This window comes from Anopheles bellator, chromosome 2, assembly GCF_943735745.2.
Source record: "Anopheles bellator chromosome 2, idAnoBellAS_SP24_06.2, whole genome shotgun sequence".
NCBI classification, from domain to species: domain Eukaryota; kingdom Metazoa; phylum Arthropoda; class Insecta; order Diptera; family Culicidae; genus Anopheles; species Anopheles bellator.
This window is the reverse complement of record NC_071286.1, coordinates 76247964-76384694: the sequence shown is the minus strand read 5'-3', so window position 1 is coordinate 76384694 and position 136731 is coordinate 76247964. Positions and strand designations below refer to the sequence as shown.

At 48.9% G+C, this 136731-nt stretch overlaps 17 protein-coding genes across 21 annotated transcripts in view; 9 read left to right on the top strand and 8 right to left on the bottom strand.

Annotated features, from left to right (window-relative positions):
- Nucleotides 1-1568, bottom strand: part of LOC131211637 (uncharacterized) — a 10447-nt gene extending 8879 nt beyond the window's left edge. Inside the window, exon 1 of one of the 3 annotated variants that reach the window (XM_058205204.1) lies at nucleotides 1475-1568. The gene's annotated coding sequence lies outside the window, so the exon portion shown is untranslated. Of the gene's footprint in view, nucleotides 1-1205 lie in introns of all 3 variants that reach the window. The other 2 variants (XM_058205203.1, XM_058205202.1) reach the window with 2 other exon arrangements.
- Nucleotides 1569-2281: 713 nt separating this feature from the next.
- On the top strand, nucleotides 2282-5845 carry LOC131211248 (uncharacterized). Its single transcript, XM_058204650.1, has 2 exons — nucleotides 2282-2536; nucleotides 2658-5845. The coding sequence occupies exon 2, from the start codon at nucleotides 2685-2687 to the stop codon at nucleotides 4410-4412; it is 1728 nt and encodes a 575-aa protein (XP_058060633.1). The 5' UTR covers nucleotides 2282-2536; nucleotides 2658-2684; the 3' UTR covers nucleotides 4413-5845.
- A 3432-nt stretch (nucleotides 5846-9277) lies between these two features.
- LOC131211247 (protein son of sevenless) lies at nucleotides 9278-20895 on the bottom strand. Its single transcript, XM_058204649.1, has 20 exons — nucleotides 20785-20895; nucleotides 19703-19822; nucleotides 19172-19312; nucleotides 18852-19016; nucleotides 15389-15589; nucleotides 15181-15310; nucleotides 14989-15095; nucleotides 14652-14878; nucleotides 13519-14587; nucleotides 13267-13437; nucleotides 13093-13188; nucleotides 12554-13021; nucleotides 12356-12472; nucleotides 11469-12270; nucleotides 10976-11405; nucleotides 10324-10912; nucleotides 10058-10243; nucleotides 9560-9987; nucleotides 9401-9483; nucleotides 9278-9319 (listed from the first exon to the last, which is right to left on the bottom strand). Exons 1-20 carry the CDS (start codon nucleotides 20893-20895, stop codon nucleotides 9285-9287), a joined length of 5676 nt encoding a protein of 1891 aa, XP_058060632.1. The 3' UTR covers nucleotides 9278-9284.
- Nucleotides 20896-24954: 4059 nt separating this feature from the next.
- LOC131210611 (uncharacterized) lies at nucleotides 24955-26000 on the top strand. 2 transcript variants are annotated; one of them, XM_058203886.1, is made up of 3 exons: nucleotides 24955-25052; nucleotides 25116-25591; nucleotides 25655-26000. In XM_058203886.1, exons 2-3 carry the CDS (start codon nucleotides 25121-25123, stop codon nucleotides 25997-25999), a joined length of 816 nt encoding a protein of 271 aa, XP_058059869.1. In that variant the 5' UTR covers nucleotides 24955-25052; nucleotides 25116-25120; the 3' UTR covers nucleotide 26000. The 2 variants fall into 2 exon arrangements, with proteins under 2 accessions (XP_058059869.1, XP_058059868.1); XM_058203885.1 differs by lacking the exon at nucleotides 24955-25052 and having other exon boundaries at nucleotides 25086-25591.
- A 399-nt stretch (nucleotides 26001-26399) lies between these two features.
- Nucleotides 26400-27825, top strand: LOC131212283 (elongation factor 1-gamma). The gene has a single exon (XM_058206085.1). It carries the CDS (start codon nucleotides 26497-26499, stop codon nucleotides 27784-27786), a length of 1290 nt encoding a protein of 429 aa, XP_058062068.1. The 5' UTR covers nucleotides 26400-26496; the 3' UTR covers nucleotides 27787-27825.
- A 238-nt stretch (nucleotides 27826-28063) lies between these two features.
- Nucleotides 28064-29458, top strand: LOC131209643 (ribosome biogenesis protein NOP53). Its single transcript, XM_058202753.1, has one exon. The coding sequence runs from the start codon at nucleotides 28216-28218 to the stop codon at nucleotides 29425-29427; it is 1212 nt and encodes a 403-aa protein (XP_058058736.1). The 5' UTR covers nucleotides 28064-28215; the 3' UTR covers nucleotides 29428-29458.
- Nucleotides 29459-30034: 576 nt separating this feature from the next.
- LOC131210198 (reticulon-4-interacting protein 1 homolog, mitochondrial) lies at nucleotides 30035-33576 on the top strand. The gene is made up of 5 exons (XM_058203408.1): nucleotides 30035-30416; nucleotides 30486-30700; nucleotides 30776-31110; nucleotides 31188-31548; nucleotides 32371-33576. The coding sequence occupies exons 1-5, from the start codon at nucleotides 30110-30112 to the stop codon at nucleotides 33190-33192; spliced, it is 2040 nt and encodes a 679-aa protein (XP_058059391.1). The 5' UTR covers nucleotides 30035-30109; the 3' UTR covers nucleotides 33193-33576.
- On the bottom strand, nucleotides 33345-43862 carry LOC131210197 (fatty acid synthase). The gene is made up of 7 exons (XM_058203407.1): nucleotides 43469-43862; nucleotides 40692-42364; nucleotides 40173-40627; nucleotides 39941-40086; nucleotides 35392-39872; nucleotides 35165-35308; nucleotides 33345-35083 (listed from the first exon to the last, which is right to left on the bottom strand). The coding sequence occupies exons 1-7, from the start codon at nucleotides 43860-43862 to the stop codon at nucleotides 34976-34978; spliced, it is 7401 nt and encodes a 2466-aa protein (XP_058059390.1). The 3' UTR covers nucleotides 33345-34975.
- A 9229-nt stretch (nucleotides 43863-53091) lies between these two features.
- On the top strand, nucleotides 53092-58517 carry LOC131210524 (vacuolar protein sorting-associated protein 41 homolog). Its single transcript, XM_058203782.1, has 10 exons — nucleotides 53092-53284; nucleotides 53366-53503; nucleotides 53571-53862; nucleotides 53933-54131; nucleotides 54204-54358; nucleotides 54435-54624; nucleotides 54681-54821; nucleotides 56801-57271; nucleotides 57342-58138; nucleotides 58213-58517. The coding sequence occupies exons 1-10, from the start codon at nucleotides 53273-53275 to the stop codon at nucleotides 58326-58328; spliced, it is 2511 nt and encodes an 836-aa protein (XP_058059765.1). The 5' UTR covers nucleotides 53092-53272; the 3' UTR covers nucleotides 58329-58517.
- LOC131210525 (beta-1,3-galactosyltransferase 6) lies at nucleotides 54869-56577 on the bottom strand. Its single transcript, XM_058203783.1, has one exon. It carries the CDS (start codon nucleotides 56415-56417, stop codon nucleotides 55224-55226), a length of 1194 nt encoding a protein of 397 aa, XP_058059766.1. The 5' UTR covers nucleotides 56418-56577; the 3' UTR covers nucleotides 54869-55223.
- Nucleotides 58518-59288: 771 nt separating the features above from the next.
- On the top strand, nucleotides 59289-62339 carry LOC131212529 (fructose-1,6-bisphosphatase 1). 2 transcript variants are annotated; one of them, XM_058206424.1, is made up of 5 exons: nucleotides 59289-59512; nucleotides 60680-60701; nucleotides 61097-61286; nucleotides 61353-61604; nucleotides 61670-62339. In XM_058206424.1, the coding sequence occupies exons 2-5, from the start codon at nucleotides 60692-60694 to the stop codon at nucleotides 62250-62252; spliced, it is 1035 nt and encodes a 344-aa protein (XP_058062407.1). In that variant the 5' UTR covers nucleotides 59289-59512; nucleotides 60680-60691; the 3' UTR covers nucleotides 62253-62339. The 2 variants fall into 2 exon arrangements, with proteins under 2 accessions (XP_058062407.1, XP_058062408.1); XM_058206425.1 differs by lacking the exon at nucleotides 60680-60701.
- Nucleotides 62340-62426: 87 nt separating this feature from the next.
- Nucleotides 62427-64628, bottom strand: LOC131212528 (tRNA-dihydrouridine(47) synthase [NAD(P)(+)]-like). The gene is made up of 4 exons (XM_058206423.1): nucleotides 64526-64628; nucleotides 63957-64459; nucleotides 62649-63885; nucleotides 62427-62590 (listed from the first exon to the last, which is right to left on the bottom strand). The coding sequence occupies exons 1-4, from the start codon at nucleotides 64555-64557 to the stop codon at nucleotides 62521-62523; spliced, it is 1842 nt and encodes a 613-aa protein (XP_058062406.1). The 5' UTR covers nucleotides 64558-64628; the 3' UTR covers nucleotides 62427-62520.
- A 321-nt stretch (nucleotides 64629-64949) lies between these two features.
- LOC131211726 (prolyl endopeptidase) lies at nucleotides 64950-69200 on the top strand. The gene is made up of 7 exons (XM_058205312.1): nucleotides 64950-65292; nucleotides 65549-65918; nucleotides 65987-66400; nucleotides 66473-66632; nucleotides 66702-67372; nucleotides 67443-67655; nucleotides 67727-69200. Exons 1-7 carry the CDS (start codon nucleotides 65223-65225, stop codon nucleotides 68118-68120), a joined length of 2292 nt encoding a protein of 763 aa, XP_058061295.1. The 5' UTR covers nucleotides 64950-65222; the 3' UTR covers nucleotides 68121-69200.
- An 8030-nt stretch (nucleotides 69201-77230) lies between these two features.
- Nucleotides 77231-110405, bottom strand: LOC131211725 (uncharacterized). Its single transcript, XM_058205311.1, has 15 exons — nucleotides 110288-110405; nucleotides 110021-110067; nucleotides 88491-88850; nucleotides 88286-88428; nucleotides 88044-88218; nucleotides 87634-87968; nucleotides 85875-85904; nucleotides 84965-85057; nucleotides 84754-84886; nucleotides 84579-84666; nucleotides 83228-83290; nucleotides 81382-81462; nucleotides 80178-80279; nucleotides 79494-79844; nucleotides 77231-78633 (listed from the first exon to the last, which is right to left on the bottom strand). The coding sequence occupies exons 1-15, from the start codon at nucleotides 110403-110405 to the stop codon at nucleotides 77231-77233; spliced, it is 3522 nt and encodes a 1173-aa protein (XP_058061294.1).
- Nucleotides 110406-113554: 3149 nt separating this feature from the next.
- LOC131212018 (uncharacterized) lies at nucleotides 113555-123009 on the bottom strand. Its single transcript, XM_058205734.1, has 10 exons — nucleotides 122949-123009; nucleotides 122173-122336; nucleotides 120861-121050; nucleotides 120683-120786; nucleotides 120450-120613; nucleotides 119890-120032; nucleotides 118399-119362; nucleotides 118135-118331; nucleotides 114954-118057; nucleotides 113555-114878 (listed from the first exon to the last, which is right to left on the bottom strand). Exons 1-10 carry the CDS (start codon nucleotides 123007-123009, stop codon nucleotides 114567-114569), a joined length of 5403 nt encoding a protein of 1800 aa, XP_058061717.1. The 3' UTR covers nucleotides 113555-114566.
- A 1158-nt stretch (nucleotides 123010-124167) lies between these two features.
- LOC131212019 (inhibitor of nuclear factor kappa-B kinase subunit alpha) lies at nucleotides 124168-127351 on the top strand. Its single transcript, XM_058205735.1, has 6 exons — nucleotides 124168-124470; nucleotides 124564-124961; nucleotides 125034-126107; nucleotides 126177-126547; nucleotides 126617-127030; nucleotides 127097-127351. The coding sequence occupies exons 1-6, from the start codon at nucleotides 124350-124352 to the stop codon at nucleotides 127140-127142; spliced, it is 2424 nt and encodes an 807-aa protein (XP_058061718.1). The 5' UTR covers nucleotides 124168-124349; the 3' UTR covers nucleotides 127143-127351.
- LOC131212020 (transmembrane protein 242) lies at nucleotides 127335-128076 on the bottom strand. The gene is made up of 3 exons (XM_058205736.1): nucleotides 127940-128076; nucleotides 127641-127879; nucleotides 127335-127569 (listed from the first exon to the last, which is right to left on the bottom strand). Exons 1-3 carry the CDS (start codon nucleotides 128001-128003, stop codon nucleotides 127426-127428), a joined length of 447 nt encoding a protein of 148 aa, XP_058061719.1. The 5' UTR covers nucleotides 128004-128076; the 3' UTR covers nucleotides 127335-127425.
- Nucleotides 128077-136731: the final 8655 nt, after the last annotated feature.

Here is a 136731-nt window from a genome sequence, read left to right as displayed (position 1 = left end):
TTTTTTCATCTTGCCAAAGTGATAATCATGTAGCTGATCTCATGTGATCCGCCAGCTATCCGACTACCCCTGGCAACGGGGAGACGTATCATCGTTCGGTCAGCTCTCGGTCATCGAAATTCTCGTGATGATCGTTATAGAAAAGAGAGAAAAGCCCAGAGTGAGACAGCAGCGGGACAGAAATAATTAAAGCCGACCGATTTGCGATGCAATTGCGCATCTGCGAAGCAAGCCAAGCCGGTCAATTTATCGCTTGGTTTAAAATTTGCACCATGCCGCGGTGTATACGGCGCGCGAGGTGACGATTGAAACGATTGGACGATAAACAATCAAGCTAATTACGACGATGATAGTATCTCGACCAAAGGGTGTTCCGAAGAACCGGACGGCCGCAACGGTGTGGAAAGATGGACCGGAATGATGTCCTGAATGGTAGTATCCAGCAGTCTCGGGATTTTCGAGCTAGTGTCTTAAGCAGATTACCACAATAATGATCACGTTAGCCTGAAAAACATCAAACGAAGGAAAGACCCTTAGTCACACAGCACCATGTTTTTTTTCACACAACTTTAGTGACGATCACGTTTCACACATTAGGAAGCTACTCGCCAAACTCAGCCACCGTACGTGCCATGCATTTTCGTTTGTATTTTAGCCATCCCTTACAAGTTGGCGGTCACTCCAAACCAGGAGTTGGTTACCGGATGCGTTTTGACCATTTCCGGAGTGGAATCCGGTCTCGCGGTCATCCGCAGAGCCTCTAATGCACTTTTCCACTCTCAACCAAACTTTACACCATTCGACGCGGCAGTTTTCAATCGCTTTGTTGCCTACGGTCACTACGATGAGGGAAACTGGAGGTGCTCCAAGCTCGAACCCGTCGTCTCGTTGGCCTGCCGTTATACGTAAGCACAAACTCGGCGGCGAGTAAAATGCCAATCAAAAAAGAAGCAACTGCTGTGCTGCAAGGGAAACACAACCCGCGCTCTCCGTCGGTGACCTCAAACGTAGCCGTTCCTCGCAAACCCTGCACCAACTCATTAAAAACCACCCATTCGCACACGTTAATTTTTCTGCCACCCCGTTTGGGGGCGATAAGTACACACAGCACCACAAAGAACCTAAACTTTGCACTCTGTGGGTGGACGGGCGGACGAAGGACACGCAGCGGGACTGGTGATAAAGTTGAACCATCCACCACGTACAGGAGCTACCTACCAGCAGCAAGTAAATTGCGGATCAGCATGAGAACCAATTTCATTAAATCCCGACTTTCAGACTGCGTCACGTCACTTTCGAATCGTCGCACGGATTTTTTTCTATTTCGTTTTCTTCTATGCCCGAGCGCACACCTTGGGCGCTTTTCACACAACGCAGGGTCACAACACAGTACAAATTCGCAACGCGATAGCTGGCCGCGGGTAGTAAAACCTGGCCACGGCGTTCAGTTTTTCCGGAGATCAATATTGCAAACCTTGCAGCGGCACTCGCGCCTCGTTTTCACTGGTTCAGCAGAGTTTTAACAACAATCGAAATTGAACCAGTCCAGAACCGAGCGATGACTCTGTCGCACAGTCTTTTTTCCTGTGCCGTTTCTTTATGACAAGGAGAGCACGCACACCAACCCAACGGGCAGGCCAACTGATCGACAGATGTCCGAGGGTCGGAGACCAACGCGACGTAACTTTCAGCTCCGATTGAGCAGCGCCGAACTTGCGTTTGGCGTAGCGCTTCACTCTAACCAGACGTACGTGCGGGGTGTTGTGTAGAAACGAACTTCGCTGCTAAACGCGAGTTAAGCGTTGTGCAATCAAATATTCCCAACAGCTGTCACGTCCAGTGCTGCCAAATCGAGCACTTTGTAAACCTTTCAAACAATCGCCAACGTTTTACCGGTTTAGAACCCATTGAGCAATGGGAACAATCCTTAAAAATACAGGACAATCCAGTATAATATTTTTAAGTGCCTTCACTGTCTCCGGCAGATGAATGCAAAACATTGCAGTCCTTAAAGCCCTTAGCACTGAACTGTCACTGAAAGCAAGCGCGCGCTCGTTCTCGCCTGCGCGATGTTTCTTTCCTGCTCTCGCACCCAATTCAAAAGCCGCCTTCTATTGCTTCAACGTTTGCAGCAAAAACGCGTTTTCCGTCCAACCACCGAGTTGTATCGAGCGGATTGTGTGAGTGCGGGAAAATAGAGCAGCAGGCGAGTGAGTGAGCGAGCGAGAGGATAGCGGTGGAGAATCCCAAGCACATTGACTGACATTCCGGTCCCAGGGCATCTTGCACGTCAAGGGACGACACGACAGCGGTCAGGCGGAACTTGGAAAAAAGGAAAACGGTAAAGCGATCTGTGAAAAAGTGCAGCATCCAGGCGAAAGAAAGCTCACAACGCTTCGCTTGCACCAAACTGCATCAACGATTGTCTGCTCTTCGAAGGCAGCGGTCAACAAGCAAAGGGAAGCCAGTTCCGTTCGGGTTTTGCGAACGAAACGGAGCAAACGCGTCAAAGGGGCAAACGGGCGTCCAGAGAAAGGTACGGTGGGGTCGGGAAACGGGTGCGAGTTCCGTGAACAAGTGGACGCCACTTGGAACCACTTTGTTTGGTCTTGTGCGAATTTCTATAACGCGTTTTCTTGTGTGTGCCCTTTTTGCAGTGCGTACGTAGTGCGTGAGGAAACATAATGGCAGATCAGACGGAGCTTCGTATGAACCTCGTCGCCATCAAACGGGTCGATCCTTACGCCAAGGACATTGTCAACTCGTCGGCACACGTCGCCTTCTACGTGTTCAACAATGCGGACAGCGAGTGGGAGAAGACGGACATCGAGGGGGCACTGTTCATTTACAGCCGATTCGCCGAACCCTACCACAGCATCTTCATCAACAATCGGCTCAACACGAACTCACTGGTGGAACCGATTCGCGGCCAAATTGAGCTGCAAACGAAACCACCGTTTCTACTGTACCGTAACGAGCGGTCCCGCATCCGAGGCTTCTGGTTTTACAACGATTCCGAATGTGGTCGCATCGGCCAAGTAATCCAACGGCTCGTGACGGAGTGTGCCGATTCTGGTGAGAAGGGCGCCCTGCTGAATGGCGCTGGCATTGGTCCTGGTGGTAGTGGGACCATACCTCCCGGTATGATAGCCGGTGGCGGCACCGTGCCGGGTATGAATGGGAATGCCCCGCCATCGGAACCCAACAACGTGGACATTTTCAGCATGCTAACAAAGGCGCAGGAAGATTATCAAAACAACGCCACAGCTACTACCACCGCGGGCAACCATGTGGCTGGTGTTAAAGTAGGCGTGGAGCAGCTGCCTGGCGTAGCAACGCTTCCCGGAATGGTGCTCGCTGGGCACAGCCTACTGCCGCCGGAGCAGATTTCCAACCAAAATGCGCCGCGGAGCGTGGTGAACTTTTTTGCAGCCGCCAAACAGCCGGCAGCTTCGGAGGTGCCCCTCTTCAAGACGCTTGCTCCGGTCCACACACTCGAGCAGATCGAGAAGCTGCATCGGGCTTCGACGCCACAAAAAGAACCACCCCAACCCGTGCCGCCGGCTACGGCCAACACTGGAAAGCTAACGCCCGATGTGACCGAGCTGAAGCGCATGGGTATTCCAATAATGGCGTGTCCCAGTGGGCCGCAAACGCCGTCCACCGGCACAATGCCCGAACTCGGAAGCTCGCCATTGGCAACGTTCCTCAGTGCCGCGAACCTTTCGTCGGCCATCCGGGCCAACAACCACCCAGCGGTGATGCCGAAGACGAAGCTGATCGAGATCAGTGAGCTGGAGTCGCGCCAAAACCACCAGCAGCAGCCACAGCCTACGCCGCTGCACGAGCTGCTGAAGAAGTCGGATCCGATCGGGGTGGGAAGTTTGGCGGTCACAGGCACACCGCCGACGACCTCCGTCGTCCGACCGGCCCTGATGCCTCCGACCATGTTTAAACCGACGACGCCGTCTGCGGGTGCTGTGCCACCCGGTAGCACCGGGGTAACTCCATCCAGTGGTGGACAGCAAAAGGCGGCCCAAAGCACCGGAAAGCAAACAGCCGGTAGCAAGGGAGCCGCTAGGCAACGGGATGGTGGTGCAGGCACTACACCACCTAAGCATCAACCCGGAGGCGTTGCGACGGTGGCCGAAATTCTGTCGAAGACGGCTGCCAACTCCAAGAACAACAACATTATGCACAGCACTAGCGCCAAGGCGAGTAGCGCCAATGGTAATAGTAAAAATAGTAACAATAACAACAATGCTGGTACCGCGGGTGGACCGGTGGAACCCCTGACCCAGAACCAGCTCATCCAAGCGGTCAGCTATCTGATCAAACACGATCCGGACTTTGTGCGGAAGTTGCATGAAGCGTATGTAAAGTCGTTTGCCGAAATGATGATATCGAACTAATTGGCCCGTCCTTAGTTCGAACACAGCCCCAACACAACAGTTCTACATGTGCGCCTTCGCAATCCATTCAAGGATCCCTGCTCCACTTTCTCTCCCCTTGTTCTTGCCACACGTGTTGGCCGATCTCTGACACATACAACCTGCCCAACCGATACACCGCGAAATGATCGACACAAGCTAAAACACACATGGATAGCGAACAATAGCGAAAGAGAGAGAGAGAGCATGAGCTTCCAATTCGACACGAAAAGGACAATGAAGCGTGATTATCGTTTGAATTTGCATCTACTCGCTGCACTTGGCCGTTTCCTACAATGTACAATATTTCTTCAACATAACTATTAGACTAAGTGAATCACGTTTCTTAGATATTAATACTTTTATTTGATTTAGACATGTATCACCTATGGTCTCTTATTTGGGCTCTTTCAATCTTATTGGTTCCCAAAAATGATAAATATTGGAAGTGTTTACACTGGTGGTAACTGTGCAAGAGTACCGTTACCCGTGTAGACAAGTATGTAAATGATTTTTTATTACGATTATTCTCATTTAGAGTTGCACTGACTACATTTGAAACGAATTTTACCGACGATTGATGATGAACGATGATGGATCCGATCGTAAAGGAGGCTCATTTTTCGTTAGTACCTTATCCTTTAAATTCATTATCTCATTATCTCTCTCTCTCTCTCAAAGTATAACACCACACAGCAAGCAAAACAGCAACGATCGCGTCCTCAATGTGAATAGAGTAGAGCGTCCTTTTGCCCAAAAATGGAAACATTCGCTAGGGAGGAAACCGCAATAAACCGCGCTTGCATTGAAGAGCGTGCCACAAACCAGCAGAGGGAAAGCGCTACTTGGTGTATTGCAAACCGTTTAAAAAACTGCAGCTTTGTCCACCCACATACGATTAACACAATTTGGTCCGTTTTTCCGTACTTTCATCATCGTAGTGTTTAACGGCACAGGGGAGCATGTACCTTTGTAGAGCGACGCATAATGTGAGCAAAACAATTATCTAGCAGCAGCTATAACAAGATCCCCGATGTAATTGATGGAGGCGAAAGAAAGCAAATGATTAAATGGTAGATAACTCGACACTTTTCGATGTATAATAATATTAGGGGCGGCAAAAGCAGAAAAAGCGGCAGCCGCATAGAGCCCGAGTGATTAAGCGATTGAGATGTTAGGTCAGCTCAGAAGAAACTGAAAAGACGCCCCAAACCCACAGCTACAACGATTCCAGACATGCAGTTCTTTAGTCAGTACATTTCTCGTTAGCGGTCTCAGAATTATCGATGTAAAGAGTTTGTCGCGAGACGCGTGTACGGTAAGTCCGGTAAGCGCAGGGGGCGCCAGACACACAGGAACAGAACAATGAGGAAAGTACGACACAATAACAAAACAATGCGTGCGCCCGCTATGTGTTGGAAATAAAGAAAATGAAGGGCGCAGTTGAAACAGCGCCAAGCAGAACGTGGAATGTGTCGTTTGTTTGGGGAAACAACTTACCGCTGCATGAACGTTGGTGACGATCGCTTCGTTTCGGTCCAGCCCTCGGTAAACTTCTTTTTGAAATTCAGAAGGAACAGAAAAAACCAATGCTTATACATCATGGATTTGTTTTTTATACATTATTTCAAACATGTATGCTTGTCCCTTCTTGTTCACGTTCACAGCTTGGTTTTCGTATCCTTTACTTCCATTTTCTCTTATCAACCGGTATAAACTTATCTTAGCAAACATTTGTTTCACTTGTCCTAATCTCAACGGGGTTTGTTTCAACACTTTTGCCTTTCTACTTGCTCCATAAACCTTTTTTTTAACTTTCTGCAACTTTCGTGCGTCAGCTAACGCTTCTTACATATTCGTGTTATCGGTTTGTGTTTGTGTTTTACATAAAATCTTGTATATAGTACAACATTTGTTTTCTTCCGCTCCACTTCTCTAACTTTGCCATTTCTATTCGGGCGCCTCTTTCATTCGTTCATTCGCAGATAGGATAGGCTCACTACACACGCCATATCAGCTTATCTGTTACACGGAACCGTTCCTGGTCGTTCGACAAAACACACCGCGGCCCTTTCGTTAGAACCGTTCTTGTAGCCGTTGTTTATTCGTTTTGCACTAGTAATCCTGTGATTCCTTCCTCTATCCTGCTCTTCGTACGCATTTCGGGTTGTCCTTCGGCTCTCGATAAGCACTTTTTACATTTGTAGATAGTTCTCAACACGGCTCAACAACTTTACTAAACCATTTATCACACACAAACACACGCACGTGTGGGCAGTTCGGTTACCCCATTAACCCTGCTGCTGTTGCTGCTGCTGCGAGCACCCAGCGAATCCTTCCGCATTCCGGGTCCATTAGCTTTACTCGTCACCTGTCTCGACACGCCCACAGTCTGTCTCTGTTAGGTGCATCTTTAGTGTAAAATTGTCCTACAACCTTACTCATACGGCACCGGGTCCGTGTTAAGAAATGTTACAAATACTCATCTCTTTGCACGCACTCTGTGTATGGAGCCAACAACACGCCATCTTGCTCGACCCGCACCCTAACTATGCTCCGGACCGGAATCACGGCCATCAACAATTACATTAGGAGCAACAAAAAACACCCCAACAACACGCCTAAACCGCACGCTTCGGTACTGCCCGTCTTCGTCTCACTTTGAATTACATTCGTTTTTCACAACAAGCACCATTCTATGCCTCGATACATTTTTCGCTTTTTCGTCTGCCAGAACGTGATCGAGAGCTTCCAGACCCCTGCTTTAGTTCCGCTTTGTATAGTTTCGTTCGTTTCTGATTTCTTTTACACTGCTGTTTTGTATAACAGTTTTATTTACACAACACATTCACGATACCACAATTATTCATTTTTTTCAGCTTTTTGTTATCTTTAAATCGTGTAATACCTGCATGTTGCTACTACTACTACTCGGTTTGTTACTGTGTATCTTTTACGCTTATGTTTCCATTCTTGAAAGGGGTGTTTTGTGGGCCTTGTATGTTTTATCATTACTCAAGTACTTTCCTTCCCACTGAATCACTTTAGCAAGTTTGCGTCCGAAAGCCATCCCATCGAATGGCCGAACCGTGACGCTCCCAGTGCCCGTTGGTGACCCTTTTCGTGCACCTCACGGCTCTGCAGGATTCAGCTTGGTAGGTATTTGTGGTATATGCAAATACTTTTGCTATTTGACCCATAAATATGTATGTACATCTGCACACGCAACACTGTGCGCATACCACTCTGGTGATCCGGCACGGGGTCGAAACGGAACGAAAAGAAAGGTGGTTCGTCATGCCACTGCCACTTACTACTTTCTCCTTTGGTTCTGCCTCCTATCTACCGACCACGATTTCTTCCGACTTTTATTGAACAATTTGAGTTCTACTTTCTGAACCAGCCTCGGCCTCGGTTCTTGAACCGTTCCCTTTGCGAGCATTGTGGCACACACGTTGTTGGGGACGGCTAAGCTGCTTTCAGGAATGGCGAGAGGCGTGCTCGTTATAAAGAAAGAAGTAGTGGCGATAGTAGTAGTAATAGTAGTAATAGTAGTAATAGTAATAGTAACTATAGTACCATACTCTTTTATCGTCTCTCACAAGTACAGTCGCGCACATCGAATTGTTTCGTGTTTCGCATTGTTTTCTCTCCGTCTCAGATTGCCGCCAACAGAAGATGTGTATATTGTGAGTTCACGGATGCACTTTTTGTGTGTCGTTTGTGGATGCTGCTGCTTGTGGTTTAGTCCATACTCTGTCGCTGTTGTCGGTTTAGCCCGCAGGCCAATCGCAATTCACCTGACCACATGGCTGGCTGGCTACTTACACTAGGTAACATTTACTAGTTGCGACTTTTATCGTTACATTTTCTGTACGTTTCGTGTTTGTAGATGCATTGCCCTTCGACTGACTGTTGTCCTAGTTTTATCTTTGTTACCAACACAGACTTTATTGGACTTCAGCGACAAGTTTTTGCTTCAGTATTTCTTCCGTTTCCCCTTTGCAAACTGGTTGTTTCCGTACAAAACATCTACATTACACAACAGCAAAATTACTTATATTGTTTTCTTTTGTTTATAGTTTATATGTGTGTTTGTTTTCCTTTGGTTAACACATAATTGTTTAAAATGTTTCTCATTATTTCCACAGAAAACAGCCGCAGAGAGAGGGCTTCTATCGTTCGAACCCAAAAAAGACGCGAGCAGTGTCGCCGAGATCTACACAAAATTACCAATTCCACGGGCAGGACCTTCGAATGCGATTATTAAGTGTTCTTCCGGTATCTTTGGAAGACTTGCAAACATAGCTCTGATCGGCGGCGTTCGTTTCGAACGCCGGGTACCCTTCCCTGTTTGAGGGTGGAATGAAGCAAATCTTTTTTTTTCTTCTTTTTACTTCCTACATTGCTACCAACAGACTCAAAAACAGATTAAAAACCCCCAAAAGCATTATGATCGGTTACCTACGGGCTAACAAGAGTCCAAAGATAAAACATGATCGGTAAACAAAGTTCGCTAGAAAATGTAAGCCACGGCCGGCCGAGTTGAATGCTAGGGGTTGACTTTCCTGGCAACAGTAGATCCTCTGTCGTTTATGGCACACCTTCTTCGACCAGCTGTCTTGTGTGTTGGATGAGAAAACACGGAGCGTAACAACCCCTTCTAGGTAAACCCAGGAAACGGGTTACAGTGAATTGATATCCGATGCCACATCAATGAAAGCTAAGTATATAACGCATCAATGGTGCCCGCTTCGACTCGTACTAATTCCGTGCGCATTTCGTCCTTGCACCGGCGGGTGCAACGTGCTAACGCAGAAAGTAGCGCCCAAAACCGGAGCCACCGCCGTTGGGTCAGTTGGTGCTGGGGTACGGGAACATCGTGCGGTCTGAAAGCGTCGCAGAAAAAAGGTCAGTATTCGACAACGCACGTTCGAAACCGCAGTAGCTGGGTTGCGTGAGTTTCTAACCTGAACTTAGACTGGATTGCTTCGGCTTTGGCGGTAGTTTCGGTGTAGTTTCACCGGGTGAAAACCGTGGCGAAATGTTGGTGCTGAAAACCCAAAGGAAACCCCAGGCAGTCATAACCCGTTCTGTAGATACTGCTCCATACGCGCGGCAGTGCTTACCTGGCCCTTCGACAGAGAACGTTGCCTTGTGCATGTTGTTGACCGGCGTTGGGGGAGTTTTGGACCGATTTATTTTTGACTGCCGATGGGCTGCTTCCAACGGCACCCGCCGGCTGCACACTTCCAGCACTAGCTCCGATTGCACCGCTGGAGGATACCGCCAGAGGGGGCGGTGGTGGCGGCCCCACACTGGGACCACCGGTTCCGCTGCTGGCAATCGTCGCCAAACCGGACAGTGACGAAGAGCCGGCTATACTGGGAATGTTCTCTTTGGCCGCCCGATCCATGGCCGAGTTGCGCCGCATCATGATCGTGCTGGTGTGCGGCAGCATTAGCAATCGCTGTTCGTTGCTTTGCTGATTGTGTTGATTCAAGTTGTCCCGGGTCAGCGTCGACGAGGAAGAGGACGAGGACGGTGATTCATCCTTCTGCGTGGGCGGATGCAGAAAACAATGAATGTAGTTCCAATCTGGCTGGAACCTAGATGCTCCCGCTTACCGCATATAATGAGGAATGATTCCAACTCGCAGGGTCCATCGTGCCGGTCGGCGCACACTGTCCGGCAACTTGACCGATACTGTGAAACAGCGTTGTCATACTGTGACTACTGACCCCGAAATGGTAGTGCGACTGTGTGTGCGTTCTTGGTGGTAACGGTGGTGGGCTCACGTCCCTCGGTGGTAGCTACATACGCATGGTCAGAAGATACATTACGATACAAGATAGAAACGCAGGCAGAAGGCGACGGAGCGCGAGAAACTCACCGTCGGTGCATCCGGCGCCTGCCGTATTTGAGACGATTGGGCTGCATCATTGGAAGATTCTTTTCGTTTAACCCTAGGAGGTAGTGGAGGCGGCAGGGGCGGTAAGACGTTGTGTGTATTTGGTACGTTGACGTGCGGTGAGATCGGTATGGGGCCGAAATCGTTACCGGCGGCCGGCAATGGTCCACCATCGGTAGGTGTCGTGGAGCAGAGCTGACAGGGTAAGCTGCTGGTGGCGGAAGGCGAAGCAGCACCGACGGCGCCACCATTGTTGTACTGAGGCGGACACCCCTGTCCATGCGTGTCACCAGCTGCACTGGACACCTCGGGATGTTGATGTTGATGGTGCGCTATGTGGTGATGCTGGTGATAGTGGTTGTGATGACCAGGGGGTGTCGTTACGGACTGCTGCTGGAATGGCAGATGGACTTTCGGGCTGGAGGGAAAGACGGGTGAATGCTCGCAGGACGCAGGACGACCGCCAGTGGTCGATTGTAGGGCACCACCGGCACCGGCACCACCACCAGTAGCTGCACTGCCACCGATGGCCGACGACGTGGCGGCACCAGGGAAATCACAGTTTTGAATTCTGTAAGCGAAAGATAAGCCATTTAGTAGAACAATAAAAAGAAACGCTATGGTGGACACTCACTTGATAGAATTGGATGTACTGAATTGGAATTGGATAGAATTGGATGTATGTCTAAAGTTACAACTAGTAACTCTCTCAACGCTGCTGGCCAAGCTAGTGGTCACCGTGCTAATGTTCGCCATAATCGTACTAGTACTGTTGCTGCTAGCAGTGCTGCTGTTGCTACTAGCACTGTTAGGATTATTGCCAACTACAGCGGAACCGGATCCACCACCGGCGACACCCGGTAGTGGCGGTGGTTGCGGTTTGTCGGTTCGCGGACTAATGGTCGGTGGAATGTCCGATGAGAGACTAACAGCTCCAGCGGCTACTACCTGCGATGTCTGGTGGCTAACGCCAAGTACCCCGCCCAGGGCATCGTTGTGAGACATCGATACAATACTGGCCGCCGAGGAGGACGTTACCGAACTGGCTGTTCCGTAGCCGGATGCTAGAATAAGCCAAAGGTTACGCTCAAGAATGCTACTCTGGTGGTGCTAGTGCCGAAATTTACCTTCACTGCTGGAACCACTGTAGAGACTGCCACCAATCGAGTAGGAAGAAGCGCCAACGGCCGTTCCCGCACTAGAGGCAGCCGATGAGAACGAGGACGATGACAGGGCCGTCATCGAGGCGGAAGGATAGCGGGGGCTCGGTAGCAGCTTGCCAGCATTGTTGTAGCTGCCACTGCTCTCCGACAAACTGCCACCCGCGGCGAGATGGTTTGTGTTGGTCAGTATGATGCTGTCCGAGCGACGCGGAATCTCCGGTGCCATCTGACTGTCACCACCCGCCGTCGACAGGTTCGCTATCGACTGCGAGAAGGCGTGATGATGGTGATGATGATGATGGTGCTGGTGGTGGTGTTGCTGCTGCTGGTGATGGGAGTTGTGATGTGTGTATTGCGAGGAAGAACCGGCAGTAGCCTGATAGCCATGGTGGAACCCGTGATGATGCTGCCCTTGCGGATTCTGCTGGAACTGTGTGTGGAGAAACGACTGTTGGGAGTGTTGCAATGGCTGTTGGTTTTGCAAATGCTGCTGCTGCTGCTGCTGGTAATACAATGACGAAAGCGAGGACGTGCCGGAAGACGACGAGTGGATGTTAACCGGCGCGAAGATGGAGTAGTCATGCACGGAAGACGACGATGAAGCTGGAGGCGACTGTTCGCCCGTATCACTGTAGGTCACCAGCGACGTCTTGCTGTACAGCAAGGTACCCGGCAGCGTCATCGACGAGTTGGCGGAGCTATTATTGCGTCGCGATGATGGTTTGATACCGGGTGATTTCAGCGGAATGTCCGGCCATTTACGAGGCTGAGAGAGACATTAGAAAGTTTGTGGAAGAACAGAAATTAACGATCTACCGACCGAGCCTATCACATCGAGCCACTACACTTACGAATTTCAACGGCTGACGACAGTTCTTGGGCTCAATACGCTTGCTCTCTTCATAGAGATAGTTCTGAATCTCCGTCACACTCATTCCTTTAAAAGGATCTAAATTTTCTAGGAAATGCTGCAGAAAGAAGGCGGAAATTCACGGTTGAGTATCCTTCGCGCAGCTTCATACCGCACTGTCCAGTGAACGACAACTCACCCTTATGCTATTGTCTACTTTTAAACAGTAAGGTTGATTCTGATATTGCTGTATTTCGCCGGTAATCTCCGCCACGCGCCTTCTCTTGGAGAAGTTAATCAGCTCCGTGTTCGGCAGGAAGTCCGGGTTGCCTTCCTCGATGTGTAGAATGTTGGTGAGGTACATTCCGAAAAATGGCACACAGGGTGGATTGATTGAGCGCAGCTTTTCCTGGTACTTCTTGAAGTGCGAATTGTTCAGCTCGCGACACTCGGCCAGCACCTGCTGGTGACGCTTGGGCAGATCCTCGAGCGTCAGCTTCAACCGGTGAACGGCCGCACCCTGGAACGCGGACACGATCGACAGCACGCCGTTGAAGTTGTTCAAATCCTGCAGCACCATCATCACCTCGATGGCGCGGCTCGCCATCGCCACACGCTCCTCAAAATTTTCCGCTTCGATGATCGATTTCTCGATCCAGCGAGTGAACTGTCGATCAACAGAGAGGTAAAAACGATCAATAACAACGCCCGGTGTCGCTACTCTCTCCATCCACTTACGTTCGTAGTGTGATGCATTATTTTTAATAAATTAGGACTAGTAGTTTCCTTGTCTTTTCCCGTCCACACGGAACCGACCAATTCGGATGGTTTGACCTGGGCGAAAAGGGAGAGTTGTCATTTGAGTGCTACAAAAAGGTCTAAAACTAAGGCTTGTACGATTTTCGGACTCACATTTTTGTACATCTCAAACTCCAACAGGGTCAGTTGGCGGGCCAGTTCTAGCGGATGCAACATCAGCAAATTGAACTCCACCTCGTTGTTCAGAGGTAAATGATACTCGATCGCCGGAGGGCTGTGGCCAAAAGCGAACGTTATTTGCCGGTGATTGTCCTCACTTTCTTTCTGTAAACGCGCGTAGTCACAAACGAAACAAACATTGGCATTCAGCATATCAAAGCGTTAACAACGACGGTAGCGCTTTACCTTGCGTTGGACGATTTTCGTCACCGAATCAACCCACTTTCGCATCGATTTTCCCCGTACCGTTTCAAGGAACCGATCGAGACACTCGAGCAACTCGGCATCACGCTCAAAGTCGTAAAAGTGATGATCTACCCAGTGACGCAGCACGTTCAGCACACGAAACTGAACCGGCTGCACGTACTCCTTCTTGTACCGCTTCCAGTCCTCCCGTTGCGAGTTTTTGTGGTGTGAAAATTTGTCCGTCTCACTACCGAGCCCCAAAATGCCGCATCCAGCCCCGCCACCTAAGCCACTGTCTTTCTCGTTGGCCGCATCGTACACCACTCCCGGGTCCGGAATATCGAACCGTTCAACCAGTAGCTGTAGTAGATCTTGCGGGGAACAGAACGACCGGTAGGTCGTGAGGAAAGTACGCACGAACATCGGGTCCGCGTAGATGTGGTACGTCAACCGTTCAATCAACTTGCACAGCGTGGCCCCCTTGATGAGGGGCACGCCCGTCCCTTCACGCTCCTCCAGCACGATGTTAGATGGGCTATCGGGAACGGCGAAGGCATAAATCGACGGACTCGGCAGCCGCAGCGGGTGCTTTTTCTCGATATCGAGCAGAATGCTGTCCAGGATGCGCTCCAGCATCGATTTCGTGTTAAGCATAATCAGATCCGCCATCCAGTCGTTCTTGTGCTGGGCATTCTTCGTGATCAGTACAACGCTCTGCTGCTCGCGAGGTGATATTTCGAATGCGTGCTTCAGCTCATCCGTATCCGGACGGTCGATAATTTCGACCTTACGCATAAAGAACCGCTCCTTCTGCCGGTAGTCGTAGTTATTGCCGGGCACGATCTGACGCCGAGCTTTGCACAACACCAGTAATCCATCGAACAGGAACACTTTGCGTTCTGTCTGGCGCTTACCCGAGCTCAGCTTCGCTAGCGTATCCTCTCGGATGAACTCGTTGCAACACTGACCCACGTCCCTGTCCCAGTGTTCGACCGTGTTCTGTAGATCACGCGTTTTCTCGATTGCAGACTGGCGCCGGGCCCGACTGTTGACTCTTGTAAAGTATTCTCTACAAAAATGAAGACCAAATCAACGTTACGACTGATTAACACACCGAGATCTAAGCGACTCACTTCGGCAGCAACGAAGATATGCCCTGCAGTTCACACTGCAGGGGTTTCAGCAGTCCTTGCACTTGCTCGAAGCTTTCCTTGTCTTCCTGTGAGGGACTCAGCTGTAGTAAAACCTTAATATAGTCCAAGTAGAGCTGGGCATGCCCAATCGGGCCTAACAGTAGTTTTGGTAGGTAAAATTTGACCGCCTCCTTGAAACCGTGACCGGCCGACATCAGTGAGCTGGCCTAAAAAGGATACAAAAAAATGTTAAATCCGGGCATTCGAATCACCACCTTGATTCCCTTGAATTTCCTTGACAGCAGAAGGAAAAATGGTGATCGGAACGAGCGACTACTACCTCCGGTCGTGCTAGTAAACTGCTCAACGCTTCCTTGGCCGTCACTGAGGTAATGTCCTTGGCGTACTTAGCATACACATCGAACTCTGCCGCTTCCGCCAATTCTGTGAAGGTGAAAAGAAATTGAAAGAAAGCAAAGACATTTGTTAGGAACTCTCGCAATGCCAAATAAATTTGTTCATAGATTACCTTCAAAACAACTACCAATACAGGGCGGTGTCTGCTCCTGGGACATTTCTATCACATCTTCTAGCGATCCCAGCAACGTCACCGATACTTCGTAAATGTCTATTATATTGGAAAATATTAAATCCAACTCCTGCGGGAACGGTAGAAGTTTGTTAGCAGGTTAATTCTGGTGGATTATGACAAAGGAATAAAAATCATTCATCCTTACTTTCGGGTCCTTAACTATCTTAACTAGCTCCTCCCGGAATACTCGGATGATCATGTGCAGATCACGTTGATACTGTTTCTCGTCGTGGATCAGCTCTTTCACGACTTCCTCGTAGCTGAGACTGGCACGTGGGGTTGGTGGCAGCGGACTTGGTGCCATCGAGTGGGAACTTTGACCCTGATAGAACATATCCATCAGTACCTGGGAAAGTCAAACACGGTTACGATTATTGTTACTGAACGCGCTTCTCTATTTTCGCAGCCGCTACAACACATCGAGTGGATGTTTTTGTACGTTTGAAGATTGGGAAGCATTGAATGATAATGGTATTGCATGAGTGGCAAATTCAAACAAAACGTTGGCATCAAAGGCGACAGAGTGATTCACAACAATACAACAACATCACAAAAGTCAAAGTGTAACATGCCTCAGTTTTAAAACAAAATTTGTTACTCGATTTCGACAAGATTTCGTTAAACCAACTCTATATTTGAGGAAAATCAATCGAAAAAGCCAAAACAACAACAAACAAAATACGTTCATTCAATGTACTAGTTCTCAAATAGGTTCCTTCGAGATTAAAATCGGGGTTTTCAGACAGGGATGGCACCTAGCTGAGAACGGCGAGTCGAGTGTAATATAAATTCATTTAATTAAAAATTGTAACTGACAAACACGTATGTAAAAAACATAACATTCAACATTCAACGATAATGTTGTAATCTACCGTCAAAAGAAATCAATCAATGGAGAAATATGCAAAAATTCAATTGCAAATAAAATCAATAAACAAATATAACAAATCAATACAAAACTATTTTGATAGTGCATAAATACAGTAAACCCAGATTAATTTGACCGTGCTTAGCAAACAAAACAAGAAAGTATCAACGAAGGGATTAAAAACAAATCGAAATTGAACAACTTATGCCACCATAAACACATTCGAGCGTCTGTCGTGAACCGCCCAAGATCGGTTGAGCGTAGACAAGTAAATAACGATAAGGATGCTGACCGGAAACATAGAACACAAACTTTTACAGCATAATCGAAAAAATATGCCAACACAGTTTGCTACACAGTACATTTTTCAGAAGCGAATAGGATCGTGTGATCACCAACTGAGGGATCACTGTGCGATAAACGAAAACATGTACACCTTAGTTAAAACACTCTACGATCATTGCTGCCGAGTCGCGTACGCCGTTTGCTGTATTCGCAATGTGGATAAATGTATTTCGACATGTATTAAACGAAATAAACAAATTTCCGCAAACACGCAACTTAGTTTGAAGAAAAACTATATTAAAAACACATTTAAGTAGTACGAAGAGAAATGAAACGAAAAAAACCAACGATAGATCGACTCTACTACAACAAAACGGGAGATATTTGAGTTCCAAGACACGATTGACACTACTTCAATGTACCGAGGGGCCAAATCAAGCGAAAGAGTATGAGTGATGGTTGCGTGAACGGAGGAATGTTTGGTGAGGTCCGAAGAAAACTATCAAAAAGTAAGCAGTGTGCATGACTTTGTAAAACGAGAAGCACCGAGGCTTTCTTTCTGATATGGTTCCTGAAGACCTCTCCGGGGGTACGGTCACTCGAATGAAGTAACCGAGATTGTTAACTTGAACCGTGTAGAAACTTATGATTTTAATCGATATCGCTTTTGGCAATGTTGTACGGAGACAGGGTTAGGAAAGAGGGATTGAAATTTCATGATAAGTTAGTAAAAATTAGTCAATCTACGTACCACCTTTTTTATTGCAGATTTGTTTGTTATGTTTTGGTATTGGGTTTGGGTTTTTGATATTCGGTTTTTGTGTGTGTAGATTTGATTGTATTTTTGGCAAAGGTTTTGTTTGTTGGGACAGCATGAAAAAAACATAAAATAAGAATTTGCGACATATAGTAATTGAGAGAGTGATTGAATAGTAGATTTGCGCTGCACGATAGAGATTCAGAAGGGGTTAAGTTCTAGATAGAGAGTCAGCTAAGCTGATCAAATTATAATTAAGTAATAAGACATTTTTACGTAATATTTCCAGTTGTGTTCATACGTACTCTACAACCAATAAAACTGCGAAACAAGGAATAACGAACAGAACGTTGTTAAAGCAAAACTTATATTAAACACAATTGCATTAATTATACTAACCGAACGCTTCACTGAAACTATGAAGACTAGCATTAAGATGCTATTGATTTTATTCAACGAAAAACCTGTCCATAACGTAAAGAGGAGGAGAAACCACCGTAGCCATGCATTTCAGTGAAAATGAAAACACTTTCAAATGAAATAAAACACAAAAAGCAATATTAATGTGTAAAGGAGTTTAGTAAGCATTTACATAAATGTGTAGAAAAACCTGGATTCGGTTGTGAATTGCATGACAAAATGATGATACAGTTTCGGACAAAAACAAGCCCTCGTTCAAGCTTTGAGATCGTTTTAAGCTTTTAGCAAGGGAAAACCAAGTAAGCTCATAACCTTTCACACGAGGTTATCCGCCGTGCACTAGAGTGTTCACTATTCTAGTAACAATCGATTCTAGATGTACTATATGTCGATCGTGCACAAACACAATAGGCAGCAGCAGCGGATCGGTCTTTCGGGAATCGGTGATTATATTAGCTTATGCAAAACTAGTCTCTTTTACGCCCAGTTTAAAAGGCAGTCGAAAACGATTTGTACAAATGGCGGTTGAACGTACGTTTGTGAAACAAAGTTTGCCGATGTGTGTCCGTGTACGGTCCAGAATCATAAACATTTGATGAAAATTTGATTGCGATTCGTCATGTTCAGTTTCATATGCAATTTACTGTCATTTTCAATTATTCTTAGAATCAAAATTATAAAACTAATCAATGCGTTCGATCGTGAAAATAATTAACGGTGTAAAAACTGGAAATGGGAACATTTCCACCATTTTGTTCTTAAATTATTCTACCCAAACGCAAAATTTAATTCTTACAGAGAAAAATTTAAAAAAATACGAAAGAGTACCGAAACTAAGAAAATAATAGAATTTTTCAATGAAACAATGCATCAGAAAGCCGAATTTAACGTTATTGAGTGAAGTGTACGCACAGCAGGACAGCTGTAGTTAACAAACAAAAGTATTTGAAATCGTTAAACCCATCGTACGCCCGAGTTTGATTCCAGAACCGATTTCATAAATAACAGATAAACACGAAGCACCTACAAATTTATTAAAAATAAATAACGTAACATCACTTGCCACGATTGGCTTGCGATTAAGTCGAAATGAATAGTTTCAGAACAAAACAAAACAATCGTTAAAAAGTTTCCCAAAGGGAATGGAAGGAAACAGAATAGTAGCAAGACCGAGTGAACGGAACCGTAAAGATAGTAAAGTAAAAGCTACAGCACAACACGAAGCAGAACCGTATGAAGGAAAACCGTGAGATTGAAGCAGAAAAAAGAAGGGCAAACCTTGTCCGCACACATGGCAACCTCAACGTCCTCGCGGGTGATCTCTATATGGCGTATGTTCTTCACATAGTACCCGACCAGCTTCAGGATGTCGGCGGATATGTACTCCAGGACGGCCACCAGAAACAGTGACACAGAGCTATCGATTTTGTACTGCAGCACCTCCTGTGCGTGCCACGAAGATTTTGTTTCGGCGAATTCAATCGTTGGTTTCGGTTGGTCGTACGAAATGAAAGTAAGACAGAACGGATCGCGTTAGTGGGTGAATCATTCTCCGATATTCCATGGTAAAGCGTGTTTCAATCTTAATAAGCTCGCACCTTTTGTAGCAACGTATGCACACGATCAACTGGTAGCACCGGTTTCTTCTTTTTTGACTTGTCTATAGTTTCCCGAGCCTCAAACAAGGCCCACCGGTCGATCGGGTTCGGAAAGGTACGACTGATGCGTTCTTCTACGTCCTGTGGGAAAACACAATCATATTACAGTATCTTGGCTATTATTATGATTCGAGAGGAGTCGCATGAAAGTGGTAACGAAGCAAGTAAACAAGAGATTTTGGGCGCTCCTTTTCTTAGTCGAGTTGTTCAGTGGGAGTTGTCGATAAATATAGTGGCAGAGTATAGCTTTCCTTTCTGAGATGCAACTCACGCCGATGCACTGTTGCATTATGAAGCCCCATGCAGCAGCATCATTGTATTTGTTACGTTTCTATTTTCCTTCATACGCAAGAGGAACTAACAAAGACGCTTTCGTTACCATTTTGCGTTAACTTTGGCACTACGATATGCTTGGGGTGTTGGCTTCGTCCAAACGAAAGCAAAAGCAAGGCAGAACCAGTGAGTACTTACCATTACCGTGTGCGGCGGTGGCTTTGCACACAGCGTCGCTAACAACCGCAGACAGAGGCTCTCGACGTACAGCAACGCATCCTCCCGAGCCTGCAGAGAAGGATGCACCTGCTCCAGCACCTACGAAACAGACAAAGGATAATGTGATTAAAATATCTATGCTAGATTGTTGTGATAAGCGGAAATGCAAAAGAGCGCCACTTTTAATGCGTTCCATGATTAACTCAGCTGCCAAGCACTCTTACACCGACGACTGTTTTTGGGCAGTTTTCAAAAGCTATCCCGGTTTTCCAAGATTTTCGCTTTTTTACTAATATAAGTTAGGAAAAATAAAACAGAAACGCAGTGCAGCAGCGCCGTTATCTTGCGCATGTGATTACCAATTAGTGTACGTCTGCCGCGAGTCAAAGAAGAGACAGTGAGAAGAAAAAAATCCCCGCCATACGTTACCGATCGATCGACGTGGACACGACGGAACGCGTGCGGTGACGCTATCCACTGTGGAAGTAAACAAACATGCCACCTCGCGCGTACGCGGAACAATAAACGCTCGCGATAAGCGGTTGCGCTTTACGCGGGTAAGTAATGGGTGGTGATTCCCAATCATACCGAGCGAATGTAGAGAATGCAATTCCTTGGCGGGTTGGAGCTACCGTCAAACCGTTATTTTTGCACCACACCCTAACGGACCGACTTGTGCAATCGGTCAATGAGTCATCAGACATTTATTTGTGGTTTCGTCAGAGGATTCCACAGAAAAACCCACGGAGCCGGCATGTATTCACATTTGGAATGTTTTTGCGGTTATTTTTATCGTGCATTGTGATGATAAATCGCCAGCTTCGCAGAATTCACGATGAAAGCGATAACAGACGATGAGACAGCCAGAAATCGCAACCCAGTCGTCGTTTAGGGGGATGATGTAAAATGCAACTTTTGCAACAACGCAGATTAACGATGGAATCAGGACAGCAAAATAGCCTTCGAGATACTGTTCAGAAACACTACCAGAGCCAGAAATTAGATTCCAGGTGCATCAGGGACTGGGGTCGTTTTTTTTAATCCCACGGTTCAGCACTTACCTTTCGCAGTGACGTGGTGAAAAGGCCCTTCCATTTGGCTGCATTCTCCGCATTTTCGAAATCATAGTCTGCTGCGTCGGTGATCGATACGTGTGAACTGCCAGAGAACATACTTTAGCCTTCGGCACCGGTCGTCCAGTGCGTCCGTCCAAACGTCTGATGCATATAACTTCTGTTGTTGGTTGAGTTTTGTTTGTTGTTTCCTAGCTCTAAAGACCCTCGAAAAACATAGGGGCTTTTCGTTCGTTGTCGGGAAGAACCGTTTCTACGCAGCAGCTTGCTTCGCTCGAGCCTGAAACCATGCACTATTCTCCGCAGGCGCGCCTACTTCGGCAACATGATGGTCCAAGCAAAAATGCAACACACGAAACTCCGGGCACAATTGCGAAGGGACACCGTTGTTGTACTGTTATTGTAATTGGTGGTGCACTATTAAAAGGGGTTTTTTGCACGCAACACACCAACAGTGAAGGACCAACACACAGTAGCTTTCCTTGGTGGGATTCTTCTGTTTTAGACCTATCTAACCGAAGCTATCGGTTAAGCTGCTCAACAGGAATGCCACTTTAAGGAAAAATCACCACCATAGCCGCGGCAGCGACATTCGCGTGCTAGGAGAATGCTTCCATTCGTTCAGCGCTTAGCCACATCACGATCGCACACGCTGCAACGTAACGATTGCCACTAAATAGCTCACAACACTCACCACCCGCAACTAGCAAACACTCTTTGCGAGGGGCATTTTTAGTTGGTTTTTACGAAACAATCCAGATCACTACCGCGAATGCACGGGTCTAAACGCGGATTGCACTTTTTACTGCCTTGGCGCCCTTGGTTCGCACACGGAATTAGGGTTTTTGTCGTTGCGTCGAGTTGTTTGTTTTGTGCGGGCGTTGAAAATAAAAATCAAAACACCACCATCGACAGCACGGCCCAACGAACGGTCATAATGATCACCGGCAACGAAACAGCAACAACACGGCACCAGCAGCAACAACGGCTTCTTCGTCAGTCACCGGTGTACAATGCAGCTGGTGGCGATGATTGGGATCACGGTGCACCATTGCACCGCTCCACACGGCTTGTGCTGGTGTTGGTAATGCTATTAGCTCTGTCGCCTTCGTCGTCTGTTGCTTGACACCACCGCAGCAGCTAAGCGCCATTAAAGGCCACTGTTGTTGTTATTGATTGGGCAATGATAAACATTTTCTCTGCCGTTTGTTCTCCTGGACCCTGATAGATCCCGATACCGAACACCCGAACCAAATCCGAGGCAAGATAGCGGGAAGGTATGAAAAGAACAGAAAAATACAAAATTATCATAAGCTACAACACAGACTTGACGAAAACTTATTGCTCCACCGACTCGTGACAAAGCTACAATTCTCACTGACACACAAACTCCATCAATTAGCAAACTGCGTAGATGACCGTGATCGGACGAAATAACGCACGAAAACGAACAGCAACCCCACCATCACTGATCACTGCCTGTTTCAAACATATTTTCACGACATTCAACGTATAGAGGATTGTGCCTTCTAGATGACGGTGGAAAAATGCTCCAGACATACTCCCAGTAGGCTGCAACTTTTAGTCTATCACGCGGAAACCTGGTGCACGCACACTTGTAAGAAAAACAAGATATGCTGCTTTTCGCACGTTCGAATGATTTATTCTTCGTTTTACTTCGCCAGCGGCCGAAACGGTTTTTGGCACTGCCCCCCCGACGACACAACGGTTTGCAACACACCGGTTTTCCACTGCATTTCTGCGCACTTGTGCAAGGCACACTCGTTTCTTGGGGAATTCTGTTTTACCGTCTATTAGCATAGGGACATTGGGACGTGTTAACGCACGAATGCACAGCCAGACGGAATCAAATCATTTAGTCGGTTTTGCGCTCGCTCTCTCACGCTCCTCTAATCCTATCATCAATCTCATCTCACTCACACGCGCCTCGTTTGTCATGCCCTGCTCATATCTCACGGGCGCACGGCCGTGCTCACGGCACCAACACCCGTACGTCGTTCACGCAATACTTTCGCACAACAATGCCACAACTGCGCACTCCAGTGATTTCTCTCTTTCTCGCACACGCATGCGATTAACACAATCACAAACAATTCTCTCGACTGGCTAGTGAGCAACCTTTGCCGTCGTATGGTAGGTCTACTTTCGTTTGTTTCGCATTACGCATGCTGTTGACCGCTACTAAAACCCCTTTCTTCCAAAAACCCCTTTCTGGTAAACTTTTAAAAGAGGACAAATGGACAAGCGGAAAAGGGACAGCTTCAATAGCGCGTCTCGCGATCGGGTAAACAAAACACAAAGCCGGACCAGATGAAAATATCGAAGACACGGCGGAGACTCACAGACGAAAGACGTGCGGAACTTTAGTGCACATTTAGTTGCACAGGAACGTTCCTCATTTCCTATGTGGCTAAACAAATAACACACTCTCTCTCTCTCTCGCTCTGTCTGTCTCCCTATTTCTCTTACGAGCGTACACAATGTTGTTTGTTCTCACGCTCTCACGCTCCCGGGCGGTGAGAGAGTCTTTTCTTTCATCTCGTTTCCATGTTTTCTCAAACGCACACTGTCGAACGGTGTGTTGAGTGTGTGCAGCACCCAACATATGCCCTTATCATAATCACGGCCCTACAGCCACAAAAACAACAACAAAAACAACACTGGGACACCGCAGCACCGCCAGCACATAAAATAATGCACCATTTGAGTGTTTTTCCCTTCCACGAGACGAGTCTGAGTCTCGGTGAGTTGATTCCTTCATACCAAACACCTTCCATTATGGTTTACTGCTTTGTAAGCAAGGCAGACTGACGCAGGAGATGAGGTACGAAAAATGGCATTAAGCAATTCCGTGCAAACACGGACACCTACACCTTCTTACTCCTTCGAAATGCACTTGGAATGTGGCATTTTGGTGCGCTCGAGAATCTTTGACTCATAAAAACATATAAATGGAAACTAGCATTGTGCTTGACAAATATTGATATTGATGAATATATATTGTATATGAATCAATATTGTACTTGATGAATATGTCAAGTGCTTCGCTCACATTCTCCTTCATCCTTTCTTTTCTCTTTCTTCCGCTCTACTTCTTCATTTCTCTCACTCACGCACACACACGGGCATATGTACAATGCTGGCCTATCTTCACGCGTTGTGCCCACTGGGAAATTGTTTTTCCACCGGTTGCAACAGAGTCCACTAGAAATGGTAACGAATTGCGTGCGATCCCATGTTTTTTAATTATTTGCTCTTTGTTTAAGAAACCTTTGGCTTGTTTGCTGCTCGACAGTTAAGGTAGTCAAATAAGAGTGTGAAATTGGTTAAAATTTTATCGACGCAACTATTGATGGATCTTGACCCTTGTTCATTTCCGACTCGAAACAATCAAATTAATCTTCGCGCTATTACTCTTTTCAGTCCATGGTTTCTATCGTTGCATAGGCGAGACACGAAAAAAGCATAAAACCACTCTCACAGATGCACACACCCTGCTAGACCGTCGAAAAAAAAACAGTAATGGACAACAGCTTGTGCTCCGTCCGTACAAGGGCACGGTGAATGAAAACCTTTCTTCACGGAAACACTTTTTTATGTTGCTCTCTTGTCCTGCTTTCCAGCTCACTTTGTTTCATTTAAAGATGCATTTCAATTCGGCAACAATTTGACTTATTCGTCGCAATGCATGATCCGAGTACACTTATACCAAAAACGAAAAACAGGACAATGTAACGCGGATGACATTTTCTTTGTACCGCTATTTGCTCCGATCGTCCGGAGACCGAAAAATGTTCGATTCTAGACTTTCTTTTTCGATTCTTCTTTTCGCTCGGCTGTTACGGCGAAAACTGCTGCGCACGTAAACACACATACCCACACACGAACGCGTGCACAAATTCTCACTCACTTCGCGAAATGAAATGCCGATAGATGTTTGGGACCCGCAAACCACTAACCAGCTAACCAGATTCTCGAAGCAAACACCCCTTTGTGACACGGGTCATTCGCGTTTAGAATGGAACAGAAGCAGCAGCTAAAATAATATCAATTTGCGTTTGTCGTACCGTGCCCGTTCTCCGCTTCGTTCTCACTGCGCGAGATTCCCTCTCTCTCTCAGTTCGCCGGACAGCGGCGAAAGTGTTTGACAGCCGAACGATCCATTGAACCTTGGGCGTCGACAGGGCAGGGCTTCTACAAACCCTCGCCTTCCGTCAAACTCCATGCGGCCGCCGGTTCGTTGTTTTGTTGTTTCAGTGGCGTGCGAAGTTCGTCTGCTAAGTTTTCAGTTATTGCAGGGACAATGGTAAAACAAAAACGTAAAGCCCAACCGGCAACTGCTGGCCGACCCGCAGTCGCTGCGAATGAGTCAGATGGCTCGGATTATGAAGTCGAGTGGCAACTGAAGCCCACGCCAGCGAAACTTACCAAAGCCGAAGCATTCCCGCTGCCTGCAAAAGTTGAAAGAAATCTGAAAAAAAGCGCTCGCGGTGGACAACCCGATTCGTCCTCGGAGGAGAGTGACGACGACGATGTTCCGGGTGGCGGCAAACAGTTACCTACCTTGACCACCGCACAAATCGGTGCCATTCTCGAGACAACGAAAAACAACAAACGGTTCGTGCTGCTGGTGAAGAACCTAAGCTACACTACATCGAAAGAGGAAATTGAGGCCCACTTTGGCGAGGCCGGCAACGTGAAGGGTGTGCGTATACCGAAGCGCCGAGGGCCACGAATTGCCTTCGTACAGATGGTAGATTCGGTTGGTTTTCAGGTAAAAATTAAGTCATCCATTGCTCACTTGAACCCAGCTAAACGATGCCATGTCTTTTTGCAGAAAGCCTTCCTCCTTGATGGGTCCACCTTGGATGGTAGAGAGATTAATGTGAACCTCTCCGAGAGCGGCAATAAAAAGTCACAAGCTCGCCTCTCGCTGCTCCAGAAGAAAAACGAAGAAATTCGGAAGCTGCGCAAAAAGAACAGGCATAACGTCAAGGCTACAAAGATCTCACTCAAACCGGATCTAAACAGCTCGCAGCCGAAACCTCCGCCACCAAAAGATAGATTTCTGGACAAACCTCGGACGAAGTGGCTAACGAAGAAGGAAGTGAAAGGGCTAAAACGAGATACGTCGTTAAAGGCGAAATTTAAAAATATCTCGCGCAAAGGTATCAAAGCATAAACTCGAAGGAACAGAGTCAATTGTTGTGGCATTGTTTTTTTAATTATTGACCGATTGAAAGAAAAATCAAATTTCTGGATGGTAAGAAATCCTGCCACGTACGCTGGTTTCGAACGGTCGCCGCACAGGGTTGCTTCGTGCATCAATATATTTCGTAAAAATACGGTATACATCAATGTATTTACATTCGCATGCATTATTACATTAACATTCCCTGTAAACGATAGCATTCCTCTTTCGTTGATTGAACTCGACAACTCGGCTTTGTGCAAACTTTGAGATAATTTAGCCAGTTTAAACGACCAACCGAAATCAAATATGACAGCCAGAGTTATGCCACCAACATTTTGACGTTCCGTCACTTTCGCTTCGAGGAGGCATTCTTCTTCTGAGCTGCCTTTTCACTTCCGCCGCGGCAGACACGTACGTTTCAAACGCACGAGCTTGTGCAAAAATTGTTGAAATTCGATAATTTGGTGCGTGTTAAGCTTGAGAAAATGGCAGGAACGCTCTACACATATCCGGAGAACTTCCGGGCATACAAAGTGCTGATCGCCGCCCGGTATTCTGGCGTTGCGGTTAAGGTCGCGGCTGACTACGTACACGGCGAGACGAACCGCAGCGAGGCGTTCCTAAAGAAGTTTCCGCTAGGCAAGGTGCCCGCTTTCGAGACGAAGGATGGCAAATATCTCACCGAAAGCAACGCGATCGCATTCTACGTTGCCAACGAGCAGCTGCGTGGCACGACCGATGTTCACCGCGCCGAGGTGGTTTCGTTTCTAAGCAGCGCCGACAATGAGCTGTTGCCGGCCGTCCAGTCGTGGGTGTTCCCGGTGCTCGGCATCATGCCATTCAACAAGAACAACGTCGAGCACGCGAAAGAAGATCTGCGCCGCCAGCTGACGGCGCTAAACTCGCGGCTGACCAAGCAAACGTTCCTCGTGGGCGAGCGCGTAACGCTGGCAGATATCGTCGTGATGGCAACGCTGTTACCAGCGTACGAGTATGTGCTGGATCCGTCTTTCCGCGCACCCTTCGGAGCAGTCAATCGCTGGTTCTTGACGGTACTGAACCAGCCTCAGGTCAAGCAAGTGGTCGAAAGCGTCACACTCTGTGCAAAGGTGGCCCAGGTGGATCCGAAGAAGTACGCCGAGTTCCAGGCTCGTACCGGCGGAGGCAGCGGCGGGGCTCGTGCGGAGAAGACGGATAAGCCGGAAAAGAAGAAGGAGAAGAAACCGGCTGCTGCGGCGGAGGTAGCAGAGCAACCGGACGCAGCTGATGAGCTGCTCGCGGCCGAACCGAAGCAGAATGATCCGTTCGAGACACTGCCGAAGGGTACCTTCAACTTTGACGATTTCAAGCGTTTCTACTCGAACGAGGAGGAAGCAAAATCGATTCCGTACTTCTGGACAAAGTTTGATCCGGCCAACTACTCGATCTGGTACGGAGAGTACAAGTACCCGGAGGAGCTGACCAAGGTGTTTATGAGTTGCAATCTGATCACAGGCATGTTCCAGCGGCTTGACAAGATGCGCAAGCAGAGTTTCGCTTCCGTGTGTCTGTTCGGTGAGGACAACAATAGTACGATCTCGGGCGTGTGGGTTTGGCGCGGCCAGGATCTTGCCTTCAAGCTCTCGCCCGACTGGCAGGTTGATTACGAAGTGTACGACTGGAAGAAACTCGATCCCGCGTCGGAGGAAACGAAGAAACTGGTGAGCCAGTATTTCTCTTGGAGCGGCACCGACAAGAGCGGGCGCAAGTTCAACCAGGGCAAAATCTTTAAATAGAACAAATAAAGTTCGAACCATTTTTGTCTACTGAATGTACAGCAGTGTGTTTATCTTTGCTGAGGAACATCTTAACTCTATACCATCTTAACATTTTCTGGGGTCCTTGTTGAACTACAAATTTGTAAAAACAGAAACCAAAACTGTAATGTGATGTATATTTTTCGTAGGGCCCAGCAAACATCGCAGGGTTCATTCGTAATGCTTGTTTCAGCCAGCACATGGTCGCACATGTTGACAGCCGTTCGCAGTCGTTTCTGTTTTGGTTTCACGGCGTTTCAGCAGTTTTGCGCATCGCCGAATAACCTGGAAAACAGCGACGGACAGCAAAGGGACCGCACAAGAAAGTGCAAACAGGCGGTCGAAAACCGTTCCTACAGAGCACCGACTGAGTAAAACGATTCGGAACCCAAACTTCTGTTTGCCACGATGACGAAGAAACATGTCTCACGGAAGCTGAAGTCATCGTGGCGCAAGCATATCGACACGACGGAGATCGATGAGTTTCTCGAGCAGCAACGACAGGACGAGCGAATCGGAGCAGTGGAGGAGCAGCCGGACAGTTCCCTGTTCACCGAGGAAAAGAAAACGAGCAAACCGAAGGCGACGCGTCGCGAATTGCGCCACAACAAGTTTGCCGAAGAACCTAAATCGTTCCTGGCGCTCAAAAACGTCTCGAGGGTACGCGATCCGATCGTGAAACGCAACATCAAGAAGCAAACGTTGGCACCGCTTCGGAACACCAGTAGCACCAGCGTTAGCATCCGCGTGCCGCGTAAGAAAACGATACTACCGAAATCTATTTGCGAGGCCAACCAGGAAGACCTGTGGACAGGTGAGGATGTGGTGCCGAAGGAACTGCAGAGCGAGTGGATCGGCAAGGAGCAAGTGCTTCACACGCTTCAACACGTGGGAAAGCCGATGGTGAAGCAACCGGGAAAGATAGTTACCGGGAAGGAGACGTTGCCGGCCTCAAGTCTGCCTAGGGAGGGAACAAGCTACAATCCCGCAATCGACGACTATCTGGAGCTAAAGGATGAAGCGGTAGCTGAGCAGCGAAAGATCAGGAAGCGAGAAGCACATTTCGACCGAGTCATCACCAATATGTTCGTTAAAGAGCTACCGGAAGTGCGGCGGCAGCGGCAACTACAGGAAATGTCCGAGGGGCTTATCAAAGCGGAAAAAGACGAGTCAGAAGTCGAGGACTGCGACTCGGCGACGGTACCGGTTGGGAAGCGTAAGAAACCTAAGGCGAAGAAGTCGAGAAGTAAGCGCCAGTTGCAGTATCAAAAGTTACGCGAACAAAAACTGGTAAAAGCCGAATTGAAGAAGCTGAAGGACATTAACCGTGCGGCAGAGATCAACGCTGAATTGGAGAAAGCTGAAGCGAAGAAGGCATTGAAAAAAATGTCCGCCGAAGGTCCGAAAGTGGACATTATTCCAATTGATTTTATCGAACCCCAGCAACTAACGGGTAGCCTGCGGACCGTGCAACCGACGAACAATCTAATGGCAACCGGACTTCCTAAGCTTCGAAAAGTAAGCATCTTTAAGAAGAGCCGCGCCGAGGTGCAGCGCAACATCAGAGCGCCACGGAAGAAGGTGAAATATGTGCGCAGCTCGCACAAGAATGTAGAGTGATTGAGAATAAACATAACGGCTATCCAATAGTATCCACTTTCTTAATAGCTCTAAATAAAGATATGTTATTTCGCTTGAAATCATTAAGCAAATTGATTCGAGCCAAGAGCAAAGCAGAGAAGCATTTAAAATGTAATAGTTCAATCCGTTCGATCGAAAATTCCTTCACCTTGGAGGATGATAATGAGTTACAGGTACGTGTGGCATTTTTTCGATTCTTTCGGCTACTAGGAAATATAAGCATCTACATTGGCAGACCAGATAAATTATCAGGGGATAGGTGAAGGATGCCAAACATAAAAGTATCACTTTTATCATCAATCACCCTCAGCAAATTTGCAGGGGATAAAATAAAAAATGCAATATGCATCCATCCAATTCCTATGCACTGTACCAAGCGTTGATAAAGAAATTAAGCCAGATAATCCTTTAACGCACGCATTGATTGTCTAATTTGAATCTGAAGTCAGTCGGAAAGACAAATAACGGTAAGACAATCGTTGCGCGCCTCGCCCGCAAGGCTCACTACGACGTGTTGTGAAACTTGTCAAACAGGTTTATTTTTGTTTACCCGGACCTGCATTACGTTGCATTCGTTGAAAGGAGGGAAAGTGCTCGGAAGCATTCGCGGTGCCAATCAGTGGATCGTGAGACCAGCCACGATAGGAACGAAACCCCGAAAATGGTACTTACCTGGTGCGCTCGTTGGATCACAAAGTATGGCAATCCTCGCGATATTACGGGCACCTTCCGTTGCCTAGCAACGTCTACAGTGCCGTCTGCTTCGACGGCAGCACCCACCCACGAGCAGCAAAGACGCCACGCCTCGCATGGCCGGATGTCCGGCTGGGAGATCAACGCCTACGGAAGTCCCCAAGAGGAGGTACAGTTTAACGGTGGCATCAGGATTCCAACACTGAAGTCACCCACGCAGCTGCTGGTGAAGGTGAAGGCGGCTTCCGTGAATCCTATCGATGTGGCAATGATAGGTAAGTTTCAATCTCGGACCCAGGAATCAGGTTGCCTTGTATTAATCATTCCAATCATTCGCTACGCAGCTGGTTACGGCGCGTCCGTGTTGAATGCGATGCGCGGCAAGCACGGTGACATCGAGTTCCCGCTCGTGCTGGGGCGTGACTTTTGTGGCGAAATCGTGCAAAAAGGGCTCGGAATTTCGAGCCGCGAGCTCGAAGTGGGCGACGAAGTGTGGGGGGTGGTGCCGTTGCACTTGCAAGGATGCCACGCGGATTACGTTACGGTAGAAAAGTACTGCGTAGGTTTGCCTTGCTTTCCCTTCTGTGCCACGGGTGCTAAAAATAATTCACGCTTTCCTCCACCATGTTTACAGTTATTTAAAAAACCGGCCAACTTAAGCAAAATCGATGCCAGCGCGGTACTGTACGCGGGCCTAACGGCCTGGTCCGGTCTCTACCTTACCGGCCACCTGGGCGATCTGCTCGGGGCCATTTCGCCGGTCGGTGGTGGATGTGGCAAGAAAGTCCTGGTGCTCGGTGCTTCCGGCGGTGTTGGCACGCTCGTAGTGCAGATGTTGCTCGCGGAAGGCGTTGACGTGTTCGCTACTTGCTCAACGGACGCCATGCTGCTTGTACACAATCTGGGCGTCAAGCATCTGGTCGACTACAACGATCCTGCCCACGCGCAGAGCCTTGCCAGCGTTGGACGGTAATGAATGGCCAAAGCCAATGCTTCTATCGCAAACAATCAACCAGGAACTGAGGAAATTGTGTGTTACCTTGCAGCTTCGATATCGTGCTTGACTGTGCCGGAAAAGGGACGGACTACGCCAAGGAGGTGCCGTGGCGGTTCGATCAATACATCACCTTCAACTCGCCGGTGCTGAAAAACATCGACACGGACGGGTTCAGTGCGGGAATGTACCACAACGCAGCCGATCTCGTGCGCAGTAACGTCTCTTCGTTCAACAGCTGCCGGGGGCTGGTAAAGTGGGGTTACTTTGTCCCCGCCCCGCAAGGAATTGCTTATTTGCAGCGAATCGTTGAACGGGGTAAACTGCTGCCGGTGGTGGAGCAAGTTTTTCCCTTCGCCAACACTCCCGCAGCTTACGAGCGTGTCACGCAAAAGCATTTGAGGGGCAAAATTGTGATCGATTTTGAGTGAGGCGGAAAGAGGGTCCGATCCCCAGCCACCGAACGATTGGGGGACAAAATGTCTGCGGGAACTTAGAATTCCACAATCTTCTGCTTCTACCGTGTGATTGTAGTTTAAATAAATTGAAATTCAATTTCCTAACGCTGCATTCCCAGAATGCAAACGCGCGAAGACTACACAAGACGTTGTTTATTTCTTGAAGGACGAATGTTCCGAGTAAAGGGGAATGGTCGTGGATTACGTTAAAAACAACCTCAAGAACGGACCCACGGGGAGGAAAACTGTCTCTCTTCAGCAACTGACAGCATCGGAGAAGAAAATCCCACAGCATGCTTTTCGATGTAAATAAACAGTGATGGTCGTTAACGCGGTGACGTTTCCAAGCATCGGTTCGCCCGCTGGAACGGACGGATCAGTTTTATCGATTTTGTTCCATAACACCAGGTTCCCGGTTCACCAGACAGTATTGTTTTACTTCGATCGTCCCTCGTACAACGGCAATGAGCGAAGGTGGTGGAGGAGGCGGTGATGGATCGGTGCGCCACAGGAAGAAAACTGCCGGCGAGGGCAGCAACCGACCCCGCAAAGCGTATGGACCAGATCACCGGGCTACCAGGCCACTCTTCGTTATTGATTTTCCCTTTCTTCGTTTAAAGGAAATTCACGTCGTCCGGCAGCTCGGGTGGCACATCGCCAAGCGTGGCCCAGCAGCACCAAATGTGGGCGCGAGTCGTACTGATGGTCGGCATTGCTGCCATCGTTTACTACACCACGTTCCGGACACGGGAGAAAAAGTTCGCCACCCAACGGGAGGTACTGGAGCTGCGCACCCAGCCGATCGACTGTTCGCGACCGTACTTCGAGGAAATTACCAAGTTTGCCGGCTGCATACCGGCCCAATGTGGTCGTTTCGTGAGCGATAAGATCGTTTCCGTGGCCGAAGCTGGCGTTCTTCTTGATTTGGCCCGGGCTGGCTTTACTCACGGCCAGTCGGCCGGCGGTGCCTCGATACTCGATCTTCACTCGGGCGCTCTCTCGCAGGGGACACAGTTCGTAAACATCTACAAGCTGCCGGAAGCGCGCCGCATTTTCACCGCGCAGCATATCAACGTTTACCGGCACGTCAAGGAGAAAGTACAGCAAGCGGTAGCCGACCAGTTTCGGCTGCGGGCGGATGCGCTCCACCTGACGCATCCGACGTTTTTCTCGCGCCTCACCAACGCCACCGCCAAAACGATCCACGATGAGTACTGGCATGCGCACGTGGACAAGGACACTTATCGTTCGTTCCACTACACCACGCTGCTGTACCTGACCGACTACGGGAAAGACTTTTCCGGTGGCCGGTTCGTGTTTATCGACAACGAGGGCAAACACAACCGCACGCACGTGTACATTGAGCCGCGCAGGGCTCGCGTCAGTGGCTTCACTTCCGGCGCTGAAAATATGCACCACGTGGAGCAGGTAACGCGTGGCGTACGGTACGCGATTACGATTTCGTTCACTTGCGATCCCGAGTATGCGATGGCCGACCCGAAGATGGCACTCGATGACGATGAAGCTGACGACGAGAACGACGGCAACCAAACGGACCCAGCGGCCCGCGTTGATGGTGGCAGTTCCTCCGTTCCCTGAGATAAGGCTGCCTACACTACGACCGTGTTGGTCATTCGGACGCTAGAGGAGTTCAGTGCGTAGAAAGAGTAGACCGAGCCATTTCCGTTTCCTTTAACACCTTTTCCGCTACATTCCATCCAACGCATCGTGTGGTGGCTAAACATTCAAAAACAAATCCAGTATTTTATTTGTAGTACAGTTGGCCCAGCAAATAACCTCGCTTGATACTTGATAAGACAAAACATTAATATCATCATTAAGAAACAGTAATCCGATCAAAGCAGGCGCATATGCCGTGGTTCGGAAAAGATTCCATCTCCCTAAAGCAATACGAACAAAATGTATGTAATTTTAATCTAGCGCACGCGTTGTTCTTGGACAAAGTAAATGTAATTTTGACACTCACCGACGCTTTGTGGCTTGTTTCTGTGTTACAAATATGTTTTCTGTGCAGATATCTGACGCCTTGGAGGCGAAAGTCGCCGACGGCTTCTAGGAAAACACACTCAGGTAACGATTCGATAACAGTAGGATGCGTGAAAGATTGATGATCTGTGCCGAATGCGGTCGTAAAAGGTTTCTTTATTTACATCCTTCAATCGAATTGTACATTTTTTCAACAACTAAGTTCTGTCCGTATACCATATTCTTGTGTTCGTGTCCTTCGTCGTTCATTGAAAACCCCAGCAAAGGCTACCCGATACGCAATGGGAGGATTTCCATCAGCGAGCTGCCCACTGTACCGGCGCCAACGCTGCTTCATCTCCCATATTGGACAGATATTGTGCAAGTGCAGATAGAACAACGACGGGCACGAGGAGCGTCAACAGTAGTGTGCAATAGAACTCGTGATCGTTTCAATGAGATTTGCTCGCTTGCGTGCTACCAGCAAGGACGGGCACAAATACGGTTAATTCGTAAGTAGGTCGGGGTTCCGACAGGATTGTGGGTTTTATTTGCCTCTAAGTCCTAGACGCAGGATGAGCCGCTGGTTGCGCTCCTACATGCTCTCTTTAAGAGACGTTTATTCCATTCACTATAAGTAGTTCAATTAGGCTTACTTGTTAACCAATGTATGTTCACATCTATTCTTCCGAATGTTGTTCGTGTTTTGCTCTTAATCGCTAAACCTGGATGTCCTTTTTTGTTTGTTTCGTGTATCTCTCTCCCTTTTCAGACGTTTCACTCCTCGCCACCCAAATCACACGTGTTGCAATAAAAACAAATGAAACGTGACACTCTTCGAGTTACTTCGGGGGCTTTGGCTACTTTCGCGCAAAAGTAGCTAAAGACGAAAGGTTACTTAGCAAAAGAGAAGAATAGAGAACACGAGAAGAGATGGAAGGAAGCGTATCGATTTCATTAAAAAGAATGTGATGTAACAACAACTGCACACTCTCCCTGTGCCTGTTGTTGAAGAAAATTTGTTTCGCTATGCGAATCGCACGAGGCTAATTTTGTGAACGAAACACGTAGAAGATATGGAAAGTGGTCCGTGACACACCCCCATCACTCCCGAGCAGGGTGCCACTCTGTGCGCTAAATGCATTTAAAATGCACTCACGGAGCGCCATTAAGGAAACTGTGCGCTAAACCCCGGGAATCCCGCGCTGCTGGTCGGTTGTCACATTGGCGTCACTACTCACTAAATACTACGTTCTACATGCTAGGGTCCTTAGGTATCAAAAACGGCGGTCGCAAGCATTCCTCAGCCGACCCGGAAGACCGGGTGGCGCACACTTATGTACAACAGAAAACCATAAACTGGGAATGTTGACGAGGATGATGGTTGGGCGCGGCCTTAGAACAGCTGCTGCAGCACGGTGGCAATCTGTTTCATTGAGTCGCCCATGAGCATCGATCGGTGATCGCCCTTGACGGTCAAGATTTCTACCTTTTGGTTGCAGAGCTGCAGAGGTGAGGGAAAGAAGCATCGATTACGTTAGTTACTACTCCGTTAGCCGCACCGTCTGTCACCCGCGACACTTACATCCGATAGACCGTAGTCGCCCTGTAGCTTGGCGTAGTTTTCAGTCGGTTTGACCAGCTTGACGTTGGCGTTGATCTTGGACGATGGTTTGTACATGTGGCTGGCGACGATCTTACCCACGAACGATTTGGCCGTCGTTTCCAGCTGGGTGGTGAAAGGCGAAAAGAAGAAAGGCGCGTTAATACTCCCTCTCGTCTGCTGCACTGTCAGGCAGGGGAAACACTTACCAGCTGCTTCGAGTACTGGGGCGCCTTGGCGTGCACCATTTCGGCACACTTGGCCACCCGATCGTTCCACGATTTCGCCTCCACCAGCTCGTGGGCCGTCTTGCCGTAGTCCAGCTTTCCGCACACCATCGCAAAGTACGCCAGTGCGTACGCTTCGTCCACCGCCTGTACGACCTCGCCGTTGGCGTTGCGCTGCTTCTGTGCCTCCGTGTACCAGCTTACGTACCGCGGTGAACCGTCCAGCAGCATTAAGCTGCACTTGTCACCGGCCGACTCCAGCTGGGCCACCATTTCGTAGGCGATCGAAGCTCCGAACGAGTAGCCCACGATCGTGTAAGGGCCGCGCGGCTGCACCGTGCGTATCTGGCGGATGTAGTACGCGGCCAGCGTGACGAGCGAATCGAGTGGGGCCGCTTCGACACACTGCAGACCGTAGACGGGCACGGGGAGCGTTTTGGCCAGCGGGATCAGGGCCGTAATGACACCCTCGATCGCGTGCACCACAAACACGGGCCGCACGGTGGCACCCTTTTTGGCTGGGGCTGCGGCCGATTCCAGCTTCACCAGGCACTCCTTCGGCATCAGTTCGGCACTGAACTTGACCTGGGTTCCATCGCCAATGGCCGCGTGCTGCTGCTGCAGTTGCTGTTCGGCCGATGATTTCGGGCTGCCGTCCGCCGCCCCTTCGCCTGCTGCGCCACCCGCACCGGCGGCTTCTTGCGCCGTAGCGCCACCCTTCTCGAACGATCGCAGTTTGCCGAAGGTGAGCAGTCGAATCTCGGCCGCACTCAGCACGAGATCAAAGCTGCGCTCGAGCGTTTGCTTGATTTCCGCACCCATCAGCGAGTCCATGCCGAGATCGGCCAGTGTGGAGGCGTCCGACACATTCTTCGTGTCCTTCAGTCCCAGAATGTTCGCGATGCAGCTCACCAGACTCACGCCCGCCCCCGATTCCGTTTTGCGCTTCTCGGCGATCACCATCGACGCTAGCACGGGCGACGGTTGCTGCATGAACAGATCCATCGTCTGCAGACAGGACGGCATCCGCTGCGGAAGCGTTCCACCGACCACCGTATCGTTGTCGCCCAGATTCTCCAACACCAAGCCCGTGTCCCCGATCGCTCCCCACTGGATGGCGGTCGCCGGAAGTCCGGCCGCATGGCGCGCCTCACAGATACGCTCCATCGCCGAGTTGGCCAACCCGTAGTTGACCTGCCCGATGTTACCGCGTCCGCACGAGACGCTCGAAAAGCACACGAAGTAATCGAGCGCAGGGCACAGTTCGCGCGTGGCCACATCGAGATTCTTCGTGCCATCCACCTTCGGCACGCAGACGGCCTTGAAGTCGGCCTCACTTCCGTTCTCCAGCAGTCCATCGCGGAGGACGGCAGCCAAATTGAACACACCACCGACGGGACCATGGCGGGCGGCCTCGGTGAGCAGCTTCTGGGCTCCCCGCAGCGTCGTCACATCGTTCGTATCGATCACCACCTTCACGCCCCGTTCCGTCCACCGGCGAACCATGAGCGCTTGGTAGCCACTTCGAACGCCCGAACGTGACGTGAGCACGAGAATCTTCGCTCCCCGTGACACCAGCCAGTTCGACAGTTCGAGTCCGAAGCCACCCAGGCCACCGATCAGGATGTACACCTTCTCGGCGTGCATGTACGTACGTGGGATCGCGTTGATGTGCTTCGGTGCAGGTGCGATGACCTTCTGTTTCTCCTCTTCCCGCACGCGGATCACCACTTTGCCGATGTGCTTACCGGAAGCCATGAAACGGAACGCTTGCTCGACCTGCGTCTCGGTGAACAGGCTCGTCGGCAGGGGCCGCACAGCGCCACTCGCAATACCATCCGCCACCAGGCGGACCACCTCGGCGATCGTTTCGTCATCCCCTTCCATCACACTGTCCAGCAGGATGCCGTGGAACGAAGTGTTCTTCAGGAACACCGACATTCCGAGCGGGCTGTTGTTGTTCAGATCGAACTTTCCAATCTCCAGGAAGCGGCCGTTCAACCCGAGACAGCGAACCGATGCCTGCAGCTTTTCCTCGGCCAGCGAGTTCAACACCAGGTCCACACCGCGGCCTTGCGTTTCACGCATCACTAGCTGCTCGAAGGAACAGTCCCGGGAATTGCCAATATGCCGATCGGTAAGCTGCGGGAAGGTACGCTTCAGGAACGCTCGCTTTTCGGCCGAGCCGACCGTCGTGTAGACGGTCACACCGGCAGCCAGGGCGACAGAGATGGCCGCCTGTCCAACACCACCCGAGCCGGCGTGGATGAGAATCGACTCGCCGCGCTTCATGCGACCGCGCATCACTAGCGCATAGTAGACGGTCGAGTAAACGCACGGCACGGTAGACGCTTGCTCCATGGTCCACGAGTCCGGAATGGCCCAGATCATGTTGCGCTGGGCCACGCACGTCGTAGCGAGGGACTTGGCTTGCACCATCGCCATGATGCGCCGTCCGTTCGAGTCACGCCCGGCAAACTCCAGCCCCAGAATGCAATCCTGGGTGGCGAGATCACCCGGCAGCGCGTCGGCACCGAGCTTGCCCGAGCTCAGCATCACATCGCGGAAGTTGATCGGCGCATAGTACACGGTGCACAGCTCCGTACGGGCATCATCCGTCGGTTCGCGGGATAAGGAACTTTCGATCCACTTCAAGCTCGCCAGATCACCCTTCGTCAGGGCGTTGATGTACGCGTGTTCGACCGGCAACGAAGGTGCGTTCGATTGGCTGTCGAGGCGCAGATGGCGATACGAACCCCAGCATGCACCGGAAGCACCGGAGGCACCAGTCGAGGGCCGCAACACGTTGCAAATCAGATCCTTCGCCAGTTGCTCACGGTACGGGGTGGCCGTTAGCGAAAATTTCGGTGCACTACGATCCTGGATGAAGTACAGCCGGGCAAACTTGCCACCCGCTTCGTTTTTCACGCAATTCAGCAGTCCCTGGGCACCGGTCAGTTCTTCGCCCTGACACACGATGTACACATAGGTCGAGGTTTCCTCTGCCTTGGCCAAGGCCTCCTTCAGCGACTCCAACCACGTAAAGTTCTTCTCCGTGATGGGCACGACCACAGACTTGCGCTCTGCCAGCTCCGCATTGATCGGACGGAGCAGAAGGAACACCCGCTTATCGCACACTTGCTGCGTGACGAGAAGGAAGCCAGCGTTGGCCAGCACCGGTCGCACGGTTTTCATGTCCAGTGCCATGCGGGATTCCTCGAGCAGCACGAAACCGTCCGCCTTGATTGTGTCGCGCAGCCCGCGCAACACAACGGTCGGTTCCCCGTTCGTCACAATACCGGCGAACAGATCGTAAGCGATCGCCAGGTGGCAGTTCTGCTCGATGGCGGCTCCCGCGGTCAGATCCTTGTTCAGGACGCGCACACCTGACTCACCGTAGTGCTGGACGAGCGAATCGGGCTGGTGAGTGGTGGCGATTGCCACATCGCTGGCCAGCGTTGGTTCGCCTTCGATGATCGCCTGCACCGTACCCGCCATCGTGCTTTCCGGTGCTCGTTCCGCACTCGCTTCCACCACCTTGATCTTCAGCGCGCCGGCACTGTTCTCGATCACCAGGTGAACGGCGGCCGTGATCGATCGAAGCCGCGCTTTGTCCGCGTTCTCCGCCAGCTGCTTCTCCTCGTTGCAGTTCGGGACGAAGACATACTTTTCAAGGGTCGGCGCTGCTTGCGTTCCCTGGCGCCGTGGGGCAAGTGTGGCACGAAGTCCACGCATCTCGACACCGCCACTCTTGATGACGTTGATGTCACGGTACATATACACGGGGACGTTCTTTACAGCGGCGGCATCCTTCGCTGTCACGGGGGCCAAACTGTTCAGCAGCTCCAGGTGCCGGGCAGGGTTGATGACGATCTTTTCGATGCGCGTCGGCAGATACAGTTCCCGCAAGTCCTTACCCAGGATGCTAAACTGGAGCATCGTGTCCATGAAACTAACCCAGTTCTCACGCCACTCCAGCTCACCGGTGATGGCCCGCGAATCACTGCGCGTCACACCGCGGAAGAGGCCGCCGTAATCGTAGCCACGAAGGCGCAACTCCTTATACACGTCGCCCGTGTTGAGCGCCAATGTGCCTTTGTCCGTTTCCAGCTTCGACAGAGGGAGCTCCTCCTGCTCGATACTCTCCGGGATCGTAAGACGACCCGAAACGGCCAGTGTACCACCCTCGCAGATCTCAAACGCACCCGTGCCATCGAAGAAGTTGATGCCGAACTTTACCGAGCCGTCTCGCGGCAAGATGGTAGCCCGATGGAACACGGCGTTCTCGATTACGACCGGCGTTTTCTCCAGATCGGCACCGCGCATCTTGGCGAAGGTGCGCCACGCGAGCGTGAGATAGCCGGTGGCTGGGAACAGCACACGGCCATCGATCGTATGGCCTGCCAGGTAAGCATCCTCGTCTTTACCCAAATTGACATCGATGATCGTCTCACCGGATTTATCTGCGAGAAAAATAAAATGCGTTTCATGTGAAACCAATGGCGACCACGGGATAAATAGTAAAACTCACTCTCGACACCGATGCGGGCGAGGAACCACTTGTTGGTGTGATCCCACTTGACGAGCGAGTTGAGCATGGGCGTGCCACGGCCAACCGGATATGTGATCGGACGGTACAGCTTCTGCACCTGCGGCTGAGCTCCGGCGGCGTACAATCTGTTCAAGGCAGAACGAACACAATTGGTAAACTATCGCCCAAAAAGGATGGACTCGATTATCACTCGACGGTAAAAGACACTCACTTGCCAAGGTTGCTCAGAAGGAAGATCATATTGTTATCGTGATCGCGTTTCATGAGACTCAAGTTGGTGGCGTCCTTGCCGAGGGCGCGCTTCAGAATAGCCTGCAGCAGACCGTGCGGGGCAATTTCGATGCAAATCGCATTGGCCGGCACGTGCCGCAAGCCCTCGGAGAACAGAACGGGCGATAGCAGATTGTTGACGTGGTACGCCGACGACGATTGCTGAGCGAGCGCCGTGTTCCAGGAATCTTCCGGAATGCTCGTGCTGATCCAGCGCGGGGTGCGACTCTTGGGGTTCGGGATGATCTTGTCGAGCGATTTGCGCAGTTTTGGGGCCGCATCTGCAATGTAGCGACTGTGGAACGCAATGCCGGACGATTTCACGCCCTTGGCGAAGATACCCTGTGCGTTCAGATCGGCGATCACCTTGCCAACCGAAGCGACCGGTCCGGAAATCTGCACCATGAAGAAAAGGAACCCATCAAGTCACGTTCCCTTTGGCTTGGAGGTCTCTACTCACCGTAACGCTGTCGCTACTGTTATGGCACGCCGGGATAACGTCCTTCGGTAGCTTCTCCTTGCACTCTTCCCACGACAGACCGACTGCGGCCATCTGGCCTGCAATCAGCTCGGTATCGAGGATGCTGCGACCACGCCAGTAGGCCGCCAGAACGGTCTGCTCAGGCGTAAAGCACCCGTCGGCGTACGCGCAACCAAGTTCGCCAACCGAATGGCCCACCATTCCGTCCGGTACGATACCGACGTGCGTCAACACATCGGTCAGGGCCACCTGGACCGCGGCGATCGAGATGAACGAGTTGAGGATGTTGTCGAAGCGCGAGTCGTCGCTCTTGGTCAGTACATCGATCAGGTCGACTCCTTCCGGGCGCAGCGCTTCGGCACAGCGAGCAATCGTGTTGTGGAACACCTCCAACTGCATCAAGTCGCGCGCCATACTGGCCCACTGTGAGCCCATGCCGGAGTAGATGAACCACAGCGGTCGCTTCTCGTCGCTCACCTCCAGCACCTCGCGCACCGGTGGCTTTCCATCGCCCGCCACCACCGTGTAGCCTCGGTGATAGTGAAGTGGAGTGTTGCGGCTACTGATCTCGTTCACCAGGCCAACAAATTCCTCGTCGTCCTTGCTAACCGCCGCCTGATCGAGGAACGCTTCGACGGCCTCGTCCGTGCGCCCCGAAGCGATCACCAGCTTCGGGAAACCGTCACGCGGGCTGATTGGTTTCGGTTTTGGGTTCGACTTCAGAATGACATGCGCATTGGCACCGCCGAAACCGAACGAGTTCAGTCCGATGATGCCCCCGTTCCAGGGCATGTTACGGTCAACCACCTTTAGCCGGCCATCGAGCAATCCGTACAGGTCCGGGTTCGGGTTGCGGTAGTGCAGATTGCCCGGCAGAACACCTTCTTCCATCGCGATCAGGATTTTCGCGATCGAGCAAACACCCGACGCTGGCTCCGAGTGGCCCATATTCGACTTGACCGAACCGATCAGCAGTGGCGTCTTGCGATCCTTGCAGAAGTAATCGGTGATGGCGTTAACTTCCTGTGGATCGCCTACCTTCGTGCCGGTTCCGTGTGCCTCCACGTACACGACGTCGGCCGCATTGAGACCGATCTCTTCGTAAGTTTCGCGGATCAGCCGTTTCTGCATCTCACCGATCGGATACGTGATGCCCTGGTCCTTGAACCCATCCGTGTTGGTGCGCACGTTCAGCACGCTAGCGTAGATGCGCCGCGAATCGGAAGCTCGCTGCAGGAATGTCACGACACACCCATCGGACCGGACGTACCCGTTGCCAGACTCATCGAACGCCTTGCACATACCGTCCTTGCTCAGCATGTTGAGCCGCTTGAACTGCAGTGACATCGTTGGCTTCAGGATAAGCCCGCAGCCGGCCACGATGGCCGCATCACAGTGACCCGCCTTCATGTCGGCGAACGCTTGCGAAAGCGCAAATAGCGAGCTGGAACAGGCCGTATCGACCGCGTAGCTGGGACCCTTGAAGTCGAACGTGAACGACAGACGATTGGCGAACATGGCACGAGCGCACCCGGTCAGCCCGTACCCATTGACCAGATCCGGATCGGCACACCAGTGTTGTTCCGTTTCCGAGTTCGAGCATCCGATGTAGACCCCGGTGCGACTGCCACGGATTTCCTGTGGATTGATGCCTGCCGGGTAGAAGGAAATGTCAGTCAATAAAAGTCAAAGAATTGACCCTCCAAGCCAACCACTTCCCAAAAAAAAATCGTTCCTAGTCATTCGCAAAGGACAATTACGTAAAACAACCTTGCGGCAAACAATAGTCGACGCATTCGACGTCACCACTGTGTGCCACTCCTTGCGCGAGGGAACTGGAACTTCCCCAGGCAGGTTGCTTCCTAACCGGTGTGTAAAGAGGCTAACCTTAAACCGATAGCCACAAAAACGAAACACCACCATGACCAATCATCATCGGTACCGCGATTCAATTGCGCCACACGCGCTCCGCTCAATTGGGAAGGTTCCGTCGACGTAAATGAGGTATTATTTGTTGAGAGCAATCCGCGCGCACAGCTTTTCCGTTCTGTGCGGCGATCTCCCTCGAAGAACTTGAAGATCAGTCAAGCCACACAAAAAACCAAGTGTAAGGAAACAAACGAAAAGTAACAAAAAAAAACCAAACACACCACAACAATTAGAGTCCGAAGCGCGTTGCACACCCTGGAGAAGCTAAGAAATTGCTTCAGAATGTAAGGGTGAGCGGGAAGAAAAAAGTAAAAACGGACAAGAACGTTTGCACATAAACTGACCACCACCCTTGGAGAGGACACTTGGACACCGAGGCTCTTCAAACAAAATGCGCGCGCGAGGCGCGATCGCCTTGCTACCAGCGTCAACCGTTTTCGCGATCGATCGGCGAGGGATTCGCGGCAGGGAGGGAGTTGGCTGGGAAGAAAATCAAATAATCGTTCACCATATCCAAGCGCCGCTGGTCCGTTGTGCGTCATTCGGTTATTTTGGGTGGGGAGAAGAACACACGCGTTTTTACGGCATTCTGTGCACCGCCAATCAATCATCATACGATCGGCAGAAGCCGGAATCGAAACTGGAAACGGGTGAGTGGGCCAGCGGGCGGTGAAGCAAAAACATTACGGAATAAATGCGCTCCGGTAAGCGGAGGTGCGTCGCGAGACCTTCAAAAGGTGGATCGATCGTGCTCGTGTTGCAACGCACGCGTGTCCCGTGCACTTGAACGAGCCCCCAGCGATCGGCCACCCCGCCGAGATACGTACCAGCATCAATGATCGCTTCGTGCGTGCACTCAAGCAGCATGCGCAGCTGCGGGTCCATACACTCGGCTTGCTTTTGGTGGATTTTGAAAAACTCCGAATCGAGATGCTGCAGGTCCTCGTCCTTGATCTTGCCGATGCGCGTCGGCAGATCGTAGAGTCCGGCCGGCCAGCGGCGGTCGTCGTCGTTCACCATGTCCACGCCCTCGAACAGGTTGCGCTTGAACTCGTCGATGTTGGAGCTTTCGGGCAGGCGGCCCGAGAAGCCTGTGATGCAGATGTCGTTCCCCATGATGGGCGGGCGGCCCCCGTCCTGGTCATAGTGGTTTCCCGCCAGGTCCCTCGGGACGCCGCGGCGGGTGTCAGTAGCGGTTACCTCCTCGAAGCGGGCCGGCATTGTGTTGTTGCTTTTGTTGCGTCGTTGTTTTCGTCTCTGCGAACGCTTGCCACGCGAAGGAATGGTTGGGGCGCGCGCGGAACTGGGTCAGGCACGTTTCACCACCAACGAGGATGCTGCTGGTGCTGGTCCGGCAAACGTTCAATCGGTTCCAAACTAGATATGGGGAGCAGAAGGAAAGGAAAATGGTCATCCAATGTCGGAGAGGAAACCCAACGAAAGTGCAACTAATTAATACCAGACCCACTCAATGAATCCTTACAACAGCAAGACAGATAAAGCCTTCTTCTTCTTTTACGTCGCGCAAGCCAACGATCCGCGTATAATCAAAACGGTCGCAGCGCGGCTCATCTAGCACAGGGGGGGTTGATATGCGTCACATCTGTGGCGTTTACAGCGCGCCCATTACCGCATTATCCCGCCGTCGAGGTCGTCTCTCAATTAATTCGATTATGTTTACATTTTTCTCTGCCAATTTCACGGCCCGTGTCACGAGTTCCGTTTTCAAAGTGGCATAAATTTAGACTTTTGACGCGCTCAAACATACAAATACCGATCATAAAGTTAGTGGGGTCAGAAGCTTCGAAAGTAATGTGAGTGTGATATACGGACATGGATGTTCGTTATCTGTAAACACCCATCATAAAACAATTCTACAATTTGTTATCAATAGTATTGACCACTTTTCATTGTTTGGAGGATTAACCCTCCTGGGCCTCAAACGAACCTCTGCGAATGGTTCATTATTTACATGAAATCATCAAACAAATTGCGCGATGGTTATGTATTTCCCTGCTCGTCATAGGATTGACGTAAAGCCGATGTGCTTCGCGACCACCGATCGAATGATCATCCTTCGCCGCTGCAGTGAGCCTTTTTTGCTTTACTCGCCCCGACTGACGACAGTGACATGAGGTGTTTTACAAATTCCAAGAAAAACTTAAAATCTAACATTGGCAACACGCTTTTGATTTGAACGAATATCGCCGTTGAAGCCATCAAAGTTCGTATAAGTTTACTTTCTAAAATCCTTTTCCTTGCATAGTTAGTGAACCGCCAAAAATGTATTATCTAAAACAAATCATAAAAAATTAATAAAACAGAGTTCAACGGTGCACAACTCGAAAACATGGCTTTCCTCCACCCGGTGACGATGTGACGTAACATTGCAGTACCAGCACCAGGGTCGAGGATCACCCCGAAATCCCTTCCAAAGGAAAGTGTTTACAATTCACACTGCTCGCGGCGGCGGCCACCGCGTATCGCTCTCCGGCGGAGTAGCGTGCTTTCTACAACCTTTCGTGGAGGGGCAACTAAAAATTTCGCCAAACAACAATACGCAGTGCCAAAAACAGCAAAAGAAACGAACCATTTCGAAAGCTCGCGCAGGTTACGATGTTGAGCAACCGACACGGGCGAGGCGGTGGTGCCGCCGGCTAAGATATTCGACCCAAATTAAAGGTGGCTTAAAATGACCACCTCACCGCGATCACCGAAAGAAACTCGCCTTTCAGCCTGGTCCATCGGAGCGATCATTCGTCATCGACGGATAATAGCCGGCGTTGTGCGGGCAAGTCGCGATCGCCAACAATCAGTCCGCAAAATTCAGCTACGTAACAACATACGGCGGCGGGCGGATCAGACGAGATGTCGGTGTGGCATAAAAAGGGGGCCACCAAAAACCGTGGGCTTACATAGGATCCGCGGACGTAACGGAAAGTGGCATGATCATCGGGACGATCACCTGGGGACCGGGGCTTGGAAGCAGTGGAAGAATCATCGCAGAAAAACCAGAACGGACCGAAACATACTTTACGTACACCGGGGGCTCTGGAAAGTCGAAAAAACGCGAGGAACGTAGAAGAGGATGATCATATGCTTCTTCCCGTTCGTGGGGGGATGGTGCTCACTGTTGCCCAGCCGCACCCATTGTACCCTCGTTGTGATACACAAATGGACAATTCCAGAAACGGGCACAGTCAGAAGAGCTGCTTTCATTGAAGACCATCCAACCGAAAATCCCTTTCACAGCCGGCTCCCTCGCTCGCTCGCTCGCCGTCGTTCCCTTCTCCACCAAGACGAGCCAAGATTCACGTCAAACCGGTGAAGAGCGAGCATATGGCGTGATCGCGAGCGAACCCGTCCCCCTGCTTCCTACGCCCCTGCTCTCGATCGATCGCTGACGATGCGGATGTTGATATTGGTCGCCGCCGAAACCGTTCCCTTGGAGTGAAACACGAGTCAAAGGGGGTTGTGCGCGGTTGTGGCCGCATTCGCGGGGTGCAAAATGCTGATACATGTGTACTGTTTTGTTGCCTCAAGTTCATGTTTACACACTCCACTCCTCACGCCACTGCACATGTGCGAACGCGTGCAGCGATAAGGGGGACGACCACGAGGTGAAAAAAGTACAACCAACCTTTTAGCGTGCGCCTGGTTCTGTGGGCGATGAGGTAACATGTGAAATTAAGTTTGCATCTGCCCACAGACCAGTGGACCAGAAAAAGGTTCACACCAAACATCGGGCAAAGATATCGATCAAAGGATCATGTTGCTTTCGAGTGGCTTTTTCTTGGCACGCCACCACCAAGTTCCCAAACAGGCCTTAAAGCTATCGATCGAAATTTCCTTCTTTACTTCCTACTGCTAACGTTGCACCTTCCCGCGGTGGTCCACAGATAGCGGCCACCCTCTTCGCGCAACTTGTTATCACTTCGGTCGGTTCGTGCCCAGGTTCAAGTTCACCGTGAGGCCATCGCAAAGAACGATCATCCACGAGTCACTTGGCAACCTGGCAATCAATCGGTTCGCCCCGATAGCACGGAGGCGTTGGCAACGTGGGACGGCGATGTGGTGCGCGGCACGCTATCTGTGCTTCGTTTTGTTGCATTTTTTAGCGATTGCCATCAGGCGATCCTATGCGCGTTTTCGAGTGCCACGGAAACAATGCTAATATCGCTCGAAATCGGCACAATAAATCTATCGAAAATCTCGAGCACTTAATGGTAGAAAAAGACCCCCTGAGTCTTGGAAAATATTTTACAATTTCACTTCGCCAGAAGCACCTCACACAGACTCACCTTTGGAACTGATTCACTGGGAGCAGGGATATCACACTAAGGTTCCGCGACCGATCAGCGACGATCTTCTAACGAGTCCTAGACAACACCGCACGGAAGCTGTTTCTGGCAGCGGCGACTGATTCTGGGGAGCTGTGCACGACGAAAAATCGCACACCACGCTAGGCGCAAACAACACACCGTGCTGTCTTTGCTCTCTCTGTGCGGGAAGATCAAGCTGAAGCTTCCGTCCGTTTACCGGAACAGTCCGACGTCGAATGAGCTGCGGAGCGCGAGCACAAATCAGCAAAACTCACTGCGGCGCGCCGAGAGCAAAATATATTATCGCGCCAATCACTCTTCTACGCACTCGGCGATCCCTCGCTCACGCTCGTCCCGTCGGATTACTATCAGCAGCCCGCGCCAGAGACGACCTCTGGTATCACTATGGCAGCAGAGTTGCCACACGATCTGTGTGGGGTTGTGTGTGTTGCTGCTTGGGGACGCGTGGTCAGGCTAGAGAATCGGATGATCGAGCGAGTTGGGTCGTTCGATCCGATTAGCTTCTAAATTCTGACCGCGAAGAACCGGCTTCTTCGAAGCTCGCGGGATGCTGTAACACCGAGTGCCGGCACCGAATTCGAAACTTCAACTAACTTCCGCCGTGGGATATGAGCCCTACTTATGGGCCCGTTTCCTGTTCTGGCGAATCCTTTTCTGGCTTCACACGGCTGGCTGAACTCTGTGTTGCTGATGGGTTGTGGCTTGGTTGAGTTTGTATGGGTGCGGCGGGTTTTGCCTATCGCTTGGAGCACGCCACCGTCCTTAGCTTATCTCGCAATACGCGCCCGTGCTATGTGTTTAGCGAGTCGACGTGTGTTGTGTGCCTCTGCGTGTCCGTGCTTAGTTCTTGACCATCAATTGGATTTATCTCACGAAAGATCACGCCGAATCGTAGCTGCAGCGAACAACGATGCGAAGTTGCCACTTCCGATACGTAAGAAGATGAAATCGCTGGGCTGGAGTTGTGGAGCACGCAGCAACGGAATGGTTCTGAAATACAAAAGAATAACCGTTAGCAACCGATGCGTAGTGCAATGTAATGGAATATAAACACTTAAATATTAGTTCTTAACAGATATCAGAAAGTGCGCGCCATACATTCTTCAAATCGTTTCTTGACGTGGGTTTTTTATCCCGCTACATTCCGTAAGCGGAAACCAGGTTGCAAATTGGAAATGGCACCACTGGGTGGGTTTCGAATGCGAATAACTCTTCCCAGTCATATGGTGTCACGCAATGTGCACGACTCTCTGTCTGTCTCTTTCTTTACATGGTAGGTGAGGATTGTGTTCTGGATGCGTCCTCTGCAATCACAGAGTACATGGCGCGATCGGAACTGATGTATGGGGCCGGTTGCGTGCTGGCAGCGATCGGGCGTCATCGTGGCGATCCGCGATCGTGGCTCGTGCTCCGACTCGGCCGGTCACGTGTTCGACTGGTGCATTTTCGGTGCACATGGAAAAAGGCTTCGCCAATCAACAGTTGATGAGCGCCGCCGTTTGGTGGGATGATACTGGGCTTAAAGGCACGCAATGGTGCAGTGATTTTTGGATGATTTGTGTGCCCCTATCACGGTTCAAGTGTTGCGTGGTGTTTCAAGGTCTTTGGGAAAGAGCACGATCGGGGTACACACATCAGGTTTCTAACGGACGCTGGTGGTTTTGTTTTGACTGCGGGGCTTCACTTCCAAATGACTTTTTTCCATTGAAACGAGCAGTTTGAGAAGATGATTAAAGTGAAAGTTGTCAAATTTAAAACATGTTTAAGCATAGCCCCTCTCACGCTATCAATCATGTGTTTGGTCACTTTCAAGGAGCAGGCGACGATCGAATCACCTTCGCAACGGTTGGTTTTGCTCCGTTTTGCTTTTCGCGCGTTGCAGAGGCATTGTGAACTAATTATTTATCGCGATACTCTTTCGCCCCAGTTTCGTTTCTTCTCTGCTGGCCATTCTTTCCCACGAATATACGTGTGTGTATGTGTGTGATTTGCAGCTGACGGTGTGCGAACATTTCGTCATTCAACACACCACCGGAAGGGTTCTCCTTCTCATCCGGAACCACCGTTGAGACGCGAGCCGCTGAACGGTGAAAATGGTGAATCTCTTGGAAAGTTAGAAAACCCACAAGAAATCACAAAATCGCTCATTTTCGTTGCTGGCCGGGAAAGTTCAAAGACCCCACGAGCGAAGCCGAACGCTTGATGTGATGCTTGTGATTCTGAAGCGCTACCGTATCGATTCCCCGAAAACGGTCTGGGTTGCCACCCATCCTGTGTTTTTTTCAATTCTTCGTCCGGGAAGGTTAACAGTGACCCGATACAAAATTGTGTACGTGTGCTTGTGTCGTTCATTCAAAGGATTTTCCATCACAATTTCCTTTGTGCAACCATCAATTCCACATGGGGGGGGCTCTATCGATTTATGTGGAAGCTTACAGCAATCGTGCGATGAGGTCAGAGTTACTTCATCGCCTTCGTTCGATTACGAAACTCCATGGATAGCTCCCCACATTATGTCCGTCAACCTTCCAGAGCAGCAGCAGTGTGTTTTTGCAAGCATGTCTAGCGGTGGAGTCCTCTCCGAAGCACCGGAAAAGCAGTTGCAAATGGAAAAATCGATTTTCGTACGCCATAGTCAACGCTTTTCTCCGTAACCTAGTGCACTGTCTGGGCACGCACAACTTGGCTCGTGTTGCGGGGAAAAGCAGACTTACCTCGGCGATGCGGAGCGGTTGTCTCTTGTCACTGGCTGGCTGGTTCCGAGCTTCACGGGCCAAACTCACAATCGTGTCTACACTTTTCACCGAAAGCAACAGTCTGTCAACAGTGGATAGTTCACTTACGCTTTGTACGTTTCAAATTCGAGACAGACACCTCTGAACAGACTTTTTCTCTTTGCTTACAAATCTTGGGTGGGTTACCATGGATTTTTCTTTCGCCAACAAATGGTTTCCTGCGATTGGCAGTGCTGCGAATGGGAACGGTTGTATCACGCGAAGAAGAGGCTTCCGCCGCTGGGGAACACTTTTTCCGAAATGACTCCAAATCTGCTGATGTTGCAGGCGCTCGGACCACCGGATCCAGCGCCGATGAAAAGAGATGGATACAGAGCGAAGGAAAGCCAACACCGCTTGCTGAAGAAAGAAACGGAAGACACAGCTGCGCGAACGCCGGTACACGACTTTTTTCACTAAACAACGCCGCTCTAACTAACCGCACGAGAGCGAACTATCCAAACCGCGCGTTTCTCCAACGCGCCAAAGCGAATCCACTCTCTTTGTTCAGCAACATCTCTCGAGTGCGAGCGAGATGGGGAGAAAACGAAAACATCGTACGATACATCCCGAGGAAAACTAAGGATCACGCACACAACCGCACCCCCCAAACGAGAGCATAGGATACGAGTGCATAACAATGCGAAAACGAACGCGGTTGGCCACGATCGTCCTAGAGGCTCTGAGGTGGGGCTTTACTTTTAGAAATTATAAATTTAATTGCTTTACTAAAAAAGTAAGGAAACCCGAAAGATTTACCTGTGACATACAGTGTCATTTGCTGAGGCTGCAATAGTAAAGCCACGATAGCAATATCTTTTCAGTGTTGCGAGTAGTATGCAGCATGAATCATACGATCCGCCACTTTTGCACACGAGGGGAATCCAACTGAAACGAAGCATTTTGACGGCGTGCCAAGGTGTTTGCAAAACATGCTATCATTTGACAAAGGTGTCCACCATGAAAGGGGCACCCCCGCCAAAAAAGGGAAGTTCCATTCGAGGTGTCCCCAAAAAGTGACGTCGGTCATTGACGAGTCAGAAGTTGAACTTTCATCACCCAAATCGCGCCAAGGGTGTTTCCCTGGCCGATAGCAGACCGCCCAACGACCCTCCTCTTGGGGCAAGGTGGTAGGCAAATCATATGACGTGTGGAACGGCAACAGCGTTAGTCGGATCCAGCAAGCCGCCGATTACGGTGGCAACAAAAGGCGGGGAGCACGCGTGCTTTTGCCAGAGCATGGGTGGTGGTGGCCCGATGTCGGACCACTAGGCGATATCCAATCAGAAAGGCAGGATTCTCACCGAAATCGCGCGTACGCGGCCCGCACACTACCACGCATGACTCAACACTGCGCCCGCTCCGCGGATGTTCGGAACGGCCTGATAAATTGCAGACACGCGGCCTGATAAATCCTGATGTCATCGTAAAGTTTATAATCAGGTTATTAGCTCGATTCGGTGCAAAAAAAAAAAATGGGCGTACGACCGGCCTGCGAACACCCAGGTGCGTTCCGTTGATGGTCGCGAGACACGCCGGTTCCGGTGAGAGAAGATAAACAAAACGAAGTCTCTCTCGCACTCTCTCTCCCTTTGGATCTGCACACGAATGCAAAGACGGTAAGATTATTTCAAGTTCAATGCCGAACCTACTACGTCCGCCGATTTGATGCTCGCAAGGCACAGAATGTTTATTTGAAATCCGGGAATAGGATTTTGGCTAATGGTCTCATCGCTCTGTATTTGTTGGCGCAAAATTCGATGCATTCACGGAAAAAAATGCTTACATTCAGCTTCACTGATTTACTTTACTTTTGTACCGTTTGGACCCCTTAAAATCTATTCAATCGTGAACGCCTTTGAAGAGAAGTCTGCGTTTGATGCTACGACGTACACGAAATCAAAGTTGAGCCTTTCCGTACTCCTTGGCCGCTTGTCCGGATTCCGGGCGTTCGAGAAGAGATCACCCCTCGGTACACGTTTTACAGGGGTTGCAAATCACAACCCTTCGCAGCAGGTTTTCAAATCAAAACAATAACAAATCATATCGTTATCAGTCCCTGTGCGCGATATGAACAGCGCATCTCGGTGCGATCGCTCAATGTGACTTTTACTTGTCCCGGCCGAGATCCGAGATTGGATGGAAAATTATGTGCACTCCCGCGTCATCTGCCGCCTACGTCAGAGCCGCGTGTTATGCTTTCCCGTGGGCGAGTGCATCGACGCAAGTGGCCAGCAAATACCAAAGTCTACTTCACTAGTCGCTACGGTCTTCTCAATACATTCCTCTTCAATTCTCGTTCAGGGTCCGTTGAATTTTCGAAGAAATTTGCTAAATATTAGTAAAAATTAAAATATTTTGTGTTTAACTATTCGCCATATTTAATAAGGTGTTGACGGATGGCCCAAACTTGTTACTGTTTTCCGAAGACGAAAACTTACAAAATGATGTAATAATCCACAGCGCCCGCACTCGGATCCCGGGCACGCTATCTGGCCAATTGGCAGCGTGAGCGAATCATACGATGGGTGTGCTTTATTATCATATTAATCAGGAGTGTGCCGGAAAAAATGAAACGGACAGGCCCAACACCATAAACCTACGGCGGCGGCTGCATGCCCGTTGTAATCAGTTGCCGCCGAAATCGTTGGCCGAGGCGTGGATTCAAGATCATCTGGGACATGCGTGACGTTGCCGGCATCAGAGTATGAAGTATCAGCATTTTTGCGCCAGACACTTCTTTGGTTACCTTTTGCATCATGCCGTGGCGTGCTCAAAGTTCAATCAGCTCTAGGAGCACTTCATTAATCTTCCCCGCCGGCTTAGTAATGGGCGCGAAGCGTCCTAGCCCACGGACCTTAGCAACCGCCTCACCGGCCTACGGAGGCACGGGAGCGTTCCTATGTATTATTTTTGTTAGGTTCACAATGTTGGGTAGTTGCTTATCAGCGGTACACCGGGAACAATTCCTTGAACTTTTCTTGGGCACTGACCGTCCGCTTTTGGAGTTTGGCGTTCTTGTATGATATGCCTAAACAGAATACAGTTGTTTTAATTGTAACAAATGGCATCCAAAGCGTTTGTTCTCCACGCTAGTGCTTGACCGCTCACAATTTTCTATGTAGAATGTTTCCATGGAAGCTGAGCTGACTAACTTTTTGTCTAACGTAACCTAACAGCTGATCACCGGTTTGTATTGTTCTAAAGCAGATGTACTAAAGCAGTGAGTACGCAGCCATCATCGTTCGTTGGACAAGGATTCGTTGGCAACACTGCCACGAACCAAAACAAAGTAGTGCTGTCAAAGGATCAATGGGCGGAAGGGGAAAAATTGGCCAACTAAACAACAAACCTTGCAAAAGTTTCTGTCTCATTGTTCACCGTTTCGATAAACTCCCATTCCGGGTTTCGGGGAGGGTTACTTGTTGTCTTTGGATATTTTAATTTTTATCATAATTTTGTAAAATAATCAAAATTATCACACAGTGCACAGTGCTATTGGTGCCAGAACACGATGGTCGATTCGGTAGGTCCCCGTTTACTGATGCAAAATGTTCGAGGCGGCGTTCGAGCTCCCTGAATAAATCGCTCTTTCTTGCGCTCCTAGCACGATCCGACATCGGCTGATTCCTGCAGCTTGACGGAGGACGAAGTTGAGCCGAAGCTGAAATACGTCCGGTTATCGAACGATCTGAAGAACATACTGAGCGAAGAGGCGATCAGCTGCATTGCTGTGCATCCAAGGGTACTCCCGGATGATCCAGCAGTCCTTCCGAAACCATTCGTTTACAGCATTCATATTCCATTCACAGTTCCTCTGCCTCGGCACCCACTGGGGACGGATACACATGCTCGACCATCAGGGCAACAGTGTGCAAACGATTATGACCATAAAGGAAAACGCACACATTCTTTCGGTGAACAAAATATCGGTAGATAGCAAAGGGGAACACATTGCCACATGCTCCGACGATGGCAAGGTGATGATTAGCGGTCTATACACGGACGAGAACAATCAACAGTTGAGCACGGGCAAAATCGTAAAAGCCGTGGAACTCGACCCCAACCACTACCGGTCCGGATCGGGCAGTAAATTTATCATAGGTATGGCGAGACATCTTACGGTGTGAATCCGTCCACTACAATGTAGTTTTTCCTTTTTTATGTCTCACAGGCGATACCAAATTGGTACTGTACGAGAAAACCTTCATCAAGGGCCTGAAATCGACCGTACTGAGCATCTCCGAGGGGCAGGTTACATCCATCAAGTGGAACGGCCAGTTTGTGGCATGGTCCAGCACCCTCGGTATACATGTTTACGATCTGAACGAAAAGTGCTCACTGGGATTCATTCAATGGGAGCAACCGAGGAGGTAAGCTGAAATATCAAGATTCGTCACTAAGAGGCCACGACCCAGACGATCCTGTTTGATTCTTTCTCGTAGCGGAAATTTAACCGATTTTCGGTGCAATCTGAACTGGTCCAATCCGACGACCCTTCTCATCGGCTGGGTTGATACCGTGCGAATCTGTGTGATACGTAAGCGGAACGCGATCGAAGTAACCATGCGAAACCTACCGAATCACATCGTCGATCCCAGTAAGTGTATCTTGATACTGTGACGGATGAACTTCTTGGTATATGGCTTTATTTTCGCCTATCCGTTCGACCACAGTGTCCACATTCCAAACCGATTTCTACATCTGCGGCATAGCACCACTGGAGAGCAATCAGCTTGTGGTGCTTGGCTTTTCCAAGGACCGTGATTCGGAAACGAACAAAGCTTTGCGGCCAATATTGTGCGTGCTAAAATACACCGCAACTGACTACATCGAAATCTGTACCGATAGCTTATCGATGCGAGGGTAAGTGCCCTCGATGCAATTCCATCGGTCAATCTACTAATTGCCGATCGTTTCAGGTACGAGGAGTACAAGTGTGACGATTATCATCTCGATTGTCTGATCGAAGAAAATCAGTATTTCATCGTGTCCCCGAAGGACGTTGTGGTGGCGAACCTCTACGAAACGGATGATCGTGTCCAGTGGCTTATCGAGCATGGGTATGTTACACGGGGAACGGTCAGAAAAGGAACCGATCACTCGAATGATCACTTTTTGTAGAAATAATTTATTGCTTCGAAATTCTAAACCTGCACCTTGGGCTTGCGTCAGGTGCACAGTGTATCTCAGTTACCATAGCTACCACACCGTGGCGGAAAGGGGAAAGTGCCCTGTTCCTGTTAAACGTTGCCATAGAAATACCGCAGTGTTTCATTGCTGCCTGTGTTGTGTCAGTGGGGATTACCAGCTAGTTAAGATCAAGTGGCCTACTCTAGGCGAATACATCGTAAGCTGCCGTCTGGAGCGGCGAGCCGGAGATCGGCTGTTGATCGGGTTGGTTTATCTTACGCGCACTGGCGGTGCTTATGTGCTGTGTCTTCTGATGATTCTGCTGTTTCACGTTACACCAACGTTCTGCAGCAGGAGCTCGGTGGTTGTGACCAATCGTAGTAATATTCGGCTGGTGTAGGTCCTCCCCCTCCCGCGGCCGGAGTATCCTCTTCGTGCGTGCACATCTCGCCCCGATAGAGATCGCGCATATGGCGTGCGGTACGCTTGTGCAGCAACAGATGATAATTTTGGCATGCGCGCGGCTTCCAGGCCGTGTCGAAGCGCACATCGTGTCGCCGGTGGATGTTACGGAACGGAGCCAACCACGTTCCGACGGCTATGTCCTCGCTGCGATAAGCACTCAGGCGGTCTGCATAACTGGCGATAAACGAAACCAGGCCCTTGGACAACACGTAACCACCACCGAGGGCATACGGACCGTACCGATCGCACAGTTTATAGTCGTGCTCCTGCCATACACCGTGCTTCTGTATGGTGGCCGCACCCCGGAAGTAGCCCCAATACAGTTCGATCGGAATTGCACCAGACGGGCTTGCTTGATGTTCCCGGTGCAGCTTCTCGTAGTAGCTTAGCAGATCCTCCGCCAACAGGTCCAATTTCACGTACGTATCGTCGTCCAGTTTGGCGAGATACTTGAAATCGTACTTCGTGTCGATGTGCTGCATGCTGCGAAGTACCTTCACGGTTAGATTCCCGTACGAATCGTGCAGATCCTCCAGCTCGAGAATGTCCCCGAAAACGCGCTGCTCTTCGTAGAGGGCACGCCGCACGTTTTTCGGTTGCCCACCCGTTCCGATCGCGAACAATGTTTTAATCTTAAAGTTGATCACCTTAATGTTTTTGATCGGTTTCTCTTGCCACTGTCGGTAGTTGGCCAGCAGCTGGCGCTGTGTGGCGATCGAGTCTGGTTGCACCTGCCCATGCTCGTTCAGCGGTGGTGGAATGTGTATCAGTTCGTCCTGGTAGCTCTCGTTGATGAGCCGTGGCCGCAGGTTAAGATACGTTTCGCGGATCGTCGTGCGTCGTTCAAAGTTTTCGGGGGCCGTTACGACGAGCAAGATAAGGAAGTAGGAGTTTTCCGGATCGTACAGGCGCCCGAGCGGGGCACAGGATGGGTTCGTGTTGGCGATCAGTGCCGTGAGCAGGACACCGAACAGAAAGGCACAGATGAGCGGAATATAGCCGACACAGTGCCGCTTGTGCAGATGATAGCGCGTAAGAGCCATGAGGCGTCGCAGTGACATTCAATGGTGCGTTTTCAAAGTCCGGGCGTGGCCCCTGCCGTGGTTTGCTGCCGGGATTCTGTTTTCCTCGCCAGCACTGTGTGACACTTTAAATAGCGTTTTACATCGCTTCTATTTGCTGCTGCGGGGCTGTGGCCAGCGACAAGCGAGGTTTCTTTTCGTCGCACTTTGCGGATTGTGTTTGACAAACATTGTTTTGGGGTGAACTGTCAAAAGGAGCCTAACGAGTGTGCGTGCGTGGTTGCGTCCATGGCGGGGAAACAGGTGCATCGGATCGAAATATTTCAAACCCGATGGCTGCGTACGTTGAAATGAAATGTTTTGCGCTCAAATATTGCTAAATTTCAAATAATTTACAACAAACTTCACGTTGCCGGTTTCAGAAAATTTGAACAAGCGATGGAAGTGATAACGAAGCACGGCGGAAAGTACTCACTCATTACCGTTGCCCGGCTCTACCTGGACCATCTGCTATCCCAGCAACAGTACGACGAAGCGGCCAAGCTCTGCACACGCGTTTTCGGTACCGATAAGCAGCTATGGGAAGAGGAAGTGTACAAGTTCGTCAAGGTAAAGCAACTTCGGTCGGTTAGTGGCTACATCCCGGTGGCGGAAGCAAACAAACTAAATCCGCACGTGTACGAGATGGTGCTGTACGAATATCTGCAACTCGATCCAGATGGGTTTCTGCGGCTCGTGAAGGAGTGGCCTCCGAGCCTGTACAACACGAAAGCGGTAATCAATGCGATCAATGACCATTTCAACAAAAAAGATGCAAACATCCTGCTGGAAGCGCTGGCGATCCTGTACTCGCATGAACGGGAATACGATCGTGCGCTTACGATGTATTTGAAGTAAGCAGCTCGGAAACCGAGCGATCGATTGGACGAAAATTGAACTAAATGTACTTTTATGTGGTTGTAGATTGCAGCACAAGGACGTATTTGAGCTGATTGCTACCCACGATCTGTACGGTATGATCAAGGACACGATCGTGCAGCTAATCGAGCTCGACAGTGATCGGGCCATCGCGATGCTGTTGAAGCAGAAAAGTATCACCGCAGATGACGTGGTCCGGGAGCTCGAGCACCACGAGCAGTACCTGTTCCGCTATCTGGATGCGTACGATAAAACTGATACTAGCTACAAGTTCCACGGCCGGTTGGTGCCGCTCTACGCTCGCTATGAGCCGGATAAGCTGCTACCCTTTTTGCGCCGCTCGAACAACTATCCCATCCAGGAGGCGTACGATATCTGCCGACAGTTGCTGTTCTACCCAGAGATGGTGTACCTGCTGGCAAAGATGGGAAGCACGCGGGAGGCTCTCGCCATCATCCTGCACAATCTGGGTGACGTACCGATGGCGATCGAGTTTTGCAAGGAACACGACGATGCCGACCTGTGGGACGATTTGATCAACGAATCCGTTGACAAACCGCACGTGATGACGAAGCTGCTAGATGGGATCGCGGGTTTCATTAATCCCGAGCTGGTGGTCGATCGGATTCAGCCGGGTCAGCAGATCGAAGGACTGAAGAGCTCGATCATCAAGATGCTGTGCGGGTACAGCTTGCAAGTCGCGATACAGGAGGGTTGCAATCAGATACTGGTGTCGGATTACTTTAGCATGCACGAGCGCTTGGTGCAACTGCAGCAAGGCGCACTGCACGTTTCCACAGACCACACGTGTGGCGTCTGCCGAAGGGACCTTATCGTAAAGGGTAAGTATGGCTGAAGGTGGCTAGCGAGCGAGCACCGTTCACTAATTCTACCCGTTCTTCGTGCCGCCTTGCAGACAATATGAAAACGGATATCGTAATGTTCAACTGCAGACACTACTTCCACGAAAACTGTCTCCCGGACAAGTACAACATAGAGTTCTGTATTGTTTGTAAGTCGAAAAAACAATAGTTCCACAAGCAGGGATCCACCAGCCACAAGGGTTCGGCCTTTCGCCTAGGATTACGGGCTAAGGACCAGCACTGGCACCGCACTATGTCGAATAACCACAGAAGCATGAATTGGTCAAATGATATTCCGTTCCCACCAGAGGCACCGTCATCTAAAATATTGTTTTGTTGCACATTTCATTGTTTTTCAAAAGCCAAATAAAAGAAGAACTCTCGTGTAAGATGATTTTAATAAATAAACTACTTTCGCGTCAATCCATCAATCGATGCATGGTAACAGCGCGTCTGAGGACCCAGGCCAACATGTGAAGATGGTTTAGATTTTTGTTTCTAATCAGCACCAAACGTGTAACGGCCCAACCGCACTATCGTACCAAGTGGCGAGATGCAGCAAGATTAGTTCAATTCAAAGGCTTGGAAATGTCCTACAGAGTGGGTTTCCGAAGCCTCAAATGTAACGAAAGCGAAAGCGCACCGTCATTGCCGTCGTAAAGCCGTATTTCACGGTCGAGGAGGCTCGTCCCTTAGAAACCAAGGATTGCACCCTATTCCGTCTTATCACCTGCAAGGCGGGCCAAGTGTCTCGACGTCTACTCTCTCCCTCTGATAAGAATGCCGAAGGTTGTGTTTGTGGAACATACTACATCGAACATGCTTTCTATCGATCGGCACACGTCACCCACATCCGATGTGCCCTCCACATGCGCCATGGCACGTCGAACGATGCTTCGATAATAAGTTCGATGAGGAATGTGTACGAAAAGTATTGACCGTATTATATTTTATTGCTTTACCAGTCTTTGGCTTACCAACGAACAACCACGCGAAGTGATCCGCGGAACGCACGCACGCTTATACGCGCCCACTCTTGCCCGAACACTCGCGCGTGTTGGTGTTGGTTGGGTCACCCTGCCCGTGTTTTCGAAGCACCCGGCACCGGTCCGATAGTCAGTAAGTGATAGCCGAGAGATTCAGTTGCTTACGCACAGCAGTTCCTGGTGGCAGAAACTGGATTAGTTTCGATTCCCACACCCCAGTTGGTGACACCTTTCATTAGGAGGTCAAAGTGGTTTGTGCCGAATATCTGCCCGGTTAATTAGCGTCGCTGGCGTGATATTTGTCACAAACTAGTGTACCATTATCTCGAGGCGTGATCGCTTCAGTGTCTTTAGATCCAGCGTAGAGGTAAGTTGAGCATTGACTTGCTCAGTGGCGAGTGACGATTATTTTTGAAAGTCATTTTGTGGTATTGTGGAAAAATGTGGAGAATTTGTAGTTGTAGGTTGGTTTACTGTACAGAATTTAAGCAAGAACGCTATTTAAATTCTAGCGTCTTTTGCGGTCAAAGTGCGTTCGAGCGCTTTGAGAATCGCTGAACCGCTTTTCGTTACTATTTTTGGCAAGTTCGCACACATACACTTTCCCGGCGGTTCTCGCTTCACGGTTCACCGGATAGCTGTTGAAAAACAAACTTTGCGATCGCGATCGTAACCCGCGATCGGTTTCCTAGTTCTTCGTTTATTTTTTCGTCTTGTATTCCGCGACACGCGTTCAACTGATGAAAGTGGCCAACAAAATAGAAAACAAAGAAATAGGGGCCACAACAGAAAATCGCAAAACCTTGCGTTCATCCTTTTGGCGATAAAATTCTCTCTTCGAAGCATTCGGTTTGAAGGACACATGCGAACTCTTGACCCAGAACCAATTTGAATTAAAATCATTTGAAGAGTTGCAGTGTAACTTAATGTAGGAAGAAATGTAACGCCAACATGTAGATTTGCCACACAAAATTGAACATATTATCAAACAATGAGCCCCAAAGAACTTTCATCTTTGAATAAATAATTCGATGCACACTTTCATTGCGAGAAGACAACCCAAACAGTTTTTTTCGTAAAATATTCTCCTTGTTGCTATTTCTTTCTAAAAAAACATTTGCCAGTTTGGGAAACTCTGGGCACCAGATCGTACCAACAGACATCTTGACTTTGACCGCCTGATGACCCCTAACACAGCTAGAAAGGATCGAGGGCCGTGGCCTCGTTTGGCCGCCGTTTTTGGATTGATACGGCGATACGAGCACTGCAATAGGTTTAGAATTGGAAAAATAAATAAAATTTGTGCTTATCACTGGTCATTGATAAACGCTGTTCGGACGCCTTATCTTTAAGGTCCATGCTCATCTTCGGTGATCGTTTGTACGCGTGAATACGGCAGCAACCGAAAGGTTGCAGGTTTGCAAGTCACTTCAGACCACCCGGACGTGCGCCACACTTCTGCTTAAATGATCAAATGTTTGCTTTCGTCATTGCTTTACAAATAATATGTCAAATTGTTTGAATTGTCCAACAGCGACAGCAAAAGATGGCCAATCGTACGTAATGTAGAATCTGTTAGCACTGCGACACTTTAGCTTGCTGTTGCATGTACTCTACGTTTGTACAATAACTTAAATTATCATGAAGAATGTTATGAAGTCCAACAAAGACAGTCTCGTGTTCTGTAAATCTGCACCGAAAACTTCTACTTCCTTCCTGCAACTAATCAAAAGTGTACAAAAATTATTTCGCTATTAGGCCCTACATGTTGCTAGAAATAAAATAAAATACCTTTAGTTTGTAATTAAATTATCAACAAGCACCTATTCTTTGGCAGTTTGCAGAATGGCATGGCGCATGGCTTTTGCATAAGCATGTGAGAAGACCTGTAATTATTGACTCACAATCTAAACAAGAGCCCTTTTATCTTTTTCCCACAACCCGATTGCAGCAACGATACAAATCATGACCCAACAGGGACCGGCATTCGACTCGAATTGCATGACGCTGACGCGCTTCGTGCTGCAGGAGCAGAAAAAGTACAAACATGCCACCGGCGACCTATCCCAGCTGCTCAACTGCATCCAAACCGCCATCAAGGCCATCAGTTCTGCGGTGCGTAAGGCGGGAATCGCAAAGCTGTAAGTGGCACCATTTAGTGCACTTTGCCACCGTTCTCGACGTCTCATATACTTCGCCCGTTACAGCCAAGGAATCTCAGGGGACACCAATGTGCAGGGCGAGCAGGTGAAAAAGCTAGACGTGCTGTCGAACGAAATTTTCATCAACATGCTAAAGTCCTCGTACGCCACCTGTCTGCTGGTGTCGGAGGAAAACGATAACGTGATCGAGATCGAATCGGATAAACGAGGCAAGTACGTCGTATCGTTCGATCCGCTCGACGGTTCGTCCAACATCGATTGCCTCGTGTCGATCGGTTCCATCTTCGCCATCACTAAGTAAGTATCGAAACGGCTATTCGGTTTAGCGAAATGACTCACTCCGTCACCGTCCCAAATGATAGGCAGTTGAATGAAAGTGCCGAACCCTCGGTGGCCGATGCACTGCAACCGGGAAACAAGATCGTGGCTGCCGGTTACGCATTGTACGGATCGGCCACCATGATCGTGTTGAGCCTGGGCAACGGGGTGCACGGCTTTATGTACGATCCGTCGATTGGTGAGTTTGTGCTGACCGACTACAATATGCGCATTCCGGAACGGGGCAACATCTATTCGATCAACGAGGGCTACGCGTCGACGTGGGACGAGTCGGTACGAAAGTACGTCCAGGATAAGAAGGATCCGGCAAAGGGCAAACCGTACGGAGCGCGATACGTTGGCAGTATGGTGGCGGACGTACACCGAACGATCAAATACGGTGGCATCTTTATCTACCCGGCAACGAGCGCGGCCAAGAACGGCAAGCTGCGGCTGCTGTACGAGTGCAATCCGATGGCGTACCTGATGACGCAAGCCGGAGGCAAGGCGTACGCGGGCAAGGATAAACTGATACTGGACGTTATGCCCACGTCGATCCACCAGCGATCGCCCATCTATCTCGGCTCGAAACTGGACGTCGAGGAAGCGCTCAGCTACATCAAGTAGTTTCGGCCGAGGGTTGCCTGGTTACTCTGCTCGATGGATGCTTGAAGTGGAATCTTTTTGTTTTGTAATAAAATGTGCTCAATAATATTTGGTGATCGTCGTAAGAGCTAAGATTGCATTCAGCTTGGCTTTGTAACAGGTTTTATTTACATTTTTTCTCTATGCTTTGCACATGACAACCACTGGTCTAATAACAGGTGTTAAACTTACATACCTCGGAAGTTCTTTCAAGATGCCACTAAACCATCGTCATCGTCGATGCGTTTCTTCAGTACGCGTTGGCTTTATGTTTCGGCACAAAGTGGAAACCATCCGGAATGGGTCCGAGCAACATTTCACTGTGCAAAGAAATAGATTGTGAATGGGTGCAGTTTGCACAACCGGTTCAACATTTACCTTAGTTTCACCCAATCGTTGCAGTTGGGCGATGCCATCAGAGTTTCCAGATCATCGCGCCCCCGATACGCTTCGGGCCGCTCGTTGATGCGCTGCGGTGGCCGCTCCAACAATCCGTACGGTACATAACGATACAGAAACGATTGCCATTCAAGAAGAAAACGGCGGGTGTTTTCCACCCCTTTTGTGTCGCTTCCCCAGTGTTCGAGTCCATAGTTTGCGTAGCGCTTCAGCATCTCGAACCGCTCACTGCTCGACGGATCGAGGTTCTTGCGTTCTTTGATCTCCTGAAATACCCATGGCTTGATGAGGGCGCCGCGACCCACCATAACGCCGGCAATGTTCGGGCACCGTTCGCGAGCCGTCTCGTAATCGCTGTAGCAGTAAATGTCCCCATTGCCGAACACCGGAATCGTGGTTGCTTGCGATGCACAGCGCTGCACGTAGTCCCAGTCCGCTCGCTTGGTGTAGCGTTGCTCCTTCGTGCGCCCATGGATCGTAACTAAGCTGGCACCCCACTCCTCAAACCGTGGCACCAGCTCATGGGCCACCGGTTTATTGTTGTGAATTCCGACGCGGGTTTTCACGGTAAATTCTTTACCGTAATCCGCCAGAAGCCGGGAGCAGCTTTGCACCATCAGCTGAAGCACGTTCTGGCGCCGAAGCAGGGCACTTCCACCGCCCTGGTTGAAGATCAAATCGATTGGGCAGCCAATGTTGAGGTCGATAAAATCGACTTCCGCCTTTTCGGCGATAATTTGGGCGGCGTACGTGACCAGCTTCGGTTTGTGGCCACAAAGCTGCACTCCGAACAGATCTTCGCTCTCATGGCGCTTCGTAAGGGCCCACTCTTGGATCGCACCGTTAATGATCGGTATGGCGCAGGCCATTTCACCGCACGTTACGTCGACGCCGTACTCCTTGCAGATACGACGGAACGGCAGATTGCCTACCGTGGTTAACGGGCTGAGGTACAGTTTATCGCGAAAGTTGATACGTTTTCGTTCCGCGCTCCGAAGCTTAACTAAATCCTCATCCAAAATGGGACCGATTGGAGACGGTTTCGGCACTGCCTCCTCGATTTCAGCCTTCCCGTGTTCGACCCCGGTGTTTGTAGTTTCAGCGGACTTTTCTTTCTGACTAGTTCTCTCATCCTGCTGCAGTTTCTCGAATTTGTTCACTATTTTCGTCGACTTGTGGAAATTGTATTGCTTTTTACGCAAGATTTGTTGAAGATCTGAAAAGGTCATTTAAACAAATTATCCTCTGTGACTACTGGTCACAATGTCAGGGGTCTCTTCAACTCACCGTATCCCAGGCAGGTGGTAATCAGCATCGAATCGTTCGGCTTATGATCGGCAGGATAAATGTTACGGTTGTTCTCATCCAAGTGTGCACCGGCGAACCGACAGGTTACGCCAAAGTCGCAAAACCCCTTCAGTGAGTAGATGTAGCACTTGCCATCGATATCCTTCGGTTTTAGCTGCAGATATCGGTCAAGATCGTGTGAATAGCGGCATGTATCCATTTTGGGACACGGTTTGGCGCCTTCCGTCACGCTCCCATTGAGAAGTGTTTTGCAAAGCCGCAACGAATCGTCCTCTTTGAACGGAATACCTCGTCCCTTATTCTGCCCACGGTTCTTTTTCTTCCGCTTTCCGTCACCCTCGAAGCGGCCCTTTTTCTCCGGTGGTGGACCTTCGATGGCCAGATCGAAACCTTTCGCTTCCGGCGTCGATTCGCTGTCGTTTGCAGGAGATTTTGCTTCGGTCGCCGGCTTTTCGGACAAGACAAGACGCGGAATAAGGTATCTGAAAAGTACGGAAAATGCGTGCCATCAACGTGTGCTAGGCGATCTCGTTTTGTGCCTCACTTACTCTGCCTTTATGTGGCATATTCCATCGTCCATGTTTCGCTCGAATTTTATTTCCAGGAGCCCGTTTTCGTCAGCTTTTAGTCGAGAGTTTTGTTTCCAACGGGTTGACGTTTCGACAAACACGTGTGGGGTAAACTCAACACTCCAAGCACAAGGTGGTTCGGCAGTGATTTAATTGTTGTGAAATATGATTTCTTTCGGAAAACTTAGGTAAATATGTGCGGTTTTGAAACTCCAAACAAACTAAGGTTTCTATAACACTTTCTTCTCTTAACGCGAGTTTTTTTAGCTCGAACTCAGCATTTTCCAAACTCACCACGCAATGTGCGTCAAAAACTGCCGCCTGTCACCCGTTGTCGAGCTGCGTGTGTATGCGTGAGAGAAGTCGCGGTGAGCAATCTTTCGCAAAGTCATTTTAATAAACTTAGTCAAATTCAGTGCAAACAATAGTTTTCTTCGCTTTTGAAGTTGTTGTCATTCAAACGCAGATTACCCGCTCGCTCTATCGTAAATCAATCCGGTTGCGATAGCACAAGAGCAGCACACGGACGCCACGATCGCCGGTTCTTTCCCATAACCAACGGCTTGTCCGCGAGTCCGTACGCGCGCCCGATTTTAGTCAACAATTGTGGGAAATCCGAACAACCCGTTCGATTGCTTCGTCGCACAGATTCAGTGGTGCGATAGCGGCAAGTTTTATGCTAGGGCCACTGATCGTGCGTAGCGGTCGAATTCTCACGCACCTTCGCCTTCCGTTGCGCCGAAGTGGTAAGCGAAAGTGAAACAAGTCGCCAGACAGGTCACTCCTTTACTCCTCCTATTGGCCCACGTAACGCGCAAAAGTGGGTCTCTGGGTTGCGGCGGTGTTTGTTTGTGTGTGCGCTTTCCTCCTCCGTTTTGCTTCGCGCGCTCAGCTGGCCAGCGAAGCAAAAGCGGTCCAACGGACTGGGATTTTTGAGTTGCTTCGTTCAACTTCGGTTGGTTATTTGTGATTTCTCACTGATCGTTGTTTCCTTGTCCCCAGTCTCTGTCCCCAGCGTGCTTCGTCGAACAAAGTACAGTCGTCTAGCGATGCCGGAAGCAGCAGCGGCCGCCAGTGGCAACAAGGTCCCGCAGTATCCCGAGGCGCGCAGGGATGACTCGGTGGTGGAAGAGTTCCATGGCGTCAAGATTGCCGACCCATACCGTTGGCTGGAGGATCCGGACGCGGAGGAAACCCGTGAGTACGTTGAGCGCCAGAATGAAATTTCGAAACCCTTCCTCGACACCTGCCCGGAGTGGAAGAAGCTAAACGAGAAGCTACGAAAGCGTTGGAATTATCCGAAGTACTCGTGCCCCTTCAAGCACGGCAACAAGTACTTTTTCTTCATGAACACCGGCCTGCAGAATCAGGAGTAAGTGTGTGCGCGTCGGGAATCGGTCGGTAATAATACTTTCCATTGTTCGCTTTTTCGCCCCCCAGTGTCCTCTACATCCAGGATACGCTGAACGGGGAACCGAAAGTGTTTCTGGACCCGAACACCCTCTCCACCGATGGTACGATCGCACTGGTCGGTTCGCGCTTCTCCGACGATGGGCGACTGTATGCGTACGGGTTGAGCCAAAGTGGTTCGGATTGGACGAAGCTAAAGATACGCGACGTGGAGACGGGCGAGGATTTTCCGGAAACCATTGAACACACCAAGTTTGTGACGGCCTCGTGGACAAAGGACAATAAGGGGTTCTTCTATGCGCGCTACCCTGCCGCCGATGGGAAGGCGGACGGCTCGGAAACGGCGGCGAACGAGAACCAGAAGCTGTACTACCACCGTGTCGGTGACTCCCAGGACAAGGACGTTCTGATTGCGGAGTTTCCGGAGGAACCATCCTGGCGACTGTGAGTTTAAATGTCCGTTCGATTGCAGCTTCAGTTCTTCATGCCATTCGTTGGTGGTTTTTCATCATCCAGAATGCCGGAAGTTTCGGATTGTGGCAAGTACCTGTTGCTGTTCATTATGAAGGGCTGCAAGGACATGCTGCTGTACTTTGCGAACTTGGAAAAGGCGGGCAACCTGTCGACAAAGCTCGACTTTGTGAAGGTGGTCACGGAATTCGATAGCGATTACGATGTAGGTTCAAACGCGCGCAACGCCATACCGTATCTAGTAAACTCAGAGGCTTGTTTTTTCCGTTTCCAGTACGTCACGAATGAGAACAGTATCTTTTCGTTCCGCACGAACAAGGGTGCCCCAAACTATCGCATCGTCAACATTGACTTTGACGAACCGGCCCTGGACAACTGGAAGACGCTGGTCGCCGAACATCCGAAGAACGTGTTGGACTGGACAACGTGCGTGAACAAGGATCGCATCGTGCTCGGTTACATCGACGATGTAAAGTCGATGCTACAGGTGCACAGTCTGGCCGACGGGAGCTTCGTGTCAAAGTTTCCGCTCGACATCGGCACGGTGGTCGGGTTCAGTGGGAAGAAAAAGTATTCGGAAATTTTCTACCACTTCGTATCGTTCCTTACGCCCGGGATTATCTATCACTACGATTTCGCCACGGCCGCTGGCCAAGATGCCGGCACTCCGGTCGACCCGACCATCTTCCGCGAGGTAAAGATCGAAGACTTCGACAATAGTCAGTACACGGTGGAGCAGATCTTTTACCACAGCAAGGACGGCGAGAAGGTGCCAATGTTTATTGTGCAGCGCAAGGAGCAGGAACGGAAAGAGCACAAACCGTGCCTGCTGTACGGGTACGGTGGGTTCAACATTTGCGTGCAACCATCGTTCAGCATTACCGGGCTGGTGTTTATCGACTCGTTCGACGGGATTCTGGCCTATCCGAACATTCGCGGTGGAGGGTAAGTGTCATGGACGCTCCCCGTTGGTTGGCATAATAATATCCACGTTCCGTGCTTCACTTGCTTCCAGAGAGTACGGTGAGCGGTGGCACAATGCCGGGCGATTGCTGAAGAAACAGAACGTGTTCGACGACTTTCAGCACGCCGCCCAGTATCTGGTGGAGCATGGCTACACGCGGCACGAAAAGATTGCCATTCAGGGAGGCTCGAACGGAGGTTTGCTGGTGGGCGCGTGCATCAACCAGCGGCCGGATCTGTTCGGTGCTGCCATAGCGCAAGTCGGGTAAGTGTGACCGTGCTCCTTCCGCCAATCGGGGTCGTTAACCTTCTTCACCGGCGGTGCTCCTTTTGCAGTGTGTTGGATATGCTACGGTTCCACAAGTTTACGATCGGTCGCGCTTGGGTCTCGGATTACGGCGATATGGACGAGAAGGAACACTTTGAGAATCTGCTCCGTTACTCGCCGCTGCACAACGTACGGCGGCCAGCGTCCGAGAAGGAGCAGTACCCGGCCACGCTGGTGTTAACGGCCGATCACGACGATCGCGTTAGCCCGCTGCATTCGCTCAAGTTCGTTGCTGCCCTACACCACGCCATCAACGGTTCCGAGCAGCGGAACCCACTGTTGCTGCGCGTGTACAGCAAAGCCGGGCATGGCATGGGCAAACCGACGGCGAAGAAAATAGAAGAAGCGACCGACATTCTAACGTTCATGTTCAAGACGCTTGGTCTGAAACTAACTTTCTGAACGCGGTCCTAGGGTTTGGTATCGGCTTTTTTGGCATTGCGAAAAAGGGAAAGCTGCTTACTGTGCAGAATGAAGAATATGCTTGAAAGCAACCACAGTTCTATGGCATACATCTCCTGAGTTTATGGCGATTTCAAATAAAGTTGTGTTTCAAAGTATTTGTAACCGGTTAAGCAAGATAAGACGATTTCTTTCCATGTCTCTTTCGACTATAGTTTTCTCTTGTTTAAAACATCAATGATGGATATTAGATTCTAACTTCTTTTGGACAAGAAAAGAAGCAAATAAAGTAGTGCACTTTATCACCGGTTAATAAATACCGTACCGGAAAGGAAAGCCGAAGAACAGTCATCGTTTCGCCTTGTGTGTGCGCGCATTTGTCTAGAGGTATGTCTGCAATGAAAGAATAAATGCGAAAAATGACGGAAATATTTATCAGCGGAGAGGGTGATAAATTCTACTGCAGATAAACAATGACTGATACTAGATTAGGTTAGCAAGCGCAGGGTGCACAGGGAGTGAAGATAACGGTAACGACGTGAACCAAACCAACCCGTACGAGCCATAACCTTAAACAATAAACAGATATTATAGGTAACAAAGATAAAACCCACGACGGAACTCTAACAATCATTCACCGCTAAGCCTTGACGGTGACTACCAACACGTTTTTCGTTTGAATTTTTGATCGTCTTTGAAATTCTTTATTATACCTTCCGATTGTTGCCTTCAGTTCGAGATATATGAGATGCTGCGTTTTGTGTATATTGTTGTAAATTATAATATTATTACTATTTCGTCTTACTGTTGTACCGTCGTCACGTGCCCCCAAGGGTTTTAACCTCTTTTAACGTGTTCGTGTTTGTCTTTCTATTCCTGCCTGTTTTCTCCGAGCTGTTTCCTCTCAGTCGTCGGAGTTGATCGTACAGAGTCAAACATGCCACGGTAACGGAGGCCATTCTTTCGGAGGGTTGGATTGTTGGCCGTATGTTGTCAGTGGTGCTCTTCTGAACGTTGGTGATTGGTTCCCAGCGCCCAGATACCCCTATTGTTGTATTGATGTAATCATTTCAAAGGACTTGAACGTTTAGTTTCGCTTTGCGCCCTTGAGAGTGTAAAAATAATAAAATGAAGAGAAATCATTATTGTACGTATCTTGTTGTAATTAGTTTGAGGCAAAAAATCATTGTTCATAACACTAGAATCTTTTGGCTCCGTCGCACTCATATCACTTTTACACTTCCTGATCTTCTCTGTCGGATATCGGTTACCGGAATATCTAATTTATTTCTATACGTTTGTTTCACTATCTATCTATAGCCGTGATCTTTCCCTACTCTCCAGTCGATTGTACGTTTCAACCAAGCAATGCAAATAATGTATTGAATAGTTCAACATTGTAGACTTATTGTGATGCACAAAAGAGTCTCTGATACATTGTGTGAGTTTGTGAGCCATAGAATATGATTATTTCTGTCAAGAAAATATGAGTGGAAAAGAATATGAACCTAACACAACAAACGGATGGAATCTGAATCTAATCATTAGACCAAGTTTTCTTCCAGCACTAACCTCAATTAAGGTTGGAAACGATCGCAAGATCGTAGCACGGTAACGATCGCCAAGGTCAGTTTTCAGTCAACAATAGTCGCCTGCGTCCATTTTGTGAGCAATTGATCGCGAGAGCGTAGAACCGTGCGAGATTCTCCCATCTCCTATGGTTTGTAGTGAATTATTATTTGTTATTTTAATTTCGATTCGTTTGTTTCGCCTTTGGTTTAACTACCTTTAACCGAGATCCGACCCCGGCCAGGATCCGAGATCCTTTCAACGTGTTCAATAACATTCATATGTATATATTACGGGTAACTACAGCAAAACCGTCGTGGTGTATTATTGATGAGATTGTTTTTTTGCACGCTTTACGCACCGTGCCGTGATGATCAGTTTACACTTTTGTTTTTGTCCGATAACGCCATACTATGATATATACACCGTCGTGATGCGGGTGGTGCGCTCAGATAGACGTGAATTTGCTCGTGAGAATTCTATGCTTTACTGTCCGTTTGGTTAGGGGGGTTTTCATCAACGTTAATATTTATCTTCATTACTTCTACTATACAACTGTTTCCCTTAAAAGTACTTATTGTTTCGACAATCGACATTAGGGGGCCGATTTTTCGTTCTTGTTCCTCAATCTGTTTCGGTTTTGTTTTTGATTTTGCACAATCCCTTTGCCATATTTTGTGTCCTTTCTCTCTCTCTTTTTCTCTCTCTCTCTATCGGAGTCGCACTGTGCTAGGTCTCACACACGGTTTATCGCACTACTAAAATGTAGTGCTGGTGGAAGTACGGAAAAGGTAGCAACAGAAACAAAAGGGGTCCGTTTAGGCGTATAGATCATGATACCTTTCCGTTCGATTCTACGGCGATGAAACGGTACTTCCCGCAACGAACCCATAAAAAGCAGTTTTAGAAGAACAGTTAACAGTAACATATTCGCGACCACTGCTTCCCGACCGTAGTCCCGCAGGGGTCTTTTACGGTAGAGACAACGAGGCAAAATGCGATACCATAATGATTACGCGTGATTCAGTTGCCGCCCGAACAGAGATTGCTTTCGAGATTTAGGTAGAAGTTTAGAATTTTGTTTAAATTTACCGTTAAATATGTACCGAAACTTGTGGTTAATATTGTGTCGTGTCGTTTCGCTTCGGGCTAATATGCAGAAGTGTGGTCGTAGGCCTATGTGGTTAAATATGTGTACATTCTTTCCTTTCTTTCATACTCGTGCTATTTTGCCATTTCGCTACCCTTTGCCGTCCATTTCACAGTCCTTTGCACCAGTTCGCTGTCGGTTTTAGTATACCTTTATAGTGAAGGTGGAAACTAACAGTTTTATATGTACGTTTGCGTGAGTCTTTTTTTGGTTTGTTCATGTATAATGATCGAACAGCTATATATGATTGATTACACGAGTGTGTGTAGTAATATTATGCATTGCCACCGGTTGTAAGGTCGCCGTCTGGGTCAGGAGGCCCGCTACTCCTGCGAGTATAACGCGCAAACGGAAATGGAAGCACGTAAGCCAGAACACGTCGGCTCTAAGATTGCGTATGAATTGTTCAACAATTCAACAACATCGATTCTACAGTAATATGTGTTTGTGGTTATGCCTTCAGGATAAGGTGTAGAGAACGGCGCAACTTAGTCATCTGTTTTGTAAATATCTTCACTCCTGCCGCGGTCCTGACCTTCGGCAATTCGTTCATGTTTTAGCGGGTTCGAGCGGGCTAGTTCGGGTTAGATACATATTTACAGCTCGGGTGCCCTCGAGGGCATAAACTCTTCACAATTCATTGCGTCATTTGATGTCACTCCGTTAACTTAAATAGCCCCTTAAGGGCAGCGCTCGTCTCTATGGCAGATACGGGTCCAATACGTGCTGATTAGTTGTAATCGTAATCTACTTGATAGCGTAAATTTTCCTACAGCGAAACGTGTTACGAACGTGTGACGCCCAATGGCAGCAGCGGCGGGCGCAAGCATACATTAACACAGTGGTAGCAGTAGTAGTATTAGTAGTACATTGCAGCATCATCAGCAGTAGCATGAAAAGGATGTTGTCCACCGGTCCAGAGGTAAGAAAACGAAATGTGTTGCAAGTTCCCACCCAGAACCAGGAACCCGAAAGCGGTTAGTTTTACGCGTTGCGATGATTTAGTTTCGGTTGTTGGCGTTGGTTAGGCGAGATGTGATGAAATGGTGAGCGAGCGCGACAAGAAGAGAACGAGAAGATAAAGAAACAAGTGATTCATTTACAATGCGTTTTGGCGGCGATTACGGTTTGTGTTAGTGAGTGAAGTAGCCAAAAGGGAAGAAAAAGATGTCACATTTCTTTGATCTCTTTGCCTATAACATACTTAGTGCAGTGTATTTACAGCGTTAAGGTTTGGGTGAGGTCCCTTCCGTGGTATATGTTTGTAGAGCCGAGAGGAAACGATTTTGAAAGCTAGCACAGTTAAATGAAGAAAATAAAAGAAAACACAACTTACACGTTGCACCAAACAAGGACGCCAATCTTAATCGTGTACGAATCTCCCTAATTTTGACACATTCTCTTCCTGCAGGCCATCGACTTTCGTTCGCACGGAATGCAAGCTGAGTTCCCATGCCATCGATTCAAGATAGAATTTGTTTATTTTAAATAATATAATGCTCGAGGTCAACAAAATTATAATCGTGATCATTTCAATGTAACTAGGCTAATAATATGTTTTTTCTTAAGTAAGTGTAATAAATAATAACGCTGCGAAGAAAACAAACAGAGAAACAGCTTCGTAGGACACTATGCCAACGTTATGTCCACCGCCCGGGCACTCTGTTCCTATTTCATTCGTTTCCTAGCGCAAATGCCACTGCAATACACATGCAACATTGGTAGTATCGTATGAATTAGATAGTATTTGCCATCATATTTTGGCTTCGGTAGGGTTTCTATAAACCGTTAAATCCTATTTTGAAAGCTGTAACAACACCCACTGTCACACACTTAGCTGTAACGGTGCACGTATGTCTAATGTACGTTATTACAACGTACTTGTAATAAAGGTATCCGTAAGAATCTCATATCAGGCACAACGTCAGATCTTGTCACTACTGCGGATGTGCCGAAAACCAAAAACGAACCGAAAAGCTTATCCCAGAAACTATTTATAATAATTCAAAATGGTCCGATGCGTTCTTATTATCGCGGTGATCATTTACAATTTTGAGTACACGAATGAAATATTCCTCTCAAAGAGCCTAACAGAACGTGCGTAAAGCTTCCCTTGTTAGAGGTTCCATTTTACTGCCCTCAACTGTTCCGTAGGCGTCGCCTCATTGGGTGAGTAACATGTAGGAACATTTATGTCAGCAAGCAAACGCAAGCGTGGCTCCCACAACCACCGCGAAAGGACGGCTTCGAGCTCGGTTAGTGAAGCTTGGGTCTGTCTTAATGCTTCCATCCATTTTAACCATCCCTAATTGTTCTTTCGAGCTACTAAACTCCCTTCGCTTCCATGTATACGCCCAACTTCATTGAATTCGAAATCTAAATTCTACTAAACTTCATATTAAAGCCGTTCCCATAGTGGAGAAATTGAAAAAAAATGCTAAAATACTATAAGCTAACTGACGGAAAGTCACAATGCAAGAAGTTACTTGATTTCGTCACCTATCTGCACACCAATTGTTGCGTTCTCCACGTTTCCCGTCGATCACCCTTAAAAGCTATCGGTTGGAACAGGACAAAAGCGAGCGACACGCTTCCGGACCGGACAGTGAAAAATAAATATATAAACTAGATCACAATGTTCAATTATGTACAATAGGCGCAAGCAACAGATATCCCCACAGTAACAGAGCTTAGCAAAAAGTGTGGAGGATTGAAAAGGATCCTCACTAATCGCGGGGACTCCTCACTTGTCTAGCAATGAGGTCTTTTGAAAAAAAAAAAAGAAAAAATCTCGGAACCTCCTTTCCCTTAATCTTGTGCGGTGGCGTGCAGCGCGTTACGGTCGGCTTCGGTTAGCGAGCCATTGCTACTGCCCTGACTGCCACGGCCGGACGAGGAGTGACTGGTGCCCCCGTTGTGCTCATCATCCCCTTCGTCGACGCACTCGCTCCTCTGTTGCTGATGGTTACGTTGATTTCCGGTAACGGGAGAGGACGGGGAAGACGAAAAGGCTGTCAGCGGGCCAGTCAGCGGAGCCGCAACAGGAGGAGCGACAGAATCGGCCTCACCATCCACCGGCGAGTTCAACGAGGAAACGCTTTCGCTAACCTTCGTCGTCGACGTCCGGTGGTGGTGCATGATCATAAGGGGGCTACTGCGGCCACTGCTACTGCCAGCCGCGGCACCGTCACCGTACAGACCGCCACCACTAGCACCGCCACCTCCACCACCCAGCAGGTGCACCGATTGGTCTATGCTGGAACAGCTACTGTTCTTCACATAGATAACCTGCTTGTGGAGTTGCTGATGCTGTTGTTGCTGCTGCTGATGGTGCTGATGTCGCCGGATATGCCCCGAAGCGGACGACACCGATGAGGTGGAGGAGGAGTAGTACTGGTGATGGTGATGATGAAGCTGGTGGAACTTGGAAAAGCTTACCATTTCCGAGGTGAGCGAGTTCAGCGCCTTCTCTACCGTCGGCTTGTGGCGATCCCGGTCCGACATTGGTGACGAATGGCCTGAGAATGCTGCGTGGACCGCGCGCGAAAGAGAAGCACAGTACGTTTAAAACCCACCGATCGTCAGCAGGTGCGGGTCCCGCACGATACTTACTTCCAATATCACCACTCGAGCTCGAGTCCGTAAAGCTGGGCGTTCCTTCAGTCCATGTTGGTGTCGACCCTTCGACCGACGCTAGGGCTCCCCTAGAGCCGTAATTGCTATTGGATGATGATTCGACTGCTAAATGACTTTCTAATCTTATTTCTGATATACTGTAGTGGTTTCGGATTGCGATCGCCGCGATTTGGGTTCATTGTGAAAAGATGATAAACCGATAACGATGGCGAATAAGAGTGGCATTTCCAGTAGCATTCACAGGAGTGGTGTGCAAGTGTTTTTTGAGAATTCAATTCAGTGATTTCAGCAGCATTCGTTCACGGCAGCCAGCAACCATCAGACAAAGGTGGAAGTGTAGAGGGATATACGATTCGAGCATCGAGCAGATAATATAGAAAGAGAAAAGAATAGGAAAAAACGATAAATACGAAAACACATTGGTGTGTAAACATTTAATAAAACGAACCGAGCAACATTTCGTCAGAAAATGGAAGTTTATTCATTCGCGAGAAGAAAGCGTTTAAAGAAACGATCGAGTGTATTTAATGATAGCAATACCAGCTTAAAATTGCATTACATTTCTTAGTATAACACAAAACGGTGGTCTTTTTCGAACGCCAAAAGTAACTGCTGTAAACAGCCGTAATCAATCCAAGTTCAAAAGTCCAAAAGTAAACAATATTCAAATTTGTAGCCATTGCTGAACAAGAGGAATAAGTTGCCTGCAATGTATGTTCTCTTGTCTGTATAACTGCAACATCCTCGACTTCGTCTCCTTTTAATGTCTGGTTACGTACTTTTCTCTGCGTTTCGCCGTTGGACAGTTTGTTAGGACTTTTTTCAATTTGTATGTTTGCTTAGGTTAGCTTAGGTTAGGCTAGGTCATTTATCTTAATTCTGGCAACTAAGCAATTTGTGCCCATTGCCTGTTTTGGAACAAATAAATAAATAAAAATAAAATAACTGTAGTTAAAATAAACGATACGATATGCAACTATTAAGGTTGTATTGCTAACACCACTTTGAAAAGACCGAGCATGGGATGAGATATGTTGATAGTTAGTTCACAAGATTAGTCATTTCAACACACAGAACACACAAACAGGAAGATGCAAATTTGGAACAGTTTTAAACAACATGCAAACATAACGAAGTTGACGAGTGTTTAAATTATTGCTTCCTGGGCTATCATGCAAAACGTTCGCAAAGCTTTGAGATGTTTGGTTTGAAAGTAGTTTCCCGTTTTTGGCCTTCCTTCACGATACCGAGTTTGTAAAAAGAGGTGAAATTCATGCAATTTGAGAAAATCAAAACGCGAACGGCCGAAAAAAATATTTCAACGAGAATTCCCTCAAACAAATAGAAGAAAAATGTAATCTGTAACACGCTGACATAAACAAAAACAATCACACAAACACTTTCATTCGTAGAGCAGAGACGTAGGACCTCCGGAGGAAGGTTGGAAATAAAACCGTTTCAAAAGATCCGAAACAAAGTGAAAAACAGAGGTATATGATAAACAAAAAAGAAGACAGCCGCGATCTCCAGTGACAAAGGCACACATCTCCCCACGGGAAAGCTCGAGCTCACGGGACACGTACCTTATTGAGTCTTCTTTGTAGTTGTCGCTGCGACAGGATGTACTCCGCCGATCGACGGAACCGCCGCCTCCGCCGCCACCATCGCCGTGACCACCGCCGCCGCCACCGCCGCTGACACCACTTCCGATTCCGCTGCTGCTGCCCGTTTTGTCGTCCGACGAGTGCCGATGGCTACTGCTACCGTGCTCGGAGATGTCGTCAAAAGCGGGAGGAGGAGTGGAAGAACAGGAAGGAGATGTGCCTAGCCAGATACGAAATACGAAGCGTCTAAGTTTCCTGTATTGTCTTTTTTATGCTCTCTTTTTGTCTTTCCATAACCAGAGAGAAATGTGGTGATGTATGAAAAATCAATCAACCCAAACTAAGCCGACTGCTGACGGACTACGAACGGACACGGCCATCGCCAACGTCTTCGAAGAGTGTTGAGGAAAATAGCAAAAAAACAGTAATGTGCATTGCGAGGCCAAATATCTGCACTGTATCTACGAAAAGTCCTCCATTTTTAGTATTGTTAAACTACAGTGAAATGAAATACAAAACTAAACAAACAAACACAAAAAGGCGTGGATGCCTGTTAGAGGCCGCATACCAAACTGCTGTGCACGTAGGTCTAATGTTTGGCTTAAAAATGATAACGGTCCACTTTCGAAGAGTAATCAAGTTTAAATTATAACTAGGAACGGCCTCAGTACGGCACAATACCAAAAAGGCGAATTAAATAGACATTGGCAATAGACAAGAACCCAAAAGGCCATAGAAGACAGTAGTAGAGTAGTAGGACACAATAAGAAAAAACAACCATTAGCTGACAATCACAGCCAAACTACAGTGTTCGGGAAACAAAAACCAAAAAAATGGAAGAAACAAACGAATAATCCAGCAAAAACAACGGGGCACAGTATTCTAAAGTGAACCGAAAACCTGCAAAAGTTCATATTCGCAACCGAACACACTTCAACGGGAGGCGAAAAGGCGAACAAGCCGCAAGTGACCGACAGCCGATCGTTACCGAGGCGCGCTCTAGCGGTTTGGCGAATAATAAGTTGGAAACGAAGTTGGAGAGGATCGGACAGTGGAATGAATACGCGCGGGCGTGTGTCTGTGTGTGTGAGCAACGGGCCAAGCAAAAGGGGCTAGTGGGAGGAAACAATATCCGGTGTTTCGGTGCGCTCTCAAACGAATTCGCCCTCCAGACTAAACTGCTCGAGGTAGCTCTCGAGGTTATGGTTTTCGTCCAGCGGCAACCCGATCTGTCGGAGGAGAATCGAAGCTTTCTCCTCTGCTGCCAATCCACTGCCACCGGTGGTGTCATCGTGCGCCGGACCATTGGCAATGCGCTGGGTTTTCGGTTGCAAGCGGGCAAGGAAGCTCTCATTTCTTGTGGGACGCTGCGTTAAAGCCGTATGGCCGATCGGTGCCGGCGGTCTTGTTGTGGTGTTTTGTACAGTTTCGATCGTAGCCTTCATCGAGCTGGCCCTTTGCACGTCCTGTCGAGGCCGTTGCTTCTGCGGCGAAGGTATTCCACTGAGCCGTGCCTCGTTGGCTCGAATTTCCGCCTCGATCTGTTCGATTTTTCGCTGGATTTCGTCTGGATCGCGAGCCGGAAGAACTGGTGAAGGAGGTTCGCGAGGACGGTGCTCTCCGGGCACGGCGGTGTTCGGAATGCCGTTCGGTATCGCTTTACGGAAGATTGGCCGCTCAAGCGTCGATGCTGGTGACGAGGTGCAGCTCAGAAACTGTTCACGTCGCGCCTTCACGAGATTCTTCATTTTCGCCAGCACCACCCGATCATCCTCCACTGGATCGACCACTTTCCGCTCGAGCTGGTCCGCCATCGGGACGAAATTTGGTTGTATCAGGTGAGGGTCGTCCTGAGAGCAGTTGTTGTTCTCATCTTCGATCAGCGTCTCACGGATGATCGGTATCGTAAACGGAACCGACCGAGTAAAGCGACTATTAACCATTGCTCCTCCACTGGGAATGCGCGAGTACAGCGATTCCGAGCGACTGACACGAGCCGTTCCCTGCTGAAGGATCGTAGAAGCAGAACAGCGCTCGAAATTGCGTATCATTAGCTGCACCGACGACGATCCGCTTCCATTGGCGTTGGAAAGGCGTTCGAACGTTTTCATCGCATCTGTCACGTTCGGCGCTCGTTCGTCGTCTCCGATCACCACCGGTTTGCGCTTGAAGGCCACAACTTTGGGAACCGCAGCCGTTTCTGTGGGCACCGCCCCGTCCGTTGCTGTGTCTTCGTCAGGCTGTTCGTGTGGGTCGTCGATCGAAAGATCATCACCATTTTCTGACACCCGGAAGTCGTTGCTGCTCAACCAACTTAGCACCTTGTTCGGCGAGGGACTCTCACTGGGACAATAGTGCTGGTCGGGACCGTTTTTTTGGTGGCAGTGCACATCAAGCGCATTACGCGGCGCAGCCGGCGAAAGTGTTGTCGATGGATGACTAGCTCGTCGCTCGTATAGGCACGGGACAACGCTGTGCTCGACGCCTCCTGAAGGGGTTAATACGGCTGTGGAGTGGTGTTGCGCTGACTCGATGCTACTCCGTGGTCTCTTACCTGCGCGAATCGTTTGTTCACAACGTCAAAGGAGAAATGACTAAGGCAGACATACAAGGCAGATGCGCGCGCAACCATCGCTACACTCTGCTGTGAACCGAGAGATTCGGAAGGTAAATGCAAACGAGTCCGTGTCCGAAAGTGTGAATGAAACTCAGGCAAAAAAGTTTTCAGAACCACATCACTTTTGTGAATTTTCAGAATCGCTTGCAATGGGCCTCATCTTCTCGTTCATCTTACACCGGGACGTGTTAGCCGAAAATACATTAACACGTTAAGCTTAACTGAACGATCTACGGTTGAGCATATTGCAACCGTTGGACTAGCAATAGGGCCATGGAAGGCCTACACTCTAGTGTACAGAACCGCAAGGAAAACAAAAAATTGAACCACACAAAAGACAGTAACTACGACAAGGCAACCAATGCCTAGGATTGATAAAAAATAATAAAAATCATAAATTGTGAATAAACTCTTTATCAAGCGAATAGAACTGAAATAACCACAGACAAAACTATCGAAGAAAAAAATTAAACAAAATTGTCTAAACATTCGATGTGCAAATGGATACATGATGACGTGCAAAAGTGTCTGATCAAAATTTAAAATGCGTTCCAACAACAAGAAAAAGATTCCTTTTTCACCATAAGTTGAGGGCAATCAAAACAACGTGACAAGTTGTTAACCGAAATAAAAACAACAGAACACGCAAGATAAATTAAACAGTAACATCGAGCAGACAAAATGTTGGAAAGAATGTTGAATAAAGAGCAAAAAACCAGCAAACTACTCAACGAGATACGAACGAATAACACAAACGGACTGGGCAGGAAAAATGTTCCCCCTCTTCAAACACACACCTGCACTGGAACGACCCCGGTGGCCACTGGATTGGTTCGGGTGTGATCCGGTGACACCGGCGCGACCTGGAGCACCGCTCGCTCCCTTGTTGAACTTGGGCGACCCTCTTGGCGGAACCGGCGGCGGAACGCTCTGCTTAACGACAGACGTTTTCTTTTTGAGCGGGGGCATGTTAGTGGGCGTCACGGCTGTCGCACCACCAAACGGGCCCGGGGCAGCATTTGCTGCCACTTTGCCCTTGCCAGCCTCGGTGGTGGTATCACCATGGCCGGTGCCGCCGCCGCCACCGTTGCTGCTGGAAGTCGTCGTAATCGTGGCTGCCGTGTGCACACTAGAGGACGTGTCCACGTCTGATCGCGTTCGCGATCGTGATGGCGATCGTTATGTACACACAAAGTCAGTAGAAACCCGTTACCATACACACAAGAAGATCGATTAGATTATTACGTTGGCGTAGTAAGGGCAGCCGAATATTCCGCGGGCAGCATGTTAGTGAGTGAGTCGAAAGAAATTGGAAAATACGATCAGAAAGTCAAACTTGTTGAAGCGAGCGCTTGCTACCGAGTGACAGATTTGAGAGAGAAGATCGGTTAGTACGAAGCAGTAGTCAGTAGTGTTAGTCCGGGTTCGCCGCCACTCGTAGAACAGAATAGTTCTGCGAACCAGTAAGCCGCCGGATTTACCTGATTTCGGTGTCCCCGTGGTGTGCTGATTGAAATGCGTCTGCGTTGGGTTGAACTGCTGGTTTTGGTGATGGTGCTGATGGTGCGAACTGCCGGCTACGGCTGCACAAGGCCGATAGAACGAATCGCAGAAATATGTAAAAGGTCAAAGTTAGTATTTTTGGCAACGCAAATGGGAAAGCGCGTAACTGAGACGTGTACAGTGAAGCGCAGTGCTTAGGGAAGCTCTAGGGTGAAGCTCGAAATGGGCGTCAGATGTGTTGGCATCGTTTTCGAACCGACACTTTCCTTTACTACTAAACGATGAAGGGATAGATCGGAAGTAAAACAGAATGGTAGAGTACAAACACACGCAACGGTGACATCCGGTGACCACACACAGCACACTGAGACAGTGAGTGAACACAATAGGATAAAAATGGCAATGAAGATGGACGGCAGATAAAACATTTAATCGTGGCGTTGAGCACCACGATGCGAAAATATTGCCCAAAAGAAGATAGTACAAGGGGTTGACATGAAATTCACTTACGACGACATTTATCACACAGGAAACAGAAGTTTGTCGTGCGCCATGAAGGATAGTAGAGAACAATTGTAAATGGAAAGATGGTTCCTGGACACATCTCGTGGAAAAACGAACATGCGTGAAAAAGTGGGGAAAACGGGCGACAAAGAAGTTACAAGACTGTTTTAATAGGCAGATAGAGAGAGAGAGAGAGAAAGAGAGAGAGCGGCGATAGAAAACTTTAGTAAACTGCCAGTTGTCTATTGTATGCTTTATGGTCAGCCAGCAAAACGAATATGATGCCATACGCATTTTAAACTATAGAAGTAAAACTAGCCATGGCAAAAGGCAAAATAGGGGAGCTGGACAGTGACAAGATGTTACTATCGGAAGATGGGAAACGCTAGTTTGGGCAGGGCATTTCATGAAGAGTGATTTTACTTTGTGCACAATAATCAAGAAACGAATGATCGGAAAGGATGACTTTGAAGGAACAGTGGCAGGAATCAAGATGGATGGTAAAAGAAAGATAAAATATGAAGAATAGTAAAAGAAAGGAAAAGACGTTCACGTTGGGCAAACGGCGGGAGATCAAATGGACATGACAACAAAACAATAAGCGAAACGAAAACATAAACTATAAATTTCGCCCTAAAGGTGAAGAACGAAAAACTTAAACTCGATACAAACACTTACGCTGACTATCTGTTTCTTCATTCTTTGCTCTCTGGGCTGCTTTCGATAAACTTTTTCTCTTGGATGGTGAGTGTTTTAGCGCTTTTATAGCAACGTTTAGTTTTGGTTGATTGTTCAGTTTTGGATTTAGTTCATAGGGCAGGATGGTTTTGTTTTTGTTTTCATCGAAATTGGAGCACCAGCATAAGCGATAAAAAGCGCAAAAAACCGGCGTTCACCGCCATATGGATCGAGTAGAGATGACGTAGGGTGGTGTTGGTCGTGGAGTTGAGGTTGGCGATCCGAAGTGGGGATCAACGGTGGTGGTAGGTGGTGGGTTGAGAAGAACATCAAACCGTTCACAAATTTGTGTATTCATTGGACATAATAGCAAACCGAAAAGAAAAAATAGAAAGAAAAAGAGAATGAAACAATATGTTAAAGTAACTATTTGCTAATATTCGCACCATGTTTGGGGCAAAAATATCACTCTCGTGGAAGCAGAGCCGTAGTAAAGGTTCGGGATATAGCAATATTAGTGAAATACCCAAAAGCAACACAAACAAATTACTAAAAATATCCAAAATCAAACAGTACAAAAATAAAAATCTATGAATGCTCTAAATATTATCTGTGAATATTAATGAACATTCGCCGCTAATTCAAGCAAGAGGGTGGAAGAAAAACAATCCAAACTATTTAAAAAGGTTTTTTGTTTCAAACTAGTGTAAAATACACTCCTTCCGTAGACAACGGTAAAGTACAGCAGGTTTTTGTGACCATCATAGCGTGTTTTTCTCGCCAGAACTAACCACTTATCGCAACAATGGCAAACAATTTACAAAACGCATTACACGAAGAGCTAAAGTATCACTTTCCGCCGGTTGGTGGGGAGCGCCACGAACGTTGCTTAATTGCAGAGCAAAACAATCGTAAAAGCACAACGAGTGTAAAAGAAATCATAACTCTAGAACAGGAGCAAATTGGTTCTTTGCGTTGGTGGTAAAGGAGTGGTACCAGAGAAACATAAATGTTATGTTGGGGACAGCATGCATGCATATTTGGCTGATCATGTTCTGACGCAAACGTAGTTTTGGATAAAGCAAATGGATTATGAATTAGATAATTTTTTCGAGCATTCAATATGGATCGTTCTAAGCTAGATTCTTCGAGTAGCCCCGTGAATGTGACACACTGTGAGTGATTGCAGATAACAAGCAGATGATGGAAGATGTTACATTTAACTGTATTGCGCAATAATAAGAAAAATCTGTTGACTGAAATTTTAAGCTTTGTTTTCGTTGAGACTTGGAAGTCAACGATGTTACAATGATTGAAAATTAAATTTTTTAAAGAATAAATTGGAAAACGCGTCAATTACTAAAGATGAGAATGGTGTGTCAGCAGGTCGAAAGTATCGAATTTACAAAGCATAGAAGGTTGTATAAAGCGCATATTCATAATATATTCATTAACCTTAACGTACCTTGCACTGAAACAAACCTTTTATGCGTTTAGGAATAGCTCTAGTGCACGCAAGTCTTAAAAAACTTAACAAAAAACAGCAGTGGTAAACAGAAAAAACGACACAGATAAGCAAGCAATAGAGACATCGCAAAGGATAGCGAAAGAAACCGAAAGTCTTATCAAGCACCTAGTTCGGAAACAAGGCACGTTACGTGCTGTGCCTTCGGCTACGGTCACACCGGAAAGTACAGCAATAAAACGGAGAAAAAGAACACAAAAGGGTTAACAGCAAGAGAAAGAGCAAAAATAGTTCGCAGGAAATAGAAAATAGATAACATTGTAAAACAATAACGACAACGACAACAACAGTAACACGAACAGGAGAATGATGTTAGATTACCTATGTAGCTGGTGACCAACGTGCGAAATTTTCTATGATTGCCTTTGATTTCGGGCAGATCCACTGGTTGATGTGAAAGATTGCGTTAATTGTGTTTTCAAGTTTCGTTTGTTTGGTTTAGATTTTACGGTTGTGCGTTACAACGTTTTTGAAAGCAGTTCAATTGGTAGCAAATCATCAGTAGAACCGTGACGTTGTTTTTTCGTTGCATATACAATACGCCAGAAATCACGTGGGGCAAGATAGATGTATGTAGTTTCAAAGAATTATACACAACAGATGTAGTGGTTTTGGTGGTAACGTTCGATTTTGGTTTTAATGAAGGAGTACATTTTTAGCCCAGCATTACAAATGCATGACATACGGCAAAGTAGTAAAAGAGAGAAAGAGAGAAAGAGAAAGAGAAAAATACAAGAATACAGTGAGAAGAAATGTAGACCCGATGTTTGCTATACTTGTGTCTTCGTTCGGCACAAGATAAGAAAGAACATGTCTGATGGTGGTATACGATGGTCGTCGTTTTTTGTTGTTGTTGCAAATGTGCGAACATCTATTCCGGTAATGTTAGTTTCTGGGACAGCTAAATAACCGCTCTACATAAACTCATAGCAAAACATTGGCAGAAACTCGCGCACGTAACAGGGAAACCCACAACCAAATATCCTAAACGAGGAGAACGCATCACCGAACGCAACAAATCCAGCAATGTGGCTCCGGGGTGCAATGCGAGAAAAAGAGAACACGATAAGAATTGGCACGGTACAACACTGGACAAAGGCACGATAAACATATAATACTTCAGGGACAGAGCGCGTTAGTGTATCTAAACGAACTAAACAACGAATGGTTTCTATCGGCTGAGGTATGGAAGGCGATGCTGAAAGTAATGCTAATATGTTTCTCATCAAATATTGTACATGTTTTCGAAACAAACTTTCACAAGAATAAAACTGCGTCCGATAAGAACAGTTCCCTTTTCTTTATCCTTATACCACAAATTAGCTAGACACACTCATCCAAACGTATTAGAGATTGTCAGATGCGGGTACAGAGTTATGTTTGCTGCCTTTGCAAGGGAAGATGTTTAGTATTATTGTTTTATGCCAATGTATGCCACAAAGATCGAATTTATAGTAGGAATATTAGCGTATTATCAGGCGAACGATGGGTAGAATATGGTTGTTTTTGTGTGGTTGTAGAGCAATGGCACAAAAAACCTCAATTCTTTGCGCGATTTGTTTGCATTTGCTTGTTGTTTTTTTTCTTGACACAATCCCACATCAAACCTTCCAGAAATAGTGTGAATAAGGGACTTCTCCAATTGCCGACACCAGCACAGGGCGATACTTACGGGAAGGAATCTTCTTGAAAACAGTTTTGGCCATAAAGTCCTGAAAGCGCTGTGCATAGAAGGAAGGTCGATGCACAGATACGGTATCCTGTGCAAGAGGAGCGCAGAGGGTTTAAGAGAGATCGATTAATGGGTCAGTCAAAGACGACGACTGTTCTTTCGCGTGGATACTTACACCATCGTGGATAATACTTTTCCATGTGTGTTCCAGCTTTTTCCGTAACCTGTACGACTGCAAAATATCTATGATACCGATAAACAGCAACAACCGTTCGCCTTTCTCACTACGCGCAGGTATACCGCCGGGACTATTGTGCAGAACGTTCATGAAACGAGCAATCATTTTAATTACCAAAACCAAAACAAAGCCCAAAATATGTACTCACGGAACGTCATCCTCCTCATCGATTGGTTCACTTTCGGCCTGAATGCTTTCCATTGCTGTCGAATGCGCAACAAGCCTTTGCCGGTTTATAGACCTGCGAAAACGATGGAAGGGTAAGAACAATAAGTGTCATCGTAGTGGCAATTCGTAGGCAAATAGTGTCGCAGTAGAAAACTGGCACTAATGGTTTTCTACCCACAAATGTACTTGCTAGATGCGCTGCAATTCACAATAGGTTACTTTCGATCATACCTATGAGGCATTTCTACACCTCACGACTGATTAATACAGCTTTGGGGCTTTTCAAACCATTCTGTTTGTGTAGAGCGAAGCTGGCAAAATTAAAGCAGCGCAAAATCGATTTCGTAATCCCTCAGCATCGAGTATCCAATCCAGGAAGGTAATTTTGCGATTCAAACAAAGTTTCCAACATTTTGACATAGCAAATACCGTAAAGCATTAGTCAGTGCCGCCGTCACTTGGAGTTTCACAAAACACCTTACCTACGACCAACAGAGCTAAGAGTACAGGTGATTAGATTAGTGGCTATAACGGCTACTGTTGTGTTGCCCTATGGATTTGGAATCTAGAGCACCAGGCGTCTCCATTTTAATAACAGAACTGGAAAGACGCCACTTGGCATTCGTTGAATCACCAGGCGCCTCCACTTGAGAGCTTAATGTACTTAACCGCCGCCAACTTAATAGTCAGAGGATCTCCGAGTAAATACCCTGGCATCTTATCATCGGTTGCAATGTGATGTCGGATTCGTAAGACGAGTTAAAGTAACACAAACAACAAACGATACGATTATCAAACCGGACGCATTCTGTGGAAAAGCATCCTTTCAACGCACAGGTTTTGCCTTTCTCATCTGCCTTAACCGCTAACGCCGACTGTCGGATCCATACCTAATCAGCATCTTTCCATAGGTAGTGTGCCTGTACCGATTAGAAAAATCCATTACCGCCGAGAGGATGGAGAGTTGGGAAAAGAATAAGAATGAACAAGGAACACCGTCAGTAAACGCTTCGTCTTCTTTTTATAGTGGTTTGCTCCTCTAGTTCATTATTAAGGTGTACGAACGTTCTTCGTGTGACAGTGACGGGTGCTAGTATCTAACAGAGGAATATCAAACAGCTACTAAATAGTCGGTAGCGAAAAGGACGAGGATAAAGAAAAACACAAATGAAAATATATTATTGTTTCGTATTCTTTTTTAAACGTTTCTTCAGTGCTGTGTAAACATATGTTTGGGAATGTTCCAGGAGAGTTAACAGAAAGGAAAGTTGAACGCTCAGAGATTTCAACCACGAGGTTATGCAAATATTGTACAACATTCTTGTCGGGAGGTTGATAGCAGACAGGATGTTCAAGGTACTGAGGTATACTGTATAACTGAACGGGGCATGGCACAGCAACAATGGATGATGCAAAACTTCCTGTAAACTAAGACATCGAGTGCAACGGGTGGACTTGTTTGTTAAGTGAGTAATATACAACGAGTAGTTGGATCGCACCGAAGATGTGTTTCATTTCGTTCCAAACGATGCTATCCTCCGGTCGTAGGTATTCATTCAATTCGCTGATGTTAATTGGCCTATCCTTCGAGTTATTTGGGAATCGGTAAATGTTTCTCGCCAGCAAAGCTTCGCTTCTTTCTGAATTTGCTGCACGATATTGTACATCAAAGTGAAACTCGCGTGCTTTATGCTGTAGATTTAGCGATGCGTTACAAAATGGAAAAAATGCTCTGTACTTCCATTGACTCTCATATTTAATGTAACTTCCATTCAATTTCCTTTTGACCGCCAATCTTTGCTTTGTGAGTTGTTGGCCTTACTGCGTCGGTCATTGTGTTCGAAGTTAGACCGGGCGGTGTCGATGTGTTGTTCTTCTGGTTTTGACAGTGTAGGTGCATTGTTACCGAACACAACATTAAACACTAATTGCATCTGCCAACTAAACTGGCAAAGCTGCTACTATGTACGTTAGAAAAGCGGCATCGGATGCAAAGCATGAACGCATTGCAATACGGCAGATTCCCTCGTGGCACACAAGTGAAGAACGATTGCGAGCCAGCGAACAAAACACACGCAACAAAATATTATTCAACCATCGATGCAACATAAACTTGGTTGGAAAAGAAAGGAACTGAATAAATTAAAAATAAAATCATTCTACAAAATCAACAGAAACATGCGGTCCTCTAGTGCATCTTGCCAATGTGCAGTATTTGGATCGATTTTTCAAATGTCAGCATAAACAGCAAAAGTCAACACATGACATTCGTTGGCATTTTATCTGCGCTTCGACTAAAGTAAGATAATTTAGTGTAATAAAAATGCAATAAATGCTAAAATGAAATCGCAATCGGTCGATTAGCAGAGACAACAAGGTAAGAAAAACAACAGCAAAAGTGGCCATTATGATCGGTGGAACGATGCGAAACCAGAACAACTAATCGAAAGCATGAAAAACATTTTCTAGACGTGGACTCGCGTAACCGAAGAGCTATCAGAAGCACCGTAGTTGGCAAATTCACAGTCCAAAGCTCGCATCCACACACACAGACACACATTCCGTTTCCCACGATCCACCATACAGTTAACCGATTGAAGTGGCATGCAATCTGCGTTTCCTTCGGAAAACCCTTGAGCATCTTCTTACCTGCTTCGGTTGAGGGCCGTCGTACGCTGCTCTTCTCGCTCCTGCACCATGTACTGGTCGGCTTCGGGTGCATCCTCGTAGTCGGATTCGCCTTCGGACCGTGCCTTCGCTGCCGCCTCCTGCTTTTCCTTCACCGCCAGGTCCAGGTTGTGGATGCCCATCAGCAGCGAGTAGTCCATGATTTTGAACGACTCCAGCACCCGACAGTCGCGCTGAATCGTTTTGATCAGCGCACTGTACGTTTCGGCCTCCAGGAAGAGACCGTTCGGATGTTGCTCCATAAAGTCCAGGTCCTTGTAGGTGGGCGACGATTTCGATCGTTCCGCTTTGTTCGCCTACGAGCGAGAGAGTGACACAGAGCCGGATTAGCATCATTATCTTCCGCCCGAAAAGCCGGACTCTCGGCTTACCTTGCGCTTGTAGGTGGAACCTTTGAGATCGTACTTCAGGTGCATCTTAACGTAGGAGGGAAGTAAGTTGTTCATGGCGACTAATCGAACGTTTTTGCTATTGCACTGGTAGCAGTAGAGACCGAAAAACTTCGGCAACAACGTGCGGGGATTTTGATTTAGGTTCATGTAGTAGCTGTGGACGAGCAAAAACATCGAATGAAGATTCGGAATTGAAAGTTGCCAATAAAACTGTCTCTTACCCTGGTAACAACTTCTGCAGGAACTCGCCCTCCTTGTGTTGCACCGTTTTGATGATAAACTCATCGTCGTCTGTCAGGTAGAAGATGGAACCGGACGCCCCCGGGTTCGACAGTTCCCGTAGCGGAGCTGAACACATGGACATCTGCAACAACAAATGCAAAGTACAGTACAGAGTTTGTAGACACAAAACAAACCCTTGCGTACCATGAAATCGTCTGGCTGGATGCCGAACAGGTCCCGAAAGTACCGGAACGCAATAGGGGCGTAGATTTTAAACTTAAACTCGCTATAGTGGTGGGCGGGCGTCATGCTGGAACCCTCCGGTGGAAACGATATCGTTTCCAGCTCCCAGAAGTCCATCATTAGCAAGTCACGCCGCGGTTTCGACGCCAAACTGCCCACCGTGTGCTGGATACCGAGCTGGATCGATCCCATGATCGTGGTCGTTTGGATCTTCTTGTACGTAATCTCGCCGCCCTCGCCAACCCGCCGGTGTCCGATTTTGCGCTCCTTGTCCGACTTGGGCCGGAGTGGCCGCGCGGCCAGCGACTGATCGCCAGACATCTGGAGGAGGAGAAGGAGAGAGAATATTTGCTTTAGTAATCGAAATAAATTCGAATATTACCATTTATTTGACAGTTTAGCTAAATCAAATTTTATTGATTTCCGTTTACAATTAGTAGACAAATTTATCATCTCAACATTGCACATTGTCTGATCCCTTACTTCAACTCGTTTAAAGTAGCTCCAGTTGCGCGGAGACACAAGCTCCATTCAACACCTTGTGCACCAATCCGTTTCGTAATCCGCTTTCCAACCGGTGGAGCCAAATGTGCGAGTTTTGACAACAAAAAACACATTAATTTTCGGGACCCTCACTTTCGCCCGGTGGAGAAATATAAATTACAGTCCAACTGAAATTGAATGAACGCCCGAGAGCAAATGGTGAGCATAAATAGCGGCTAAATGGTGCCAAGTACCGCCGCCTCGTGGAGGCTTTACCAAACACGGGAGGACGTGCAAGGAAAAAGACTGGGATTAACATTTTATCTCCCCAATGGTAATGTTACCACGGGGAAGAAAAACTTCTTCAAGCGGGTGGAGAACAAACCATCGTGTTCCTGTGTGTCCCACCCACCGACCGAGGCGGTCGTTCGCCAATCGACACGAGGCCAACAATCTGAACATTGTTGCGAATGTTTCCTCCTAGTCGTTTTGCGCAAAACATGGCGCGGCAATGGGACATAAACTCATTTGTCGTACGGTAGCTAAAGTGCAAAATATTAATCTATCTTAAGCTCCCTGACCGTGACACGGACCAGAAAGAAACGAAGAAGAGTTTTCAAACAGTTGTAAGCCCGACCGTTTGGACTTCAGCGGACTAGCGCAATTAAGAGTGAAATAGCTCATTATTACACTTAATTGGGCTCTGCGAAACGATGGAAGGTGAAAACAGATTAAATTTGATAAAAAAAGCTGATTCTGGTTGAAGATGACGCACGGCCTAGATGGTCCTCTTGTGAACCTTGCCCATAAAATCAACATCACACTGTACACCAAGGCCGACTCAAGTGATGTTCCTGTTCTTCATAATGTTTATTTGATAGCACGGCCACACCGTTTTAAAGACTCTTATCGTTCTAAAAACAACCCAACAACAGGCCCTAGTGCCATGACCACCAACATAGCCGACCCACGTTCACGGAAGGACTATTTTAGAACGACTTCGTTTGTAGCCCACAACGGAAGAGTGGTTTTCATCGTGCCATGTGCTCCAAAAATTGACGATAATCTGAGCTTTGATCTTCCACAAGCTGCCCATTTTGGCAACCGTTATAAATTGTTCATTTCAACATGGTCGAGTTCTTACGTCGTATAGTATTTTTAGTAATCGTTCCCACTTTGTTATAACACTAATAGAAATTTACCCCAAAATTTCTAGCAGCAGAAACAATGGCCGGCTTATTAGTTGCCGATAAAACAACAAAAAACTATCGTAATGAATTACGCAGTACCGACAAAAAAGGCCGAGGCAATGAATTACACACGGTGTTGAGCTTGGTGCTATAATCATCAGCAACTCGTTGCAAAACGGTCCCTAAATGCCGTGGGCTTGACAGCGTGCTGATGGTGGGAATCGATCCGACGTTTCCACGGTTGGCAAATTTGTTCGCAGATTGCTTCATTCGATCTCGCCACAGGGGGGTCGCAGTTGTTTGTCGAGGAAATGCCTGTGCCTCAACAGAAGCATCGTGAGGCGAGGGAGGCGAATGTAAATTATCTCAGGCCGAACAATAACACTCAGCAGGGTGGCGGAGGAAAAATGGAAACGAAACGATAGATAAACATGTTTATGTTTAATCGAAAGGTAGCTTCAAATGATTACGATAACACAACAAATGCCACTGGGAGCTTTTTCGTCAAGCCATTAAACGGTGGCGGCTGTAGTCGTTCGTAAGCATTACTATGCTACCGCCGTCACTCACGTTATGAAACTCGGACGACGATGCCTCAAAATTGAGATAAAAATGTCTTTTTTTTATTTTTAACTGTACAAATTAACATTCATCAACCGCACATTCGTAGCGCATTTTCATCAACATTGTGTCTGGAGCAAAAGTGGAAGGCTTGCTCTTGGGGATGCTTTCCTTCGCTGTGCGTTGCGTCGTCCTGCTCTTTATCGAAATGCAGATTACGCTAATTGAGCAACGGAGCGGGAACCGAGACCCGTGGCCCCCATCACCAATTGTGTGCGTTATGAATAGGCAATTTATGCTGCGGCCGCCCCGTTACTACCACCATCCACACTACAGGTTGTGGAGCGCTCGGGTGAAATTAGAAGGCTATCTTTAGCATTCAGCAGCATAGCAGCCAGGGAGATTTGTTCACTGCAGTAAACGTCCAGTAAAAACGTCCAAGTAGGCTGTTGAATAATGCAAAAGAGCACCGCGTGTGTGTCTTCGTTGCAACAAAGTATGCGTCGTATTACGACTGGTGGTAGAAGTTACATCGACTTTTATCGCTCTTTTGGAACGAATTAAAATACCTCTTAGCTGTGAATAAAAATACGATAAATTGAAAAGCGAGTGCCAGAAGTTCTGTTTTAAGAATTCTCAATGTGAGTGTTGGATGAATATCAGATACATGTACGCAATTTAAAAGAAACTGTAGAAGGAAACCGATTCCGGAAAGCCAGTGGGATAGTAACCTTGACCTAGTGCTTTTGATTCTCGCAATCGGTTTCTACGGGATTATTGATTTTTGTACGTAGGTAACAGACAGTTACCAAAAAAATTGACAATCTTTATTCATTCTTTTATAATTCCCAACGATTCGCTTTTCTTCGCAAAAACTGTTATCAATAAAGTTGAAAATAATTTTAAAAACATACACAAAAAAATGCGTAACCAAGCCGCAAGTTGTTGAATTGAAACGGAAAGAACTTTCCGGTAGCCCCAATGCTGCCAAGGGAAGTCACATTTAGTTCACTTCGTCCATCGACTATCGACGGTTGATAAGACACGCGTCCCGTGCTGGTCACGCTTGAGGCTCTACACGGGGTAAGAGCGATAAACAAAGTAACGGACCGCATTATGCGATGCTACGTTCTGCGACCAGAAGCCAAGCACAATGGCTTCGAGGTGGACGGAATAATCGATTCAACAATCAACCGACATCATCAGGTGGATCAACAGGACCCTTCTCTCCGCACGGTGACAGGATCAACAGGACAGGACAGAGCGTAGCAACGGATGTAGCGGAAACTCATGCTGCCCGGAGCAACCGGACATTGCGTGGATCAATTTTGCATAACGTTTGCGCCTCCCAGCCTGGGGATCCGAAGGAGAGCTCTCTCTCTCTAGTTCGAAACCGAGACTTTCCACCTTCACAGGGACAGTGCGCGCCACAAGCCAACAACAAGTGGTCGAGTGGTGATTGTTTGCCGCAGGGGTTCGGGCGCGTCCGGGGAATTTAAATTTCAGTTCCATTCGCATAACTTTCGGACCACGTAATTACCGAGCAAATGCAGTCGCATCCACACAACACGCTCTCTGGATGCGACAGTGGTTTATCAAAAATTCCATTTCAGCCCGAACGGAGATGCAAACTGACTGGGGACCAGGGGATAACGGTGCAAATCAGTTTTTGGGTATACTGATTGGGTATACCGTGCAACGGTAGCTTCTATTCGAGCCGAAGACTAACTTGGAAGTCGATGATGTAGAGTCACGAAATCCTCGTTCGTTTGGCGGTTGATTGACTCCCCCAAAAAGATGATGTAATGCGTGGCCCAACTATCGTCTAACGACACAAACGATGGCATTAGAAGTACTAGTCTCCTTAAGCTGAACACCAACATTCGATTACGGAGAGATCCGGGACTACCTGCGCGGTTATTTTCAATTATTTCACAGACCGCACGGTGGCGAAGCCCGACCTTACACCGGAACGGAACCCACCGACCAATCAATTTCTTCGCCGGCTAAGAAACATTATTTTCCCGACTAGTAGACTGCAGATCACATCTCAGTCAGAGAAGATGTGCTCTCCCCAAAAAGGAGGGGACCAAAAATAGAACCTCGATGAAACGGGCAGGAGCCGCCGGGGACCGAAAAATTGGTTTTCGGAAGCGGGCTGCTGGAAGGCCGCCGTAAGTAATGAATCGTACGTAGCTTGAAGCATTAACCTTTTCGGTTGAAAATATTTCAGTCTGCCCATATTGTTGTGGGTTTTGCCAAATGTTTGATTGATTTTCCTCAACTTTGAACCGAAAAAAGGTTCCCTCGAAAGGTGATTTAACGCGCTAGGCTTAACACTGTTTGATCTTTGAGCTTTGGGCCCCATTAACTGACGCGCCCACACTGGTTCACGGAAATGAGGTGTGCGTGCGTGCTTTTGGCACTGATTGCACGATCCGACACAGACACTTTCAGAGCTGGGCTTTGCAAATCGAGCCTCTTATCAGCGTCCTCCCACGCGATTGTGCTGGAAACATAAATCGATTCCGATAGCAGACGCTACGTCCACGGACCACCAGGGAACACTTTCTACACCCAGGCACGGTCAGCGGCCAAAGTAAATCTGGCCCGATTCGAAACATCACGGGTTCGAGTGGGCGGTTGGAAAGTCACGATTTGTCAAATACTGGGTGATGGTGACTTGAGCTGCCTACGTCAATCTGAAGCTCTAAACCGGGGGCGGACACGGGACTCGTGATAACGCGAAACACAGTGGGTCGCATATTTTCACCACTTAGTCACTTACTGTAGCAGCGATAAGGCTCGCCGGCCCCAGTTTGCTGGCTGCGATGGAAAGAAACTTTACGTTCTGCATCGGGCCCTTCTCGATCGGGCAAAATAAGAACATGAAGACATTAAACTTCTTAATATCCAAATTAAATACAGAACCGACAAAGTTAACATTTATCACTTCTCCAGCATCCCGTCGGCCCAACGGATGTGTGGCGTTGAAAATCACAGCACGGCCCGAAGCGACGGGACGCGTGGCGCCACGGTCCGCACTGCGACGCCGGGGTTCTTGGCATCGGAGCTCTTCGCCCCGCGCGGCCATCCTTATGTGCATGATCCCTAGCGAACATGATTTATTGGAACAGACGACAACGCTGGCGGTTTTATGACGGGGTCGGATGGTCACGATGCTTCGGAAGCAACCGCACGCAGCAAGTCGTTGAACCACGTTCTCGGCCCTGCCGCAGGAAGCTCCGAGGTGCCCCCGGCGTTCCTCCGGCGAAGGATTTTGTCGCCTTGTCACGAGTAGCTATCAACGACCCGGCGAGGTGTCGTACCACCACTCCGAAACCTTAGCAATCCTGGCAGTGTTGCGAAACCGATTGGCTTTCCCGGTCAACGCGCTGTTGTAGTTTTGTGCTAAATTTTTCAACCCCTCATTGCCCAACCCCCGAATCCTTAGTTGGAGCTACCGGCCGGCCGATGGTGGTGTGATGATCGTGCGCGCGAACCGATTCTTCAATGATCACGCCGTCACGTTTTGCATGGAAAGCTTTGCGTAACACCGGCAGCCGATGCCGTCCGTCACCCGCGAGTAAATATGGACGAGCCCCAAGAAAACAACTCTCGGCTAGTATTATTTTGGGGGCACGAGTTCATGAGGTCGCGGGGTGCGAAACCTTCATCGGGCGCGTAGCTGGTGTCAGCTGATCTTATGCTGGGCCGATGCGTGTCACGCCACCGATACATGCGCGCGTAAGCGTAACCTGAATGCCGTGACCAAACCGTGAGCCCCACACACCACAAATGGTGGGCTTGCCATAAAAAGGGGTTTCGCGGCGCCCTAAGACACTGCAAGTCACCATGCGAGTCACGTTCCGGCCGGTCGCTAGAGTTACGAATTGAGACAACCGGCAACATGGACGCCACCAAGACGCCACACGAGCGATAGTTTCGATCTAAAAATGGTCCCGCTCATCGGAATTCGTGGAATCTCGCGGTACGTTTCAGCCTCGGCTCGCCCAATCGAGTGATGCAACTCCTGCCGGATTCGTAGACCCAGACATAGACCCAGAGCAGCCGATTCTGTCCACGATTTATTTTGCACATTCCGCACTCCGCGTTCGGTAAATATTGCTTCCTACGTCCGAAACCTCCGAAGCGAACTCCGATCGAACGGGCGGCAGTGGGATGCGAAAATCGCATCCACGATCGAGTTTGTTGTCCCAAACTCGGCGGTGGCGTTTGGCAGTTGCTAGGCCGATTGCTGTTTGAATGGCCGTTTGGCAACTCCACTCTGCGGCGTCCCAGCCTCGAGACGTCGGTCGGGGCTTCGGTGGGCGCTGTTTACTATTTGCTGAGCCCAATTATGATTTTTGCCACCACCGTTCGATTTCTTTCTTGACAGCTTGGCACAGGAAGAAGCATCAGCACCGTCGTCGTGCGACTCGTTCTTATTACCAGCCGCGGATCGGACGGTGGTGTTACGCTAGCCGGGGGATTTATCAATTCGGTAACAGGGCTCGCCGCCACCACGGGCGGACTTTGATGACGGCATCAATGTTTATTTGCATTGCGCGGTGTTTTTTTTGTTGTTGCTCCCCATTAACATAAATCTGGCAATCACTGGGGCTCTCCCCCCGTGGTGCGCTACCGGCGCTTAGTCATTAAACGATGGGGGAGCATTACGCCAGTCGTTGGATCGCTGTTTACTTTTGTTCATTAAACCAATAACGCCGTGCGAACGTATTGCGAGGCGTGATGGGTTTTTCTGTGGAGTTTTACTATTCTTATCGATATTATATTCAAGGTAGTAAAAAGTGACGGTGCTTAAAAGTGACACATAATAGAGGAACTTAAAACACAGTCTGCTAATTGGAGCTGCACACAATTTACCCCACCCGGAGTACGGAGCAGTTAGAGGAGCCGTTTGAGAGTGCCGTCATCGGGGGTGCACGGCCCATAAACCACCACAGCGAGTTGCGAGAAATCGTTCGAGGATGTTGCAAAAACCGGTGGGTTTATGTTGCCTGTCTTTCAGCTCTCGAGAGACACTTCTTCTTCGAGCCCAGCGAGCGGGCGCCACGTGATCAAATTAATCTTTACGATCCCCCATCGGCCTTCCACCGGTTTTCTCGGTGCGGCTTCCTGATGAATTAATCTATGGAAACTGAACGTTGCTGAACACCCTACCGGGGTGGCCGGCTGGGAGGCTGTTGAGATAAAACGAGCGAGATTGCTGTCTTCGATTGCTTTTGATTGCTTGTTGGCGCGCCCGAGTGTTCGTGTCCGGGGTCCGTCCTCCGTCGTGAGCCGAGGTGATTTAATTGTGTAACGTGCATTTGAAACGTTTCGCACGTTCATCGTGTGCTTGTTTATTTTCCCTTTTTTAATCCAACCGAAACCCCCGTGAAGTAGATGTTGAACGGTTCAAGGTGAAACACGCGACTCACTAGACTCGGTGTGTCCCGTTTAACGATTGTGGCGATGCTTCTGGTGCACAATCACAACGCCGTAAGAGCTGATAAAGCATAAGTGCACCGGGGCGTCACCGGGAGCTTGTGTGGTGGAAGCCCTAGGGAAGCGCATAAATTCCACGTTCCCATTCTCGATCGTATGTAAGACTCGTTTGAACCTGAGTGGTGTTCGGGCCATTTGTTGTTTCCTACGGCACGAGTATGATGAACCCCGTAGTTCATGAAACACCAGCGGCGGCGGCAAGAAGATAACGCCCGACGGCGACGGCGTAGCAGGATTTGGCTTGTCTCCCAGTCTGAGGGATGGGAACCTCCTCTTCGAAGAGCAGTGGGTGGAGGACATAATTGGTGCCATAACATTTACCATAAACCGACACGACAAGTGTTATCGCTTTCGCCGAAAGGCTCGCTCTCCGTGTCAGGCCTCGGCAATTGTTTCGTAACTACTTTTAATTGTTAAAACATGCGTCACGGCACCACTGAGAGCGCACTAATAATGGTCTCTGATGTCGATGAAATGTGTCTTTTAAATGCTTTGGCTATTATGGTGGCGATAGGGTGGATCTGATTAGAGTATCCTCAAAAGGGATGAACTGAATGGAAATTGGAAACGACCCAGTTGGGTGTAACCTTTGTGATTAGGCAATCATCAAACAATTAGGAAAGATACCCAATAAATTTAGTAAACAGAACCGTTCGAATTCACACAATTTGTTTCAAAGGTCAGAGTGAACCAACGGATGCGATATCTTGAGCCACACTTGAGCCTTGAGCTTGAGCCACACTCAACAGCTTACGGCATGTTTGCGCGAACCTGACCGTGGAGGCGATGACCACCTTGGAACCGGGTGTAGTGATGGACAGACGGCACATTTATACTATTTACTGCTTGTTTACTTGTGCTACTAGCTGCAACCGCCCAGCTTGGGCGGATGGCGATGTGTGTCCATAAACCATGCCAAGGTACGGCGGCGACACACGGTGTTTTGTTGCTGACTAGGCGAGTATGTCACCTACCATCGCCAATTCCTACCCCCTCTGGCTGGCTTGCTCCATGCATCATGCCGTCCAATGCCGCTCTCCAACGCGGCACCACTTGGAGGACACCAAACAATCAAAAGTGAAGCAGCATCGCACTCAGAAGCGGCGGCCCCCTGTCCGAGAAGGACCTTGCAAAACACTTTATCATGTGCTCTCACTACTGCGACAGCGAGAGACATGCGGCGGGCGACAGAAATTAGAATATTCGAAAAAACGAAACGAATATTACGTCTAACAAACGGCACACAGGCAGGCCGTTCGATACTTACAAAATCCAGCATCGCAATCATCTCCATCGCGAACTGCATTTGCATGTCGGGTATTACATAAAAGCCACCAAAACTTCACCGGAAGTCACACACCGAAAAAGCTGGAACAAAACCCACTTCGAATAACGCGGCAAAAGGTTGGCCAAACTTTTTGAAAAATGGCGCACCAGGCACGCCGAAATGTCCAACACACCGGGTTCTGGTCGGATGGCGCCGGCAACGAATACTTCCACAAAAGCTTTATCGGTGGTTATTATTGCTCTCGATGAGATAGCGTCCGAACGACGTGGGAGGATAACCAATACGAGCACGGCAACAGTTGAAAAAAACAGTTACCCGATGAAGTGACGAAGAACTCCTTCGGTGGGCCAGTGTGTTGGTTGTGTGGTGTGCAAATGAAAGTGCAGTATCTGGGCAGATAAAACTAGGCGCAAACATTTCTGATTACGATAACGGCAATGTTACGTCGTCGTCGTCATTGGCCAATGCGATTCCGTGGGGTTGTGGGCAACATTTTTTTGTATATTGCACGATGTTGGCGGGTTCGATTGGGTGGATGCGGGCGTTAATGCCAAAGTCAATTTTAGGAGATAATTTACATGTGCTGGCCAGTGCTAAAAATAACCGATCAGCAGCTGCTTTTATAGAGAACACAAAAAAACATGAAAGAATATAGTTTACTGAGCAAACATTGGCTGTGTGGGAAAGTATGGTAAACGGACAATAACCTACAGCGACATATGCTGCACCGCGCGCGTGAGAGAATTGGCTCATTTTGGTTGGATAAAATTTTGCATTTTTGTCGTCTAGAATGGACGACACAGGACACCCAATCGGCAACCGAAGTCCTTCACACGTCGGTGGAAAACTTAATTAAGCGTTCATAACCGTGCTCCGCGGAGGGAATAGAGGTTTAATCGACAGTTGGTGTAGTAGACAGTGTTGTGCCCGATCTGGGCCACGCTGCATCCAGCCGGATTCCAGTATGTTGCCCGGTGTTGCCTTTGTAGAATTTTATTACTGCTCTCCTCGACTCCCAGTGGTCCCTATATCGAAGGCGACTGCTAGCAGACTAGCTCGGCAGACTGGGATCTCTGCCATTGCGGGATTTTTAGTTACATTCGTCTGTGTCCTAGCAGCACGCCCATCTGAAAGAGTCCCGACCGTTCGGGAGAGGGTTAGCGCACCGCGGGAAAATGAAAATATTTTTACAACAAAAGCACTGAACAGAGCCAGAAGCTGCCATGGGGTGGCGGGCTTTGAACGGTCGTCAGTCGGTCTCCGCAGCAGCATGGCGGAGGAATTCCATTTCCGTCCTATGTGCATATGCCACGGACAACGTGCGCCACGTCCCGGCAGCGACATACTAAAAATACAGATGTCACATATCCATCGTGTCCCAGGAATGCATACCATCGGCATGTCCTCATTCGCTGCCTTTGGATCATTCTGGTCTATTTCATGTAGGGCGCCCAGGGACGACGTGCCAGGAAACCGTCTCTCACTCACTCGTCCCTATCGATTCTAGTGTCCAGGGTCCATAATGCTCAAAAATGGGAGAGAAACTGCTATCAATATTCATTAGTGTTTTGTTTCGGCCGGTTTGAGCGATTGTCCGGCCATCCGATTCGGATTCAATAGAATTTTAAATGTTGAAGGAACCTATTTAAAAAATACATCACACCTTTGGCAACAATATCTGTTCCAATGTATCTTCCGACACGGGCATCATTGTGCAGGATTCCGTGGGTCGATGTTCTAGGGGTTCACCATAAACGTCTTTGCTCACCGACCGGAAAGAAGACGAAACTTTCGACGAAAGCGCCAGCAGCAACATTAACCGCCCTCGCCGATGATGGATGGCTCGGTCTGAGAGATGGGTCGCCTCTTTCATCTTTGTGGCACACAAATGTGTGCCATTCACAGGCAATCTCATCGAGCAAATCTGAACCCTTAGTCGGCCGTCGCCCTCAGGCCGGAATTTTCGCGACTTTGAGAACGTCGTATCTTCTGGCCACCCTTAATGAGACACGGCCCTAGCTTTTATGCGTGTCCCGCCTGCCGTCGTTGCGATGACCGGCTGCGACTAATGACACGAAAGTGAAAGAACCACTTTTCACGGTGCGCTGCTGGTGCTTCGCAACAATTCCGCCCCGAATTTCCATAAGGACCGTTTGATTGAAATCACTTTTTGGGTGTGCTGTTCCCCCGGACGGGTGTTGTTTCCAAAATATAAACTTCAGCGTCCTGAGCGCCGCGCCCAGGACACTCCAGATCGTGTAGACGTCTCTCGATCGATACTTGGGCGTAACGGGGTAAGCGAATTTTAAAGAAATCCAGCCTCAACCGGCAAAGGGACGGTGCCGGGTGGGCTTGTGAATATAGAACAATATTGGCTTAACAGGGCGTGCCGGTGTACAGCATGCTTTCGTTTTTCAATGTTTACTTTCCCAGAAAAGCCAGCGGTAGGCAGCATTTTAATGGAGCTACCAGACGGCGATGTGGCGCATCCTCTCTCAAAATTTAGGGTCCGACCGTGGGAGGATCGGTCGATATCCCGGACGATCCCAAACGATCCCTTTCCGGTTGGGCACGCTACGGTAAGCTAAATTCCTGTGTTGTGGTGCTAGAGGTAAAAAGGTCGTATGGGCTGCTAAAATTATCTCAAGCTCAAAGCCTCACGGGAAGGTTCGCTTTTTTTTGTAAGCACTTCCTTCCTCTCGCTTGTGATCGTGGTACACATTAAGGTGTCGCCCAGTGTGTCAGGGACGCCGGAACGATAACTCATAATTTCATTTCTGCACAATCATTGCCATGAGATGGACTCGACGACATGTCGACGGAGGATAAATCTGGACGACCGGTACCAGGAGAAATAAATCTCTGTCAGATTGAATTGATGATGATGCGTTACTTTTCTTAAGCGAAGCAACAACGCCGGGCGCACCAGAACCAACCGGTGGCCACCATCACCACACGCACTGGAGACTTTCTAGGACACGGATGGGAGTGGAATTCTATTAAATTTTGTGCAACTAACGTTTGCGGTTACGGTGGTCACTCCTCGTGACACAATCTTTGCACGGTGATTTGATGTTTCAATAACATCCATTTCAAATTCATAAACTGCGCGAGTGCGAGTGCGCTGCACCCCTCGGCTCTCCACGCACCGATGACGTAGGCCGAACATGACTCACGCGCGTCGAGAGTATTCCCATCTCGGTCAGCCCATTCGGTGATGATGGCAATGTTGGATTATTCATCGGCCATGCCGTCGTCGGGTACCGATTTCTTTTCTCTTGTGCGGTAACCGGAAGGAAAAGATCTGGCATGAAAGTCATCGTCACTACGGTCCGGAGGCCAGTGAATGGAAAGTCGCATCTGCTTCACAGGTTGCTACAGGCAGGATGAGGCACAATCGATTGCCCACGTACATGTCTGTGTGCGTTTTGGCCCGTGAACATGAGTCATTGTGGCGTGCACAGTGTGGCTGATAAACTGGCGTACGTAGGTTCGCAACCGTGTCAAGTGTTGCTGTTGGATGTACGATTTAAAAAAAATTGACCTGCCTAACGACAAACATGGCCATTAAAAAGAAGTGTCCTTGCTGGTCCTATTTTTTACCTAACCAACGTCGGACCTGTCAGAGTCTGGGGAATGGATTGGTCGCAATGCGTATGACCCAAGCCGAGTCACACCCAGCGCCCGTCTTTGGGTCCCCCGGGAATCGTTTACTGATCGAAAGATTGTACCATACGTCCACAATAAATTACTCGAGAACGCTGCCGTCGCATAAAAGCCAACAGGGTGAGCGTGAGCGATCACTACTGGTTCGTGCCCAACCGCAGCCAGCATTCAAACTCACCGATGTACGGCTCGGGTACCGTATCAGAGGTCCCCACCATCACAGCTATTTAATTGTGGCCAAAAGGTCAACCAACATAAAACTAATAGCCAGCCACCCAGCACCACAGTAAGGCCAGTTGTTATCGTTATCGGCGCAAAGGAACTGCTGCTCACATTCTGGTTATGCTAATCGAATGAACATCTCGTCGTTCGGTGGGTACAATTTAGGTGTATGATTTTGCGTTCAACATGCATTTATGGAAGCAACCATCGAAAACCAGAGAAGCATCGCCCTCAAAAGCCACGACCAACAAAACACAAATCTGACTGGCGATTCAACTTTTATTGTGCTCGAGTAGGAGCAAATAAAAATCTTAATAATTTTATTGCAAACACGAAGAGGCATCCACGAAGGTAGCCACAAGAACAGTTGTCTCGGAGCAGAACGTAACTACGGAACAAGACGTTCCGACTTCGGTTCCGGCGGCAAAAGAGCTCATAAAAAGCCCAGCCACCCACCGGTACGCAAAGGCAGCAATGCGCGCAGCCAACCATCCAATGTCGGAAGTCAAATTTACAACGGAACCATTAGAACGGAACCACCGCAAACCATCCGGAACCGGCGGGTTCCGTTACACAGTCTCGCCCCCCGCCACAGTTCGGCTACGTTTCTGTGGTTATGAATTTTTGCAAATTTTGCGGCTCCGGGTATGCCACGCCGGCCCGCCAGTCGGTAGAGTGTAATGTACGCGGCAACATTATTTCATTTCGACAAACGGTCACCTCTAATACTCGCGGATGCGATGATGAACAGCAGATCCGATCTCCCGTATCCGATCTGCCGTCAACGAATATCTCCGGTTGAGGAGATCGTTTTGGTCGTGAAATTGATCCGCAACACAGATACTTTTACCTAACACAGGCCGCGACACCAATCAACCTTGAATCCGAGCGCCTTGAGTGCGAAAAAAATAACAAATTGACCGTAAACTGATATGCAACGGACGCACTGCCCCGGCTTCTGGAAGGCCCTTTGATGATGGCCGCACGGTCGCGGGCCTACACGCCAGAGCGAAGGACGTTGTTATTTAATCTGGACGCGAGAAAAACGTCACCTTTAAACGTGTGGTGGTGCTGCTGCTGCTGGTTGACACTGAAGCAAACGTCAACACAACACAGATCGGCGAACAAGAGAGCAACAGGGAGGTAGGTTAGGGGTCCAGCGAGGTCCAGATAACACCACTGAAGCGTTTCAACGCGTTTCAGTGACCGTGGTTGCCCCAGCATCGGCCCGTTGTGCGCGAGAAAATTACATACATACGTGGGTGCAAATAATGCGCTCAATAAACATACAGCCGTCAGCGAGTCAGTCAAACCGCAAATATCAACGACCGCGGTGATAATGCCGGACAAAGCCAAAGGGTTCCGCCATTCGCCAGAGTGACAGGCAGCCATTGAGCACTCCGATTCACTTACGTAAGCACGGTTTTCAAGATCTACACAGGCATTTTGGGGCCCGGCCTGATACGAGCGCCCTGCGATCGAAAGGAGGTTAATTTAGAATTTATTTCAAATAAGATTCCGTTGCATTGTAATAAAACCGAGAATGGAATGGCACGACTTCCGCATCTTGGCCGCGATTTGCACACAGAAGAGGAAGAACACGTTCCGTTCAAGACGACACGATATCATCACTCGTTTCGCAACTGTTTATCAAACAGAAAGCAAGTTCCTGGAAATATGCTACCACCCTGAACCACGCAATATGTTCCGCAGTCCAGAGAGCTCACTGAAGCGGGCCAATGGTTAACCGCAAAACCCGCACTGCAAAATTTGCTACCCCAATTCAGGACGTCCAGGACGACGGTTTGACAACGTTTGCGACGAATCGGGCAGCAAGTCGGCAAAGCTACATGCGCGCTTTATTTATCACAAACGACCGGCTCGCCGCGGTTGCCTCATAAAACGGTGCTCCTGAGCCCCGCACCGCACCGCACCGTGTCGCCGGGTGTGCTCTGCCAAAAGCTCCGCCGAAATTCGTGGATAGGATTTTATTGTGTACTTTTAAGTGTGTCGCATTATCGCACCCTATCCAAGTATCGTGGTTTTTGCTCACTTTTTACGAAGGTCACTATTTATATTTCGGGAATTGGCAACACTGATGTCATGTGAGTCGATCTGATGGTTCCATCGTAAAGTTTGACATTTTTGACGACATACGTACTCAGAACATTTTGTCATACGGACGCTATTTGTTTATTTTATATTTAGTTGAAAGTTTCGTCTCGGCAAAAAAATGGAACTGAATCGTGAACATTTTCGAGCGATGATTTTTTACGACTTTCGACGTGGATTATTACAACAAGAGTGCGTCAATCAACTTAATTTGACTTTTGGCGATGAAGCTCCATCAAAAACCACTGTGTATCGCTGGTATAGTGAATTCAATCGTGGTCGTAGTTCGCTGTCCGACGAGTTTCGTGAAGGTCGTCCAAAATCGACTGTAGTGCCAGAAAACATCGATGCTGTGCACGAAATGATTAAGCAAGATCGTCATGTAACCTATTGTGAGATTGAGGCATCCCTAAGCATTAGTTCCACCAGCATATATGCGATTTTACATGAACACTTAGCTGTGCGAAAATTATGTTCACGTTGGATCCCACATAATTTGACAATCGCTCAAAAAAAGGCTCGTGTCGATTGGTGCAAAGAAATGCTTCAGAAATACAATCGCGGTGCTTCAAAAGACGTTTATAAAATCGTGATAGGTGACGAATGATGGATATATTCGTATGAGCCCGAAAGTAAGCAGCAGTCGACTGTATGGGTGTTCCAAGATGAACCAAATCCAACAAAAGTTGTTCGCACACGAAGCACTTCAAAGAAAATGGTGGCCTGTTTCTTCGGAAAAACTGGTCATATTGCAACAGTGTCTCTAGAGGATCGTAGAACAGTAAATTCTGAGTGGTACACAACCATCTGTTTGCCAGAAATCTTCGGTGAAATAAGGAAAACAAACAAGAGACGTCGGATTGTTCTTCATCATGACAATGCCAGCTCTCACACATCGGCTCAAACAAGAGACTATTTGAGCACTCAAAACATCGAATTGATGGGTCATCCGCCGTACAGCCCTGATTTGGCACCCAATGATTTCTTTTTGTTCCCATCCGTGAAGAATAAACTGCGTGGTCAACGATTTTCATCGCCCGAAGAAGCTCTTGAAGCGTTCAAAAATCATGTTTTGGAGATACCTCATTCGGAATGGAATAAATGCTTTGAAAATTGGTTTAAGCGCATGCAAAAGTGTATCGATCATCGTGGCGAGTACTTTGAAAAACAATAAAAATATATTCGCAGCTTCACTATTTGTTTTTGTTCCTATTCCCGAAATATAAATAGTGACCCTCGTATTCTAAGCCACTTTAGCGGCATCGAGTCTAGGGGCCCCGTGTAAGAGAGTCATTTTATTTGCATTTTTTTTTCTTCTCCTTAACGTGCCCTCTGGGAGATTCTGTGGGATAATTAGTGGAAGGCCAGGCAGGCACCGTAGGATGTCCTTCTACCAGCCTGGATTAACGTGGGAAGTGGTCGCTTTCAACAGCTGCCGCCGAAACTCGTAAACTGTGGAAGGCACCAAACAACTTTTGCTGGGTAACTAATTTTAGGATGAATATGAAGAAAAGTAAAAACTGTTAATTAAAAATATTATTCCTAAAAAAATATCCAAACAATCTACAAGTTAGAACTGAAAACGTCACTTTTCAACTTCCACGTAATTAATCTCCTTTCAATTTTTCTACCCATGAGAATAAGCACTTTGTCCCAAGTGGCAAAAACAAATACAATTACGATCGTGACCCTTTTCCACAAATTAAATACACTTTTGAGTCATTCAATGTTCCTTAGGTACGGTGCGTTTGTGAGAAAACTCAACAAAACCTGACAATGACAACATTTAAGGTTCGGTCGGTTCCATCAAAAGGTATAAAATTCGACCGGCACGCATTTGGAACGGTGGGGCGGGAACGACAGGAAACGAAAAACATAAAAATGGGATCCGAATTTTTCAGCTCCCCACGGTAAGTCGCTACTGGAAGTGCACGCGCGGCCGTCTTAAGTAAGAGCATCAGTCTGTCGGTCATTGGGCAAGCTAAAAGGGTCTGCCGGTAACTGCCGAAGGCAAGTACGTCAACGTTAATTTGGGCACACCTTCGCAGCCGGTGTCGTCAAATGTTGAAGAGAAAGGTAACGGACAGCAAAATGGTGTACGAATTTGCAACCGACCGGATGACAGAGTGTACACCTTTATCACTTCAAATGCCTCGATAGAGAACTCCATAAATAACAAAAACGACATTTGGCCAGATACTTTCAAGCGTCGTAAACATGTTCGAGTTTAGTAAATAAATAGTAAAGTAAATAAATAAAGCTGCTACTTAAGATAAACATCAAAGATGTAGCACTCGTCATTCATCGGTTTCTCATCTACGTTACTATCCTAAGCAAGGTTATCGATATTACCAGCATTGATTGTAAATTTTTAACTACTCAACGAAGGCTGACCACACAATCGCCAGATTGTATGGGCCAATAAACTCGCCCCGTATGGTACAATGGACCAAAACTTAGCGAAGTGGTGAAGGAAAATCCGGCAAAGCTGGAAGCCACGGCCAAGAATATACCGCCACACGGGGCCAAAGACCCAGTGAGCTATAAAAACAGTAAGGTCCAACTGAGCACCAGCGAAGGCAATTAGAGCCATTAGGACTGGATACTCGACGACTTGCGAGTATCGCGGCCCCTCCACTAAACTTGATAAAAAGCGCAACTTGAGTTAGCGGATCGGAAAGGGGTCCGTAATCTAGACACTCCGGAGTCTGATTAAATATTCTACAATCGCTCAGCTCGTCCGCTGATGGTGCTAAATCTACAGACTGGCAGCAAAAACGCCAAAGCCATGCGATGTGAATTGCATATTTTAAATCATGACCGGTTCCGAGGGTCGAAAATGTCAAGTACAGGCGGAAAAAAATATTCTTCTGCAATCTCGGCATCGGTCGAGTCTCAGGGTTTCCCGTTACGCCTGGTGATAGACGATGTAAAAAAGGTGTGATTTGATGTAAAATAACTTTTGTGGCTCACACAATTACCCGCAAGCATAAAGTCGAATTAGAACAAACAGATACCATCATCGAAGATAAACGATAATGGTGTAAAGTATGAAGCACAATAATTCTTCAAAGGTTCAAACATGTTTTCAACTGCCCTTTGGGGCTAATCTATTCTGCGATGTAATGAGATGCATAACTGGACAACAATGATTGCGTATTCAAGATTGCGCGACACTGCGACCACTCCGAGAGTGTGGTCGGTGTCTAAAATAGCAAAACGGACCGCAGCGATGCCCATTTCTAACACCCGGAATGTCGTTCTGTACTAATGCGCCGCAGGATGATGGGGCTGTAGTGAATTGATTATTAAGCGCCCCAACACAGCTGCCGCCTCGTTGGCAGTTGAAGTGGTAAGAATCGTCATCGAATGACAACGCCCAGCTGGCCGGCGGCCGAAACAGTTGGATTTTCTCATTCGCGTATGCAATAGAGTAACGAGTTAGCGACAATAGTTTCTTCTATTGGCACCAGCAGAAGGTCGCCAGAATGTGAAATAAACCACGAAAACGCCACTTACTTAGCTTAACCTCTTAGCACGGCACTCCATGCATGTTGGCCCCCTGTGGGGGTAGCGATTTCGAAAGGGGTTCCATGCTGCTGCGTCGGCGCAACGCAGCTTATCTTAAGTTGCTTAATTGTTTCCTAATTGAACCTATTCGTGGGTTGCATAAATGACCCCCTCGTCACCGTGCCGCGAAGCCAGAGGGAACAGCACCACTTGAAGAAACAATTTGTGGCTTTGTGTACTGTGCCGTTCCCAGACCGCCGTTCTCGGCGATGAGAATAAAATAGGCAAAAATACCTAACAAAGCTCGCGCCACCGCAAGGTAAGGGCCACACGATGCACGAGTGCTGCACAGCGGCCCAGAGCGGCATCTTGCGGTGCGGTGGTGCAAGATTTCTTTGTACGAATGGCTGCAGACAAAACGCTGCACCCGGACTGCACCGGAACGATCTGGTTTTCCGCACCGCCCGCCGCCCGCTAGCACGACCAAAGATCAGCCCTGGTGATGTGGAGCGGTAGAGGGCACGGGCGGTCGCATCAACGAATCTGTGAGCTCTCGGCAATCGGAAACATGAACCGAGCGGGCCAAAGTGTCGGTAGATGTAGAACTAAGATGGGCGCTGCGCTCGCGAGTTTAGTTGGACAACATAACAATTGACCTCTCCAGGACGTGGCGCATGGAAAAGGTACCAGATGGAGACATTCTGGAAGCTATTTGATTACAAAATCTCTCAATTATAGAGTGTTGTTTAAGAATAGAATTTGTTAGGGGTATTTACATATAGGTTGGTACATTATGATGGTCTAATCGAGGAACGGTGATGTAATTTCCACATTAGTATTCTTCTATGATATATTCTAGGGTTTATAAATATGTAACAAACGGGACAACCAACATACATCGATTCACTCGGTGAAAAACAGTACCTAATGGTCGTAGGGAGCCCGTGGCAAATGCAACTGGTTGTGCTATGATCACCTGTCGATCAATGATACCATCCGCAACAAAAGCTGCCTGACACATGTAGAACGGCAAGCAAATCAGCTTCCAAATTCATCCGTTTTGGAATTGTGTAGAATAGCCAACTAAACAAACGACAAGCCTTGGGCCACCAGAGAACCGGAAAACTCACGGAATGGCTTGCTTCTGCAAAAGTGCAACCTAGAATCCATTGAAAGTATTTCCCTATTGGCGTTGACTGGCCAATGAACCGACGGTTCGCCAATTGTCGGATACCACAGCCTGAAAATGGTTGTTAAAAATGTCGCAAAACTTTGTCGTTCGCTTTGGCAGGACTGAGAACGGATAATGTGCTTCGGTCGATGATTTGGAACAACAGCAAGGACAAACCCCTTCATCCATATACCACGCAACATACGCCAACGCTTAATATCCCGCAGGGATTTACCACTGCTACGAAACATGGAAATTATTTTACTTTTCAACATCAGTTCCCCCTTCATACGGTCCTCCGATCGAAAAATGTCGGCACCAACTAGTCGCAATGCCGTTCCAATCGAAGCAAAAGTGTTGTTGTTGTGAAAATATTTCAACATAAACCACGACGAAGGATTAACCTTCAGCATACCGGGCCTAGCGTCCGATAGCGTCCGGATGTAAAAGGATTTACCTGTGGGCAGCAAAGGTATTTGAGAAGGATATCGTGGGACGGTGATTTTGTTACCTCCCGAAGCATGCTGAGCATTAAAATGGCATGAAAAGGTCAAACTGACTATCAATTAACAAGTAAACCGTTTACGCAAAACTTCGTTACAAGTTCTGGCGGATTCGTTCCTACTCCAGAAAGTCTTACAAATACATAGTACACAGTAATCTGCGCGCGAAAATATTGCGTTATCCTTGCCACTAATAAGCTTGAAGCATTCAAATTCAAACACATAGTTGATCTGATCGGTACACTCTTTAATGCAAACCGATTTGCCACCTGAAGGACTGTCTCTTCAACGGGCGAGGATACGGCAGGTCGTCCGCCTGCGTCCCACACGAAGACGATTGCAGCACACCGCATGGGAAGGCCGGCCAGCTGATGCCACAAAGCTGCTCTTCCGCCGGTTGAATTATTCACGTGTGTTTCGCGCGATCACGCACTTGACATTCCCAGGACCATAAACAATTCCAACAAGCACAAGGACTGTGGACACACTCATTTGTACGACCGACCTCGGTATGCCGTGCCGTGTACCGGGGCAGAATGTGAAATCACCAAATCCATATGTTCCGCCGCGGCCTGCAATGTTTATTCTCCCGAGAGGCTGGTAAATGAAGCACAAACGTTAAGAAAATACACGCGGTATTCGTGTTTCGTCCGTGCTGCCTATCCGCGGCAGTGACTTCTTGCAGCCTTCGCCCGTGTGGGTGGCAAGACAAGAAAACGAAAGTGGTTCAGAAGGTGAAAAATATGGGTCAATCAATATGCTACCGAACGGTGGTGTGTGGGTTCTGGAAAGGAACCGGCTTGTGCCGCCCGGTCAACACGGATGATGGTCAGCCCGATGTGTAGACTTATTTTCCAACAACGGATTCGGCGGTACAATAAGTTGCTGTTTCGTGTGCGGCTGGCCGGGTTCGAGTGCAGAATTTGGGGTGCCACTCCCTTCGAAACATTAATCACATGGGACCCAAGGATTTGCTATTTGCATACACCAACCAGGGCGTAGACCAGAGGCACGAGACTCGATGTTAAGCAACTGAGAAATCAAGCGACCGGAATGGTCGATAAGAAATACCGGCCTCTTCCGGTTTTGTAAACGAGAAAAAGTAAACGAAGTGGCATTAATTGATGAGCATCAGCTTTTTGGCGAGCTTCCTACCGCGTCGAGTCTGCGGTGTGGGCCGCACGGAGTGAAGTTCGGTTTGTAATCCCAAATTGTAAACCCGATAATTTACGCTTATGCCCTCATTTAAAGATGTTTAAAACAACTGAACGTACCCCATCGGCCATGATGAACTTTCCCGGTGTATCCTTGATGAACTTCCCTGCGGAACAAAGAGAAAAAAGAAGGGCAGTGAGAAACGGTCCATCACGGGGTCACAAGTGGATGCATCTAACTACTTCAACCAGGCAAGGGCGGACAATTGTAAGATACTCTTTAAGGTGAAAATACGATGCATAGGTTTTTCACAATCAACGGCGCATGCATGCAATTGGTTCTCCATTGGCATATGTTCTGCGGGAAGTGAAAGAATCTTCGTTTACCATATTCATCCAGCTCCTGGGGCGGATCCTTACTGCTGCTCGTAAACTCGGAATTCTTGGTCGACAGTGCCGACTCGACGTCGATCGTGTCAATGGCGGCCGTGTCCCCGGAAGCCATCGCTCTCTCGTGGTACGGGTGGACCAACCGACCCCCGCTGCTGGTGGTGTGTCTTGCGCTCTGAAGAAAGAAATCCTTTCCGGAACGCTTTTTCCGTTCGCTCTTTTGATGTCAGCTTCAAAGCCGTTTTCACCGGGCGCGGTATGTTTGCAGCGCGCTCCCAGCCGGAAGGAATGTGCCGACTATGTTTTCTACTACTGCCGGGCCAGGATTTTATCCTTGCTTTTTATCTCCGCCGAGAATCACACCAAAGCCCGGGAACACTTACACGGTACGGCGGCAATACCACCACACACAACCGTACCGCAAAACCGGTGCGGAGACAGCTATTTAATGCATCTGCTATTTAACACATCCGAATATAGCACTCCACGGAAGGATCACCTCAATCACGGACCTCGCATGGACTACCATTCCCACACGCGCTTTTCTTCATGACCAATTTCTTCGCCGTCAAATCCGCACCGACACTCCGGCTGGCACTGCACTTAATATTTTAACAATTTCTCCTCCGCTTTGCTCCTTTTCCAGCCACAGCCAACTTTGATGATGCACGATTATGTTTCTGACGTACGGCACTTTACTATTTTCGTTTGGACCAATGGCAAACTGAGGTGCTGAGCCTGGGGCAACTTTGCAAACCGAAATATCGTGGCAATGCAACACTATCAAGCACTCGCTGATTTCCTTGCTGTAAAAAATGGTTTACATTATTACACCATTGTAAACCTCGTTCATCTGCGAGCCCCGCGGTGCAATGTACGAAATCATTTATCCAGGTGGAAAATAATCCCGCAAACGAATCGAAATTGACCATAACTTGGGCTGCGCAAATATGTTTTCAGAGCGCGTCGAAAGTGGGCGTTGTAGCAGAATTTTGCCCTGCAGAAAGAGTTGCTCGTATCGCTTCGAGGGCAGAAAAAAACACTTATCGGATTACGGTCCGTCCCCGTCGCCTACGAGAAAAACTCTATTTTAGGTCCCACGCCTCCCCCGCCACCTTCAAGAAGCGGATGATTTTCTTCCAAGTAAAAAAACCAATACCATGCAACGATGGAATGTCAATAACAAATCACCAATCAAAAAACGTCACCTTTCGCGGCCCGTTGACAGCCGCGGTCGGGGTGAGCCGTGGTGCGCTGAAATGCAGGTGAGTGGCGAGGCGGTGCATCCAGCACAGGACATGAACAGTCAAGGCATTCCGAGACCCTCAAGGGCGATTGAAATGAAAATTTAAATTAAATTGATTCCCACCAGGACTCCGGGTTGCGGTCGGCGCACGGTGCTGCTCATCGTTTCACACCGCCCCACCTGTCGGATCGGTGTGCCTTAAACGTAGTTTCCTCTCGTCCGAGGGTCTCCCGTAAAGGCATCGTATGTTTATCGGATAATGTATCTTCGTTCCGTCCTCGCCCGTACCCATTTCTACCGATTTTCTATTAGCATTTGAGAGCTTTCCTTCCGAATGCCGGACTGCTTCTTTCCCCACCCGGCGGCACCGCTTTTCGCAGCCCTTTTTCACCACCCCCCGGTAGCTCTGTGCCGGCAGCGCGCAACGGTTATTGGTTTTCTTACGTGAATTAGTAAACCGACGATCGGCGGCGGCGGCCAAGCGTACCGGGAGCATTTTCTAAGCTTCTTTCACCGAGGCTCTTTGCCCGTTCGCCACCACACCACAGCGCACCCGGCGCACCGTCTTCGCAGCAAGGTTTGCGAAAAAAAGGGAAATCAATAACTTTTCCGCTCGATATTTTCTTCCTCCGTTACACGCGGGGCGGCGAATAGTTACATGAAACGCCGCGGACTTTAACGTCCGTCGACGGAGACGGGCGACAGTGAGTGGAGATTCGGTTCACACACGCGCGCACACACAGAGGGAGGTGGGTAGCAGGTGTTGTGTGGGGCGGCTTGTAGTACATGGTCACTGGGAGTGTACTGCCGCGGACACACCTAACTTTTCCTTGGAACGGTTTTTCCGCCCAGCCTTTTCAACACAGTTTCTTGCCCACGGTGCTCGGCTTCTGGCTGGCGCCCGCAACCGTGGTTTGACCATCGTCCGGAGGCCGTTGCTTTACTTCTCTATTTATTTATTTATTTTTCCAGCACAGCGCTTCCCGCAGGCCACAAGATCATGTGCACGGCCTGCGGCCAAGAGGGTGACACACAGGTTGCAAATTATGTTGTTGGCCCCGTTTCGACGTTGGCCTTTCCAGCGGTGATTCCTCGGCCGCTCGAATCATTCGTCCCCTTCCTTCGATTCCGCGTCCCGTGATCACAGACACAAGCGCACACACGGTTGAAGTGATTCACGAAATACCGTGACTGGACCACCGGAGAAGAGCACTGCTGCGATCGAGGCCTCCGGGAACACATCCAGTGCTGCTTCACACCGAGTTAGTGGCCAATGTCAGGCGCGGTGATTAGGAGCGGTCAGCAGGGCCATTGATTATCCGCTCCGTCTGACCGAGACATGACATTCGAAGGGGATTTTGCAACTGGCCCGACGCACAGCGACCAGCGCATCTTGGAATTCCTTCATTTTACGCAAAACTTTGACACTTTTTCCATCACATTCAGAGTTACAACAATGCTGCCACACGATTGCCGCTGTGGTTTTGGGATCTCAAACCCTTTGCTAGTTTCACATGGGACTGAACCTGAACCTTCCGCGCGACGGGTTCCGGATTGCTTCGATCCGCTCGCGATTCCGGGTCAGAGCTTTGCAAATAAAAATCCCACAACGATTTTTCGCACTGACGACGGCGCGAACGCGAAAGAAATCAATGTAACACGGAAAACTTGAGAAATGAACAAACTAACCGCAGCAAATTGCTCAGCCAATGAAATCTTTTCTCTTTTATTTGACAGCTGTCATATCACGATGTGCTATAAACAAAGGTGGTTATAAAAGGTGGTCAACGGTCATAATACTTTCTTGCAGTCTTGCATGCAACATGTTGTATGTGTTGAACTTGTGCGTAACGAGTGCTCAAATAATCTAATTATTCGAATTTCAGTCTGAAAAGGGCGAAGAAAATTTTAACAAATTTACTATGATTTCGTGGGTTTTATGATGGAACAATAGGAAAACAAGTAGGAAAACAGTAGACTACTAAACAGAGCGCAGAATAGGTACTTTTAAGGCACTATTTATTATTATTCCATGTGTCGTGCAGAAAACAGGCTAAACGATGCGAATTGGCATAACACTCTCCAACATTATACTCCAGCACCGGACACCGGAGGCTAGGTGTTATCAGCACTACTGTTGGCCTGGATAGGAGAGGAACTACTGGTATGGTGGTGCTGCAATTCTTGCACAGCATAGGGAATGTATGGATACATTGCAAGTGTGCAGCTAAAATTACTTGATAGTACACTCATCGTTGAACTTCTACATAACAGCTACAACAGAGGGTCGCAGTTTTCTAGCTACCATTTCTAGCTTGTTTCATATTCAAATTGCTCTACTTCGCGGGTTCATAAGTTAATATAGTTTGTGGTTGCGCTTTTGGAGCTTCATTGTTGTAGGTTTCGCTTTAAATAGAAGTTTTTCATTTAAAATATCGGTAATTTTTTCCATTCACTACTACACACCGATGCTCACAACAACCGCAATGCGGAGCGGGCGTATTTAACGCTAACCACAGCTAACGCACCAAACATTCTCGAACAGGGATGCGCTAAAATCACAATTTAAACTATTTGCTTATGCTCCGAATTGATTCGCATTCCGAACTGATTGTACAAAACATTCCCTGTAAGCCCTTCTATCATTACGTACAATATCATCTTTTCGAATGCAGCCATGCACGATCATCCGAAATGGCCACCTAGAAATCGACTTCCCTTCATTCGACACATGTCCTGGCACGCGAGACCATTCCCAGTTGCCCTTTTCAACGCGGGCTGGTACTTTACTCGTAAACATTGATTTCGAACCAACGTCTAAGAGGGATTTAGGGAGATACTAAAAGCTAAATAAAGCGTTGTTCTATGTTTTGCTGGGGGTCCTAATGGATTCTTGAGCTTCTGATAGCTCAAAAATGGCTCCAAAGGTTCTCTTTCGGCGGTCATGCCCCGTGCTCTGTACACCAAGAATCGTTCGTGGGTCTATCCCGTTTCGTGTTCGCGAACCGTCGCCAATCGTTTACAACGTCGTCATTTTTGTTGCTGATGGTGGTGATGCTGCTGCTGATGAGGTTGGTGAGGATGATGATGGTTCTGTCGTCGTTTCAGCAACGTTTGGCTCGTACTGGGATCGCTGAGCGAATACGTTTCCGGTTCAAACACCGGCGGATATTCCATGTTCGGGTAGTCGGGCGAGTTACGGGAGGTTCCACCATTCGCACCAAAGTTGGCCGCCGTTAGTACGGCACCGGAGGAAGCGGATGATGTGCTGATGATGGATGCGTTTCCTGCACCGGCCGTCATCGACGTCTCGACGTTGGCTGACTGTGCAGCTGGGGAAGTCTGTTGGTGAGAAGGAATCCAAAAACCGAATTAAATGAATCATTTTCCCTTCGAACAAAATCAATCCTCTCTAACCTTTGTGTAGGAGATCGGTGAAAAAACTTCGTGATCGATGACGGTCGGCTGATGATCGTTCGCGTGATGGTTTTTACCGAAGATTGCCCGATGCAGCCGCGGCGACGCGAGCCACTTTTTCTCTTTCGTCGTTTTCGAGCGTCCAAAGGAAAGGTTCGTGAAGTAGGAAGTGGTGCTTCCGCTGGACCCACCACTGCCACCACCATTGCTGCTGCCCACTGCCGCTGTCGAGGTGCGTTCGGGAGCTGAATTTTTTCGCATATTTTGTAGCTTGCTAGAGTTTTCCTTAAAATCCGACGAACTATTGCACGTGTTGGACTTCTTGATGCCGGCTCCGGTGGAACCAACACCTCCCATCGCCAACCCTTGTTGAAACAGCAACGACGAATGGTGTTCGAGAGCCGCGTGCAGTTCGTTACTGTTCTTTTTCCCTACAACGCCAAAGGGCGTCGTTTGTGGTGATTGGTGTTTCAGATTCAGATTCACCAGAGCCCCGGGCGCACCCGGTTTATCCAGTTGCTTGGTCTTCAACGATTCCTTGTCGTTATTGTTGTTGCTACCGCCGGCGGCACTGCTCGTCTGTTTGAACTGGAACAGCTTCTCACTGCTCGCTTTAATGTTGTCGAGCCGGGCAATGACCGCTTTGTTTTTGCTTCGTTTGAAACTGTCCCGCAGCGAAAGGGAAGTCGACGCCAACGAAGCTCCTCCCGATGCTGTCGACGAGGCGCCACCCGAGGAAGATGATGCGTTCATCGTGTGACCACCGATTCCACTTCCGCTCGCTGTGCCACCATCACCCGCCGAAGTGTCTCCCTTCCGGTCGGAGTTTATCCAGTTGAAAGTTTTCTTCTTAATCGAACCTCCGCCACCGCTGCCTCCGGTTCCGCTGGTGCTGTTCCCATTGGTTCCGAACAAACTGCCACTACTATTCGCGCCACCAACGGAGCCACTTCCGCCGAATGTGCGGTTCGTTCTGTTACGCTGATCGAACGCATCGTCCCCGGAAATCATTTCGTAGCCAAAATCGCGCAACTTTTGACCCTCCTTGCTGCGCGTGTACAGGATGTCTTCGTCATCCAGCTTGAAGCTTTGCGCGTAGTCGGGCGTTATCGGAAGCTGACGCCGTTGAATCTTGTTGACCGCTTCCGGGATGATTGGTGCCGGAGAACCACCTGCCGCCCCTCCCGCAGCCTGTGTGGCTTCTTGTGCCGCAGCCAAGCTTTTCTTTCCGCGTTCATCAAGCTTTTCAACCCCAAGGCAGACCCGCTTATTGTACATATCCTGGGCCTCCTCTGCCTGCTTTTGCAGCATCAGGTCCTTCAGCGTAATCATCGATTGCAGGTTGCTGTGCGAGTGAGTGCTCGTGTCCCACGTGTTGCCGGCGTGTATCTTCGGCACCGAAAAGTCCATTGCTTTCGACGTTTGAAAATCAAACTCCACCAGGTTCGGGTTCGAAGCGTGGATGTAGTTGTGCGGTGAGATGCGTTTCGATTTCTGGGCCCGATTCAACAGCTCCGCCGCCTCACTGATAGTTGCCTTCGGGGTGGCCGGTGGTTCACGGATGACGCAAATCGGCGGTACGTTTAGGCTTGGCTTCGGTGACCCAGGAGTTGTCGGTCGGGGTGGTGGGGCCGGCGGTGGGACCAATTTTTCGCCAACCACTGGCTGCTCCCGCGTACCATTGACCGATGCAAGTGACAGATTGCTCACACTCATGCTACCGTCGAGACCGGCGCCGCTAACCGTGCCACCGAGCAGCGATGGTAACAGGTAACCATCGTTCGATGCTGTTCCGATTTGGAGTCCACTTGCGCCGGGCACTTTGCGGTAGCTTTTAAACTGTGACGTTGGTACAGGCATTTCACTCGAGTTGCTCTTCTCCACGCTGCGATGCGATGAGAAAAAGCCAAAAAACTTGCTTCCCTCGCCGCCGTTACCACTCGACGACGTGGGCGTTGCACCGTTCCCACCGACACCACCGGAGGCATCCGATCCGATTTTGGTAAATTTCTTCAACGAACCAAAGTTCAGATGGTACCGAGTGTCATGCTTGGTGGACGACGTTGGAGTGCCGCCTTCGTGGTGCCCACTAGTCAACGAGTGCGACGATGACAGCTGCGGAGAGGGCGTGCACAGAAGATTCAGTTTCGTTGTACTATCCATCAATCCGAGTTCATCGTCGGAACTATCCGTTTCGGAGAAAAGTTCCCGCACGTTGTGCTCGGTACCGGTCGCACTGCCACCCGTGGCCCCACCAGTGCTACCCTTTAGGGTGGCCTGCTTGATGTACTCCATCCACTGGACGAGCGCTTCCTGCGTTTCGGCCGCAAAGTAGAACGTTTTGTTCGGATGGTAAACCTTGAAGGCGTGTGGCCGCGAATGGACTTCTTTTGCCGGCGATATCGTAAACCCGGCCAGGAAGATCATACTGTTGGCCTTCGGTGCCTCCTTGCTGCGGAACCCGTACAGGGTTGTTTCGATGAGCACGAAATAGTATTTGGCCCAGTACGAAACGCCGCTACGGTCCTTCGTCCGTCGGTACAGGTGGCCCTGAATGTCGCTGACGCACAGCGTCTTCAGCGATACATTGCGACGCTTTGAGAGCAGTGAGTGTTTCTTCTTCAACGTGAGGCTTTTCGTTTTGTTTGGAGTTAGCAGTTCCGAGGAGGACGACGCATCGGTGGCAACGCTCGGTACGGTTGGCGTGGGGGGAGGAATCGATGGCCTAGAGGCCGGTATTGGCGGTGCCGGGTTTGTGGCGGTTGGCGTGCTGGTGTTGCTATTGCGTTCGGCCGGTTTCGGAGGCGTCGCGGACACGATCGTCAACGGTGGTGGCTGTGTTCGGTTCTGCTTTAGGTCGATCACGTTGGCCAGTTTAGATTTGTTCGAATTATCGTCCCGGTTATCGTGCGTATTGCTTAGGGAGGACACAAAGCCGGGTTCCGTCGAAAAGGGTGTAGCTTCCCACGATGTCAGCGTGGTTGGTGGAGGTTTTTCCGGAATTGGCGCACTGAGGGTTTCCAGAGTGCGCTTCGGACGTGGAGGTGGAACCGGGGGTGCCTTTAGGAGATGTTCTTTGCGTGGTTCGATCGCTGGAGGAATGTCTACGAAAGTAAGAAAATAACACGAAAAGTTGAAAAGAATTAAAAGTGAAACATTTGACACACTCCACAACGCTTACCACCGAGCTCATCATCGTACGCCGGCGTACTGTAGCTTTTGTCCAACCGACCTCGCTTCACCATCTCCCGATTAACCACCACCGAGTTGATCGCTTCCGCCAGCGCCTCCGGTTCCTTCGCGAGGTGTCGCTGCATAGGAATCGGTTTCAGAGGCACCACTAACGGCGTTGAGTTAATTGCAGACTGACCGTTAGCGCTGCGAAAGAGAAAAAAGATCAGTTAGATGGTACTATGCACTGGAAGTAACTGAAAATTATTACTACCTTGCTCCGTGGTGACCATTTGTGACAATAGCGGGAGTACCGGTCGAGCGGGTTGCAAACGATTCGAAACGCTTCACGCGCTCGGTTACTGTCGGCCGCGGAGCAGTTACCACCGGCAGATCTTCATCGACGTATGGTATCGGCTCGAACGTTTCGAGCACCGTATTGTCCACCTTGCACGTGTACTTTGTGTCCACATGGCACTGATCGGCTTTCGAACTAGACTCGAACCGAACCACCTTCGAAACGCCCGCTTTATAGGCTTCACTATCGCCACTTCGACGATCGCCAGCTCCTTCGGCACTGCCGGACACCGAAACCTCGTTCGGTGTAGCGTCCTGTCGTGATCGGCCCCCTTCGGTCGGTACAATGTCGGGCAGGGAACTTTGCAGCCCTCCGAAGCTGCTACACTTTGTCGCCACTCCAGCAGCACCAGCACCGTCCACCGTTGCTCCGCCGGCACCGTTTCCGACCAAGCCGAGACAGGTGGTCGAGGGGCGTGGGGCCATCTCCAGACCGAACCCAAAGGAAACGGACTTATCGCGTAAACTTTGCAGCTCGTTCACTAGCGGCCGCTTACCACCAGTGGCCGTCCGTTCGTGCCACGAACCCACACCTACCAGATCTTTGAAGCTTGAGAGCGTGTGCCGTCGCTGGAGGACGGCCCGGGGTTTCGGGAGGTAGAGACGAATCTCCTTCTCCGTTTCCTTGGCATCGGTCGGCGTCAGGATGATGTCGCTACCTTCGGACTCCGTGTCCGACGGGACCTGCTTCTCTGGCACACGCTGAAGGGGTAACGAAAAGTCCTGCAGCGCGAACGTGTCCGTAATGCGCGGGCTCGGCAAACTTTCGCCCCACCGATAGGGGAGCGATCGCTTCTTACTCGGCAAGCGGTACGGTTTGATGTAGATTTGGCCGTAGATTTTCAGGTGTTTTGGCCGCTTCTTTAGCGTCAGTAAAACATCTGCGTAACGAGAGACACACATAGAAGGAGCGGCAAATGTTAGCGCAAAGAAGAATTCAACTCGTAAGGGAAGCAGGAGACGATCATCTGGTAATCAAGTTATGATACGGAGAGAGACCTATCGAAGTCAAAAATTCAAGTTCTCGAACTTCTTTAAGCACAGACGAAACGGACAAAAGGAAGAGAAAAAACAAACTTTATTACAAAATAACCACCAGACCCATGCAACTGAGCGGTGTCCCTGTGTGATGTGGATGGAAACATGTAATAATTGTCCAAGGCTGGGTTGGGCATTGAGATCCTTTTCCTAAATTTTTTTTGTTTCATCCTTCTGCTCCGTCCACATTACTTCCTTTTACGACCGATCATGCGATCGTAACGCCATCGAAACTTCGGCAACACGAAGGGACAATACGAAACCAATCGCCTCAAGGCAACAAACAAAGGCAAACGCTCTCATGGCAGGGAAATCCAACGGTCACGTATTCGGACGAGTCCGAGGCCTACAAACATATCATCGTGCTTACCTGGCGGTGATTCCTGTAGCTGCAGCAGCACCTTTTTGTACTCCCAGCCGACCACGGTCTGGTAGTTGATTTGCACTATTTCGTCACCCTCCTCGACCTTGCCGGAGTTGTGGGCGGGCGAGTTGAACTTTATTTCGGTAATGCTGTGTGCCATCGGTGTTCATGCCGCCATCGAAGAGAAATTGTCGGAAAACCAAAAAGGAATACAGAAAGCGAACGGTATGATTAGGAAAGGTTGATGTTTTCACAGTGTGTTTGAGATAATTGGGGAAAAGGATCGCCGCCGCAGGCTTCTGCTGCTGCTGCTGCTGTTGCAACGGCGGGGTGCCGAGTTCCGGATGATGTCAAAATAAGTCGACAGAGACCGCCGGGCATAGGGAAAACAAAGAGGAAGTTGTTTTTCAAACCCTTCTAATTGCGCGAACGAGAAGGGATTTTAGAAAGAGCCCTGTTCCTAATGAACACACATTTGAAGTTAATTCATTGGAACATTATGAACTCATAGAAAACTGGCCGCACAATGATCACGTATTTTCACTCATCACCAAAGCGTGACTTACCGGTGCACGCCGTGGAAGCTTTGCATGATAAGAAATCCTAGGTCCGATTCGCGTTTCTTGAGCGTCACAAGATCGAGCGATGCTGGCTGCAGGATAATCGGATCGGTGATGTCCTTTATGATGTACTCTCCGATGTCTGCCAGCTTTGATGCATTGTTCTGGATCTATTGAAGCGAGGATCGAAAAGTGTTTTAAGCCGAGGATCGTTCCAGCCTCTCGCTTGCTCTACCTACCGCTTGCACCGGATTAAGGGAAAAACGATCGCGCATTGCCACCGTTGCCATTTCGAGTCCGAAACGCATACATTGTTGGCGGAGCTCGTCGAATTTGTGTAAGCCTACGGTGAATGTTGGTTGAAGTATTAGCCTTTTCACTTGTCCCTTTCTGTAGCCCTCTGCAGGAGAGACGTACCTTTGAACGGTGCTCGATCGAGCCACTCGATCAGCGCCTTAAGGTGGGTGATCGTGCGGGTAATATCTTTCAGCACCGCCGTTTCGAGCTTCTCCTGGTTGGAGTACTTAAGCTGTTTGGTGAGCGAATGGGCCGCGGTCGTCACGTGCAGTGCCAGGAATTGAAGGTTTTCCTTGTCCAGGTTGTAGTTCTGCCTCGGGCAAAAGGGTTAAAAAATCAAGAAAACAATCCTCCATCAGATCGCGGAAACCATTTATGCCGCCTTCGTCTTCGTACGTGCTTCGCATCGATTTCTTTTGCCTCCGTCGCGGTTGCTTTGCGCGGCGCAGAGTAAACAGCGAATCGGAGCGAAACTTGCCTCACTTCCGGTAATGATAAGTTGCTGTTAATCATCATGCTAAAACCGTGTCACGCTGCGCCCGGTTCACACGCCTCGTTCGAAACCGGGCGGCGTCTTCACCACACAGAACGTGCTTGTACCATTCGAAGTGCATAGGAATGTTGTTTTTATCTACAAACATTCGTTACGCAAAACCGACGGAGCACTGCGAGGACGCAGCAGCAGCGACCCATGTGTGTGGCCCTTTCGGGGTCTGCGGATCGTTTCGATCGTTGCGGCAGCATTATGATGCGACCGAGAGAAACGAACGCTGTAACCGCCTCCGGAGATTGTTTGCGACGGGGAAGCAAACCGTAAAATGTGTCCAGCCAGTTGGACAGGATAAAACATGATGCAACGTGCATGCTGAGCGCGCCGGGACGGGATGCATCTCGTGCAGCGGCGATTGAGGAAGAAGCGAAAGGGCCAAAAACAAGAGTAACCGAGTGAGAGTTCCTATGCATGGCGCAAGGAACCAAGCCGAACAGAGAACGGAAACCTTTGGCTATGCTTCCTGCCGAAGGCCCCGAGAGAGGCGGCTGGTGGCGATTTTCGCGTCATGTGGTTTATGTGGATGACACAATTTCATAATTGGTAATGATAACTACAAATGGCTCGCAACCTTCTGAATAGGGTCGTCGGAAAGGGTTCGCTTCGGCCAATATTAATGAGCTTGACGTTGTGACTCATTCGAACCATGGGCGACAGAACCGCTTTTGGTGAATGGAGTCAAACACCATGACTAATGGACCGGCCGCTAAGAATGATGGGCCGAATTTAGTGGAACTAGCACGGATGTTTGGTGACTGTATTGTTTTGAAATATGGAAAGGAATTCAAGGGAAGCGCGATTCTGTTTTAAGGCGTCATGTTGGTGCTCTTTTTGAATCCCTGAGATTTATATCATTTCGGAAAGGGATTGGCGGAGACTTACAAAGTTTTTCAAGTTCTCGACAGCCTCGAGGACGATTTCCTGGTGGCCGATCAGATTCATGCCGAGCTGCTCGAGTTCGTATGGCCGGATGTTTAACAGCTGCTTGCCACCGACCCCGTTGTTGGTGAACGATTGCACATAGTGGTACATGGAGTTGTCCAGGCCTGTTCCGCGAAAAGAAGGGGTAGAAAAACCCGTGAGCATAATTAGAATCGATGGTTGAGAAAAATTGCACCCAGTCCCTGACCCAGTGGAGGATGGAGCGCAAGACGCGACCGTGTGCAGGTTGCCGGCACTCGGTACTCGATCGTTGCGACTGCACTTTGTTGACAATGCAGTTAATTACGCGTCCGGCTTCCGGTTTCCGCTGCGCGTGGCGCACGGAATGTGGTACCCAAGTTTCCGGTCGGTTCCGGCTCATGGCACCTTGCACGGGGAGCTACATATGTTTTGCCGCAGACGCAACGCTCAAGGACCACCAATCGATTGATGGGCCGGGCTCACGGTGTTTCCTCGCGTTTTTTTACGCATTCCGCGAATTGTTGAGCTCGTCATTTTTCGAACGGCGTGTGGGTTTTGCATCGATCGGCACCGATGCGGCCCCACCGTGTCCCGGGCAAGGCCGGATGACGATACGGTGTGTCAGTAACCTTATGGTAGCCGAAAACCCGGGATAGCGATTGCAAAACTGGCCTGTGTTTGTTGTTTTATTTAGTGTTTGTTTGTGCTGAGCCGCACATTAAACAGCGCAGGAATGCGCTGGCCAATGAACCTACCTTTTAGCCAATCCGTCACCATATCGGGACTCCATTCAGCGACGTTGATGTAATAAGCCATCCTCAAGCCTACTCCGATCTCGGCACGGTTGACAAAAGTTGAGGAAGGGGGATGAAATCTAACACTCAGATGGCTATGCTGTGTCCACAACCCGTCGTACGTTCTCGAAATGTATTGCGCGCTGACCACGGGATGCGGTCCCTTTTTCGGTCAATAATAATTTGCTTGCAATCGTCGTAATCACACACGAACCGAGCACGCAGCTTCCAGCCCCGCAGGAATTCACAGGCTACATTCACACACCGAAAACACAACAAAAACACACATACCGCGTAAATACACTAATACGCGCGATCGCGATGGCTTTTCTGCCCCGGCCCGTTCGGAAGTGTGACGAATTGAACCTTCTCTCGCTTCGGAAACTGGATTTTTGGGATGGTGTGACTGCGTACGGAGGAACCGTGCCTAACCACGGCGGATCGTCGCCATTTTCCGAACGACTCGAATCGTGGCGTTAGTCGGGGAGCTTGATTCGTTGAATCACAAACATTTTACGGCGGCCAATTATTAATCGGTTCGGATAAACTTTTCTCTGCGTTGCCCGATCTCGGTACGAACTCACTCTTCACATTAGGCGTAACGTAATGTGTTTGACATTACAGATTAATGCGAAACTGCTGCTGTCACAACGTTTACGGGTCGGCCGACCGAGGCGTAAACCCGATCGTGAATACTTTTTGCATACGCTTTGCTTACAAACAGAGGATAATTTAAGTTCTTATTTGCTGGTATAGCAACAAAATCGGAAAAATCAGAAAAAAATATTCAGAAATCAAATATTTTCTCTTCTATTTCTGTTTTCTTGGACCAAAAACACGAACGTAAACACGTTTCACATTTCGTTTTTATATTTTTGCTGCCACAGGAAGTATAAACGGTTTGGCATTACAAATTAATTTTACGCCTCATGTTGCTCCCCAGTAACGCGTAACGAATCTGCGTTCCCGGACCCTGGTTTTTGCCTTCCGGGTCTAACTGTCAGAAAGGCAATCGCAGTATTTTGTTTTCATTTGCTCATTCGTACCAAAAACAAATGTAGGTGAAAATCACAACTTCACGGTTGATATTAATATATTATTATATCGTAGATATTAATAGAACGCAATACGCGGTGCAGGGAAACGGGCTAGCAGTTTTGAAGACGCTTTGGACCCAGAAACAAGCTGCGATCAGCAATGTGAGGCGCCCAGTGTTTAAAAATAGATCTTCCGGCCGAGATTCGACGGACGGGCCAAGCTCTTTCTCTTCCGTCGACGATCAGTGTTTGGAGAAATCAAACGCAAATCTGTGTTGTAGATAAAGGCTGCCGATTGGGAAACTAGTGCCATAGTGACACGAAAATGTTGAAACCATTCGAAGACCCTCCGGCAATTGGAGATTGGCTCCGTGAGAGACGGCTCGGCAACGGTGGGTTCGGTGTCGTTAGCCTCTGGAGGAATAGAAAAACCCAACAAACGGTCGGTAAGTGCGTTCGTCCCTGAAAACTCTCCAGCGAAGGCATTTGAGATGCTTCAATTGTTTCTTTTTCTCCCTTTCCCGGTCGGCCATCTGTAGCGATAAAGAAATTCCACATGCTGCAAGATAAGAGCGAAATTACTGATAAACACTGTGAACGGTGGCGTAACGAGGTACGGCTGATGACCGAAACGGTACGCAATGATAATATTGTCCGCACTGTTGCGGTCAAGCCGGACTCGTTTGTCCAGGAGCTGCTGCGCAGATCCGCCAACGGACTTCCGGTGCTCTGTATGGAATACTGTGAGGGGGGCGACCTGCGGCGGGTGTTGAATCGGGTCGAAAATTGCTCCGGATTACCGGAGCAGGAAGTGCGCGAAGTGTTGCGTTCGCTGCGCAATGCAATCTCTTATTTGCATAGCCTAAAAATAACTCACCGCGACATAAAGCCGGAGAATCTGGTACTTAAGCAGCAGGGTGATCGGTTTGTGTACAAGGTTCGTTTGCTTCTACTTCTCTTTCTCTAATCAGATCGTATAAATAATAAACTGTTCATTTGCGCTTCACAGCTCACCGACCTGGGGTACGCCAAGGCGCTTGATAAGCAAAGTTTAAACGCCAGTCTAGTCGGGACGGTTGAGTACATTGCACCAGATTTGATCTACTGTGATCGCTACAATAACTCGGTGGACTACTGGTCGATGGGAGTGATTGCATTCGAGATTGTCACCGGTGTGCGGCCTTTCATTCCTCACTCGCCGATAACCAAGTGGATGCTGCACGTGCAGCAGAAAAAACCGGCCGACATCGCCATCACGGAGGACAATCGTGAGAACTACACGTATCACAGCGACATTTTCCCCGAAAATCACATCTCCGATGGACTGCGCAAGCAGCTGGAACGTTGGCTTGTGCTGGCACTCGAGTGGAACCCCAAGATGCGAGGTTTCGCACCGGACACGACAACACCGGCGACAACTAAGGTGGTCAAGTTTGCGGAAGATTCGAAAGCTTCCCCTTCGCTGGTGTTGAAGATCTTCTCCCTTCTCGATCAACTTCTGGAGCGAAAGTTTCTGACGCTTTTCTCGCTCTACGATTGCCGGTGGATGAGCGTCGAGGTGACGGAGGATTCGACGATGGCGACGGTTCGCCACGAGGTATACCTTGCGACAGGTATCCCAGCGAACGAGATTGAGTTCATTCTTCCGCTGGAACAGAAACGATCGCGCATTGTAGAAGGGACGCGTCCGGTGGATCTGTGGCTCCCGGGGGTTTACGGCGATGAGCGGCCGATGTTGTTCGTGATTCACGGAGGTAGCGGCGGTGCCATCGTGCAGCGTGACTTGAAGCCACGTATACCAACGAGTATTACGGACGTGTTTCAGAACATCAAAGTGAAGCTGAAGCCTCATATACTGCGGCAGTTTAGCGCCAACGCGTACCACTTTATCGCGCGTGAAGAGCGTCAGTATGTGCTGCTCCTGGATGGCATCCGGAACTATGGGCTTCTGCTGAACGATGGTATCGCGGGGCGGCGCGACGAGATCAACCGGATGAACAAGATCGTATACGGTATTTTGGGTGGAGTCGAATACCATAAGCTAACCATTTCCCACGCGCGTGACTCACCCATTCTGCGAAGGGTACGATAATCGCAAACGATAATCTCTTTGCCGTCGATTTCACTCGATCTCTTTTGTGTTTCCCAACAGCAAATAGCCAGTTCCCAGTTTGATGCGGCCTGTAACGAGTGGGAAGACAATTGTACGCGTCTCGAGTCCAACGTTCGTAAGGTGGCGGAGATGGCCGATAAGATATGCAAGCGGTATGACTCAGTCTTGAAGCGTAGCCGTGATGCTCTCCGGCATCCGTTGTTGGTGCGTGATTCCGATCTACAGCAACAACAACAACCTGATTATTTTGGATTGAAAAATGTGGAAGGCAGGTACGAGCAGACACGGGCTCGCATCATGGAACGGATCACAAACGATAAAACCCACATGGATATGTCGCAGGCTGTGTACGAGTGTTTGAAACGGCGGGACGTTCTTCTGCGCGATCCACCGTTTCTTGAACTGCAGCAGTAAGTGACGGTCTGTTCCAGTAGCAAATTGGGTTACTAGTTTTCAGTCTTGGTCCGTTTGTTTTCCAGACAACTGCTTGATATTCGCCACGAAATGCAGGAGATTGAAAAGGTGCTCCAGAAGATGCCGGAACTGACAGAAAAGTTTAAACGAGATCTGGCTCGCCTTACGTTGCTGCAGCAGGACGGTGTGTGGAAACTGCAAGAGGGAACTTCCAGCAGTGGCCAAAACTCGATCGTCATTCCAAACGGTTGTGTACCGTCCATGGAAACGACGAACTCTGGCAGCTCCGTTCCGGATCTCGATCGAATCCTGCCGAGGACAAGCAATGGGACACCTAAATTTTTACTTGGAGGCCCAATGACACCGCTACATGCGGCCCACGGTAGCGATGCGACACCGATCGATGAGAATCTCTTGTGCTTTGGCGAGGGCCCCAATGTAGATGATTTGATCTCGGCCAATGCGACACTGATTATGACGTGAGTGCGCCCCCTGCATGGCTGTCGCCATGACGGAGTAATTGGCTGACTGTTTTCTAATTGCAGGACCAACGATCTGCTGAGTGATAGTTTTACGATGCTGCAGAAGTGAGACCGACGGTGAAAGTATTGTGAATTCTTCTTCCTTAGAGCATGTGCCTCGAAGCAAGACCGATGGTGCTAGGGCGATCACACAGAAAGCCTGCGGAAGGAGTGCTGGAATTACCAGTGGGATGGTATAGCTTTAAGCCAGTGAATTGTTTATACCTAATGCACGAATAAAAACAGAAGAATATGGTTTGTTATTTTAATCAGCTATGGATTGTATTTACAGACAGCAAACTCTCTTTTTCGATTTAGTAACGAGATAATTAGCCCTCAGAATGTGTTGAGACCTAACTCTCGTCCTTACTGGTGCCCCACGTGGTAAGGTATTGCATGAGATCGGTGAGTCCTTCGAACTCGGTTCGACTTTTCGGTGGATCGTTGCGTGGCACTCGCGGCAGCACTCGGCCAACGGATTCGCGGAATTCTTGCATCTACAAATGTTTAATCGTCATAAAATGCACCACGGTCCGGGCCGTTTTCACTGGTTCATTGATTTACTTACATTTTTAGCTCCACTTAGCTTCCAGATGCCGAAACAGATTGTCCCCGTACCGAGCACCGCGTACAGCGTTCCCCAACCCAGTGCCCGCAGCGCTAGACTTGTTCCGGCTTCGTGCAGCACCAGGCTGGCGTGCAAACCTTTGTCAAAGTACTTTGGGTCGGATTTTTTCGCGGACATGATGGCTTTACTGAAACCGGCTATGCCTGCCGTCGCACCAACCGTTGCCAGAAATGCGCCCGCTGTGAATGAACGAAATTAAGCAGTTTACTATGATGCACGCGTAACGAGTGTTAAGTTACCTCTAAACCGGAACTTTCGTTCCTCTTCGCTTAGCTCCAGCGGCAACCGGCTTTCTGATTCCATCACGGATTTGCGCGAGTTAGTATCTCCGGAACCCTTTTCCTGATTCTGTTTTTATGTAATTCGCGTGTTTTTGTTCGAATCACAAAACCAAAATAAATAAACGTCAAAACATTTGCGTTGCCTTTGAAAAATAGCAGTGAAATATTTCACTCGCTGGACTGCGAAAAGTGTCTTGCACGCAACGTTGCGTTACTGAAAGCAAGAAGCGTAACGTTATTACGTTACGCAAAAAATTCAGTTCAAACTGAAACGAAACGAAACGAAACGAAAACGAAACGAAAAAAGTTTATATGATTTTAAATAATTTAAAACAAACGTTGAAAAACGACGGCAGGTTCTTCCCAAAAACCAAACATGTCCGCCTATTCTGTACAAATTCCCCAAAGTGGAATGGCGCCAATGCCACAGCAATTGAACCACTAACTCTCTCTGTCTCATCAAATTTGTTCAACCGAGCGTCGACCCTCATCATGATCAAGTTGAGCCAACTGGCGAATTGCTGGTTTGCGTTTCACCATCTGGTGCTGTTGGGACAAAAAAGATAAGTGTCGATTGCTTCTTTCGACTGCTTCGAGTACCTCATTACTTGACTTAACCGTAATTGCCATCTTTAGGCTCCCGGACAAATAACCCAGTTCGGTGTCTAAAGTGTTCGAACGCTGCACCTAATTCGGGGGGGTACGCCAGAAGGTTACTCCGGAGTTGCGTCGAGTCAAAAGGTAAATATTTGCACGCGGCACTGTTGCGAACGGATGAACGGCTGACCACAATAACCACAATAACTTTCGAGTTCAAAAAACTCCGATCTTCACTGGGCACCACATTTTCGATTCATGAGCCATGAAATATGAAATAAAAACCGAAGCTATTCGGTTAAGATTAATTTGATTTGCATAATAGCAACGCAAAACTTTTTTTATGGCCGTTGGCTGATAATCAAAACTGCCTCCCGTTGATTTGGAAAGTAATAAGACCGATGCTGTTTTTCCTTCCCTCGACGATCGTAAAGTTTTATTGGCAATAAAAACGGTACAGCACGGCTCCCCCGCTGGCTGAAGCAGTGGGCCACCATTTTCTAAAAACTACACCACCGCGCAGTTAACGATCCGAAATCGAGCATTATGCAGACACCGTTGGCGATGGTTTTCAATTAACCGAACCGGATCGTTGCGATCGGCCACTAATCACTACTACTAATATGAAAAATCACCATTAGGTCCGCTCGTGGTCCGGTGGCGTGCCATGAGCCTATTAATTATGCGATCGTCTTAAGTCGGCGCTAATTTGCCAATCGTCCGTTGTGTGTGGGGAGCCGCCGCGATAGTTAACGATATCGCATCGAAGGGGAATAATAGCTAAAAAGAGAATATTCAGTGATTGGGGCAACCATTTATCTATTGTCCTCTGCCGGATTCGTTGATTGGGCGCGCACTCCTAATTGGACAACGAAACACGTGGGATGAAGGATGATTTCTGCTGTCTAAATCGTGAAATCGTATGAACCAAATGGATAGCTAAGTAACGAACTGCGATGAGGTCAAACATACGATCTACAACGCTCCGGGAACCGATCGTCTCGGCGGACCAATAAATATGGGACCACTCCGCTTATTGGTTGAGGGGCCACAATGACTTCCGATCGTCGATGATCGTGGGACAGTTTCCCAATCGCTAATCAGTTCGATCGGACCGGGTTTGAAAGTGCGTTGATGTCGAAAGAAAATGGCTCCTATTTCGGTGCCCGAAGGGAGGGTTTGTCGTAGCTGCGGGTCGTGAGACCCAAAGTACTCATCATGCTGTGATTAGAGAACGCGCCATCGCCGGCGTTATCTTTCATCTTTTCCGTAGGGCTGGGACACTGAAAATGTAATCCGTTTCCCGTCCCACTTCGAGTCGAGACCTTTACGCTGTGGCCTCCAGCGACCGAACGGAATGTTGGGTGCTACGAACTAGCCCTTTTTCGTAAGGGACCCCGCTTCCCCGATCTCCGTGCCGATCAGACAGCAGTGAAATGGGCACCGTCATTCGGGCGACATTTCCGGTCGGTTGTGATGAAACCACCCTTCCGGTGGTGGACTCGCCTGGAGCCGTCTCGTTAATTGTTGCCCCGAAGGTAACCCTTTTTCGACTCGGAATCTGCTGTTGGATAGGAATTTTATTCGACATAGTATCACACAGCAAACAGTGAAGCGAGCGAAGCAATGACTCCCTTGCCAATATGGCGATGGTCGGTGTAGAACAATCTGCCGGCATTTCGTTATCACGGCGCACGGTGCACACCGGAAAAATGTGTTGTGCTTTTTCTGGAAAGGGTACTCGAAATTATTATCTGCATTCCTGGCCCATGTCCCCTCGCGAGGAGAGAACACGCGCGCGACTTTCACTGCGCCCGCCAAAGGATTCTTCGCTCTTCGTACGAAAACTATTCTCGATCGTCGCCGATCGTCACCGTCGCCATTGATTGAGTTTTCGGATTGGACTCCGCGATAAACGGGCCCATTTGACAGGAATCTGCCATATATCGCCCCGCCTGGCCGCCATCGAACGGGGTGTAGGTTTTTCCTTCCACTCCGCTGACTTCACAACTGGTTGTTCCTTTCCAGGCGCAGAAACGGAAAGTGTCCTGCACTAGGGACTGGGGCAGCCTGCTCGCTTGCTGTCAGCGGCTGAAGCGAATCGAAAGATACGACAGTAAGCGACGAACCCGTCGTCGCTAATTTTTCCCTATCGCTCCGTGCACGGGCGTTTGTTGAAGATGACGGGGCTCCCGTGGTTGACCGATGGCTGACCGTTTTTGGTCAGCTCGTGCTCGTCCGTGGACCGGCCCAGGATAGCGTGGCACAAAAAAGGGGATCGGGACAATTTACAAGCTCCCGATCCCGAGCATTCCATCGCTCGGCGAGCCGGCCATCCTGCGGGTCGGGCGGGCGAGCAATTTTCCATATCGCGAATCGGACGCGTACGGCGCAACCAGTTGATTAATTGAGTCTATCGTGGTGATCGTACCCGATCGGTGGTGGTTTTTGGGCTTTGGCCAGGTTAGCAAAAACACCATAACAACCTAATCACCCGGTCGCTCGGACGGTCTGGGTGACGAAAACGGGAAGCGCGTGCCATTGGAGGTTCGATAAGGAGCTGCACAGCTCCTGTGCGTTCGTACGACTCGGACCATATTGGGAAGCCCACCAGGCACCTTGGCTCGAGCAATGCCACGCATTCGCGTCGTCCATTGCGAATGGTCCACTCTGCCAACAAACCCCCCGCGTGATCGAAGAGTCATTTGATAATGAGCGAGGCGAACACGATAACGATCGTTCGGGCGAAGTGCTCGCGGTGCTTATGGAGGCGATCTTCAACGACGACGATGATGATGATGCTATTTTCGCAAATGATTTTCCATTCGGAAAAGGCGGAATGGCCGCTAGAAGCGAGGGGAAAAAATGTGAAATTTGTAGCATTATTTCGTACCATTACTTCCACATCACTTACGCTGCCATTGCCATACTGATATATTAATTAGGAATTTTATAAGGACGCTCCATTTTTCAGTCTGTAAGGTGGGTGTTTTTTGGAGGTGGTCAAATCTATTGGTCATGGAGTATGGCGTCGTGTGACTAACTTTGATCACTTTCCTCATTCTTTGACTGTAAACGACAGATCAAATTTTATATCAGCTTGAAAAAAAGTACTTGCCACGTTCTGCAATGCATTTGTTTACTTTAAACTTCAAAGCTTTATCGAATCGATACGATCGATCGATATGATGGTTAATTTTAAATTGCCACACTTGGGCAATATTAGTATGTTTCTACGCTTTCGTTCTAATAGTCAAATTTAGCCCCAAACGCTGCTCTTACTTATGCTCAAGAGCTCAAAAGATTTTGCGTTGCGTTCATCAATTGCCGCAGCCAGCAAATGTTGTTGTCCTTCGGCTATCGGCAACATTTTACATTGTCCACACTCGTCCAGTCTCGCGCCCAAGCCCGCCACGGTGCACATTTATTCTCGAACTGCCAACGAACTGGCGGACGCCATTTTAAGAAACCCGATGAACAACTTGTTAACACCGATCGGCCCGACAGCCATTACGAGCATAAGCATAACCACCCCCGGAACGGGCACGGCGCATTTACATTTCCCGTTTTGCGCAACTCGCCGTTTTGCTGGCCGCAAGCTGCTTCGGTGGCTGTTACATACACATGCTGCCACGATGCGATGGGTGATGATGTTATTTAAATTGATTAAAGGGTGCCCCGTGTTTGCGCAAAAATCGAAGCCCAGGGTGCCTCCCCTTGCCGTGGTCAATCAACTCGCATCGGTGACCAAGATTTAATGGAAAACAGGAACGAGAAAGCCAGCAGGGTAAAGTGTCACCGAAATTCGCCGAGAAGGAATTTCGCCAACGCCCTGGAGTGTCCCCGGCCTGATCGGTGGAATGTATGAAAATCGGTGCACGGGCAACACGGCCGGCCACATTCCCAACGCTCGGATCGCTTTCTTTTCGCGGTTGGGTTCGAAACATTTAAATTGAGAATAAATTAAAACAGGGATCGTTGGGCGATCGGTTTTTTGGCACGGTGTCGGCCTCCACGGTTGACGGGCTGTCGTGATGCACTTACGTATGCACGTGCATGCAATTTGGTGCACTGATTAACAAATTAACGAGCCTCGCAAGGTTTACGGGCGCGAGGCGAGAATCGAACCCCGCAACGGAATGCGGGTTCGCCGCGCTTTGCATGCGCCGCGTCCTGCGGCGCGTCCTTCTCGCGTGCGCTGCAATTGCACCGCGGTGCACCAATTCATCATTTGCCCCAGTTCGAGCAGCGAATGGATGGCAAAGCCAGAGCCGGAGCCATCGCGCTCGTCGTTTGCATAATGATCGCCATGTTGGGCGACAGCACTTTATCTAACTTCGCTCCGCTGGCATGTCACGCGCCGTCTTTCGAGGAGTCGCTGTCGCTGCGAGGTCGCCTGCGCATTTGGAGATCCCAATCGTGTGTCTCGTGTCCCCGTGTGGCTCTCGGACTCAATTATGGTGAGTTCGGCAGCGGATGGCATGATGATGAAATGGCAACGCAATTTGCAAACCGACCCCTCCGGTGCCGTGCCCGGCTAACGACGACGGTTCGTGTGCGACATGCGCGGTCACGCGGGTTTCAAGTAGATCATGTCAGTTATGATGGTCCACTTTGCCTCTAGCCGTACCCGTACTTAATCTGATTTCCATTGCAGCCTTTTTGGGGGGGGGCTTCACCGTTCCAGGAGCGATCGGTCCTGCACGAAACGATCGGGCCTTGACGCTAATGAGCGCGGCTGGAGTCCAGCTGTCACGGTCATCGGGACAACTTGCCTCGAAACAATGCCCGCTCACTCGGAAGCCGGCACCGGTTTGATATTTGTTTCGAGGATCTAATAAATCACGATCAATGACAATCCATTTGAGGCGGATTTGAGCGATAGCCTTTTGTAATGGCTCGGCTGAAGTTTGTCAAGGAAAGCCTTCACAAGCGTATCGAAAGCTTAGAAGAAGGCTTTGCCGTGCTTTTTCGCGTGGTCAGTACCATTCAAAAATAGAAGGAGACGGTTTACAGCATTTAAAATAATATATTAAAGTCGCTGAGCATTACAATATTTTTCACCGGCCGTCCGACTGTTTAATTCTGTCTCGTAAAGCGGCGAATTCGGCCATCAATCTTGTACTTGCCCGAGCTGCTTCTTCCGAACTGCACGGTTTTAATTGTTTTTGCCTCATTCGGCTCGAAACGGATAATTTTTACATGCTTTCGCCAACGGGCCAGCAGCGAGCAGCATTCCCGGTGGTGGCCCCCGTGCTCATTACCGGTGGCCCCCGGAGGACCCCGAAAAAGGACAGCACGGCCGTTTGTGGTTGGCTCATCTAAATTGTTTCGCCGCGCGCATAGCGACGCATCCGATTGCAGGGTGCCGGACCGAATAAGGGTTCACGGTCCGGGTCCGTAGATGGGCCGGTGCCCATCTCCTCCACCGGACGATGTTCCATCAATCAGGCGGTGGAATAAAAATCGGCCATCTTTCGCGCATCGCTCGGTAGACGCACCATGAAGAGCATTGTAAATGGTCTCCGTTCGGTCGGTTAATTAAAATGCAAACCTCGACCGGGCGCGCGGTGTTAGGAAAGCATCCGGACAATCCCGAATGGCCCCGTCCCGGCAATTAAATCGATCCGCGTCGACGGGACGCTGACCCGGAGAGCGGCTAATTCGTCCACTCGAATTACGTGACGTTATTCGACTACAAAATGGTCGCGCGGTGCCCTTACTTGAGAAAGTGTGGCGTTTCGTTGGCCAACCTTAACTGGCAGCTACGAGGTGCATCGAGCCAAATCCTCAGCAATTAGGAACTGTCGGAAATGCCAATGACCATTTGCTAGTTTTGAATTTTTTATTTAAATTACTAAAGCCCGGAACAAAGACGCAGACCAGACGAAATTGCATTCGCTCGATTGGCCTGCAAATTGTGGACCTTAAACAAAATTATGTCCTAAATATCGGCAAATAAAATTTAGCTCGTTAACTGTGTGTCCGTGTCCCCGTCAAGATGCACCGCAAAATGGCCAGACCCCCCCTTGTCGCCCCCGTCGGGCGCGCTCCGAGACGTGTTTCCTTTCATGTAAATTGTTGATGAAGTAATTAGCGTAATGGCGTTCGTGGGTCCGCCGTTGGTGAGCGACGCAATCGAAACGCAACCATTCTCGAGCCCTAATCAGGGACCGACCACTTTTCTTGGGCTTGGCTTGAGCAACTCGCCGTTGCGCGCGTCCGCGTTACGCACGTCCGCGACAAAATGGCGACCGCTGGGCGACTCCATTTGCGACGGAAAGCCACTGCCACTCATTATCATAATGAGGCACCGTGGCCAGCAAATTGAATAACCATTGCACCCCCGGTGAGGATAGTCCCCCAATGTTCTGACCTCCCTCACAACAACGGAGCACGGTCGATTGGGTTGCGCCAAAGGGGCCACGCTATCTGCCGATGGCCGAAACAAGGTTGCAGCGGACGCATTTTTCCACAGCATAAATGGGTTGCCCGGGGCCGCAAACGCCCAACCCCCAAGCGAATGGGTGGAAGTTCGAAAATTGACCTCCCCCCACTCCCCGGCCAGGACGGCGGAACGGGCCCTTCCGTTTGTGAAGGAGCACACCGGTGGCGCACCCTCAAGCAGCGAGCGCACAGAGGATGCAATTTGGTCCGTTTCCCAATTGTGATTATTCAATTACCTGCACCGAGCGCCGCCCGCCGGGTTTCCCGGGTGCCCGGGTTGGAAGTATTCTTTCCTCGAGGAACCATTCCTTTCGCGGAGCGGACGCCGTGGTAGATCTATTTATTTATTGTGCTTCAATTTACCGCATAAATTAGCCTTATTTAGCTGTCGGCGCTTTTGGCTCGGAACTGGAGCCCGCCGGGAGTCGCACCGCCCGCCTTTTCCGCGACATCTGTGTTTGGTCCGGCGTGTGCGTGGCTCCTGGCTGGCCGGTTTATGAAAATTTCACCCCATATGCAAAACAATATTATTAGCGAGCTCACGGAGCGGGGCTTGTCGGTGCGCCAGTGGCCCCCGAGAGTTGGAAAATTGTCATCGAGCACATGTTTATGGTAATCATGTCGATCGTCGGGCCTTTGTGCTTCGGTTTCGCTGCGGTTCCCATTCGTTTGGCTAGGCGCGCTCTGGCTAGGTTCGGCTGGCGGATCTTACATGGCGAGAGGTTGGCCATTAATGCATTTGCTGTTTAGGGCTGTTCGGTGTCAGTACGTCGGTAGTGCGTAACGAATTGGCAGCTGAAGTTGTGTTGATTGTCTCGACATGTCACAGTCGATTATGGCGGGGACAGTCACTGGAAGGCCAAGCCACAGATCGCAAGCCATGGGCCGTCTGGAGATACTAATTTAATTTGAAAATCGTTGACACAGTTTAATGATTGTTTCTTTCGATGATAGCCTAAAGTTTCAATGATGTAGAGTGCTTTTCCCGTTGTTTAATATTTTTTTCTCCACATTTAAAAACTGCATAAAAAATTCGCAAACTATTGCTAAATGGAAAACGTGGTTCTTTAGTCATGAATCCAGAACAGTTCGCTCTTATTAGCCCTCAATCGCAAGCTCCATAATGTGAACCGGTATCATTAGGTCGTTGGTCTATGCCCTCCAAGAAAAAAAATCAGAGTTTCCCATGCCTAATGGAAAATTTGCCCTCGGTGACGTGAACCGTCGTTTCCCATTGCCAAATAGTGCCCCGGCGTCGTTTGGTGCAATTTGGGTTCCATTTTTCCCGACCAATGACTGCCATTTTCGGGGAACGGGTTGGCCATCGTTTAGGGGCCGCACTGCTCCGTGCTAGATCCACGCATGGTCACGGATAGCTAAGGCTTGGCCACCTTCCTGCCGATCATTAACGCCCCACGCCGCAAATTAGGCCGTCGGTCATCAGCGCAGGGTGGCCATTACAGTTTCACGCACATCGGCCTTCCACTTTTCCGGGAAAGGAAAATTACCATACATTTCCCAAAAGCAGCACGGCATGATGATGATGACGAAGGTGATGACCGCGACGGATCGCTTCGCGGTTCGCGGTGCTCCGTTTCAATCGCGATGGATGGTGGCCATCGATAAGACAGTTCTATTCTTCCGTTTTTCGGGAGTCCACTCCTCCACGGGCAGGGCAGGAAACTCATCCACCGAGTTTCTTACCC

What these genes read in the sequence shown, in the direction of transcription:
- LOC131211725 (XM_058205311.1), bottom strand. Translation starts at nt 110,405, where the DNA reads ATGGCTTCCGGGGACACGGCCGCCATTGACACGATCGACGTCGAGTCG. An exon ending in AGTTCATCATGGCCGATGGG is followed by an intron (nt 88,851 to 110,020) that starts GTACGTTCAGTT and finishes CTCCTCCTCCAG; the next exon opens with ATGTCTGGCGATCAGTCGCT. An exon ending in CACGGGGACACCGAAATCAG is followed by an intron (nt 79,845 to 80,177) that starts GTAAATCCGGCG and finishes GAACGCGATCAG; the next exon opens with ACGTGGACACGTCCTCTAGT.
- LOC131212283 (XM_058206085.1), top strand. Translation starts at nt 26,497, where the DNA reads ATGGCAGGAACGCTCTACACATATCCGGAGAACTTCCGGGCATACAAA.
- LOC131212018 (XM_058205734.1), bottom strand. Translation starts at nt 123,009, where the DNA reads ATGGCTTATTACATCAACGTCGCTGAATGGAGTCCCGATATGGTGACG. An exon ending in GCTACAGGAATCACCGCCAG is followed by an intron (nt 119,363 to 119,889) that starts GTAAGCACGATG and finishes CTCGTTACGCAG; the next exon opens with ATGTTTTACTGACGCTAAAG. An exon ending in CACCGATCTCCTACACAAAG is followed by an intron (nt 114,879 to 114,953) that starts GTTAGAGAGGAT and finishes TCTCACCAACAG; the next exon opens with ACTTCCCCAGCTGCACAGTC.
- LOC131209643 (XM_058202753.1), top strand. Translation starts at nt 28,216, where the DNA reads ATGACGAAGAAACATGTCTCACGGAAGCTGAAGTCATCGTGGCGCAAG.
- LOC131211247 (XM_058204649.1), bottom strand. Translation starts at nt 20,895, where the DNA reads ATGTTCTCTGGCAGTTCACACGTATCGATCACCGACGCAGCAGACTAT. An exon ending in TTGCCATGTGTGCGGACAAG is followed by an intron (nt 15,590 to 18,851) that starts GTTTGCCCTTCT and finishes TGACTTTCCCAG; the next exon opens with GTACTGATGGATATGTTCTA. An exon ending in GTTCTCTGTCGAAGGGCCAG is followed by an intron (nt 9,484 to 9,559) that starts GTAAGCACTGCC and finishes TTGGGTTTTCAG; the next exon opens with CACCAACATTTCGCCACGGT.
- LOC131210198 (XM_058203408.1), top strand. Translation starts at nt 30,110, where the DNA reads ATGGTACTTACCTGGTGCGCTCGTTGGATCACAAAGTATGGCAATCCT. An exon ending in TTACGGTAGAAAAGTACTGC is followed by an intron (nt 30,701 to 30,775) that starts GTAGGTTTGCCT and finishes CCATGTTTACAG; the next exon opens with TTATTTAAAAAACCGGCCAA. An exon ending in AGCATTTGAGGGGCAAAATT is followed by an intron (nt 31,549 to 32,370) that starts GTGATCGATTTT and finishes ACCCAACGGGAG; the next exon opens with GTACTGGAGCTGCGCACCCA.
- LOC131210197 (XM_058203407.1), bottom strand. Translation starts at nt 43,862, where the DNA reads ATGCCGGCCCGCTTCGAGGAGGTAACCGCTACTGACACCCGCCGCGGC. An exon ending in CGAAGCGATCATTGATGCTG is followed by an intron (nt 42,365 to 43,468) that starts GTACGTATCTCG and finishes TCTACCCGGCAG; the next exon opens with GCATCAATCCACAGGAAATC. An exon ending in GCGACTACGGTCTATCGGAT is followed by an intron (nt 35,084 to 35,164) that starts GTAAGTGTCGCG and finishes TCACCTCTGCAG; the next exon opens with CTCTGCAACCAAAAGGTAGA.
- LOC131211726 (XM_058205312.1), top strand. Translation starts at nt 65,223, where the DNA reads ATGCTAGGGCCACTGATCGTGCGTAGCGGTCGAATTCTCACGCACCTT. An exon ending in ACCGGCCTGCAGAATCAGGA is followed by an intron (nt 65,919 to 65,986) that starts GTAAGTGTGTGC and finishes TTCGCCCCCCAG; the next exon opens with TGTCCTCTACATCCAGGATA. An exon ending in CCGAACATTCGCGGTGGAGG is followed by an intron (nt 67,373 to 67,442) that starts GTAAGTGTCATG and finishes ACTTGCTTCCAG; the next exon opens with AGAGTACGGTGAGCGGTGGC.
- LOC131210524 (XM_058203782.1), top strand. An exon ending in GCATTGCTGTGCATCCAAGG is followed by an intron (nt 53,504 to 53,570) that starts GTACTCCCGGAT and finishes TTCCATTCACAG; the next exon opens with TTCCTCTGCCTCGGCACCCA. An exon ending in GGGCAGTAAATTTATCATAG is followed by an intron (nt 53,863 to 53,932) that starts GTATGGCGAGAC and finishes TATGTCTCACAG; the next exon opens with GCGATACCAAATTGGTACTG.
- LOC131212529 (XM_058206424.1), top strand. An exon ending in AAGGCGGGAATCGCAAAGCT is followed by an intron (nt 61,287 to 61,352) that starts GTAAGTGGCACC and finishes CGCCCGTTACAG; the next exon opens with CCAAGGAATCTCAGGGGACA. An exon ending in TCCATCTTCGCCATCACTAA is followed by an intron (nt 61,605 to 61,669) that starts GTAAGTATCGAA and finishes CCCAAATGATAG; the next exon opens with GCAGTTGAATGAAAGTGCCG.
- LOC131212020 (XM_058205736.1), bottom strand. Translation starts at nt 128,003, where the DNA reads ATGGAATCAGAAAGCCGGTTGCCGCTGGAGCTAAGCGAAGAGGAACGA. An exon ending in ACGAAAGTTCCGGTTTAGAG is followed by an intron (nt 127,880 to 127,939) that starts GTAACTTAACAC and finishes GTTCATTCACAG; the next exon opens with CGGGCGCATTTCTGGCAACG. An exon ending in AGCTAAGTGGAGCTAAAAAT is followed by an intron (nt 127,570 to 127,640) that starts GTAAGTAAATCA and finishes AAACATTTGTAG; the next exon opens with ATGCAAGAATTCCGCGAATC.
- LOC131210611 (XM_058203886.1), top strand. Translation starts at nt 25,121, where the DNA reads ATGGTAAAACAAAAACGTAAAGCCCAACCGGCAACTGCTGGCCGACCC. An exon ending in TAGATTCGGTTGGTTTTCAG is followed by an intron (nt 25,592 to 25,654) that starts GTAAAAATTAAG and finishes GTCTTTTTGCAG; the next exon opens with AAAGCCTTCCTCCTTGATGG.
- LOC131212019 (XM_058205735.1), top strand. Translation starts at nt 124,350, where the DNA reads ATGTTGAAACCATTCGAAGACCCTCCGGCAATTGGAGATTGGCTCCGT. An exon ending in GTGATCGGTTTGTGTACAAG is followed by an intron (nt 124,962 to 125,033) that starts GTTCGTTTGCTT and finishes TGCGCTTCACAG; the next exon opens with CTCACCGACCTGGGGTACGC. An exon ending in AATGCGACACTGATTATGAC is followed by an intron (nt 127,031 to 127,096) that starts GTGAGTGCGCCC and finishes TTCTAATTGCAG; the next exon opens with GACCAACGATCTGCTGAGTG.
- LOC131210525 (XM_058203783.1), bottom strand. Translation starts at nt 56,417, where the DNA reads ATGTCACTGCGACGCCTCATGGCTCTTACGCGCTATCATCTGCACAAG.
- LOC131212528 (XM_058206423.1), bottom strand. Translation starts at nt 64,557, where the DNA reads ATGGACGATGGAATATGCCACATAAAGGCAGA. An exon ending in ATATGCCACATAAAGGCAGA is followed by an intron (nt 64,460 to 64,525) that starts GTAAGTGAGGCA and finishes CGTACTTTTCAG; the next exon opens with ATACCTTATTCCGCGTCTTG. An exon ending in TACCACCTGCCTGGGATACG is followed by an intron (nt 63,886 to 63,956) that starts GTGAGTTGAAGA and finishes TGACCTTTTCAG; the next exon opens with ATCTTCAACAAATCTTGCGT.
- LOC131211248 (XM_058204650.1), top strand. Translation starts at nt 2,685, where the DNA reads ATGGCAGATCAGACGGAGCTTCGTATGAACCTCGTCGCCATCAAACGG.